Below are 104,535 nucleotides of genomic sequence, written 5' to 3'. Positions count from 1 at the left end.
CTCATTGCCGTGAAAAATCATTGAAGCAGAAATGTTAAATTTCTTCAGTGCCTCCTGTCTCTGAGAAGGATACGAGAGACAACAATGCTGCATAATCTTGTTAGACTAATGCTATTATTTTTAATGAACTGTTTGAGATTGTGCCTTGAAGTAAGAAGGGGGGGAAAGAGGATAAAATTTCCTGCTTCTGATAGGTCTTTCTGTCTCAGGAAAAAGAACTTTGGCACAAGTACCAGACGTCTGCTAGGAATTAGATGCTGACAGTGAGTATCAGAATGTCCCAGTTTTCCTCCTGTGCAAACAGAAAGTGCTGTCTCTGTTGCAGGAATATTAAGAGGATAAATACATTGATACTAGCGCAGTACTTCAAATATTTACGTCCTGGTCTTGCAAGGTGTTGACAGCCCGTGGTCTGCAGCAGATCCCAAACTATCATCAAAGATGAGCAGCGAGTCCCTCTCACGCTGGGTTCACCCTGAGCTTGCTCCTGGGAGCCTTCCCGTGGCTCCTCAGCCTGTGCCCGCCCCAGAGCGAGGGACCCCACTCCCCACCTGGACCCCCGGGCAGGCTCTTGTCTTCTTGCTTCAAAAGGCTGCACGGAGCATTTGATGGAGGAGGGGGAAACGTGTATTCAGTTCAGTCCAGGAAAGAATGAGTAAAGCTCTTGGGATGAGTGCTGGGTCTGAGCTCAGTTTCTGGGCCAAACCTTGCCTTGGTTCACTTGTTCGGGGCTGTTCAGGCTATCTGCGCTGGCAGATGTTGGATCTGAAAGGCCGTTGTTTTGGTTGGCATGGTGAATATTTAATTCTGATTGCTATTGAAAGGATTGCTTTGACAGGGGCTTTGTACAGACCCGTTTCAAGAGTTAGTACTTCATGGTGGGATTTTTTTCCTTCTAAAATTCTCAACATCAGACTAAATTTAGACATGTAGAAATCAATAAATTACTGCCAACTTTAACATAAGGGCAGAGTTAGGTCAATGTTAAATGTTTTTGAACAATCTTACTCATGGTGTTCATGCTCTTCTCCTCTTCATTTGGGAACAACATGATGAGAAACTTTCCACTGCTTTAAATGTTAAGGAATCTCTGAAAATATTTAGAAACAATCAATTCAAAATGTTTTATGGTTTGGGTTTTGATTCTTCTTTTTGAAGTACAGCATGTTCTTCTGCAGATTGTCATCCAATCTACATGCTCGTGCCCCAGAGGCTTGTTTCCATGGTGCATTTGTGTTCCTATCATAAAGTATGTGCAGTGACACATACATATGAGAGGCAGATCTTGGTGGAGTATTTCATTTTAAGAGCAATCTACTAAGGGCAGCTGAAGAAGAGCCATTTGTCTGTCAGAGCACGGAGACAGACAACAGTAAGCAGTGTTGAAGCTGGAGCACCATTTAGGAACAATCACTTTTTATGTTATTAAAAGTTGTGCGTGACCAGCTGGGAACTATGTAAAACTCCACTTAAACATTTTGTCTCAACAGTATATATGAAAATAAGTAGCTTTTGGAGTTTTGCTTCCTGTCAGGCTACTCTACCTCCTGCTAAGCTTTTCTGTACGTTTCTCTCTGCTAACAAAACAGGGCAATAAGCTTACAGAAATGCAGGTTGGTACCTACTGCTATTTTGATTTAAATGAGTATTTCAGGGAGCTGGGAGGAGGGGAGTTGTTCTATGTTTTGGTGTTCTGTGTATAATAACTTGGTAGTTCAGCAAAACAAACCAGTTTAATACTGCTACACCAAAGCCCAAAGTGGCAATAAAACAGCGGGAGGCATTCCTAAGGAGGAGGATAACGGTCCTCGCTCTGCAGGAGTCCTTGGGTTTAAAACTGCTCCCTGGGACCCGTGGGGCTCCAGCTGAGCGGGCGGGAGCACTCTGCCCAGCCGAATCCTCCGGGCTGCAGGACTGCACCCGCGGGGACGATGCTCACAAATAAACATGTTCTTCTGGGTGCCAAGGCTGGGGGCACCCACGGCTCCACCAGACAGAGCTCCAGCTGAAACGTCCTTTGCCCCTCTGTGGGCTGAGACCCCCGGGCGACAACGGCCCCCAGCCCCATCCCTGCAGCCCCACTCGTGTCTCTCCAGATCCCGTGGCACAGAGGCTAGGGGATAATTTGCCTACGCTGCCTAAGAAGGTGGATGCTGTCTAACTTCTGAGCTGTACAGGACGCGGGTGAAAGCACCGTTTTTCTGATATAGTGCTTTTTACCGTGGAAATAGTTCAAGTTACTTTATATTCAGTAGCAGCCTGTGTGGATGGTGCTTGACTATAAACTCATTGCCCTTTGCTATTTGTTAGTCTTCCAAAATAAAAAATAAACATGTTGGTGTAGTAGTGAAACCCTTGTGTCTGTTCCTGAGGAGGATGACTTAATGGCCGAGCAATAAGCTCATTTCATAAAGCATGTGAACCTGGAATGAGATCTGCAGAGTGCATGAGGGAAGAGAAAGAAGAGGAAATTGAAAAAGGACTGTAAGAGATAGATACATTAATTTTTCACAGCTCGCAGAGAAAGCTGAAGAAATGGATTCCTTAAGGTGAAAAGAATGGGCACTTAAACAGCAACGGAATTATTCTGTAAATTCTAGCACTTTTGGCATGTGTTAGACACTAATCGGTTGCATTCAAGTATATAAATTCAGAGATTCATAATGCATAAGGCCAGCAGAGACCATTATGATTGGTTCTTCTGACCTTGTCCATCATGTGCATCATGGAGTACCTTTTATGTGTGTATATATATATATATAAGAACTACTGATTGCCTGTTCAGGGAGCTTTATTTTATCTGATTCAAAAATCAGACTAGCACAAATCAGGAGTAGGAGCGTGGAAATGACACTGCTATGAGAATTCACAGGAAAAATCAGGCATGAGTGCTCATGGTTCTCAGGTAACAGCACATTGGGGTCACCAGCAGCTACAACAGTGAAGTGCTTAAAACAAACCTGGGAAATGAAGGAGACAAAGTGAGGTGTTTTTGTTCTGCAGACTAATATATAAGAGTTAAATATGCATTGTAGGTGTGTAAAAACCTCTGCTACAATGAATTTAATCCACAGGAAAATTCTCAAGCGTGGAGTGTATCAGTGTATTGCAGTGGAGTATCTGCAAGAGGACTGCCTTCGGGGAGCACCCTGTGCCACGGGGGAGCAGCGGCGGCGTAGCCTTGGTGAAGGGCTGGCTTCTGAAATTGGGATTGCACTGAGACAGTGCAACTTGTTTTGTGATTTTATCCTACGTGACTTTGGCTGTGTGCTCAGTTCCCCCAAACTCCCAGGCAATTATGAAACCTTCTGAAGCCCCATCGGCAGCACTCAGCCGTCATCGTTGCTACCTGCCATTGTTTTGTTTTTCATCCATAAGGCCGCGTATTTTTAGCCTGGGTTTTGCGATGTCCCCTCTGCGTAAATCAAAGAGCCAGATCGGGCCGTGCCCTGGACGGAGGTGATGGTGATGATGGCCGTTTCCATGGCAGCCCAGCGCAGCCCTGTGCACGTCTGTGCAGCAGGTCGTTCCCATAGCAAAGGGCTGACGTACACCTGGGCTGAGAAACGTAAACAGGACTGATAGTGAAGTGGTGGAGCAGGTGAATTGCAGAGGGGACGTTAGGCAGAGGACTGTTTTTCCAGATCTCATTGACACAGTGTCTTAGATGTTTTTTAAATGAACATCTCCTGGAAGGTACCGCGGAAGACTCTTACATCTAGCTTACGGGGTCACTCAGTGACACATCTCATTTGTCACCTGAATAAACAACTTGTCACAGTGGCTGAGAATTGTATTGCATCCATAAGCTGTCCATGGGAGTCCAACGAACACAGCGGATGCACAGCAATCAGTGCCATTGCTTTAGCTGCTTTGGGGGTGTCTGTGTTGTAACTCCCACAGGTGCATTAAGAAGGGGAGAGGAAGGTATTGCAAATGCCTGGAGGATGATGCATTTGGTGCTGAAAAATTAATATTCATCCATAGGATTTTAGAATTTCCCAAGCAGGTGTTTAATTAAACGTCATTAGAAAATGAAAAGGGAATGTATCCTAGCTGTGACACGAGAAGTTTATAGTTTGAAAGGCTACGCCAAGGCTCAGTGCCGAGCTCCGGCCGTGCCTGGGGGTGTGGGCAGGTGGGTCGCCCCGGTGCCGCTTTCCCGAGCCGGGGACAGCGGCTCCGTGACCCGCTGGCCACTGCGGGGGGCCAGCGGGTTTGTGTCGGCACCTTCGTCCTCCTCCGTTCTCCTCGGGAGCGAGGAGCCGCGGCCGGCGCGGGCCGAGCGGGCCCCGGGCTCGGCCTCAGCCTGGCGGGGCCCCGGCTGCCCCGTGCGGGAGGAGCCCTGAGCTGGGAACCGGGAGCGCCGAGATAGCCCAAACGGAGCGGGGCGCTCGTGGAACAGCAGCCGGCACCGCGAGCTCCGGTGAGGCGGCCTGGCCCCGCTCCTGGCCGCGGCCCCGGGCGGCCCCGGCCCCGCCGCCCGCACTACAGCTCCCGGCAGCCGCGGCGCGGCCGGAAGCGCGGCCCGGTGGCAGCGCGCAGGGCTCAGCGCGGGGGATTCGGACTCGCTGCCGGCCGGGCCGGGCCGCCATGGCCCTGGCGCTGCCGGTGCCCGAGCCGCCGTGGCCGGCGAGCCTGTCCCCGCTGAAGGTGCGTGAGGCGCGGCGGGGCCTGCTGCCGGCACGGCGGGACGGAGGGCGGGCGAGATGGCGGCCGGGGTGTCAGCGGGGCGGCCGAGGAGCGGCCCGCGGGGCGGCCCGGCCTCAGGCGGAGCCGCGCCGGCACCGCACCCCGCTCTGCCCTGCGAGGTGTCCGGCGGCCGGGCGGGGTGGGCCCTCCGCGGCTCTCCCCGGCGGAGGGCTGAAGGCCCGGCCCGGCCCGGGGCACGGCAGGCCCAGCGGCTGCTCGCTGCCGTGCCGTTCACCGTGCCCCGCCGTGAGCCCCTCGCTGACCTCGCCCTCCCGTTGCAGGCCGTGGATGACTTGCTGCGCTGTGGGATATGCTTCGATTACTTCAGCATCGCGATGATGATTCCACAGTGTTCGCATAACTGTAAGTACGAGGAGCACGATTACCTCTCCGGCTGGAAGTGCTGCGTGTAAATTCCTTGCTCTTGCAGGACTCATCCCATCCATACGTCTGGTGTACTAACGTCAGGAGTACTAACTAACTTCATAGAAGTCAACACGAAACTGTTACTTCATTTTCTTTGTAAATCTGTGCCTCCTGTCCCATGATTAACATGTTTTATGGAGGGTCAATTAATACATCACTATTGACGTGGTGGTTGCAGTTTAAACATACTTGAGTTTTAATAAAAATTGCACAGAAACAGCAGTTTTGGTAAAAACAGATCGAGTAGGAGCTAAGGTAAATGGGACATTTGTCGCAAGTCAATAGAGGGGCAGTGAGGTCATTCTTCCCTCTATCCTGTGACTTTGTGGAATTTAGAATTAACACATGTCATGTCAGCGCACCTTGCCGTACGTTCCAGGGAGTACAGGGGTGGCTGTGATGGGAGTGTGTCTTGGCCCTGTGACTCCATTTAGGCTTGACTTGGCCTTCAGTTGACAGATGAAGGCAGACAGGTAGGGCTGAAGAAGGTGTACTCAAAGAAATGCCGAGTGAATGGTTTGGTCTTTATCCATCTTTCCCAGGAAACACAAGACTAGAGAATGGCCCTGTGGGCCCTACGGGCTGGCAAAATCCTCTTGCACCTTAGCCGAGTGACAGAAAACTGTTGAAAAATGTCCTCAAAAAAGAATTTTCTTCTTTAGAGTTTGAGAGACAAGTCATCATTTGACCACTTATTGTTTACTGGCATGAAGAGCAGAGATTACTGATCCTTTATTTCCTTTATAAAACATGTAGCTCTTCTACTTGCAGCTTAGCCAGCAAGGACGTTTGCCTCTGAGGAGCTCCTTTGGATGAAAGCTGTGGAGCAGCCAACAGCCTTTCCTCGTGGTGTTATGGGTGCAGCCTTCTGACAGCACAAACACATGTTGTCTGGATTAATGCACTTAAACACCACCTATTCCTACAATTCTTCATTGAAGTATCTTTCATAACATCTTGAGGGCGGAACAAAATGCAAAGCCGTATGGCAGAGAGCGTTAAGTGTTACGAGCTAAAATTTCCCGTGCTGCTGTGTCTGCCTGGGGCTGATATCTGCTGGAACGTGGTAGTGAAGCAGTTTACTGAGAGTCAGATTAGGGGAAAGTACATTGCCTTTTCTCACGTTAAAATAAATGCTTACAATTGTTTTGTTCAGAAACTAGAGCACTTCCCCTTCCTTACGTGAAGGACGACATTGTAGTTTGGCAAAGAAATTTAATTTAGCTTGGCAAAACTATCACCATTGAAAACAGCATATTTATGGTGGGGTGCACTGGCAAGTCTAGTGTAGCTGGTGTTACAGCCTGCCTGTGACACAGCTGGGTTCAGAGGCCCTTCACTTCAAAAAGAATGTCTTCCTTCTTTTTTTAACAGACTAGACATTTAATTTTCGCCTGCAAATTGCAGCAAGCCTAAGTTTTCTACAATAAATCAAGACTTCTTGAAATATTTTCTGCTCAGTTGTCTTTGTGTAGTCTCCTCAGTCCACAGAGACTGTACAATCGGAGCACAAAACCCATCTGCCATCAGTGAGTGATTGTTTGCGAATAGATGAGGATGAAACACATTTGCTTACAGAATATTTTTCTGTTTCTCTTTTTCTTGATGATCTTTTACAGGGTTTCTAGCCATCTTTATGATCTGTTTGCACCTATAGCCACTTGGGTGACTGGTAGCATTCAGTAACTCTCTTGACAGCAGTTGTTTAACTTCCACAGTGCTTCGGGTTGTATCTTTAGTGACAGAATAGATGTGCCATTCATGTTTCTTTCACATAATAAAAGTGTCTGAAGATGGACATCTTCTGCCATACAGACATCTCACCAGGGGCAGTGAGTTGTGGCCCTGAGATTTCTTATATTCTCAGTCCAAGAGGACAAACTCGCCCCGTTCAGGCTGAGGTGGTGCAAGAGGTTATCACTGCCAGGTCTGCTGCAGAATCCCTTTTCTGTCCCACGCTGTTTCAGTGTGTGCCCAGCTGTGGGCTGGTGATCGAGGCCATGAGCAGGTAAATTCAGGGCAGCTGCCCCAGGCTGCCCCAGGTGGGTTCAGGGTCACTATAAATGGGAAAGCTGCTGGGGAGGGGGGGCTCTTTGCTCTGCTTTCCTCTCCCCAACGGTTACTATCCCTGGAGGGACTTGCCACCACTCTATGAGCTAAGTATAACTTTGTGTATTTTGTATTAGTATCAATATTGGTTTTCTTATTTTATTAAATCTGTTTAAATTTCAACCCACGAGTCTCCCTCCTTTTCCCAGTTCCCTTTCTCGGTTGGGGAGGGGAGATTGGGTGAGAGAACAACTGGTTATTGTTTAGCCCTGGGTGCAGGATAAACAGGGACAAATAGTAATCTTAATTCTATGGAAAAATGGTGTATTTTCAATATTGGTGTGTTGCGGAATAGTTTGCATATATTGTAGAAAAAGAAAATATACTAGTAAGGATGTTGAACTGCGTGTGAAAGAATGCCTGTTTAAAAATTATGTATTTCCTTTTTCCAGATTGTTCCCTTTGTATACGCAAGTTTTTGTCCTACAAAACTCAATGTCCAACGTGCTGTGTGGTAAGTGTTTTTTTTTCTTTTCCTCAGCTTGTTTTTTGTTTATCTTTTTTTGGTGAATCTCAGGACCTTTTCCCTTTGGATTATGTAAATAACTAATTCTGGTCATATATTACCACCTTTCCTTTTGGTGAGCAGCTCTTTGGAAAAAGTGTGGTGCTCTCACAGTTGTAATTCTCCTGTTTCAGAGCTACTTTTCTGTCAGCATAGGCAGAAGTAGAAGGAGCATCAAATGTGGGTTTTGGCTCAGATCTGTGCATACAATCTGTTGTGAAACATTTAACATTGCCTCCTAATTTGTTAAAACACACCATCATGTAAACAATGAGTGCTGAAATTTAAGCACTTAAATTTTCTGTGATTGAGTGGCCTCACTTCATCTTTCAAGGAGTCTTTAGAAGTGTCCACAGACCACCTAGTCCTAAAACCCACTGACTTTCTGGGGATGAGAGGACTATGTCATGCACCAGGGAGTGGAGGCGTTTGCCGTGAGGATTAGGTTAAATGTGAGAAGCACTAGAGGCAGGTTTGGCATGCTCTGCAGGTGGGTGGTTATTACCAGCTGACTTGAAGGCCTTTTTTGATTAAAGAACACAGAATGCAATTTATTCTGGGCCTTAATCTAACTTTTCACCTTAAGCCAATTGGGCTTTATTGAACTCCTAAAAATGGTAGGCTGCCTAAAAACAACGAATGGTGCATCAGGAATATTGGCGAAATAGAAGTAATTTTCTTCTGTGTCTCTAAAGCATGAACTGGACTAGCTTTTTCAAGACTGGAAAACAGATCTATTTGTAGCTTTGCCAGTTTTTAAGCATTCAAACAAGTGCAGACTACTTGATGTACATTTCTGGGAAGTACGTTTTACTACTGCCTTCCTACAAATATGAGCAAGACTATTAAAACCTTTGTAAAAAAGAAGAGCAGAGAGATAAAAATCAGAAATGTTTTGAAACGAATGTACTCAATGCACAGAGCCATCTCATAATTCATCTATTCATTCCATAATCACTCAAAATTAACACTTCCCTTCATCAGTTTTCATGCCTTGTTGCTTAAGGTTCTTATCACATTCATGGGATCCTTGTTTTGGTTTTTGAAATAATTAGAACTGGGCTACAATGAAGCACTGTTGGGGTCTGTGTGCACTGGATTTTCTTGCTGTAGCTTTATGCTTCATTTTTATGTTACCTAACATTTCCCAGACTTGCAGTTCTCAGGCAGTTATTTTAGTTTGAGATATGTTTCAGGAACACTTTATGCATCTTCATTCACATAGCAATTTGGCAAGGGTAGTTGAGGCATTGATCCAAGAAACAAATCATTGATCACCTGAACATTTTCTGGGTACTTGTTGTTTTCACTGTATTTGACTGTTGTTTTTTTTTTCCCTCTTTGCTTTTTTCTTAATAGGCAGTCTCGGAATCTGACCTGAAAAATAACCGGACATTAGATGAACTAGTGAAGAGCTTTAATTCTGCAAGGTATACTGTCATGTTATTAATACATCTCTGGTTTGGCAGCTGGAAAGGCAGCGTGTCTTACTTTGTGTGACCAGGTCAGGAGTCCTTGCAGAGGAGCAGGGTGAGGACTGAGCAAAAAAATTGTGGTGTCACAGCAATGTTGTCAGAGACAAATGTTTACACTTTTGGAAAAATCCTACAGTTTTCTGGCTGAAGGTTGCTGTCCACTCAGGTGATGTGTTGGGGTTGTGTAAGCTTGTTTTGGTTTTGCTTCTGGTTAGCTGCCGTGTAAGTTACAGTCTCTTCCAACATGTAGGAGGTCAAGCAGATGTGTCAGGATTCTACAGGGAAAATAATGGTAATAAGGATTTTCTTCTAAGATCCTTCCTGCATGTGCAGGGGAAATTCTGAACAGAAAGAGTTTGTCCGGTGATAATAGTCAACTTGCAAGAGAATTCTCTTGGTGAAGTCATTGGATGGGAAAAATGTCGGTATTGAGGGACCACAAATGTGAGTTTTCCTGGATAAGAGAAGTAATGGAGTGTTGTGCTTTTGCCTGGATTTCTTATTTACTTTTCTGTTCGTTTTCAATTCATTTTTGATCTCCTCATCCCTTTGAAAGACAGGAACAACAGAATAAGCATGACTTGGTAGACACTTACCACAGAAGATGTATGAGACTTCTTGTATTATCTGTTTTCTTTTGATTAGAAGCAGCTCAGTGATTTGGTAGGTATTTTGTAGGTATTCCTATGTCTGGGAGACAAATATTCTATCATCTTTTTCTCTGAAATGAACTTGAAGCTTGAGATCAGTGAGGTTCTTGGCTTCATAAGTGGTAGGAATCATAGTTCAGTTTATGGCTTTGTTTCTTGAGACAATTTCTCTGTGATGAAGATCTGATCTTCTGTATGACCACTATGAGATGGAATTGATTTTATTTGAAGAATTGAAATTCTACAGTTCCATTATTTGAGCTTGAACTCTGCCTTTGGTGTTTCCTAGTGATAAATGGATTACTATTTTTTTTTTTTTTTGGTAACAGCTAATTTTGTAGGGAACAAGTAGTGCTGACTTGGATCCATTATGATATTAAATCTTAAACATTAATTTCTTTTGACTGCTTTAATGGATCAGTATAAATCTTACCAGTTAGAGTAGTTTAATAATCTTTCCTTTTGTGACTTGGAGTTCAGTCAATTTCTCCACATAAAGCTAGATCAATAAGACAAAAACTATAGTGTCCTGTTCTGCACCGGGTGAGGTGGGAGAGCCAGCGCAGGCTTCTTGCTGGACCTCAGTAAGAAAAGCCCAACAGCAAATGGCTTACTAAGGTAACTGCTGTATTAAGGCAGAGTAATAAGAGGAATATAGAATAGTATCATGAAAGCATAGGAGCATGGTTGGTTTCTGCCCTGGCGATGCTGGTACAGGACAAATCTTCGTCTCCTCCCCCCCCACTCCTTCCCCAGGTTTCCTTTTGGCCCTCCCCAAAACAAATCCAAAGGCAAGTTTTTGAAACGTGCCAAGCTCTTCAGGTCTATCCTGCCTTGACTTTGAGCCTCAGGTAGTTTGGCATTTATGAAAATTAGGCCTTAAATCTTTTCAGTGTTTCACAAAATGCAAACACATTTCTTCAGTCAGGCCTGTAGGGAAAGAAAATGTTAATGTTGGTAGTACTTAGCAAAGGAAAAGCTGTGCTCCAAGGTCAGTGTGTGCGTGGAATGGAAATAATTCTAAATAGACCTGAGTGCTGATCCCATTTATACTTCTGCTCCACATTGAGCTCATGCACAAGTGTTTGCAGAATCGATCTTTTGTGCTCAGTGAGTGTTGTCTTGGGAGTCCTGCTTCCTCCCCGTAGAGTGGAGGACTCTGCTGTTTCCCAGTAAAAGTGAAGATGTTTTGTGGTTCCTTATGGCCCATTAACGTTATATCCTGTGTGAAAGGGTAGAGGAGCAGTTTGGAATAGGCTTTAATAGGTCTGAATTCACATCGCCCTGCCCTCGTGTCCAGGTGCACACGAAGATCCTGAGCAGTGGAGGAGCTGGGGATCGATCACACCCGTAGGCTGCCGGCAGGGTGAGAGCAGCCTTTGCTCAGCTTTGCTCTGCTTTGCAGGCAGAATGCATCACTGAAGTCAGGAGAGCAAGATGGGCAGTGCTGTTTGTGCCATCTTTCCTTTATGGACAGTACTTTTATCAGTTGCGATGAGGCCAGTGTCTTCAAAAATAAGTGTGAAATTTTGGGGTTGTTTTGAAATTAATTTCATTGTTCTCTAATAAAGAGATTATTTTGATAAAAATTGTCACTTTCTGCATCAGCTAGTTAGAAAATTTAGCAATAGGAATTAGAGTTATACTTGCATAAATAGAAAACTAGTCCTTGCTGAAAGTGATCTGTGCTTTTTTTTGTATGTGGGGAAGAAAAATATGTTTTCACTTTCAAGTTTATATCTTAGTTTCCTGTCAGGGTTACTTGACAGCTAGTGAATCAGAGGAATAAACACCCTGAGTGCTTGAGAGAGCAGGTACTGTCATTTCTAATCCACTGATTAAACTTCCAGGAGGACTGCAGAAGGAATTTCTAGGAGACAAATTGTCCTCTAGTACAGTTAGGACTGCCCTGTGTGAGCTGTTCCCAGGAAGATTCACAACTCCATTTCTTCCCTGGAATTTATTTCTGTGGAAGCACTAGATTCCCACCTACTTTCTCTGCTTTGGCAAGGGAGAAGCAAATGGACCATAAAATGGGAAGCAGGATCTTGATGAAGGAGGACACTGGAATTTTTTTTTGTGGGTCTTGCAGATCTGAAGAAAAAAACTTTGGCAGGATGTTTATGCTGTTATTAAAGCACGCCTGGCAGAGGGAGTGCGCTGCCTACAGCCTGTTAAGGTGACTGTCCATTTTCAGTGAAGCTGAAAGAAGCGTCACTCCCTGCCCTAACCCACGCCAGCGATCAAAGAGGATGGGTCTCAGAGGAGGGTTTGGGTAGTGGTTATAACAGTGCGTTTTAGGACTCACTAACACCTTATTGATCCATCTTTCAGCCTTTAAAGGGTGCCTGTGCGCCTAAACTGAGGTTTGTCAGCAGTGACACGTTTATTACTAAAACCTGCTAAAACCTTTCAGAACTGATAGTGGTCTGTGTTAAATTCTTAAGAGTATAATAGATAATGTTGAAAACGGCTTGCTTAAGCGCAGAGCTTTTTGAAAATTGTGTTGTCCTGAGGTTTACCAGTAGAATTGGTTTCTAGGTGAGCCGGACGGTCTGGAGGTGGTAGAGGGTGGACTTGTCCATCAGCTGCATGCTTTCTCTTGACTCTGAGTGACGGGTGAATCTTCCACTCGAGTCAGGCTTGTCCCAATCACTCCAATAACAACTATCAGAATTCCTGTGAATGATGAGAAATTTGAATAATGAGAAATTTGAGTAATTCACTCTGATGGCGAGGGAGGGGAGCGACAGTTGATAAAGGTGCTGTTGGAGAGCCCAGGGCTGTGCGAGGAGTGCCTGTGGTGCTATGGCTCTTCTGTCCCTGGGGTGCCTGGGTTTGGGGTGCCAGTTGGCAGGGTGCCAGTCCAGCAGGGCCACTAGATGTCATCGCGTGGCCCAAAATACCGTGTTCTGGGAAAAAACGGTCTGGGACATTTCTCTCCTCTTTTGAATTTAGTACTAGCATTTTCTGTAGTTTCCCACCAAAAAAAAAAAGGGCATATGGAGATTTCATGTGTGTTTTGGCAACCAAGTTTTCATATTCTTGTCCTAGTGTTCTTTCCGTTGATTCTGTGCCAGAATTGGATCCCTTCGGAAGGTCTATTCATAAGTCTTTATCCTTCAATACGAGGAAAAATTCTGTATGATTATTTGTAGACCAGTGGTGTAATTAAAGCAACCTTCATTATCAACTTATTGTTAGGATAGGTTTTGGGTTTTATATTGTTTTTCCAGTTTCTCTTTGTTTTATACCAGGCCATATTTTATAGAGACAACTGTTACTACAGAATCTGAAAGTTCTGCCTAGAAGCTTTCTGTCCTGGCTGCCTTCAGGCAGATAGTAACGAGGTGCATTTGAAGCGAGATGGTGTTTGTTTGGGTAGTCTGACAACAGAAAATACACTGAGAAGAAGAGGGAGATCAGTTGCATTCTCTAGATGAAGACAATGAATATATGCAACTGGCTGCTTGTTCAGATATTTTTGCATTTTGGGGCTGTATCGTTCTTTATTTTATGGGAAAACTAAACTGCTACGATGCCAGATGACTGCATTTATGGATGTGCTTTATGTTAGCTGAGCCATGCAGAATTTCGCTGGCTGTAGTGTAGGATGTTGGGCTTAATGGTTGCTTAACAGCCAAAAGAATAATGTGATAAGACTGTGTGTTGACTTTGATTAGCTACTTCAATGGTAGGCTGCCTGTATGAAAACCTGGGGTAGCCTGAAGAAATAGACGTTTTTTTCATAACCAAAAGACAAATTCCTTCTTCAAAAAAGGGACAAACAGTTTTGAAAAAGTACATCTTTGACAGAACACCCAGCTGCATCCTTTTGAGGATTAAACTGTGCCTAAGTGTGTGAGGAATACAAGGCAACTGATTTGTTTGCTTTTGAACCTGATTGTAGAATATAACCATCTGTGATGTGCCAGGTCTTCTGGGGCTGTACTTTGTTACCTTTAGGCTGAAGAATACTGTGTGTTTATGTGCAGTAAAATGAGATACTTCACCAATTATTGCTGCTAATGGGCGTGTTGAGAGCACCCTGTCAGACCTTTCTGATACTTCTGGATGAAATATACCCCTTGTAGCCAGCACAGGTGGAGCAGGGGTGGGCCAGGCCTGTGCCAAGGCACTCTGTGTATGTTCCCAGTAATTAGCTCCTGAGTTCCCTGTGAAGTTGGTCCTATGCCCACAGTAGCTCGACCACTCTGTGTCTGTGTCAGCCGGGGAATTAACCTCCCTCAAACCTTCCAGTCCATATCTAGGCATGAGCGGGCAGGAAAACATAGTTTTGCTGCCACACTTAATTGCACTTGTTTGCACTGCAGAAAGTCAGTGTCTTGGGACAGATGTGAGTTGCCACTGACAGATGTGGTCATTACATCCAGTAATCCAGGAAACTGAAACTCCAGATCGGGCTCCTGAATCTAGCTTGACTGTAACCACTGCAGAGCGTTTGGTGTGCTGAGCTGGTGGTTGTGGTTGTTCACCAGGAGCCTAACTTAGACTAGTGTAGTTGTGGGGTCACCCGGTGACTTGTGTATCTTTTAAAACAAGTTCATATATACAGACAGTTCTTAATTAGTTGTTCTTCTCAGGCATGAAAAATCTTTATCTTAAAAGACTGAAGAGTTTTCCAAGCCGTTACCCAATGCTGAACTGTCTTCAGCGCAGCATGGATTGGAGATTTCCGCAATTGCCTTTTTTTTTTGGGTAGGACTTCTGATGCTGAAGCAGGCTGGGCTTGGCAGGTGGTGGTTGTGAGAGTGGCAGCAAGTCAGGGCAAAGCTAAGGAGCAGCTGTGCAGGCTTTGCGTGCTTGGAGAGCGGGACGAGTGAGTGGTGTGCAGGTTGCCAAGGGGTGATGGAGCAGTGGACTGAAGGGGAATAGGTTAATCACTGCATGTGTACTTCTGCTGGCTGTTTCTGGCTAGATGCTGTGAGCTTCGTTGTGACCCTCAGGATGTGGAGGGCTCTTGTCCAAGCAGTAGTGTGTGAGAGTGGGACGTGTGATTGGTCCATCGTTGATAGCTGGGAAAGCTTTCCCTCCACCTGTGATGGTGCAGGAGTGAAACGAACCCCCAGGTATGTGGGCAGTCTAGACAGCCAGATTGCTATGCTGTCTCCTGCCAAGGATGCAGTCTCTGGCTTGATTTATCTTAGATTGAACTGTATAAAATACATGGTAAAATAAACAAGATTCTGCAAAAACCCCTGGGGCAAGGGTAGGAATAAAACGCGCCTTTAAGATCTTGCGCAATTGCCTGAGTAGGACAACTGTGACTTTATAATTCTTCATATTAGCTCAAAGCTAAAAGTACTAATGAGGCAGAGCCTGCTGCTGCTACCGTGTTCCTACCAATAAAATACACGTTTATTTCTTTGAAAAGTGACTTCTGTTTAACTCCTGTCTTGACGTTTGCTAGCCCTGAGGAGGGTAGGGAGCGCAAGTGGGGGGTAAAGCGTGCATAGACAGGAGGTAAGTGTTCTGGTGGAGGTTGAGGTGGGCTGTTCTTGAGGGTGGTTATGTTTTTCCCTTACTTTATGTGAGAAAAGAATGGAAGGGTTGTGTTCTTTGGCTGATCATTGATGAAATGTGACAGAAATAGTCTGGGTTAGCTCACACTAAATCTTAAGAGCTGACAAGCGTGCAGTTATCTCTTGGGGTTCTGCTCCGTGGGGTGGGCAGTGAGCAGCTGTGCTAAGGAGCCCCACGGTGAGGAGGCACAGAGGGAACGTGGCAGCGCTTTCTGCTGAGCTCTTTGGTTTCAGGAGCCTCTGTCACAGCTATGTGCAGTGCTCGAAGTACTCCGTCTTGAAAGGGGTCGTCTACCATCTTCAGGTAAGGGGGGATACTTCTTGTTCTTTACTGTGCTCCGTGCGATGTTTTGACAGGCATTTTATTAGATTTGCAAAATGTAATTTGTTTGAAAATCAGGAAGGTAGCTCTTAGATTCTGTAGGGCGTGGTGAGGCTCAGCTGGCGTGCTCCTGCTCCTGGGTTGTGTGGGCTGGCCAGTTCCCAAGTGCTGCGTGCGAGCAAGCGGGAGAGGGAGGAAGGAATGGAGGAAAAGCTCCATGTGTTTTTGTTCTGGTTTCGTCTCAAAGACAAAGCTAATACTGTCCAGTGTAGCTAACTGCGTGTTGTCTTCTGGATGCTTCTAGACAACAGCTGTTCCAGTTGGTCTTGGATACTCCACAGATTTCATCTCCATTGGCCTGTAGCAGGCATTCAGCTGGCAAGAGCCACGCTCGGAGTCCTCCTTTTTGCCCAGTTCTCAAAGAAGAGGTGCCAGTGACTGACAGTTTATTAAAAAAGGAAAAAGTTTGCACCCCAACAAAGGCAGACGACTTGGCAGGAACAGATCGGAAGATTTTCAAAACTGAGGAACACCATAACCTTTATAGCAGTTCTGCTGAGGTTGATGGTAAAGACAATGAAGTGGGACCACGAGAGAGTCCTGAGTGCACCAGGAGTCATGAAAAGCCTTCTACATCTGTGGTTAAAGTGGTCAGGAAAGGTGAGATGCTTAATTTTTGTTTTGTCCTGTTCTCTTCCACCTGACTGTGGTTGTGGTTGGCTGTGTGCATTAGAGTACCTTCAGTACGTGGCATTCCTTTCATTTCTCTGCATTGGTGTGTTCAGATGATTCCCGTTTAACTGCACTAAGCTTCATTCAGATCACGGCTTATGTGGGACATCCCACAAGCATATTCTTCATGAGGAAGTTTGGGCTGATGCCAAGTAATTAAATGGAGTTCAGAGCTTACAGATTCCTTTGCTTTGAGTAACAACTCTAAAAAACAATAGTTGCACAACAGACTTACTCAGTAAAAAATGAAGTAATTTTCTCTTCTCCTTCCCCTTAATGACTAGACAGACATCAACATTCATTCTGCTCTCGTATCCTTAAGTAACCAGAAGCAAGGTGTTTTATAATGTGTTTGTTATTTGGGGGGTGCACCCACAAGCAAAATGATCGTGGTTTCAGTTCTGTTAATATTCCTATTCGTGCACCCTCCAGAAGAAAGTAGTCTGCTTTGTTCTCCTGTGACTCTACAGCGTTAAGATTAATTTATTTTGAAGTATGAAAATGCCCATTTATACGAATCAGCTACAATAAAATGACAGAATCCTCTTAGTTTTGACATGATGGCAGGCATCCTATTGACCCCATTAAAACTAAATTAAAATAAAAGACCATGTAAGAGTAAAATATGAACTAATAAGAATGTTTATCTGTTCTTTTGTTTAACAATTTATTGAATGGGAACTCTGAAGTTCATATTTATTCATTAGCTGGGTAAATACTGCTTAAGGGTGTAGTACAGCCAGAAAAGTAGCCATGTGAAAATGGCATCAACTTAGCCAGAAGTTATGTTTCTGATTTTATGCATCAGACTTGCTTGCCTTAGTAATTTAAAACTCATATGAAATTTTACCGCTCATTTATTCTTGAGCAATTGAAATTTTCACTTGCTTACCATTTTATGACCTTATTAAATCCTTGAGCATGCATTACACTGAAATTATTTCCACAAGTGCAAAGCAGTTGGTCAAACAATATAAATGAAAGACTTGAAATGAGGCAACGCTGAGTGGTTTTAGTAAGTATTATTTGTTCCTGTGTTAAGAATTGAAATGTTAACTTCAAATACAATTAATAGACTGTTGAGAACTGTTGTGTTAATGGTACTGTCCCAGCTTTTTTTTTTTTTTTACCCTTTGACTGGAATATGATGTCATGGGAGTCAGGAATTGCAAAGTGGTATTACCAGATAACTCAATTCCCACAACATTTCACAGCTATTTTCATAGGTTGTTTTTTGTTTTGTCTTTTAAATAAAATCTGACTTCCTTCATACTGCTACAGAGGATGTCAGTTAATGAATCTCTTTCTCATACTGTTAATTTAAAGTTAATGAATCTCTCATGCTGTTAATTTAAAGTTAGCCTTTTGTTTTTGATATAACGTGACTGCTAAAGACTAATATTCTAGGTCTGTGTTTTTTGACTCTTTACAGGCAATGTTTATAGGTGCTTCTTGAAAATAGGATGCAAGAAGAATTGTGAGCTGGGTGGGACCACGCTGTAGGGCGTTTGTGAGCCTCTGAGCCCAAGTCAGAGTCTAGTTATCTGTGCTAAGGAATGAGTACGAGGCGTGGTTGGATCGTAGGGTTGCTGTGAGGCTGGGTTAACTCGTGTGTTGGCAGTCCTGATGAGAGCCATAGACTGGGAATGTTATGTTGACATCAACAAAGTTTGTGCTATACTGTTGTATCACAATGAAGCAGCTTCCTTTATTTAGGAGTGAAACACTGAAAAAGTGAAAGACATTAGCACAGAAACATGCTTACGTTTATATCAGCCCCTAGGTTTCTGTGTAGTGTGTATGTTATTCTAGATTTTTATTAGACATTTCATTCTATCTGACTGCAGGGAAGATGAAAGCCCTTCTAATATTACATAGAGAGGGAAATAAGTGTTCTGGAATGAAAATGAGAGCTAAAAATGAAGATTCTGGATAGACATGCCAGATCTTTTTAAAAAAAGAGATCTGGAATTCTGGATTTTCATGTTCTTCAATCAACAATTAGTTTTTCAGATGAAAACATTTGCTCTTTGCTCTAATACACATGGTAGTAAATTCCTTCTCCCTTGCTTTCAGTGGATTGTCCTGTTTGTGAGGTTGCTATTCCAGAGCAATATATAAACAAACATCTGGATAGCTGCTTGACAAGAGAAGAGAAGAAGGACAGCCTCAGAAGGTGAGAAGCGACTTTTATATGCATGGAGCCATTTTTCTGCACTGCTGACATACGGAATATTAATTCATGGGTTATAATACAGTGAATTGTGTTTGTTTCTTGGTTACCTGCTGTACAGATCACTCTAAAATCACTGTATAAATATGATAGTGGTGATTTTGCCCTCTCAAGAAAGTATGTGGATTGCCAGCACAATTACTTTTTGGCTTTTAGTGGTGAGAAAACACTAGACAATGTTTTAAGGAATTCAACACGGGGAGTAAAACTTAGCCTGTACGTTGTTCTTGTCACATTTCTGCTCACTAGCATGAAAATTCTGTTCAGATAACACGTACTCCCATTTCTCGCTTGGTGAATGAATTGCTTCCCCCAGTTCAGGTGGGCCAAAAGACAATTGCTTCACTAGCTGTCAAGTTAAAACCCAAAAATTGCACCTTACTCTGCTCCCTGTGGGTCTTTTCAAGTTGCCCCAGCCAAGGGTGTTTCTCTAAGGTCTCCGTTTCTGCAGGATTAATGCACGCCTTTGGCTTTGTGCCTCCGCCCTAGAATTTGTCACGGTCGCCACGTTCACATCAGCAGTGTATGATTCAGTTTATTTTACTTGCTAGCAGAAATTTAGGCCATTGTTATTTCTAACTGATCAGACTTAGGAACTGTGAGGGGCTCTTACTGCATGCGGTTTTACTGCATGCTTGTGTTTCCAATTCCTCTGAACCCTGAATTAGAAAGTGATTTCATGTCGAAGCTCTTATTTTGCCCAGTCGTGCTTAGAATGCAGCTAAAGGGCTTTGAAGATGAATAAATGGTAAATTAATATTGAAATCTGATGTTACGTTTTAATTTTAATTTGGGATGTTTTTAATGCTTTCTCTGTTCTTAATGAATGGAAATAAAAGCCAGATCTTTCTCTGGTGTCAAGCCCACATCCCTAACAGGATTTGAAATTTTGCTTATTTTATGGGGACTGCTTGGATCTTAAAGTGTCATGCAAGATACTTCTCCTCAGGGACTGGCTGTGGGGAATTAAGTGCTGGCTGTTGGGCAGTGGATTTGTTTTATGGCAGTGTCGTTCGGTTTCAGTAACAGCACATCTCTAGTTCTTCTCTGAGGACCTTTAGCTCTGTTTGTTCTCAGACTAGGAGCACGTGGCATGCTATGTTAACAGTTGAGCAGTATTTCAGCGGAACTGATAATTTAGTCCCCAAAACCTGCACAGGAGTAATTACAACAGGTAAGTGTATGTTCACAAAGAACACCGTGTTTCTCAAGGATGGGGGGGGAAAAAATCCCACCAGCATCAAGATTCAAAACTGTTGTGAACTGTTTTCCCGTAGCTGTCTGCTTGCAAAGCTGTCATCGCTCTTCTAGGTCATGATACAGAGCTTTTTCAGGGCTTTCAAAAGATGTAATTATTCAATTAAATTTTTTATATTTCCCGAAAGAATCTGAAAAAAGTCTTTTCCTGAGAAGTGTATTGTGGTAATGCATCTTTTATTTTTTGCCAGCTATGCTATAGGGGCTATAGGAGAGTAAATGAATTAATGACAATTTTTGCTTAAGCCGTTTGTTTTTTTTTTAGCTTTGAAATTTATTTCCAACGTGATAAGTTGAAAGTGCTGAATACAGTTTTCAAATAAGTCTTTTGCTTTCACAATGGGAAGCTGTTAACTTCTCTGTAATTCAGAGCAGTGCAGCTGAACTTCATTTTGCTGCAGGAAGAAAAGTGTCTCTAAGTAAACGCTTTTCTTCTTAACTAATAAATTATTTAAGTTGAAGAAGATGAGCGAGGCTGCAGATGGATTTTGGAACCTTTGTTGGCTAGTTTCAGTGCATTTCACCAGGAGGTGTAGGGAAGTCTGATCTAATTTGTGCAGAAGGAAGCTGTTCTGCTAATTTTAGATGACAAAAGTTGTAGTAGGACTTGAATTTTCTATGGCAGTTTCGTGTAATTAAGATGTTTTCCCTAGCTATGCCAGGAACGTTGAGTTCTTCTGACATAAGGCAGTGTGAAGGAGTAAATTTTGATTTTTAGATGTTGTTCATCTGAGAGCACTATTAATTCTCTTTGACACTTTCTGTATTACTGAACTACCCTTCTGTTAGATGGGAACTGCAGATTGGCTTTCAGGTATGTGACTGTGTCTCTCTTGAAGTAATTTTCTCAGAAAGCCGAAAAATCTCCTAACTCAAGTCTTGGCTTGCAGTTTTAATGTTTTTAAAACTTCACCAACTGATTTGGGTAAGACCTGGCCAGTACTGGGGTGGAAAGCCTGTGTTTCAGCAGTCTGAACCCAATGAAGACAAATAATGCTGTGTTTGCTGATGTGATTCTGAAGCCTTTGCTGCAGATATTAAAATTGGAGCCGCAGCACTTGTTACATGAGCAGTGGTGTTTGCATCGTTCCCTAAAGAAAATCACACTAGACCTGGTGCTTTCAGCATGTTTGAAGTTTTCTTTATGGTAGATGGAAAAAGTGTTCTGGCTCCCTAGAGCTGTGCCGTTGCCTCTGTGACACACTGTGTAAGTGGTCGTGTGTCTGTCGTGGCTGAAATGATGCTTTAAAGTATTTCTTACCCAGAGTGGGTGAAATGCCCTGGAAAAATTTAAGTTGGTATTTTCATTCTTACTAGATATATTAATTAAAAAAACTTTGTTCCCTTTTCCTTTTGCAGCTCTGCTCACAAAAGGAAGCCCATGTCTAAAGTTGTTTACAACTTGCTCTCTGATCGTGATTTGAAGAAGAAGCTAAAGGAACATGGTCTGTCTACCCACGGGACCCGGCAACAGCTCGTTAAAAGGCACCAAGAATTTGTGCACGTGTATAATGCTCAGTGTGATTCTCTAAATCCCAAATCAGGTAAGTTAGAAATTCCAGGGAAGTTGTTACCATCACAAACTATGTGTATGTGTTTCTCCTCCTCTTAGTTCTCGGGGTAGTAACAAGGCTGGTTTGAATGCTTGGGAAAACTGGAGCTGGAAGAATTTTTCTTATATAAATCAAGATTAATGCAAAAAAGGAAATTTAATGAAAACCAGAAAGGTGTTGCTATGCTCTGGAGGTATCCAGCAAGGATGTAAATGTGTTGAAATTCTTTCATACTTCCTGGTTTACTAACCATGTTCTATGTTTTTATTGAGTTTGCATTTTAATGAGTGCCTCCAAATTAGACTCTGAGGCTTTTAGTCAAAAAATTGGAAATACCTGAATTTCTTAGTAAGTGAACGGGTTATTAATTTATCTTTTGCTCTGAATTTGTTCTCTTCCTCCTATACACTGAGACTTTTATATTTTTATTGGATTTAATTTCAAAATTAGATTTATTTTTGGAGATGATAGGTAAGGGTAGAATGAATTAATAAGGATGTGTTAAATGTTTTGCTGGAGTTCATAGCACTTTAGGTGTTTGGCAGAAATTAAGTAGACTATACATAGCATTAAACAGCTGTATGGGATAAAGGGAGTGTGTTTTAGTCTCTAATGTGAGTGCAATATAAACTTCCTTTAAACTGTCTGTTTGCATGTGCTCAGGCTTAACGCTTGGAAGATGCCACGGCTGGGACAGGGAGGATGAGATCCCAGCAGGGTGTTGGGCTGCCTGCTCTTGTAGGCAGTGTGGCCATTTTTAAAAGGTTGACTAACATGTATGAGCTAGAGGGAGAACTGTCCCAGCTCGTCTGGGTATGATCTATTTTATACAAGATGAAAACATGCATCTTTTTTAAAGATGTGCCATTTGTCATCTCTCAGTTCAGCTCTGCGAGCGATACAAGGAACAGCACAAATACACTGGCATGTGTGGGTGAGAGACAGACATCAGATTTATGGTTATATTATTTTTTTATTTGATTAGAAGCTTATGGCAAACAGTCCCTTTAAAGGAATTTCTAACAGGCTGGTGCTCTGATATTACCCTCCGGGGAGCTGCACAGCCGTTAGTGTCCTGGAAATTCTCATATAGCTGGGATTGCATGGTCTGCACTGGCTTGGGGACGTGGCTCGCTGTCTGCTGGGGCTGTAGCCTAGGTCAGTCCTGCTGCTGGCAAGAGCTGGTCTGGGTTACCTCAAAGGCAGAGAGATGAGAAATATTGTTCCTCACCCTCAGTGTGATCTCTTTAATTTTCATGTTTACAGAGAGACTTGTGCTGAAGCACAAGTTCACCATTTCTTCCAGAAGTTGTTAACAATTCTGAATATTTTTGTGTGTGTTGAAGGGCTCAGAAGCTATTTGGACCAGATAAATTTTTGGTCTAGCTGGCAGTGGGACTGTCGGGAACCGAATGAGTGAGCAGGGCAGGGCAGCGAGCTGGGGGCTGAGGAGCTGCTCGAGCTGGGTTCAGCATCTCTGTGGGGCAGACAGCTGTCACGGTGCACAGCTGGACTGTACATTTGCTGCTTATCTGTAACAGGAATAATTTGGGGTGGGGGTGAGAAGTACCCTTGGAGAAGGATGCCAGAACCAGCGCACACAGTTAAGATTGTGTTTGACCAGCAACAACAGAAGTTTAGGAAGTTTAAGTCTGCGAGGATAGCACTTGTATCAGAATTTCAATCACAATTTGATTTATGTTAATCTTGGAAATAAGTAGTGCCAAGTCCCTGTCTGCATCTTCGTCCAGGGTAGCTAAACGAAGAGCTTCGCAGTGTGTTGCAGTGTACCTCAGCAGGTCTGCCCTAAATAATCCAAAGCTCTCACTGAGTTCTGGCTCAATACCTATTTATAAAGGGTGAATTATTAAACTAGCACTTAAGATGCAGACGTGCATTTTCAGTGGTAGCAGAGGACCTAAGGTCACTGTATAACACTAACAGCTGAGCTTCTGAGGAAGCGTAGGTGCCAAATTCCTGGATTTTGCTTAAACCAGTTTTGAACAGGTTTTGTTCCTTCACAGCTTAGTAAGCTGCTTGTTTCTAGATACTTTACTGTCTAGTGAAAGTGTTTGTTTTAATAAATACCCATGGGTACCTAGTAGCTCTGTGAAAATGATTAAATGTAGAAACAGATTTGTAAAAGTAAATGTCAAAATAAACCATGCGGAGTCCTGCATAGCTGCAGCCTTAGCTAAAATATTAACACACACAGTTATGTCTGTCTGTGTGCTTTTGAGGTGTCCAACTTAATAGAGTAGGTTGTAATTCATCTTTGGACTATGGGTTTTGGACATAAGCCTGCAGACAGCTTTGCGTTTCCTTGGGAGGTAATCCTTGGAGGTAAAAATAAGATACACAGTGGATGTCATTATTTTGTCTTCCATTTAAAGATAAAATGTTTCAGTGACCCCTTTCTTGTATTTTCAAACAGTTGCAGAGATTGTTAAAGAGCTGGAGAAGAATGAGAAGATTCGGGTTCAGCTTGAATTTAACAAAACCGGTGAAAATGTGAGCTAATTATCTTTGTTTCCAAATGGGGGAGTGGCTGGGAGAAATTGCAGAGCGGGCACTGGACGTGTTTGCCTGTCACTTTATTACGGGAATTCCCAGATTCCCAGGTTGTGTGTTGGAATTTGCATGTACCATCTTATAATCAACGTGGTTTTCTCATACCCCTGATTTGGCATGGGCAGTTCTTCGTGTACTGCGGGTGTTTCTATGCCCAAACCATTTAAGTAGGAACATTTTTTTTGATTGCAATAAAAATTCTTGAGAAATGTTCCCCTTGGTCATGTTGGAGGATTTTGACCCTCCATGGCAGTGTGGGGAATATTTTGCTTCCTAGAATTCTCTAGGATTTAGCTAGCAAATTCCTTGCTTCCGTATCAGCAATAGCGCCTGCTCTTTTCCCATGACATATGATACTTCTGTGACTTTTGGAGCATGTTTGTTGCACAGTATTAGGAAATAATTTATGGTCCACACATGCTGGGTGTTATATGGAGTGGCTTGGCTTAGTCCTGTTGACTTTGTGAAAGCAAAGCAAGACGGCATGTATAGGTACTTTAAATATATATATTACTGAATATATATGGATGAGATGGTAGGAGCTGGTGGGGGAACAACAGACAGCTGATCCTTCTTCCAGTTTTAAGTCCCTCGTTTTAAAGTATGCAGCTTTATCATCTCTTTGTTTCTGTAAATAAACACTTGTGTGATTTCTGTAGAGCTTGACCTTCACAAAGGACCAGACAGAGGAAGAAATAGATGAGATCCACACTGATTATCGTGAGTAATATGCAATTTTTGCTTAATCTTACTCTTAAATTCACCTTCTTTCCCTTGTACTAAAATATACACACAAAATGTGCGTGCTTCCCCTGCTCCCCATTTAATAAACCAAAGCTAGAAGTTACCTGTTTGGGCTGAAACTTCCTTTTTGGAACTAAGTCTCTGTTAAGTACTGATGTTTGACAGAACTTGGGGCCAGGGCTGGGTCAGACTGAGATGGAAGCTGGTTGCCTCCTTAGCCCATCTCCATTTATGCACCTCCTACTTGCCTTCTTAATGGTCCTCCTATATTTGTGGGACATAAAGAACAGGAAAGGAGAGTTATTCTGTCTCCCGCACTGGATGTGTGATGCGTAGTTGTACGGTTTTACTGGGAACCCTGAGGTGGAAATAAGGAGCAGAACTTCACTGAAGGGACTCCTGGAGACCCTGGGCTGCTGGCTGTCGTGTGGAGGGGGAGCTCCGTTTCAGTGTCCTGCTCTGCGTGATGCTGGTTTTGAGGAAGAGGAGAGCAGTTGTGACTGCCGTGAAAGCTGATCGTGCTTTGCTTGTGAGATTTCGCCCTTCCTTGCCCCAGATTTTTTGGCACATTCTCTGAGAATAATCTGAATTACTCAGAGGGTCATGTAAATTGGTTAATTAGTTTGCCAGTTCTATATTTTGTTAAAACTTGAGCTTGCAGCATATGAATCTGTATGTATTAAGTCACTCACTGATTGTAAATCACACCCCCCAACCAGAAAACTGATCCCTGCTTAACTTGACCATGGGAAAGCACAGTATTTAAACTGTATTTTTCCTTACTGTGTGATTAAACTTGAGAACTGTGTTTTCCCTCTCTGTAGAACCATCTCACCATCTTTATGGTTAATTTAGAAGCAGATGTTCTTGTGAGAGTTGATTGCAGGATTTGCACCCTGTTGTAGTAATTTAGTACAGAAATGGCTGATGTAAACTGATTTTTACGGATGATTTCCCGACCCTTCTTTGTGTGTTTGTACATCAGGTTTTAAGCAGCATTACTTTGTCCTTAGCTCCCTAGCTGTGTTTTATTAGTCCCAATTTCTTTCCTGTGTTTCCCACTCACTTCGCTTCACCTGCGCTCCGCTTGCACCCTCAGCCAGGGCAGTTACCCCTGGAATGCTAAAACAATGTCCAAGGAACGATCAGCTCCTCTGCTTCCAGCCACAGAGCAGCACAGCAATGAAGGGACGTGTTCTGCTCATCCTTAAGGGTGTATTTAAATCTGCAATATGGTCGTATTTCCCGTGTTTCCTTGGGTTGCTTCAGGCATATAAATTACCCCATAATGCAGCTAGATTTAGCCTTGTTGATTTTAGCTGGGTTTCTGTGAAGGCTAAATAAGGGCCTAAATCTTTAGCAAATTTTTCCCTTGCTTTTTGTTGCTGTCCTGAGAATATATTTTTGTAAGTGTACATGCACAGTTTGTGGTTTTGAATCTTAAGCGTTCTCTTCTAATTCCAAGTAATTGGTTAATAATTACTCTCTTGCCTTGTAGAAATCTCTTGATCTGTTGTACACATTTTAGCACAAGAAGATACTAAGTGCTGTCTTAATTTTTCCAAAACCAGGTATTTTATTGAGTTTATATTGCTAAAAGAATATGGTTTCAAAATTATCAAGTCCACCAAGTGCATAAATTAGCCTCAGGCAGCTTAATTGAACATTTAAAAGTCTAAAAAAAAAAAAAAAGAGAGGAAAAAAAAAAGATAGAAAAATATTTTAATGGGAACATATGGTTTTAAAATTAATGAAAGTGATGACCAAAGAGGTAAATGTTAACTAGTGTCAGCAAATTATTTCTCATTAAAAGCAATAGGGAAGAAATTATAAGCATGAAAAAAGAATTGTGCATTAAAATTAGAGGACAGTTAGAGATGAAAAGGACTTTTATCAAATGCCTTTTTTTCACTGTAGCACAGACAGACTGTAAAAAGCTTTATTATACAACGAAGGGTTTTTTTCTTTTAATTTACAACATTTGCACCCTGGGTCCCTGATTCACAGCTGAATTAACGAATTAATTAACTGGCATAAGTTCTGAATAAAAAACTACAACCATATACTTTTTGTTCTGTATTCCACATGAAACACACAACACAGTGGAGCTGTGTAACAGCGTTGTTGAAAAGCAAGATAAAACGCTGTGATAAAACCCTTTTTCTTCTTTACAATTTCCCGTGCTCTTGGCAAATTGCAAATTATGCCGCTGGTATTTTTTTTAATTTGTGTGTGAAGCGTTTTTGAAATACTAATTAATATTTTGGCTTGATGAACCTGAGGATGGTTTGTGTGCCAGCTGGAAGCTCTGCTTGGGCAGCCAGCAGAGCGTGAGTGGAAGGTGCCATTAAATTCTGTCCCCTGCAGTGGCTTCCCCCTGCTCCTCGGGAGCTCCGTGACACCCTCAGCCCAGTGTCCACCTCCTCCTGCTTTCCTCGTGGTCAGCCCTCTGTTTAAAGAGTTCACAAACGATACAGGAAAAGAAACTCATTTCTTCAAAAAAAATTTTATTCTGTTGCTCTTTCTTTTTATAAATCTTTTAATTTGCAACGTTATTCAGAGGCTTGCTGATTTGTGTTTTAAGTATCTGTAATTGTATCTGTGGTTGTTTTATTATCAAAGTGCCTGTAGTTTTATGAAGTGTGCTAGCTGTGTGTAGTTTTATGAAATACGACATTTCAGCGCAGCGGTGATTTACAGTGTGTCTGAACAGTGCCTTGCTCTGCCAGGACGTTTCTTCTTTACTTGAGAAGCTTTGTAGTTACACCATAAACCAAAACCAACAAAAAATAGTAATACTGGAAAAACTGAGGCGCCAAAGGAATGACGTAATGAGGGTGCAGCGGCGCACACACAAGCATCTGGGACAAGAGCTTGCCTTTTATTAAAGGAGCTGTTGACCTTATGTGGCATTTTCAGCTGCGCAGGGAGGGGGAGTTGGTGTTAAAGGTTTCCTTCTGTGGGGCAGAACTTGCTAGGATTTTAGCTTGGCTTTTCCCCCCTCCCATCACCACAGCAGGACGTGGATCTGGGTTAGGTGAAGCGATTGCTTGTATGTGCCGTACTCCATGTGGTGCTCGGCGAGGGGTGTCTGCTTCTCGAGGGGCTGGACCACCCTGTCTCCAGTGCCTTGGGTGCCCTGGGCTGGTGTTGGGTGCCCTGGGCTGGTGTTGGGTGCCCTGGGCTGGTGTTGGGTGCCCTGGCCATGCCGAGCTGGATGCTGAGGCCACGCGGTGCTGGGAGAAGGTATCGTGGTTGAGCAGGAGACCAGGGCTGTTCGTGGGGGAAGCCAGACCCCACCGCCGAGCCAGGACCAGGAGGGGTTGGGGGAGTGTGGGCAGCAGGAGGGAAGAAGGTGGAGAACGGCTGGTGTGTTCAGAGGAGCGTGGGGTGATGGGGAGGTGTGGGTTGGACACCTGGGGAGTGCCTGCACTGCAGTTGTGGGGAAGGTCGGGGTTGTCCCTGCCTCTCCCTACTCCGCAGAGGAAGGAGAAGGTAGTTCAGAGACTGATTTGAAAAAGAAGTCAAAAGCAAACAAGCAAACCAGAAAAGTTATGAGGGAGCTCTTTGTTTCAGCTGGGCTCAAAGTTGGTTCCTAAGTACCCCCATTCACCAGGACATTGGCTTTGCTGTCATCAGATGACAGCACTTGTGGGGTGGGTGTGAGGCTTGTGTGTGCACCCCCAGTGCGAGGGGTGCCCGGGCGGGCTGGCTGTATGCAGTGGGATGGGCCAGCAGACTGGGACGCAGGTGGCCCAGGTTGCCCATCACTAGCCCTTGGCTCTTGTCTCTCCCGAGGATTCCCGTTCACTGGAAAACATTTTGAATGCTTTTTTCTGTAGGCTAAAAATTAGGCTAAAGGTTTTAGCTGAAATACTTTGCTTGTCTCAAAAGGACAAATCTGTTTCTCAGAGTGACTTTTTGTTGGAAGTCCTTCCAGATAAAGGAAATTCATGTTTGCTGCCTTCACTGGAACACATCAATATAAAGCCACGTGTACGGACCGCTGGGCTCTCATGCTGTGGGTAGCTGCAGTCAGCTACGCTGCTTCAGTAGGAGCTGGTGTGTTCTGCAGGGAAAACAACGTGTTCCCTTGGTGCCCAGCGAGGATTAGGTAATCCACATCGTCTGTCTGAGGAGACTGGGTATTTTCCCAGCCTCTGAGTAAAGAATTTGAAGTATCTAGATTAAAAAACAACATTGTTTTGACTGAATACCAGAGGATTGCTTAAAACATACGAAGTGATTGACAGTGCAACGAGTGTGCCAAAGAGCAATTAACTGTGATTAGAGGATCTGAATCAAAACAGCATAAGAAGCAGGACACAAAGGCTTTCGACATTGCTTTACTGCAGAAACGGGGACAAACTCAGAGCAACTTGAAAGCAGTTTGCAGACTAGACGTGAGATTTTACTCTTTCTCTCTAGCAGAGTGCTCCTCGCAGGACTACCTAGAACTGTGACTAAGAGCATCGTCCAGATGCTCCTTGAGCTCTGACAGGCTTGGTGCCATGACCACAATATTAAATGTTGTCACAGTGGTAATTGCAATGCTTAAATTTAGGAAAAAAGAAGATAATATAAAGAAGAAACACCCACAATTCTTCTGTGCAAAAATTAAGTTTTTGTCTGTGCAAGTGTTCTTGACTACTGGGTAACTCTATAAAAGCATAGACACAGATTTGGATCATTAATAGAATATGGAACATACTGCAGTGATGAGTTGGTTTTCATTTGCTGTAACAAAAATGGTTTTAGTTCAGTATTTTGTGTTTATTTCTGTTCACACCCTTTTCACTTTTTATGGTGTACCTTAAGAGTCCTGTGGCGATGATCAGTACTGCACTGTTATGTTTCAGGAAACAAACACAGAAGTGAATTTCAGTTTTTGGTGGATCAAGTAAATAATCGGTGGAAGAAAAATGGTAAGAGGAAAACAGAAAGTGCTCAGAACAAAGAAATCATCCCTGTCAAACAACTGCCAGCAGCCACAGGTTAGTGATGTTGTTTAGTATAGTCCCTGTCTTCAACCCACACTAATAAGTGGGGGGTTTCCCAAAGAAATGTTCTTTCCTCCCATTGCTCTTCTCCCACAGTCCTTAAGGGGAAAAAAAGTGTAAAAGTCAAACAGACCCTAGAAAGATTGACTGCCATTGATTTTAGTGTGATACATAAGCACAACCATAATAAAGATATGATTTGTTTGATTTTAGTGGGATTGTGTATAGATGTGCTTTATTTAGGTGCATATTTTAATTAGGTGTTTGAAATGGGATCTGAGGTTCCGATCCAAATCTGCTGAAGTTGCTGAGAGTGGGCATGTGCCAGTCTGCCTCTTTGAAGTGATTGTGGGCATTGCTTGCTGGGTTCCAGCTTTTCTGTATCATTAATACGATATGGAGTCGGTAACTGGCAACTGCAAAGATACTTGTGTGGATTGGAACGAGTATTTATTTGTCCTGAGGTTGAAGCAATAAAATATTTTGGCTTCTTTTAGACTGTTTATGCAGTCTTTCTTTTAACTCGTTTCATTTTGTGTTTATATACTTCAACACAGTGAAAAGTGGGAGTGCACAACTGCAGTTACTCAGTTCTTTATGTGTTAGGATCAACATCCAGCATGTATTTGTTATCCTCACTACCCACATCAAAGAAATACCCACCTGTGCTTTTAGCTTGTTCCCAGAGGCTTGTTCAGTCTCATTCATTGTGTGTTACTGGCAGCTGTGGCAGTGTACGTGCATCTTGAGTGTGTGATTTAGGAGACCGTTCCTCAGCCTCATGTAACTTGTGGAGTTATAATCTGTCCAGGATACTGGATTTTGGAGAGAGTTCCGCTGACCAGAATTGGATGTGCTGTTGTCTGTGTCCTGGGGGAAATACGGCCGTTCAGTTTGCACCAGCTCTCACAAATCCCCGCTCTCTTGAGTTGAGCTGAACTAACCTGGCTGTCTCCTGCGCTGCCTCCTCTAGCAGAGCTCTCAAGGATAAAAACGAATGAAAATACCAATATAATAGTGTGAATTTTATCCTTATCATTTCATGCAGACCTTGATGCAATGCATAATCCTTTCCATGTGAAGGGTAAAAATTAAGGAATCTCGAGGATAAAGTTTATCTTGTTTGACATAATTTACAGTGATTTTCCTCCTCTATAGCCGAGACAGGAGCGATGTGTTATTAGATAATGGGATCACAGGCTTTGAAATACTAATTTCTAGCTGTGCTCTGTGGAGAGGTCGGCTGCTGTGAATTACTGGGGCTCTGTCTTCTGTGTAAGCTTTTCCTCTGCACTGAACCGCAGACTTTGAGAAGCTGAAGTAAAGCCATAGAGTTTTTCCAAAAGAGTGCTCGGGTAGAAAAGAACTTATATCGGGTGTATCAGCCTGTATCGTGTTGACTTAAATACACGATACCACCTCGTCTGATTCTGACAAGCCTCCAAAATACTCATTGTGCTTTTTGTGCACCGAGGGTTCAGTAATCTTTGAAATTCCAGTTTCTTGTTTTATGCCAAACATCTGGTTGACTGTTTGTAAACCATTTAAAAAACAAAAATATGATTATGGGTGAAGGGACAAATGCTTAAAGCCTGTTTCCTCGGTGTTCCTTATTGACAGCAATTGCCTTTTTATTAAACTGGAAATTATAATACACGAAAGGAAGAAAACCAGTGGTGGCCTGATGACTTGCCATTTGAAAGCGTAACTGCTGAGAAGAGCAAAGGCTTTGTGTGCATTCCTCACCCACTTAATTCAGATGCTCATGGAAGTAGTGGAGCTGTACAGAATTAAAACATACTTTTTTCTTTATTTTTTTTTTAAACCCTTCGTATCTCCCCTTGCCCTCTACTGTAGTACTGGCTGATGTCACTTAAACCTCTCTGAAAACCTCGCTCTGTTTTTGGTGATGTTTTAATCATCTGTTCCTGATTTACATCATCTTGTTGTGTGTCTTTAAACTTAAAATGTTCGATTTCCAGCCTTTGTTTTATAACTTTTAAACATAGAGTTTTGCTTTGCCTAAGGGGAAGCTCCATAAGAATTTGATAAATATTTGTGATACACCTCTTCTGGGCTGTGTTATTGCACGGGGCCTTTGCTATTTTTAACCTGTTAATTTCAGAGTTCGGTTTCATTAGTTGGACAACTGACTCACTGTCATCTGCCGGTTGTTTTCAACAGCCAAAAATATGCTCCTGATATTTAATTATACATTTTAGCAGAAGGGAAAGGGCAAACCGCAGCTGAATTCAAAGGTTGTACAGCTCTTCCACACTCTAATTACAGTTCAGTTTGGCCTTTTCTGTCAAAATAATTTCTGGAGGGGTACAAACGTCGAAGTGGCTTGAGCAGGAATATGGCTTGGTTCACGAGGGTGGACAGAACACCTCTGTGAACGGCCATGATAAGGGTTATTAATGAGATGAGTCTCAGCAGGGTTCTAATGTCCCACGCAACTTTCTCGTTAAATTTGAAAATATTTGTGTGTATGGCATAATAGTTTATCTCTACATACCATACTTTCTAGTCTATATTTGCTTTCTCTTTGGAGAGGTAAAAGGTATCTCTTCAGAGAACTGTTCATCTTTTTATAGATGAAAACACTTGACACAAAAATGATGGAATGGTTTTACGATTTGTCTGATATGTGTAGTCTAGAAATGATTTTTCCTATTAAAAAATGGAAATGTCAATTATCTAGATTGACATTGTCTTAGATGCACAAGGAAATAAATCATAATGCTTCTCGTATTGAAAACAAGCCTGTTAACTTGATCTGTAAGACTTTAAAGCTATCAAACTGTCTCATGCAGTGGATGAAGTGAAGTGGTAGCAGGAAGCAGAGAACAGCGCTGTCCTATTAAGTGATTACTGATTTCTGAAATAGTTTCATCTTATGAAAAGTGCCAAATATCCTTACCCTTTATTTCTCTCCTTGTTTGACACTCATACCAATGAAATGGTCCTGTTTCAGTCTCTGGTCCTTAGAGGGTGGGGTTTTTTTTACTATGCAGGAAAAGAAATTAAACCTTTGAAACTGTGAGAGTTTTTGGAAGCAAGTAAGTGGGAATGAGGCATTGCTATCTAAATATTTATAGCTTTGTTTTTTCTTAAAATCTCTCTCCAGGCTGGAAAAATTTAAACAATAGTATTTTGCTTTGTCATTCTTGCTCATCTCTGCCTTTCTTCTTGGTAGAACAAAGGGAAGAGCATCACACAGCTATTGTCCTTGGAAAAGCCCAGGTGATCAAAACAGAAACTCCTGATGGCAAAAGTGAATCTCGTTCCTTGGAGGAAGGCCAGAGATCAGTCTCTCCTGCATTCTCACTGTCATCTGAATCAACAAGCAGGTTAGTGAAGAAGAGTCTGGTCTCCCTGGTTTGTACCAGGTTAGACCAAACATGGCAAAACTTTGCCAGTAACCTCGAGCAATATATACCCTACTTCATAGGGTGGGTTCCTAAGCTGTGGTTACTGATTTGTTCTCCACCCTGTTTCTGGCTGTTCAGTTGCTTGAGGGATGGAGCTGAAATACATTTAGAATTCACTTAATAGTTTTGTAATGATTTGATAGAGGGGTGATAGCGTAAATGTTCCTTTTGATACAGAAACAGTGAGTGGAACGTCTGTGGAACCAGGAGAACATTTGGTGTTCCTCTTCTGCTGCGTCATCTTCCCTTCTGTTTGAAGTTTTATTTAGAGAGGTCCAAAAATTGATACAGCTGAAGTCTTTTAATAGTTCTTTAAGTTGAGTATTGCTGTAAGAAGTAGATTTTAAATGACCCATTATTTGCAGTCAGTGGTGGAATGCCACTGAAGCTTGAAGTCCTGACAGCCATTCACTTTTCTTTCTTCATGCATTTAGTTTTGCTTCCTGAAATTGCCTTATTTGGCTTCAGAAAATGAAGGATCAAGGAAGGCTTTATTAATAATGTAAGATTTTTTGCTTTTGATAGTTCAATGATAATTTTATTGGAAGGAGACTCAGCTGTTGCTGCTGATAAGATCTATCTAGTTTTGAAGGTGGTGCTTGTATCTGTTTAAGATATTTACTTAATGGATCATAATTTGCCATCTACTGCTGATCAGTTGTGAAAGATGACAACGATGAATACTTAGATAAATATCCTGTTGCGATGCTGATTGCTGTGGCTCCAGTTTCTGGAGGAAAGGTGAAAAAGTCATTGAAAACAAATACAGAATAACTTTTTTGATATGTGTCTAAAAGCAAGAGAGCTAATCCTGATGATAATCTTGCTATCTTGTTGATACCAGAAATGAGAGGAGAAGGCACCCTTTGCAGGTCTGCATTACTAGGGGGAAAAAGGCTTCCTGTGTTTAGAAGTGGGAGATAATCAGAGGAAGTAGCTGAAGGTCAGGCAGCAGATCAACAGCTGAGCTGGGAGTAACATTTCTTAATTTCCCACCCATTACACCCATAGTACATGTCTCTTCCTCCTTGTTCTGCAAATATTAAGAATAATACAGTGCTTGGCTTCATCATTTATTAAAACAACAATTTAGTTGTTGAAAAATTTAACAGAAACAAATTTTTCTAAATTAATGTTCCTTTACAAAGAGTTTTTGAAAGTCAGCATGGGCATTAAAGATGTTGCCTTTCACAGAGATAAATATTAAAAGGTGAATGAAAGCCTGGGAAGACAGGAAAGAGGAGATCAGCTCTGGGAGATTAGAGAGCATCAAATGTTAAATGTTTTCATTTTTATATGATCAGTTTTTGCTGTTTGTTTCCATTTACTTGAACTAAATGGGAGCATATAGTAAATATTTGTCTGTAAACAGCAATATGCTGGCTGGGCAGATCACTTACACAAAGGCAGAAGGGGTCCTTGTTGCTGTTTCAAAGTATCATTACACTTTTGTTTGGCTTCAAACTTGCATTAAATGCCAATAAGGACGTTCCCCTCCCAGTGGCCTTTCCGCTCTTCGGTGTTACCCAGGTTTCTCAGGATGTCATGCAAATGGTGATAGTTTTTCCTTCCCTGTGATGCAGGTAGCTTATCCTGGTAATTTCTTTACTTTTAAAACAGGGTCCAGTGCCCTGGACCCCGGAAGAGACTTGCACATTGTAATACCTGATATTTGAGTGTCTTATTTTCAGGTCTGTGGTCTTCAGAGCAGAACCCACAGATCTCAGCAGGACACACTGAATCACAGAGGCTGGGCAACACTCTGAGGTCGTCTAGTCCAGCCCTGCGCAGGGCAGGTCAGCTGGAGCAGGCGGCGCAGGGCATCGCCCAGTCGGGTTTTAGTGTCTCCAGGGATGGAGACTCCATACCCTCTCTGGGCATCCTGCTGCAGCCTTTGACCACCCCGCAGCACAAAGGCTTTTCCTTATGTTTCGAGGGAATTTCCTGTGTTTCAGTTTGTGCCCGTTGTCTCTTGTTCTGTCGCTGGATACCACTGGGAATAGACCGTCCTCTCTGCTCCCTCCCATCAGGTATTGCTACACATTGGTACCATCCCCTTGAACCTTCTCCTCTGCAGCCTAAGCAGCCCCAGCTCGCTCAGCCTCTCCTCTCACATCTCAGAAGAATTGAGGGTGTCAGCACTGGCTTTGTGTGGAGCAGCGTGCTGGGCGGTGGGTCGGAAGGGCTCAGCAGTGGACACTGCAGGTCAGAGTGTCTTTGAATTCCACCCTTGGCAGCGTGCAGGTGCTTGGCGTGGCAGCGTTGCCTTGTGATTCACAGCCAGAGCCCTCCTGATTTTAGGTCCTGGAGCCCTTTTAGAAATGGACCCAGGACTAAGCCCTAAACTGGAGGGGGATATGCACCTCCTAAGAGGCTCCTGCAGGCTTGTGCTGTTCTGGGTTGTGACCATCTCTTCTTCTTGAAGCTGCTCCACTCGGGATCTGTGCTGGAAGGTGGAACGGGCCAGGGAGAACAACTCTTCAGTTCTCCCTTAGCAGGGAAGAGAGTGGCCCTGTGCCTTTGTTCCAGAGACTGGTTTTATGTGCGTGAAGCCTCAGCTTTCCAGGTTGCAGCTTGGGCCGTGGCTGCTCTGCGGCTGCCGGGCAGCTCTGGGGAAGCAAGTGGCACAGGACCCTGACGTTTGGCTAGTGTGGTGCCGGCGGGCAGGAGCCCAGCGGCAGCTCTCCCCCAGGGCTAGTGCAAGGCCAGCTCCTGCAGCCTTGTGCGTGAATTCTCAGGTGCACAGATGGTAGATGGGGCTGCTTCACCCTCCCTCTGCCCGCTGCTGTGCTTGCCCTAGAGCTCGCGTTGTTTTCGTTCCACAAAGTAAATGCCTTCAGCTTGGCTCTTCTTCCAGAATTTAAACGAGATGTTCCTGTTCTTCCCTGTTTGACTTAATTTATTTGTTTTTGATTGTAAATTAACCTTTTGGCATTAAGGACCTTGGAAAATTTGGGATTTTAATCTTACAGAGTGAGTTCTTGGGAGGCAGAAGGGGCTTGTATTAGCTTATCCGAGGTATCATTAAATCTCTGTTTCACTGCCAATTTGGTGTGTGAATGGCGGTATGAATGATTCTCCCCGTGGCCTTTGACATCAAAGCTAAACTTTTATTTTACCTCGTTCTGTCTGCAGGCTTGTGTGTATCAACTTAAAGTCTGGATGAAGGTTTGTCTAGGAGACTGCAAGGAAGTTTGCTAAAGGATATTAGCATGTGGCAGCTCCTCATGATGTGAATGTGCTTTCATGAACCAAGCTGGCAGATTTTATTGGAAAGTGTGCACTTGTTTGCATTATGTCTGGCGCAGGAGAGAGTTGTTTATTCTTCTTTTTATGCATTCAGTCTCTCCAAATGAAATATTTCTATAGACTTCTTGAATCAAACACAGAATCTCCCAGTTGTACAGACCAGTGGGTGCACATCACAGATATTTGGACCTTCTTTTAAAAAAAAAATGCTTAATATCCCTGTGGTTTACTCTTAAATTCAGCTCCCGTGGAACAGGAACAGCGTTACTATGGCCTGAACAGAGTTGTTTTTTCAGAATCTCTGTGGGATTTTCTCTTCACTTTCCTACTTTGTGCGTATTCCCTGGTTTGTATGTGTGGTGTGTTATTTATTTATTTTTCTTTAAATATAGGGCAGTTTGCTTAACCTTAAAAGCCAGCTGCTGCACTGGTCAAGAAGTTCAGCAGCGGTGGGTTTTTTTGTGGTGGGGTGGGGTGGTTTATTGTGTGTCCCCTGTTATATTGTGTGTTACCCTCAGCTGATGGGCAGTTGGGCTCTGGCGTGTGCCTTAGGGCATTACACGCGTGAAAGAAAGAGGTTTTGTCACTCCCTGGTTACCATGGGGTTAACGTTTTGTTAATTGTAGTGAAATAAATATAGCGCCAATCAAAAAAGAATGATTTAGATTTTGAGGGTTTGAGTAGCATTGTGCTATTGTACCAAGTAATGATTTTCTGAGGCTTGTATTTTATTTCTGATAATAAGAGGATATCCTTTGACAAGGGTGAATGTTTTTCACATTGAAATGTCAAAACTTGAAATATATTTGGAAGTTCAAATCTGCGTGCGGTGTTTTTTGTGAAGAGAGCACTTCTAAATGGAGGGCTGATGTTGTGGTGGATTAAAAGAAAATGAGGATTTTGAGCAGCATATAGAATACAACAGAACAATCCTGAAGTTGGAGAGTAGAAATGTTTGCTCTGTAAATAGATGCTGCAAGTAAATTAATGATTCTTATGTTTTCTCCTTCATAAGACCTTCTGTCTTCTGTCAGTCTCACATCAATATTTGCTAAGGGAGCAGTTGGACAATATTAGAAATTCATAGTGTACAATAATCACTGATGTACTGATGTTATTCGAAAGTTGATACTTTAATTGAGAAAATGAAATTTTACACCTGCTGGAAGAAAGGTAGAGGCCATGCATGGAGGCTATAGCGTTGACCCCAACATGTTTGGTCTCTTCGTGGTTGATGTTCCCACCAAGAGAGCAAAATGTGCATAACAGATAAACACCAAAACGAAGCCATGACTTTTAAAGGATAATTTTTCAAAGCTATGAAGTCGTACATAAAGCTTTCATAGATCCTCAGTGCTCCATATAAATAGTCCCATTGCATTCTTTTACTTTCTGGGACTGAAGCCAAATTTTATGCAACTACATCAACAATAGGAAAATTAGGAAAGAAACTAGGTGGGACAACGATAAGCCAGTTAATGAACTATGTAGAGAAATATTCTATTGAAAGTATTTTATATAATGGGGATAATATTCAGGTTTTTAAACAATTTATTTCTCTTTAAAACTTTGTGTTAGAAGAAAATTTCAGTTCTTGATGGCTAGAGTGAAAGACTTGCAACAGCAGACAATATGTATTGTTGGCCTCGTCTGAGATTAAGGTGTACACTGAAACACGGTGACTTAATTTTGAAATCCTGGTGGAAAGGTGCAATATATCTGTAGCTTGTGTAAATCTCTGCCGTTGGAATACATGGAGTGACTGCAGCGGCTGCCAGGCGAGATTCATGCCCAAGCAGGGGACCTCATTTGCAATAAGTGGGGCTTTTTGGCATTAAGTTTAGGAGCCATCGATCAGCATCTAATATCTGGATTTAGCTGGTCACTTATTCGTGGATTTATGTGCTTTGCAGAATTTTGGGCATTCGTTCATCAATGGAAGAAGAAGTAGAAATAGGGAGCTGTGCTTCAGTTAGTCTGGAGTTCACATGATTGCAGCAATCCTCTGAGAACCTCCCAGCAGACGTCAGTTTGTCAGAGACCGTTGACAGGACGGAAAGGCTGTGTAAGCTCTGCCCTGGCAGCTGCTCCAGTCCAAGTTTAAGGGAAGCGTTGTCCCAATCCCTAGGCTGGCCATCACTGTCAAGTGAGAGAAGTATATGAAAAAGTGTTGATCGGGGGACTGACTGCCTTTTTCAGTTCTTTAGGACGTTTTTGACCTAATAAATCTCGAACTGCTTTGGCTCAGAGATGATGTATACTAGTGTTAGACAGGAGTGTTTCATCTTGTGATTTTTGGCCACAAATATGGGTTCATTGTGGAAGGATGATGATGATCCTTCTCTGCTATGTTGTTGATTCATGCCTGCCTTCCAAAAGCTGTGAGCCGTAACAAATGGCCAAGAACCGTGAGGCATGGTGAGTCCTGGAGAAGTCATTTCAAACAGCAACAGCTGATGACCTCAGATGTGTTACGGGGGAAAGTGTTTATATGTGGCGTGTATCCAGAAGGATATCAGTCCCTAGTCTGCAGTCGTGGGGTCTGGACATCTTTGAGCCCTGCAAACAGAAGGGTACAGCAGTGCTCTCTGGGGCTTTAGCTGAGATGTCCCAACTGTGGCTGGACTCCTGAGGAAAGCAGTTAAGATGGACCCAGCAGAGCTTTCCCTTTTCTAAAGGCAGAGCCTCAAAGGCGTGCTCTCAAGCTGCAGAGGAGGCCACCGAAAGCCAAGGAAGCCTGGAAAGAGTCAAGAAAAACAGAAACAGTGGAACCTGTGTAGGGTTTAGGATAGAGGAGAGCCCTCCATGGGGAGTCCTGGGGAAGGTCCAAGGCTGACAGACCTGCTGTCCTCAGAGACAGGAGGATGCAGCCTTGCTCAGGGGTGCATGGTTTGAAGAGGAGGTACTGGGAAGCCAGGGAAGACGGGGTAAACAGTTAATCTTGGATGTTACCCAGGGTTTACAGCCGCTCCAGCAGCAACTCATGCTGTGTATCACAGGCAGGTCAAAGTGGAAGCAGGATTGCAAGGTAGAGAAAACCATGTTCCCTCGCTCCTTGCGACTGGGCATTCACCTTCAAATGACATTGGTAAAATGAGGCAGGCTGTAGCTCGTTTCTCATGCCAGCATTGAGGAAAAAAATGCACAATACACGTGCCAGAGCGGAGTACATAACGCACAGCAAGCTGGACTGATTAAAGGACGCTGGCTGTTCACCATCAAGGCAAGAAGGAGCTTAATCTGCCTTAAAATAAACAGATTCAGAGAGACATTGGCTCCTTTCGGTTTTAGACATGTCATTCACACTTACGTCAGCTTTTCTCTCTCTATTTTAAGGTGATATGTTTATCTTAAAAAGAAAAAAAAAGGGAGGGGGTGTGAAAGTCAAATCCAAATGATGGTCAAGAAAGGAAGAGTTTACTCTTGATTGATTGTCTGTAAGTGCCCAGAAGAAACTAATCCTGCAGAGAAGTGGGGCAGAGTTGGGGAATTGCCCAGGTCACTGGAACAACACTTTTCTCAACATGGAAACATGAACAAGTCCAGGAGATGAAGCTTCTTCACACCCTGTCACCTTGTCTGTCAGCCTGTTGCATCTTGAGCCGTTAAGTTCCAGAACTTTAATGGTTTTGCTATAAAAATTTACTCATCTGGAACTGACATGTAAAATCCTAGAATAGAATAATGACCTTTATTAAAGCAAAGGACAGAAAACCTCTTGTGGGAAATTGTCTGGGATTTGGAGTCTGGATAAAGTCTGAAGATGTGTTTTGCTTTGTCTGGCCTCAGTGTAGGTAGACAGCTATGGGGTGTTGAAAAGGCAGAGAATCCTGAAGAAACGGACAAAACTACTCTAAATTCTGTGATCTCTTTGGGCCCCCTAGGCTAAAATTTATAGAAACAATGTACATAATGAGGTCGCTGTTTCTTGTTTATTCAGTTCATTTTCTTCAATTTAAGGGCTACTCATTCAATGATAAGAAGAGCTTAGGAGTTCTCTTTGGGGGAAAAAAGAGAATTACTTTAAAATATTAGTTCAGTTGGTGGTCAAAATGTCTTTTGCTTAGTTGAAAATGTTCTTTGATAATTATTTTTCAACTGGCATATTTAAGGAGTTTTTTTAAATGTTCAAACAATTTTTTTCCACTGCATGTGGAAGAAAGGTATATAATTACTTCAACTCAAAATCAAGCAATTGCTCAGTCTCTGTAAAAGAAATTGATATTTAAGAGAGACTAGATGCAGAGAACTGTTTGATTGAGTGACTGGCTCGGAACAGTGGCTTGTTTGAAGAAATTCTGAAACAAAGGGCTTTTTAGCTACGGCTGGGAAGTTCACAGCCCTGCACCTTGGCTCTGTGCAGGTACATCCATCCGTCCTCGGGCTCTCCACGCAATTACAGCCCAAGAGTTGATTTGGGTCGCGGGGGGACTCTGATTACTCCTGAGCCGATAGCCCATTCGCACCTACACGTATAGGCTGAGGTGTAACTCATCTAGGACGTTTTGTGCTCGGTTTTAAAATGGTTTGGTAGGCATAGACTGTGAATTACACATCTAAATTATGAACTTGCATTATTGTTCTGAGCGTTAGCCAAATTTTTTCAGTTTTATTGTTTTGCTTGTGACAAACGCGGTGGGTGATAAATGATAATAACGCTGCATTTTTCAAGACAAGGAAGTACATCATGTTCAGGCATCAAACCTGTTCTTTTCCTATTTTAGGGGACTAAAAGCACACAAATAGCCCCTTGTGTCGTCCTTCCCCCCCCCCCCGTAACTGGAACATTGGAGCAGGATTTAGAAATGTGATAATAACTCATTCCTTGGGCATCCAGTAACTCATTCCTTGGGCATCCAGTTTGTGTACCCAAAACGAGTTTTTGACGGACTTATAATTTTGAGAGTAGAAAAAACGCTGAGCTTCAAAGCGTTCCCCATCCACCATTGTTTTTACAGTGTGCTTTGCCATGTTGTTCATTTGAACATTTCGTATTAGATTTGGTGCTGAAATAATAAATTTAAACAGTTGCCTGAGCCCAGGCTACGGGAAGAGGCAAGCGCGGTAGCTGAGGAGCGCAGTTAATTCTAACAGATCTGGCAGACAGTTGCATTACCGAGATGTAGCCCGGTTTATCTCATGCTTTGAGGAGCAATTTGGTGATACAGCGACTCTCTTCCTTCCCCTGACCGTGTCCCAGGGCCTCCTCGCCTCCACCCCAGCACTCATGCGTGGGGCTGGGGTTTGGGCTGTGCCTGCTCCTCTTCCAGTTGTTGTAAGCAGTTGTATCGATGGTTGGTGCAGGGATAAAACCTTTGTCCTTATAAATGCAGTCACTGCTTTTAATTTCAGGTGACTTTGTTTCCGTATTAAAACTGCTCTGTCGGGTAATGTTTGTAATTGACAGGTTTATTCAGCAGTTCCTGAAGGTTCCTGGGGAATTATGGAAGAGTTTCTAAAATTGCATGCAAAACTCCATTTTGTTTCAAAATAATTTTCTCCATATGGCACCAGTACTTTGTGTATTTTTTTGGTATCTTTTTTCCTTTTTATGACTAAATGTGCATGTGTTAAAGGTTTCTCTAATTTGGTGTTGTTTTTCTCCCATGAAATCCTGTTGGTGGTTCTATAGTTATCGCCACAGTAACGTCTGACGCATCTCACTTAGAGAACAGGCAACAGGAGGAGACAAATCACAAATTCTGTGATCATTCGTAGTGTGCCCTGAGCCTCGTCAGCTGCCAATTACATTATTTGGGTTTAAATTCCTTCTCCTGTTTGAATTATTATTGTCTCTCTCATGATGCAAGATGTTATGAATATTAAGTGTTGTGATGAACTTCTAACTCCTGCTCTCGAATATCTGTGAGCCAGGTGACGAGCTGAGATGTTGGACTTCTGTCCTGCGCCTGGGACATGGATGTTGTGTTTTTATCTGGCAAAAATGGCCCTGGAACGGTGCTGGCAGGCAGCAGCCCATGGTACCCGCCCTGGGAGTTAGCTTTCAGGGACTGCAAACGCGGCTCCATCGTTGAAAAGTGCCCAGTAAAATCACTACGGGTGTCTTCTGTACAGAGACGACCTCTCTAGTGTGACACACGTTGTTTGGTGAAACGTTTTTTTGGCAGAAATATCCCTGGTACCTTCAGCAGTTGTGCGTGTGGTCAGGACTCTGCTTGGCCGTGCTGGAAGCTGTCCTGTGAGGATGAGTATCCTCAGGCTGTTTTCCTTATTGTGTTTTGCACAAACATATAAATGCTGATATCTGTGTATAAAGTTACGACTTTGGGGACGTATTTGTACAATTTGTCTGCTGTCTTCTAACAAACGGGATTAAATTTGTTGTAAAACCTTTAAAGTAAATCCAAGAGAGCTGGTATCCAACTGCTGTCCCATGGTTTACACTAAAATCTCCCAACTGTTATGTAATTTGTGCAATAACGTACAGACTGTTTGAGCTGCCAGGCGTCTTTTTGAAAGACAGTTTCCAGAAAACAACATTTTCCAGCTTGTTAGTTGATTTCTGTAACGCTGCAATTTGGCATATACTTGAGGACTTTGCAATAGTTTACATCACGGAGCCTGAGCGTGCAATAGGAGTTATTTATCAATAATTGGCCAGAGTATTGTGTTCACTTAATTCAGATTTTATTGAAATTGGATGTAGGGCGGTTGTTGTTCTTTATTTATTTGTTTTGAGTTACCATCATAAATCCTTTACACTGAAGTGTCTCGCCTGTCCAGCACTGGTACTGAGTTTGACCTGATGTGTTCTGTAGTGTAAGTATATAAACACTGACTTAGAAAAGAAATAGTTTATTTTCCATGTCCTGTTAGAATGTAAAATTATGTGTGAAGGCAAAAAACTAAATAATCTTTTCAAGCAGGTTAAGAAGAAAGTTGTGACATGTCTAATTCAGTCCTGATTCACCTCAATTTGCAGTATCCAAGGCACTGAGATGCTTTTTTCCTTTGTCTAAGAAAAGCATCTTTTAAGGTTTAAAATTAATTATTTTAATTAAGAAATAAATAGTTGTTTGAAATACATCTTTCAATGGTCAGTTGTATTCTTTTCAGAATATGTGATGAAACCACAGAGCCAAAACATTTTACTTCAGGGGCAGAGAGCAGCTCTTAGCCCTTGCTAAGGGGAGCCCTACTTGGCTGTAGGTGTTGCTAAAATAATTTACATCTGTTTTATTTTCCCCTCCAGCTCCAGCTCAGACATTCTGAGAGATCTGCAAGGGCCTGAGACGTGTTCAGTGTCCTCTGACAAGTAAGTACAATATATGGGTGGAAAAATCCTTGTGCCTGGTTTAGGTCAGTAGTTTCCAGTTGTGGAATCCTATGTGTTTGCTGCAGGACAGGCAAATGTCTCTAAAAAGTCAGGTTCTTGGTGAATCCCTACAGCTGTGGGAGATACAGTTTGGTGAGTGTTTTTGAATCCTTGGAAAATAATACCTTATTTCTTAAAACCAAAAATCCTCTTCTACTATATAGTATATAAATCTATATTCTCAATTACCTGCCAAGTATTATATCTCAGCTGGCTGTTTCTCAGTGAGTTCGATCACTAGGAGTTGGGCTTCTGGATAAAAGCCAGTCCATAGGGATTTGTAGCTCTGAATTGGGATCAAACCAGGAAAGGTGGAACTGTGGCTACCAGAGCTGGAGGGCTGGCGAGCGAGGGAGCCAGGCAGCAGCCTGCAGCTCCCTGCCTTGTCTTGATTAGATGCTTGAGGCATGAAAACGCACAGCAAGAGATGGAGAAAATGGGTGTTTATCCCTTTGAGTGCATCGTCTGTTTGGAGAGGAGTAGAACTGTAATGAATTACCATGGGGAACTGCCCTTCCTCAGTATTTTCTATAAGAATTCATTGCACCTCTTTTATTGAGGGAAAACTTAGGTTTTGATCATTCTGTGTGTCCTGTAGGAGGATATTTAATGCGCTTCTGATGATATCTTAATTGTCCCTGTAATGCCGGGAGTATATGGCTCCTATTTATTACATCTAGCTTTAATTTTGTAGGTAGCAGCTGCTCTGCCATACGTGTTAAAAACATCCAGTTTAAAGTATTTTTGAGAAATTTTGTAAAAGTGAATGGCAAGGCTATTCTAGCAACTGGTGAAAAAAGAGTGTGTGTGTGAGGGAGGTTTAATTAGCAATAGCTGTTGATGGGTGAGCAGTATCTTTCATGTCAATGCTACATGGAATTTTAAGCTCTGAGGTTGAATGATGGAAATTAGCTGCTTAATTTGAATATATGGCTAGTTTAACATTTTTTTTTCTTTAAAATTAACTCTATGACTAAAAAGAAAACACTTCTTTGAGTTTCCAGTGGAAAATTCTTTGTCCATAAATGAGGAGAGCGTCTGGTAAAGAGCCTGTTTGAAGATGGGAGTCCCACGCGCTGTCCTTCTTGGGTAACGGTGACCAAAACCACTCGTCCTTTTCCCTGGTGGCACAGCCACCGAGGGCGACTGGTTCAGGCTGAGCTTTTCTGATACAACACAGTCACGGTTCCATCAGCGCCAGGGGCTCTTCTCATTTATGGACAAGGAATTTGGAAGGTCGCTGCTCCTTCCCCTTCCAAACCGGTCCCTGGTGCCGGGAGGAGAGGCACCGTGGCTCCCCTGTCCCTGCGGGCTCAGGGTGGACGGGGTGCTTCGTGGGCACTGTCATCTCCAACAAGGAGACAGAGCAGTATTTCTCCTCACCATCCCCAGTGCCACACACGTGTGTGTGCCCGTGTACTGCTTACAGCGCTTTAACGCAGCCTTTGGTCTTCTTCAGAGCATCTTCAGAACCATATTTTCTTTATTTTCTTTTTTTTTTTTTTTTTAAGCAGCAGTTTTCTGGGTCTGAGAATCAACAAAAGAAAGTTGCATCGGCTCCGGGTGCGAGAAAATGATCAACCTCTTCCCAAGAGCAAGCGGAAGAAGAGCGAGCGCTCTGGGGATGGGAAGCTGAAAACCGAGCGAAAGGCTTAACGCTGAGCAACACCACCTGGGTTTTCCCAGTTTTCAGTGCATCTGGGTACTTAAAATGCTGAATTTTCACATAACTGTCATTCAAACTGCCTTAAAATAACCAGGTTGGCGTGCTGACATCTCATGTTTGCAGCGCTGTGGGCCACCTCGCTCCGAGACGGGGCGTGAAGTGCCGGCGTCCTGCCGGAGCCTGGCGCTGGCTCTCGCCGCTGCGGGACGTGGTCCTGCCCGCGTCCCCCAGAACCGTGCTCTGCCCCCTGGGACGCAGCCACGGGACAGCCTGTGCTTGGGGCCGGCACGTGCTGATGGTCCAGTGACCTGGTGCAGCTGGGGGGAGGCGTGGGGGTAGCCAAGGGATGGGGAGGACTTCTGTCCTATGCTTTTTTTTTTTGCAATATGTCCATGTAAGCTTGCTTCTGAGTATGTGTCATTATTTCAGTTTAAAGTCTTTAAGTTTGAAAGAAATTGCAAGGTCTCTGGACATTAAATATTGTAGCTTTAAAATAAATATTAGCATTTAAAAGGGCTTATCTTTCTTAGAAGACGGCAGAGTTCTGTCATGAAATAAAGCAATGCAAGAAAATTAAAGTAAAATGGGCAACAGGGTCGGTTTTTAAAAATACAGCTTGTAAGCAAAATACAGACCATGCAAAATACTCAGTGTTCTTATGAGCCCTGAAGCTTCGGTCGTAGCCTTTCATCAGGCACTTTGCAAAGAGAGCACAAAAACTGCTTAAGAAGGAGAGTTGTGTGTCTTCTGACTTTACACGGTAGCTGTGATTGGGGCTGGACATTTTGCTTTCAAAAATATTCTCCTCAGACCATGGTGGCAGGCAGAATTTGTGCTTATCTGTGGTGAACGTAAACTAATAACTCCATGGAGGTAAGTAGATGCAGAGGGAAAACAGGAAGCTGGTTTGGGTGGTTTGGTTGGTTTGTACTAAAAGCAAAACTTTAGAAAGAGAGTAATTATTGACTTGTGCTTTTAGGTCTGCCTTTAATCACAGCAGTTAATACAGATTTTGTGCAGTTAGCCAGAGAAGAATAAAAGTGTTTGGGTGGCCAATGTTTGGTGTTGATGGCACGTGGGTCAGTTTACAGCAGCTGCTGAGCCTCCCTTAGAGGTTTGTGTTGTGGTGGTTTAATGATATTTGAGTTATTTTCTTTAATAAGGTGATAATACCTACTGTCAGCCAATAGCTTCGAAAAACTGTTGGTGCTGTCAGAACCCAAAACATGAGATCTAGCTCCACGGCAGAGCAAGGTGGGCAACTGCTGGTGGAGCCAGAGGTCCCGACCAGCTGCAGTTTGGTCCCGACTCTCAGGGGGCCTTGGGACCATGTCCCCTGGCGTTGGAAAAGCACAAGAAAAGCGTTGCCCTTGAAGCTACACTCTTTAATGTGTGAGAAGTTGTGAGCTTTGGAAAGGGCTGTTTTCCTTCTGTTCATTCACTCCAATCGTTACCTCTCCGAGCAGAAAGCCCGAGCGTGGCCCTCTTTGGAGTGTGTTTCGGAGGGTTCCCTCCCTGTCAGCGCGGGTGGAAGCGAGGAGGCATCAACCTTCCTAACGGTGCTTTAATCTGCTGCAAGTGTTTTGAATATAAACCCTTCTGTCGCCACTTGCAGTGAACCACAGGGTGACCTGCTACCTCGGATCTGGGCGGGCTTCCCCAAAATGTTTATTTCTAATGCACATCTACTTTGTTCCTTGCCAATAGCAGCCTTGGGTGTTTAATTTTATATCAGTTTTGGCACCTTGGAGTGGGCCAAGGCCGCGGCTGGGCCGGGCAGCCCCCTTGGGAGCTGCTGCTCTGGGGTGGGAACGTGTCGAACGGATGCGCAGGGATCCGGGTACGGGGCGCTGAAGGAAATGATTCTCAAGGCTGTGCTGGGTTTATAAGTTGGTTTTCTTGTATCTGTTTTCATGTAATTAAGCGACTGAGTCGAGTGTAATGCTCCTGCCCCATCCTCCCGCGAGGTGCAGCGACTCTCCGCAGTGCTGTGCATCGGGAAGGACAAGCAGAAAGGAGGAATTCGAGGACTTGCCCTCTCCTTTACTAGAAGAGCAAAATCTTGGGGGCAGAAATGATACTGAGCACGAATGGTGGCCCGCTCACCCCCACAAACGTCTCAGACCCCCACGTGAAGAGCAAGGCGAGTCGCCGCGGGAGCGTGGGCAGGATTTTGGACAGGGTTTGGCGCTGGCTGTGCCGTCCTTTGGGAGTGGCGTGGGACCAGCCCCTGCCTCCTGCAGCAGCGTCTGGTGATGCTGGAAACGTGGTGAGTTTGGGGGGAGCGGGCCAAGGGGCTGGGAGGGTTGGAGCGGGTCCCGACCCCTCCGCTCCCGGGCAGCGAGGTGCCTGGCTGGCGTTTCCACCCTGCCTTCGAGAGCTGCGTGATTAATAAATTGAATGAAGCTCATCCATCCAATCTCCTGCTGCAATAAGCAGAATTTAATTAAGATTTCACTTTCTTTAACCATTTTTTTTGTCAAAACTCATTACTTGGGGAGAACAGTGGAATATGCAATATTCCTTTCCCTAAGAAAACTTCTTAACCTCTCAGTATAGGCACCTTTAGATCAATTAATTTAATGATCAGATTAAATACAATATAATACATAAATTCCAGGATATTAACTTTGATGAATGAAAGCCTCCATTGCGAGATAATTGTCCTGCAAGTCACATTTCATTTTACTTTTATTTCCTCTGTGAATTCTGTTACTTCAGGTGTGTGTTAGGATCATAAAGGAACGGGAACCATTTGTGGGCTTCTTGACCCACCCACCACAACCCCAGCCCATCGGTTTGACTGGAGTTGCTGGTTTCCATCCATGAGGCCAGAACGTGCTGCCAAGGCTTCGTGGGGAAGGGGCTGCCGGGGTTTGGGGAGGGTCTGGCTCAGCGCTGACCCAGCCGCGGGGCCGTTCCATCGTGGTTGTGGTTGTGTGTGCAGGATCACAGCGAGTCAGGAGGTGCCGAGGCGCAGGAATGGGACCGTTGTTGGGTTCAGCGAGCTCCCAAGCGCTCCCTTGTTGGTGTGTTTGCTGTTCTGTTTGCAAAAAGCCGTTGTGCATCTCGGTTTAGTGCATTACAGCCCGTGTTTGCGTTTGGGCTGGGGTAGAACCAGATTTGGCCACATCCTGTTTTCTGGAAGGTGACCTGACCTTTCCATGCATCTATTGGAAAATGCTGGGGTTTTCGCTGGGGTTTTTTGTGCCTGCCTGGGATACAGCTCAGGAAAAGCACCCCTCGAAACCCAGCCTCCTTCCGGACCAGCTCAAAGGTGCGTTTAATGGAAAGAAAAATAAAATTGCCTGAAGTATTTCTCAGAGTTTGACCTTTTCGATAACACCCCGAAGGCTTTGGAGCCTAAATGCCAGCCACGATACCAGACAGAAACACCCTGAAATGCCCCCCGGCGCACGCCCCAGCACCGCTGTCGGCTGTCTGCTGCCTTGGGCTGGCAGAGACTGTCAGCCCCGAGGGACGGGGACAGGGACAGGAGGGCGGCGGCGTTTGGGGCCGTGTCTCGCCCCTGCACTCGCTCTGCGTGGCATCGCGCCGGGCCCTGTTAATTACCACCAGTATTTCAGCAATGGCACCACGTATCTGGTGGGGATTGGGGATTTTTTTTTTTTGTGATTTTTATTTTTTTAGTGCTGCTGGAAGAAACGCTCGGCTGCTGTGTTTGGTACCGTTCGTAGCAGCTGGACGAAGCTTATTTCAGCGAAGCTCTTAATGACTGGAAAGGAAATGGCTTGCACGTAATTATAAATAGCTGCAACGCGAAAGGCATTGCCTGGATCCATTCGCTGCTCAGACAGGAGAGGTTTTCTTGTGGAAATATCATCTTGTTCCTCAGAAAGATTCCTTAGGGCACCTCCTCGGCCAGGCCCGCGCGGTGCCCTGGTGCCTCCTCAGCTGGGTTTGGGGGATCTGAGGGCATCACCCCTGCTCTGTCTGCACGGCGGGTCGTGGCAGCCTTGGTCCCGCTGTGACCCCGGGGGAGCCCGCAGCCGAGCTGTCGCTGGCAGGAGAAGGAGCCGGGTCCGGGTGTCTGCGGGCCACGGCCGCCGCAGAGGAAATAATTTATTAGCGAACGCGCTCGTAAAGAAGCCGCGTGGAGGAACCAGAGCAGGCTTATTTTCAGCTGAGGAGCAGCCGCCTGGCAGTGACTCAGTGGGACTTGGTGGCAGATACGAGCCACCGAGAGCTCGTAAAATCATCGCCGAGCGGTTTGAGGGCATCGGGGCTGCCCGCGGCCCCTCCGCCTCCCCGGCAGCCTCTCCAGGGCTCCGCACGGGCTGTCCTTCCCCAGCACCGATCCCCCTCCGCCACAGCCTCCAGTTGGGTTTTTGTGATCAGAAACAGAGGATCTGCCTGAGAAAAGGGTTTTTTTAGAGATGTGTTTGACAAAATCTAATTTATCGAAGCTTAACCAAGGCTGTTTTGAGCGGCTTTCGCAGGCTTCGATGGAGTTTTAGCATACCAGTGAAATTAGAAAAATATGTCTGAACATATTTATAGATCCAGCGTATCTTTGGGTCTATGAAATAATATTTCTCACTATCAATTACTGTCTTCAAAGGGAGACTGCCACATTATGTTTAGCTTAAGATTTAAATTAACTACGATTCTTAAACACCCCGATGCCCTGCTTTGAATCCAGGTGCTTGCAGAATCAATACTTGAGCAATGGGGTTTCTGGTTGAAAACCTTTGAATGTGGGAATTGTCTTTTCCTCACCCCGTGTCGCAATCTGAGCACTGAAGGGAGAACCTACGTTCGATTATTAAAATTATTTTGCATCCCATGACCTGTCTTAGTGGGGACACTCCCCTGTTTGGGGGCAGCGTTTAGCAGACTGGCTGCTAATTGGCTACAGTTAATCATGCAAATCCAGCATGGAAATAAGTGTCCAGAAAACACACTAATGGCAATTACCAGGCAGGGATGGAGGTGGTTTCCCCGTGCGTGGCAGGACAGGTCCTTTCTCCTCCTCCTGGCCGCCAGACCCGGTGCCCTCTGCTACGGCTGCGCCTAACGGAGGCTCCAGAAAATGGGGGTTTCGCCACGCTCCTCGTCCTGCGTTAGGTCAGAATAACAACCAGCGTTTACTCTGAGCCCGCGGAGCAGAGGCTCGCTGCGCCTGCGGTTTGCTATTCCGGGCAGGGCTTGGTATTTTGGCTCCGAGGAGACAACAGGGAGGATTACCGTGGGAAGCGGCTCATAAAACCGATGAAGCGTTTTCCATCCCTGCGCCGTGAGGACCTGCCGTCGCGGGGCTGCGGGGTCACAGCGCGTGGCCGTGGCTCCTGGTGGCGAGCCCGGGGCTGATGTGGTCCCTCCTGCCCCGTGCCCTCCCGCAGTGGCCAGGGATGCTGCCGGGGTGGCTGCCGGCACACGGCCCAGATGGGGATGCTGCCCCCCGGGATGCCACCGCCCCGGGCAGCAGGCGCAGGAGGGGTGCAGGCACCACCATACCCCATCCCCAAGGTGACAGTGTTTTCAAAATGAAACATGAAGGCACGTTTTTGGGTGTTTTGTGATGTGCTGAGGGGTAGTGGGAGGGCAGACAGCTGGCAGGGGAGAGGCTGGGGTGGGCTCCCTGCCTCTCCAGGTACAATCAAATCAGTTGACTATCGCTCTGTATTCTCTGGGAAAAGCCTTTCTTTTTTAAATCCCTTGCTGGAGCAGCCCTGCAGACAACAGTTTATTTGCAATTCATGTCGGATGCTGGCTCACAAACGCAGGTGATTTCGCTAAAGCACAGCTTCGGGATGCTGCTAGTCCAAACAAACGCAGGAGTCTCACCGCAGCGGGTTTGATCTGAGCGCACGGCTGCCAAAAGCAAACCCATCTGCATTCTAGGAGCGTCCACCAGAAGGGCAGATTGTCTCCCTGTAGCACAGGTATGTTGTGTAGCTGACTCATAGATATTGGCTCTGCTTTGAGCCAAGTTTTGGGTTTATATCCCAACTTATAAATTCCCCAATCTCTAGTCTGGGAGCTGCTGCACCAACGTGGGCCACAACTGCCACGTTCCCATCGGGGCAGGCTGTGGGCTCAGGCAGGAGCCGTGTCACCTTTGTCACTGCTGGGGTGTCCCCGCAGCCCTGCGTGCACGTGGGAGGGCTTGTGGCTCAGGCCAAGACAATTTCCTCCTCGGGGAGTTTTTCCACGCCGCAGGAGCATCTAGCGAGACCTGGACCTGCAGGCTTCGGATGCTGGCGTGATATTAGCGATCCTTTCATGCAAATGAGCTGTTGCTGACTCCTTGCCATGTGTCACTGGGTAAAGTGTTAAACCCTTTGTGTTAGAGGAGCAATAGTATTGCAGAGAGCTTTCTCCGAGCAGCGGCAAACAAGCCGGGTGGCTGCTGGGTGGCACCTCGGGAAGACGTTTGTGTGCAGGGATGAAGCAGGTCATCGTTCCCTAACAGCTTTGATGGGTGAGCTGGTGTGGCTGCAGGTGATTACATTGCCATTGAAAATAAGCTGAAAAGCCGTGCTACTGCAGTAATTGGAGCGTTAAGATAATGAAGCAATTACTTGGTGTAGCAGAAGAGAGGCAGAACAGCTATGACATGCTAAACACAGACATCAATCAAACTGGTTTGCTGGCAGCCTGTTGAGATTAGGTTTTTGTATCAATTTAAAGTCTAAAATGGTTGTTTTTGCTGAAGGTAGAGATTGTGTGTTCACTGAACGTGTCGTTTGTGAGCACCTTCACGGACAGACCCCCAGACCTCCGTGTTTAACAAACTGTGTTGGGATCTTTCTCAGGCGGTCCGTGCGTCACCTCGTCCCGTGGCTGTCACCCCTCCCGTGGGTGTCTGCTGGTCCCCTGGCTGCCATAAATGGCTCCTCCGGGGCCGTTTGCTGCACATCTCTCACCAGCCTTAAATTCACATAAACTGGATAACGTAAGGGAAAAAACAACAACGGCGAAGGAAACGCGGTGTCCTCCCCACGCTGTCCTGTCCCCTCGCTCCCTTGGGCAGCTCCACTCCGTCACCGAGTCAAGGGGCAACTGGGGAGCAGTCAGGGACTTGTCAACAACCGGGCTGGGGACAAAAGTCACAGCGGAGAGGAGCAAAGGCAGCGTGTAAAAGCAGTGATGCTCAGGAAGGCGCTGACAGGCTTCCTCCTGCCCGGGCAGCGCTGGCTGAGCATCGCCGCTGCTGCAGCGGGGCTGGGCTCTGTCACAGCGCTCAGCCTGAGCAAGGGGGCAAAGGCAGAAAAAACACAATGATGTTGTTGAAGTGAGTAACTTGTCAGCCCGGGGGGATGCGGGGTCCTGGGGACCCTCCGCTCCTGCCCTGCTCGCGGGTTGGGGGATCCCGAGCCACAGTCCAGCTGCTGTGTCTCGCTGGGGTGATGGGGGAATTGCCAGCGGGGCAGAAACTCCCCGTGAGCCTGTATCGCTGCTGGGGGCCGGGGATGATGCTGGGCCGGGAGGGCTCCACGACCAGCAAGCTTTGGGAACGGCTGCTTCAGGCAGAAAATCCATTCGGGAGGAAATTAATTTAGTCACGGAGCAGCCCCTCAGGCCGGGGCGGGAGGGCAAAACGGGAAACAAAATAATCAGAGACGCAGTAAAAATGTACCGACCCCCCAGCCCATCCCCGGGAGGCGTGTGAAAAGGCAGTGTCAGAAATAATAGAATAGCAGCTGTGTTCTGTAGATACTTCAGAGTCCAAACAATGAAAAATGGTTTAATTTTCTGAAAATTGGTATAGGATCGGGCGATTTGAAAATTTTCCATCTCAACTTTTATCACAGGGAAAAATCTGTTTTCCCAGTCAATGGCAAAGCTTTCACCCTCCACTCCTGCACCCTCCAACCGTATCTGGGGGCGTGCAGAGCGTTGGCACGTGAGCGGCAGCCTCCCCGTCTCCGCCGGGCAGGGTGGAGGCCAGGAGCACACACAGCCTCTGTGTGTTTTGCTCGAATATGGTTTGTAACAGACTGTTGTAAAACGGGCAGCCAAGAGCAAGCAGCCAGGGAGCTTTTCTGCTTATCCAAAGCAGATGTTACTTTATTCCCCAAAAGCTGAGTACTTTACTCCCCTGCAGTAGCTGAGCGTACCTGAGCCCTGCGGGATGCTGTCCCTCGCACGGAGGGGTAGGGCCAGGTTTTGGCCAGGTTCTGCTCCGAGTTTGGGACGTCCCCATCGCGGGTGGTGGGAGCTGAGGACGCGGTGGGTGGGCTGCGTGCCCCTGTGGTGGCCCCGCGGAGCCTGGGGGTGGGCAAGGGACAGGCGGGGGCCGAGGTGCCCCAAGGCCAGCTCTCCAAGGGTGGCGTGTGCGCTGGCAGGAGGAATTAATAAATGATCCTTTGGCTCAAGGAGAGTCCGTTTGGAATAGTTTGGAATTTGAATGCCTTACCTAGGTGCAGGAATTTAAGCCAAATCATCCCTGCTGCCAGCTGGGCAAGCCTGACGCCAGGCATTTCTGTTCAGGAGAAAGTAAATAATCATGTTTTTTCCCCACCCCAGCAGTGGAGGAGTGGCTGCGAGCGCTCCGAAGGAGAGGACCTGAATCCAGAGGGATTCTGCCCAGTTGGTGAGTAGGCTCAAAATCAGCCACGTGAAAATAAACAAAGAGAAGGACAAATGACTGACTTGGGGAAGGGGAAGGTAAACACATTACTGCAAATGGGGAATAATTAGCGAGGCAGGAAAGTCTGAATGAATGTAGCTGGGCTTCATTTTCGGAGCCAAGTCTTGCTGCCCTGGTTAATCATTTGGCCCCACAGATGCTTTCCTGGAGCCCGGGCTGGTGGTTGGTGTGGGATTTGGCGTGTGAGTCGTGGCAGTGGGGTGTACGCACACCACACGCCTCTATGGGCATTTCTGGACGTGTGCCTGCTTGTGTACTCACACACACGGATGTGTGTACACAGAAATACAGTAAAAACCAAACAAAGTAGTAAAATTATTATATGATTGCCCAAAAGCTTGAAACTGAAGTCTCTTTGTTAAAAAACATATGTATATATATGTCCACCCTCCTGTATTAGGCCAGCTTGTTATTCCCAGGGTCTGTGCAGGCTCCATTGATTTTTATGGGCTTTCAGGCCGTAATGGGATGAAGTGAGAAACATTTTAGCATGAACAATGTCATTCTGGAGCCGTGTAGAAAACCCTCAGCCAGGCGGGTTCAGCTCCTTCAAGGAGGTGCGTGGAGGGAGTGTTTATTGCCCTTTGCAGGGGTTATGTACGTTGGGCATAGCACGTGTAACCCCCCGCCACCCTCCTCTCTCCCCCGGTGCCGGGATGAACGGCCCTGCAGCCCCTCCAGCCCGGCTGGGGAGGGACTCTGGGGTGGTTTTGGTGGGGCTCTGATGCACGGCACCGAGCCGAGTTCTCTGGGTAAGGTCAGTGCTCCTGGAGAAACAGAGAAGGGAAAAGACGACGTGGTCTTGATACCATGAACTCATGCAAATGCCATTTTGCTACTGCAAATGCTTTCTAAAGCTTGAGACTGCAGCATCCAAGCTGTTCCTTCTGCGCTTGTCTGTGTACAAGCCAGCTTTCCTGGCTCTTCTCTCCCTCCCAGTAATGCTTTGATGATATAGTTTCCAAAACAAAACAACAGCTCTGTGCAGAGCCGGTTTGTGTGCTCGCAGAGCAGGAGGGCTGGAAGCCACCGTGGGCTTCAGATGTACCTTTTCCATGAGTTTATTTACTGCAGTCAACCTGAGGACTAGTTTAAGTGTTTGTTTTCTTAACTAATGAAAAGAAATACCATGGCCAAGAGCATGGTTTAGGCAGTCAGATGGTGTAACTGGTGGTATGACATTGCATAACAGTATTTTACCTGCGTCTTAAAAAGATGTGTAGCTGTGTGTTATGTCACCATTAATCAGCAAACTCATTAGCACATTGAATTCTGAATAAGTCTCCAGGACCAAATAATTTTGTGCGTTGCTTGTATTTGTGTGTTTTGTCTCCAAAGGCTTGTTGACTTCAGCATGGTACATTTTACAACATTTACTGTCAGTGTGTGTTCCTCTGAAAACCAGTATACCAGATGGATGGCGGTGTGGGAATTTTATAGCCTGCTTGGGGATTTGCTTGTGCACATTTAAGAAACACGGGGGAACACTCCTCGTTCTCTCTACCCTTAGTATGTTCCCAAGCCTTATCTAAAGCCCGTGACACTCAGCAGCTTTTTATTGAAGCACTAACACCCCTTTTCCAGGGAGGTGTGTGCATGGGACTGCACATCTCTCTATTTTTAATGGATTTACCAAAGTTGGGCCTCTTGCAGACTGAGTGCAGGGGGTGAGGACTAGGAAAAAATTCTAGGATAAAGAGAATTTCCCATGCAAAAGCAGCCAGATAAAATATCCCAGCTTTCTAGCTCGCAGTGCCTGCTACGGGCCGCATCCATACACGAAGAGTTCATGAGCGGCCGCAACTCCATCTGTAAAACAGTGGCCTGGACTTGAAGTTTTGCCAGACCTCTTGTATCATGGGGACCGTAAAGTTGGGATTCAAGAGAGCTATTGGAAAAACAGCTATTTCAGATGCAGCAGTAAACTGAAACGCAATTAAATTTAGCTTGATGTAGCGCTTGTGCTTTTGATTATTCCAAAGCATGTATTTTTAAAGTAAAAATGTTTCCAACTCTATGGCATCATTGGATTTTTGAAGCTGGAAGGGGCTGGTGGTGACTCAGAAAACCCTTTTATTCTCACAAGATTCTTCGCTTTAAAATCACGTGTGTGTGTGTTTGTTTTTCAGTTGTGGGGCAGCTGCAGCTTTGCCTGAATAAGGACCGAGGGGCTGCGAGCAGCGTGGGGAAGGGCACCAGGAGCCCCCAGCCTCCCCTTCAGCGTAGGTGGGGTGTTTTGCTACGGCAATTCCCTTTACTTTCGTCCCTCTACAGCCAAAGGAGTGGCAATTAAAACCTTATGGCTGGCTCCTGCAGTCCCACTGTGGCTAGACCCTGGCCATGACCACGCAAAGCCCGTGGAGAAGGTCCAGTGTGGGGCTGATTCCCCATCGCTGCTGTGCCCCAGGGGTGCCAGCGCAGCAGCCACCTTGTTTTCAGCCAGTGCCTCTCTACTGAGCCCCTCGTGGGATTTGGTACTCGGTAATTTGTGTGAGAAAACTGACGTAGGGCTGGGATGATGAAATGTGGTGTTTGGCTCTCACGCCTCCGTGAAGGGAAACCCCCAGCAGCGGCTGGTGTCTGCCAGTAAAACAGTCCCAGTTGCAAAACCAAGACTGTTCCTCCGCTGTACGGACACGCAGCAGGCAGCAACCCCGCACAATTAACAGTAAAGCATTTTAATTGCACGCAGTGACAGCGTTATTGTCTCCGTGGGTCGGGAGGCCGGTCTCACTAGCCAGCTCCGGGAGCCACAGCCACCCAGGGTGGGCCTGATCCAGGGGGCACATCGCTGTCACCATGGTGGGCTGCGCCCACGGGTACCGCCTGTTGGTGCAGAGCTGCTCCTCGGTGCCGTCGCTTTTTGCTCAAATTAACATTTACGGGCGCAGTGAAGTGAGCTCTTATGGCAGCTGGCAGGCGCAGGGTGAGTTTATTTTGACTGGGCTTAGTGGTTTTCAGAACCAGTTGGAAATCTTCCTTTAGCAGAAACTGGTTTCCTCTAGGAGCCTTGCCCTCACCCTGGCACTCCTCAGTTGGCATCGGGACACGGTCAAAGGCTGGTGGCTGAAAGCAGAGCCACGCAGTGGGATGTGACTATGCCCACACGGGCAGCCCACGGCGGGGGAGCGGGCACCCGCTTGGTGATTTGAGGGGTTTTTCACTTTTTAGTGCAGTGTTAGTGGGGCAGAGGCACCGTGGTGGAGCACAGCCCTGCGCCCCGTGGGGACCAGGGTGACCTCCATCCCCGCAGGTCCCCGTGCAGCTTTGCTGCTGCCCCGGCACCGTGTCGGGAGCAGGCCAGCGGCACGCAGGCACGAAGCAGCCCGGGGCTGGCAGCCTGCTGCGGGGCAGGAGCCTGCTTTACAGTCACTGAATTTGTTTTCAGCCAAAGAGGCTTCCTTTTATTTCTCCCCTTTGGTGAATCTTTTGGGCTTACTAAAACAAACAAGTCAGCTGCCAAACTGGGACAGCCAAAAAACAGGGTCATAGATGAGAAAACACAGGGAAGAGTCGGATGTTGCATAATTGGCGAGGCCGATGCCAAACCCCAGTGAAGGACTTCTGTCTCCAAGCTGCCCAGAAGAGGAGAAGAACTTTGTGTGCATGGGGCTGCTGTTGGTCCTGGTTTCTCTGGGAATGTCCTCGCAGCCAGGCAGCGGGAGCACTTTGGCTGCTGTGGCAAACCTGTTGAAGCTCCAAAGCTCTGGCTGATGTTTGTCCAGCCACAAGTCCAAGGGTGATGGCTGCTGGGGAGGTTTCAGGTAGGGTAGGAGACAGGAGAGGAAACAACGGTCATGGGGAGCTGCCTGTGCACTGGGAGCAGCGTGGGGCCAGGGGCCACCTGCCATGGCCAGTGGGTGCGCGGGCACCCGAGGCACACAGCAGCATCTCCCTGCTGTGATGGGAAAGGGCAACACTGCAGCCCCCTTTTGTGAGGAAGCCGAGACCCTCCCTCGTGCTGCTCCTGCTGCAGGGCTTGGCCGTGTCTCCTGTAAGCAGCCCCTGGCTCCCCGCCGCAGCGATCCCCTCCGGGCTCTGCCGCCAGCAAGGCAGGGGAGGACCTGCCTCTGCAAGGGGGAAGCGAAGAGCCCAGACTGTAGCCAAGACACTCAAGTAAGACTAATGAAAGCCTTCCATGACTTAGCCTTTTAACTCCGAAGTTCAGTCCTCAGGGCGTACGATCCTTCACCTCGCCAGCGAGCGGCTCGCTCAGCCGCTCCTGAATGAGAGCAGGCAGAGCGTTGGAAAACGCAGCCCTGGGAACGGTTTGGCATTGGCAAGGGGACAAACAGGATGACTCCTAGGAGAGCTCTTTCCCAGCTTAGCATTTACGATTCCCTGTTGAAATAAAATGTATTCTGCAATTACACACGCTCTCCGAGGCGCTCAGCTGCCGCGCGCCTAAGCAACACAGTCGGCGTACAGCTCTTTTCCGCAGTAGGAGAGGTTCAGTTCTAGTCTGTGAAGAAATTAGTGTCTGTGTTGACATGAAGGACACCTCCTCTGAGGGCAAAGAGGAGCAGGGGCTGCTCTGTCTCACCTGAGGCCAGTGTCTCACCAGTGCTGCTGGCCCAGCGGGGTCCTGAAGCAGATTTACCATCTCTCGGTGCCCCGCACGATGCTAAAGGAGCAGCGCAGAAGCTGAGGAGCAAACCTCGCCTTGACTCCACTGGAGCCAGGATTTCACCCCCGGTCACCTCCTCCTACAGAACTCTCCCGAAAAGGGCAGAACAATGAAAAAAAACCCATTGCGCAGGGTGAGTTGTTATCCTCAGCGATTCCCACAGCAGTTTTATTGCCTGAAGGAGGAAGAACGTGAACCCTGGAGGGAAGAACTTGCCAAAGTATTTAACATTTCTACATCTTGCATGGAGCTAAAGGTTCCCAAAAATCTTTAAAAATAACTGCAGAGATGTTTATTCAAGGCCTAAGGCTAGGCTAGGCAGGGTTTGAGATGTGGCTTTCAGGGGAAGGCAGCACCAGCCTGCTGGCTTTGGGCTGGAGTTGGGGGGCTGCAGCGGTGGGGCCGGGGGGTTCCTGCTGAAGCCACCTTTTGCGTTAGGTGGTCTGGGAGCGACTTAGTGGCTGCTGCCGGGCTCAGGGACAGGGAGCTGAGGTGGTGAGATGCTCTTCTGAACACTCCTGCCACTCTCTGGTCCCTGCTTCCTCCGCGCGGGGCCTGAGTCCCGGGAAAAGCAGTGAAATCTGCTGCTGAGCTGATGGCATCGATGTCAAACAGAACCACATTTTTTTCTCTTATAGAAATGGTTCAAAAATACTCTAAAATAATCCTCCCGACAGAAAAAAGTGTCTTTGGTGGTGGTGTTTTAACTGCTGAGTAACACGAGCACGAGAGAGGCTGTGCCGGCAGATGCGGTGGGCGCTTCGCCGGGAGCACCCGGCACCGGCAGCTCCGGGAGGTGAAACCTGCCCCTGCCGCGGCCCCGACACCCCCGGTGGGGTGGGCACCGGCACCGCCGTGAGCAGAGCCCCGGGCTCAGCTCGGTGCCGTCGGGCGGTGCCAGACGAGGAGCTGCCGCTGCGGGCGGCCGAGCGCCGGGGGCTCCCCTCCGGGGTCCCGCTGCCGTACCGCACCCGATCGCCCCTCGCCCGCCGCTCCGCACCCCCCGGGTGCTCTCTGCCCCTCCCGGCCCGGGGGGCTGCGGACACCGAGAGCTCTGCCCGGCGGCGTTGGGCTAACGGCGGTTCTGCAGCCCCCGTCGCCGCCGGCCCCCGCCCATCACCGTGGCACCGGCCGGCAGCCCCCGGCCTGCCGCTCCCTCTCGCGGCGGCCGCTCCCAGCGCAGCCGCCCGGTGGGCACGATCGGCACCGGGCCCCCGCCCCGCCGGGCAGGATCCGGCCCCCTCCCCACCCCGGCGGGGGCTGCCCCGGGAGGGGCCGGAGGTAGGAGCGGGGCCGGGGGTGGGAGCGGGGCCCGGCGCGCCCCAGGGGTGGGGAGGGCGCGGGGAGAAGATGCTGCAGCGGGGTTGGGGTGCGGGGTGCGGCAGCTCCGGGCGGCCCCGGAGGAGCGGCAGGGCTGGGACGGGCACAGCGCGTCTCCGCCGGCCCTTTCCCCCTCATCCTCCTCCTGCGCCTCGGTTTTGTGTGGGGGCAGGAGCCTGCGGAGACGTCGGGTGCCCTGGGAGGGGACAGGGTGGAGCCGCCGGAGAGCCCTCCAGCCCCGGGGACGGCGACGGGGACAGGGACGGCCGCGCTGCTCCTCGGAAGGCAGCGGCAGCGCAGGCGGGGAGGGGAGCGCCGGGAGGGGACACGGCTGCCTCGGACGGGGACGCGTTCGTGGAGGATCTGCCACCCCCCTCTCTGCCACCGGGCTCTATGTGGGACGGAGCTGGCCATGGAGAAGTTGTACTTTGCGGGGAGCGGCGTATGGACGATCAACAGCTCGCTGGGGAACGGCAGCCTCCGCCTGGAGAACCAGAGCTCGGGGAGGAACAGCACCACGGACCCGCTGAAGAGGAACGAGGACATGGCCAAGGTGGAGGTGACGGTCCTCTGCCTCATCCTGTTCCTTGCCCTGACCGGCAACCTCTGCGTGCTGCTGGCCATCCACACCACCCGGCAGAAGCACTCCCGCATGTACTTCTTCATGAAGCACTTGAGCATCGCTGACCTGGTCGTGGCCATCTTCCAGGTGCTGCCCCAGCTCATCTGGGACATCACCTTCAGGTTTTATGGGCCAGATTTCCTTTGCCGGCTGATCAAGTACTTGCAGGTGGTGGGGATGTTTGCTTCCACCTACATGCTCTTGCTGATGTCCCTGGACCGGTGCTTGGCCATCTGTCAGCCGCTGAGGTCTCTGCACAGGAGAGCGGACCGGGTCTCTGTCCTCCTCACCTGGCTGCTGTGCCTGCTGGTCAGCATCCCTCAGATCCACATATTTTCTCTGAGGGATGTGGGGAATGGGGTTTATGACTGTTGGGCAGATTTCATCCAGCCCTGGGGACCTAAAGCCTATGTCACCTGGATAACCCTCATGGTCTACATCATCCCCGTGCTGATGCTGAGCATCTGCTATGGCTTAATCAGCTTCAAAATCTGGCAGAACGTGAAGCTTAAGACGGCTCACGGGCCCAACGTGGGTCTGAGCTCCAGCTCCCGCAGCGGGATGGCGTTTGCCAGGGTCAGCAGCACCAGGCTCATCTCCAAAGCCAAGATCCGGACAGTCAAAATGACCTTCATCATCGTGTTAGCTTTCATAGTGTGCTGGACTCCCTTTTTCTTTGTGCAGATGTGGTCTGTGTGGGACACGAATGCTCCGCAGGAAGGTATGTCCTCTCCCCTCCCGTAGCCCTGGGTTTGCATGGACTGCTTAGCTCAGTGACCTGTTCTGAGCCGGGTCTCGGGCTGGGAGGGAGACAGGGAAAGTCCTGAGCACGGACAAACCACCCGCAGGCAGCAGAGGCTGTGCCTGAGCTCCCCCGGTGCAGGAGAGGGCTGGCTGGCTTGGCCCCCGCACATTCAGGGCCACCGCAGCTCAGGGGTTGGGCTGTGTGTGTGGTGGCTCGGGAGGTTTTCGCTCCCTCCTGTGGCTGCTCTGGGGTCCCTGGAGGTTTCACTGCCCACCCTGGGTGCTGGGGTGCCGAGGGCTGTGTGGGAGCTCGGCCCCGCACCGGCTGCCGGAGAAAACTGCGCAGCGTTAGTGCCCGACTTCTTTTCTTTTGCTGTATGGTTTTGTCCTCACCGACTTCCTCGCTTTCACCCTCTTTTCCCTCTCCTTTCCTGCTGTTTCCATCCACCCCGGGACTGTGCTGCTGTTATTTTATCTCTGACTGGAGCACGGTTCCTGCAGAAAGACACTGATTTATGAGCACAGGCTTTTCTGAAAGGACATGGTGTCACTGATTTGCCATTTTTTACACTTGGTGCTGGCTGCTCCTGTCATCACTTAGAGTAAAATATATTACCCTCCTTGGTCTCACACGCTTGTAGCTGTGCAAGTCTGTGCTCTCCCCCGGCAGAGGTGTCTGGTGCTCCCTCTGCACCTGCAAGGAGAACTGTCCGGGAAAGCTGAAAAGAAAAACTCTGCACGACCTTGTAAGGTGGGAGAAAGGGCAAAAAAGTGCATCCAGGGATGTCAACTCCGTGGCCAGACTGACCCAAGCTCAGCAGAAATGCTGAGTCTGGGGATGCCAAAGACCGATGAGGAGCTGCGACCCCCTCCCGGCTCCCCCGGCAGCCCAGCGGAGGGCACGGCTCCCTGACATCCCGCGCTCTTCTCCCTGCTCTAACCCTGTTCCAGCTGTACACTGTGGAAAACCTGCTGTGTCCTGCAGCCCGTGCACGTCTGTTCTCCCCTGAACCAAAGCTGGCAGCCTGGCTCCAGCTCTCACAACTTGCCTTTGTTGCTTCTCTCTGCTCCTTTTACTCCAGGTGCAGAAGTGAAGCACGGCTTTTTAAACCTCCCTGCGTGCTCCCGGCAGCCGTCGCTTGTTTTTTCCACCTGATTTAGGCTGGTCGGTACTTCTAGTCTTTAGATACGCCCTGGGATGAAGCAGCGTCTCTCCTTTTTGCTGTATTTATTTCAAGCCTGCGATCTCGAGGGCTTCCACCTGACTCATGGGCAAACAAACCTCTGCCGCTCCGCTGACTCTGCGGCGAGGCGCGGGGGGCTGGCCGGGCTGGTGGCAGGTCACACCCTGCCTGCTGCTCCAGGAGACTGTCCCATGCCCACCCTTTTCTGCTTTGCCCCTAGGTAGCGAGGGAAGCTCCAGCCGAGTTGTAGCAAACTCCCCTTCCCTTCGCGTCTCCTCAGGAGCTGCGGCTGCGGTGAAGGGTGGGAGTTTTGCCAGAGCATTTGCTGGGGGCTTTCATGGCACGGGGAGGAAAAGCCTCGGGTGGGTTATTGAGGATACTGAATGCCGGGAGACCCCAGCCCTTCCTCCCAGCCCACCCTCCTCCTCGCTGTGCAGCCCGGCAGCCGCGGGGCACCGTCGTGCACCGACGGGCTGCGCCCCGGGAGGTGACGAGCAGATCGCAAAGGCTGGGTGAGGGAGGGCCGCCTGGTTAAGAAAATGTTTAGTTTTCTGCACACAGGATGTCATGAAGCGCGTCCCCTGGCAAGGGGAGGTCTGGTTATCCCTGCCTGAATCCTGACGCACCCCGCAGTTTTCTGCCCGTGCGTCGCACCCCGGAGCGCGGCGAGACGCGGAGCTCGGGTGGTAGCGGGGGGATGCCCAGTGCTTGGGGAAAAGCCCTGCTGCTGCTCCCCCCGGCGTGCCACGGGCCGTGCTTTCACCTTTGCAGGGTGCAAAGTCTGCTGCGGTCTGGCGTGTGTCGGGGGTAGAAGATAAGGCTGTACAGAAAACAAACAAAGCAGCCCTCCTGTCCTGGTTAGTGAGGTGATGGTCAGAGCGGTCTCACCCTGCTGGTCCTGAGCAGCTTCAGGAGCTTTCTACACCGACCTTCCTCACTTCATAAACCAACTTAAACAAAACAAGGCAAGTGAGGTGCAGCAGCTGCACCCTGGCCCTGAGCAGTGCCAGAACGGGGCTGGGGTCCCACGCTGATGCCCGCCCGCTCCCCCAGCCACGCTGTCACCCTCCAATGGGGCATCCCTGGGCAGCCGTGATCCCCCCTTCGCTGGCCACACAAACCTACAGTCTGTCAGCGTGGGCTGGAGCTACAGGTTGTGATTCAGGTGTTGGCTTCAGCCCTGGGATCCTTCGCAGAACATCAGTTTAAGTGAGGTTTCTGCTCCGCACACGGATGGTTTACGTTGCACGTGGCGTTTTGAGCTCTGGGTCAACGTTGGCTTAAAGCGTCTGTGAAGATAATAGCGAGGCGGTGAGGCAGAGTAACTCCTATGTTGGAGCTGATGCCCTGGGACGTGGGCTGTGAGCGATAGCATCTGTCTGGGTGTGGGAACAGGTCTCATTTCGGTTCACTTCTGCAGCAGCGGTTGCAGCAGAGGTCCCACAGCCCATCCCGGGCACAGCCTCCCACCTCTGCCCATCCCTCCTGACCGCACGACCCCCAGCCCGGTGTGGGGGGATGCTCAGGGCTGGGGAGAGGGGACAGCGTGGGGAGCAGAGCCAGCTCTTCGCAGCCCCCCTCGGGGATCTCCATCAGTCCTGCCAAGGGGCGGGAGAGCTCTGTGAAATTCAATTTATCTCCCTCAGAGAGGGAAGAGCTGAGTCAGCCGTGGCTGGGAGTTTTTAAGTGGGTAGAAATGCTGTGATGTACTTCAGGTCTTGCGCCCAGGATGTGTAAGCCATTCCCCATGGATTCCTCTTAGCATATGCTTGAAATTAAAAGCGGTTGGACCAGACATCGCTAGAGCAGGAATTATGCATGAGTTGGTTAAAGGTGCATTTGGGAACTGGTAGTCATTATTCACACTTCTTTTCTCATTTAAAAACCGAGTGGCTTCTGCAGAGGCAGAAGGGGACTAGAAGCAGCCAAACCCGAGCAGGCATCCTCACTGCTGGCGCATCCCCCGGGCACGGGAGGGGATGAGGAGGTGGGCTGCAAACACGGGGAGCAGAACGTGGGCTCTGCCCCTGCTCCTCCTGGCTGCCACGGCGGGGGTGAGCCCCACCGTCCCCTCCCTCACCAGGCAGTCGGGTACTTCGTGCTCTGGGTGTGCAGCCACCGGGGACTCGGCGTCCTGGCACCCTGCCGCCGCTGCCTCCCGTCCCCAGGAGCCATTGCCAGGCTCCTGGGCTTCATCCCTGGGACGGGAACGGCCGTCGCTTCCCCTGGCAGAGCGTCCTACATGGAAGTTAATCCAGGGGGAGAAAAATGCCACCGATCCCCGGGGCTGGGAGAGCACCGGGTGACGCAGAACGGATGGGGCTGGGCTGGTGAGCACTGTCACCCTGCGTGTTGGTGGTGGGGACAGCCCAGGAGCTGGGGACGCCCCACAGCCTGCATGGGTGAGAGCTGCTAGTCAGCCCCAAATTGGGCGCTGGGGGGGGAAAGGAGCCACTTGACTCTTGTTGTTCCCTGTCCTGGCACAGGAGGAGGTGTCGCGATGTGATAGGTTGGAGTTAGATGTGCTACAATTTAGATTGGAGATCAGGAACAATGTCTTCACCAAAAGGGTTGTCAAGCGCTGGCACAGGCTGCCCAGGGCAGTGGTGGGGTCACCATCCCTGGGGGGATTTAAAAGCTGTGTAGATGTGGTGCTGAGGGACATGCGTGGGCTTGGCAGTGCTGGGTTAATGGTTGGTCTTGATGATCTTAAAGGTCCTTCCCAACCAAAATGGTTCTATGATCTATGACTCTATGATGCTGGCAGAGCTTGGGGCTCTCGGCAGAGCCCACCGTGGCTGTGCCCGGCACCCACCTCCCCGCGTCGGTGGTTCTCGCCGTGCCCTGACGCTGCCGTGCTTTCTGCCTTGCAGCCTCCCCCTTCATCATCGCCATGCTCCTGGCCAGCCTCAACAGCTGCTGCAACCCCTGGATCTACATGCTGTACACGGGGCACCTCTTCCACGACCTGATGCGGCGCTTCCTCTGCTGCTCCACGCGCTACCTGAAGGCCCGGCCGGCGTGCGACCTGAGCGTCGGCAAGAAGAGCAACTCCTCCTCCTTCGTGCTCAGCTGCAAGAGCACGAGCCAGAGGAGCTTCGTGCAGCCATCCATGACGTGAGGACATCACCGGCCAGGACCTTGTGCCACCGCCGTGATGCTTCCAGCGCTCCCCTGTGTCCTGGGGTTCGGACGAGCGGGGGGTTCTGTATAAATAGGTGTATATATGTCTGTGCACGTGTAGCATGTACAGCAGGTGGGATGGGGGGAGGACTGCTGCGGTCCTGCCTGGGGCTGGACACCAGGAACCCGCTCCTGAGCCCCCAGACCGCTGACATCGGTGGCTCGGCGTGAGCAGGGGCAGCGGGAGCCGGGAGGACGTGGCTGCAGGGCGAGGGCTCTGTGCAATAACACGATTGCTGAGTGTGCCCAAAGCTGCTCCAAGGGCAGGCGTGGGGGGTCACAGCCTGGGCTCCGTGGGGTTTGATGGAGAAACCTGCCGGGCCCCCCGAGGCTGAGCTTTCGCTTTGGGTTCCCCACAGATCGCATTTAGTCTTTTACACCAATGCAATTTTCTTGCTCTGTAATGCACAAGGTCATGCTCATGGCATGGGGTTTTTTATTGTTAAGAAATACCTGTAAATAAAGTTTTCTGACTGTGTCTTGGTGGAAAGCGGGAGGGGGAGTGCAGAGGGAGCACTAGCCTGGGAAGGGTCGAAGGGAAACGGAGGCGGTGATGGCTGAGCAGGGTGTGCTCCACGTGCGGGAACCCACAGACCACCGCAGGGGGAGATCAGAATTTTGGAGGTTTTTTTGGGTTCAGGCTGTGACCTACTAGAACAAAAAGCCATTAAAAAGAATATAATCCCAGTATTGTTTTAAATTCTTTTTATTCCCACAAAAAGCTTTAAAAAAATGCTCATGATAAAATCATAGAATCATAGAATGTCAGGGGTTGGAAGGGACCTCTGGAGATCATCAAGTCCAACCCCCTGCCAGAGCAGGACCAATGTTTGGAGACTTTTTTACCCCCTACAAATACCTAAATGTCTTTGTTTTTGTAACTCCACCCACCCCAAGGCCTGGTGTTGCTGCAGCACGGGTGCTGTATTGCTATGGAATAACGAAGGACCGCAATCCCCAGCCTCTGGAAGAGCACCAGCAGAAAACCTGGCTCGCTCTTGTCCTTGGCACGGCACTACAAGAAACTTTGGCTCTGAGTCTCTGTTGGAAGCCAAGGGAAAAAGCACATGAATACAATTGAGAGTAACCTCTGCACAGCGAGACCTCCTGGGCCCTGATTCAGCAAAGCACTTCAGGGCAGAGCCAGGGAAGCCTTCAAGTGCCTCGGGGTTAATGGGTGGCTCCGCGGGAGATGGGCTGAGCACAGCGGTGGGAGCACGGGGAAGGAAGCAGCTCTGAACTGGGCATAGTAAATATTCCCAAATATAATTTGAGAAACGAGCCGAAGCTTTGTGCAAAGCCAGGCTTGTCACTTCTCAGGTGATGCTATCACAAGCTGTTTGCTCCTGAGGTGCTGCCCCTCCGCAGCCCCGTGACCGTGCCCGGCGCTCAGCAGTGGCTGTCCCGCTGCCACGCGGGGTTTTGGTTGCCGGTGGCCCAGGCCCAGCACATACTCCCAGGAGGCAGCTGCATTTCATGGACTAATCGATCTGGATTTCAAAGCTTTGCTGAAATGCAAACACACAGGGGAAAAAAAGCTTGTTTTCACTATTCTATCCACAAAAATGTGTGCAGCGTGATTTAATACAGAAGCTTCCACAACAACAATTTGCAGCAAACAATAATTCATATGCAAGTATTTCTCTTAGCGTCATGCTATACTGAAGGGATGGAGAAGCAGGCAGGGTTTGGTCTGTTGTCCAGCAGCATCTCTGCACCCTCGCTTCTCGCTCTGGTGGTGGCCCGGGGCTGTGGTCCAGGGGATGCTGCGGCCCCTCCGCAGGAGCAGGGCACGGTGCCAGGGGCACTGGAGAGCAGAGGGCTCTCCCGGGGCTGCTCGCCCAGCCTCGATGGGCTTCTCCTCTCCTAAAGCTGCTGGCCCTGGGATGGAGGCAGGAGCAGCCCGGCGTGCCTCCGTCTGCGGGAGCATCCCTGCAGCCAGCTCTGCCGCGGGGCCCCGGTCCCTGGGCGCGGGTGTCCGTGTGCCCGCGGGCAGGGCACGCTGCGGGGCCGGGGACCTGCGCAGAGGGGGCTGGTGGGGGGGCTGAGGGAGCTAGGGCTCCTTCCGGAGAGCAACCCTGACGTTGCTGCAGATCTTGGAGAGCGCCTCGAAGAGCGGGTCGCAGAAGGTGTGGATGCAGAGGGAGTAGATGCGGCTGACGCACTGGATCTCTATCAGGTAGCTCTTGATGCAGGGCACCACGGCCCAGATGTGGCAGAAGGAGATGAGGGCGAAGAGGAACCCCCAGATGACTGCCAGGGGGATGCCCAGGAGGGCAGAGAGCAGCCGGTAGCACCAGTACTTGCTGACGGTGAAGGTGGTGTAGCTGCTTTTCCAGACGCCGTCGAAGCTGTATGTTCCCACAGGCTCAGCTATCACATCCTCAAAGTCCACCTGGGAGGAGAGAAGGAGGAGGTGAGGGGGCTTTGGGGGGTCAGCAAGGGCTCTGGTGCAAGGACGAGGATCCACTGCAGCGTCAGAGGGGAGCCCGAAAGGAGGGGGCTGGGAGAGGCAGGGCTCTGCTGGGGGGGGCACGTGGGCTTGGCTGTGCCCTTACAGGGATGGGGCTGTTATGTGCAGGCGTTGGGAGTGTCTCTGAATGACAAATACTCTTAAAGCCTCTGCACTACACACGGAGAGCTCACCACGGTGTAACTCATTCCTAGGGAACATGTGAGCCAAGCTCGTTGTCTTGAGAAACAGCATGGCCCTGCCTTGAGAAGCTAATGCGTCTGTTTGTGCATTTATGTTAAATTGCAATATCCATTCTGGCTTTGGAAGCGCTGTGGTCATACAATCGTTCTGCACCATCTTTAATTTCCTGGCCAGGAGGCACCGGGAGAAACATGACGTGGGTCAGGAGCCAGCAGCCGGGTGATCTGGTCCTGGAGCTCCCGGGAACACCCTGCTGCCCAGGTGGGCTGGGGGGCGGCAGGGCATGGCACAGCTGCCTGAGATGAGCTAATTAGCAGGTTAATTGATGAAGGGTGGAGCAGGCTATAAGAGGGGTCTCTGCCTTGCTGCTCCTTTTGCCAGCAGTGCCCTAGGAGTAGGGCTGGAGGAGCGGTGGAGGCAGCGAGGCTGGACCCTGAGCTGAGCCTGGGTACGTCCAGGGACCAGCGCACGCAGGTACTGCTCTGTCACTGTGTCCCTTTGCCTGGGAGGGGGCTTGGGAAGCCACTGCCATAGCTGTAACAGGGTCTCACGTTCTGTTGGCTGTACCTTAGTGCCCAGGGTGGGTTTATCTGTGGAACCCTCCACGCTGCAGACCGCTCTGCTCCCCGCCGGGTCCCTCGCTGCCGGCCGTGCTTTTGGGTACTGCTTGCTTTAGTGCCCAGGGTGTTTCGAGTGTGTGGCTGGAGAGTGGGGAGGGTTTGGCTCTCCCCTCGGGACATGGGGCAGGAGTGTGGGGAGCGGCAGCGGGGTGCGATGTGCTCTGTCCTCCCCAGCCTTATCGGCCGTGCTATTTTTACGGAGGGAGGAACGCTGGGCAGCTCGAGCAAACGCTTCGAAGCTTCCAAAGCTGGTGAAGCAGCAGCGTGGCCGTGTAAGGGGGTGAGCTTGAGAATCCTCTCGTGGGGTTTTGGGGATCCCTGAGCAGGAAAAGGCAGGGGTGGGGAATGGGGGTGGCCGGGAAGGTGCTGGCATTGCCCCGCAGCAGTAGCTGGTGATATCTGCAAGCTGGGGAGCAGGACAGGGTGCCCCAGAGGGCTGCCCGGCGCTGGGGTGAGCCGGGCTGGAGGCTGGCCTGGTCCTCACCGCCCTGGCATGGTGTGGCACGGGTGTGGGACGCACTGGAGATGCCGAGGGGCCAGGCAGCTGTCACAGGCGCCTCGCTGTGTGGAGGGTGCCCGGCTGTCGCTGTCACAGCTCGGTGTGACCGTGCCCACGGCTTTAGCGTCACGGTGGTTTAATGCACAAACGCCAGCTCGCATTTCACCGGTACGATCGAGGTCCTGGCCCGTTCCAAAGCCTTTGTGAGCAGGCTTTGTCCCTTCTGGCATGTCATCTCTCAGTGCAGTTTTAACAAAACTCTTCCATCTCCTCCTGCTCTCCTTTGGGCCAAAATTATCTTTGGCATAATGCTAACAAAGCTCAGAGCAACCAGCACTGGGGACACGCTTCCCTGTGCAGCTGGGCTGAGAGCTCCTTCTGATCTCCATCAGCCAGCTGCACGTGGGAGAAACCCCCTCCTTCCCCAGGGGACAACAGGCACCTAAAGGCTCTGGTGCTCCTTGTCAGGTCTTGAAGACCAGCAGCCTTTTTCCAAGGTTCCCTTTAAATCAGTGACAGGGCTGACCCCGGTTTATTTTTGGCTCCCCGCTTGCTGGTACCAAGGAGGGCGTCTCCATAAATTTTCAAGCTGCAGCCTGTGAAGTAGGAGAGCGCACTCGAGGAGTGGGAAATGCTGTGTTAGTTGGAGCTGTGCACGGCACACGGCCACCTGGCCAGCGTCAGGGTGTGCAGCAGGTCACCTCCCCGCAGCCCCAGCTGATGCCACCTCCTGAGGCACGCATACAGGGACTTACAGCCCTGGCTGGGTCAGGCCCAACACAGAATGACAGCCCCACTGCTCTGGGCGCACCGAGGAGGCGGCGATGCCCCTGGAACACCCCCCCGAGGCAGCCCTACCTTCACAACGTCCTCATTGATCCGCTTCGGGTCCCTGTTCACCAGGTCGATCTCCTTGGTGTGCTGGTCCTTGATGAAGATCCTCTCCTCCAGCTGGGTCTGCTCCTCTGCCATGGCCGCTCTGCTCCGGTCACGGAGCCGGGGACGGGGCTCTGCTGGGAGGACCCGGGGCGGGCAGGGTGTGGAGGCCCCGGCCCCCCCTCGCCGCAGCTGCCCTGCGCCCCTGGCGCTGCTCCAGGCTAAAATTAATGTCGTGCCTCCCGCGCCTGCCCTACCTTAAAGGTCCCTTAAAGGGGCTTTGCTGGGGACAGCCCCCACGGTGTCACCTCTGGGGGGGCGTGTGGGTGGCTGGGGCAGAGGTGGCACGGGGGTGGGCATGCAGCCCCCCAGCCCAGCTGCGCAGGATTTTCTCCTCGTGTGGGGAGGCAGAATGGGAGAAACGATGCCCAAATTAGCACAGAAGTCCCCAAAAGCCTGAGGGAAGTGTCTGTTTATGAAGAAATTTGTTGTTTACGAATCTGTAAATGAAAGGGCTCAGGGGAGACGGGAATAGTGTCTATAAATATCACCCAGAGAAGCCACATTGTCCTGGGACGGCCAGCGAGCCTCAGGGTCCCTCCGGGAGCCCAGAAGAAGGCTCGTGGTGTCAGCTTGGATCATTTGGTTCCAGATTTTTCATACAGAGAAACTCGAGGAAATCCAACAGACCAACCCACACGTCTGATGGTCGGGACAGCTCCTCCACGAGCACTGGGCACAGTGACATTTAGCATATTAAAGAAGATTTATTGAGCTCGTGCTGTATCTTGATAATATTCATCAATCTCTTCAGTGTTCTCTTGGGTTTTGTGAACTGAAGATTTTTCCAAAACTAATCGTTTTGAGAAAAACCAAAAACCAACAAAAGAAACCAACTCCATACCCAAAGCTTCTGTTGAGTCAGTTTATAGACGCTCCCATCTGAAGTGGCATTGAGATAACCCACCTCTGCTCTCCCAGCAGGTGCCCTTTGGGACAGGACACCTCTGCCAGGAGAGGAGCAGGGGGGGATGCTCCTCCTCTCGGGTGTATTCAATTTTCCCAAGAGCCTGTGATGGTGAGGGCTTGGCCGAGCATCACTGCAGGTCATAGGCTGCAGTGATGCTCCACCAAATCCTGCTGCTGCCCACGGTGCTTTTTAGTATTTTTCCTGTAGTCAGGGCGGTACCTCGGCCTGGAAACAGTTTTTTTTTGCGATTTCTGCTCTAGTGAAAGCAGATGTGGTGATGCCCTGGGGTGCGACACATCCATGGCTAAAAGTGATGACTGCAGCTTGTCACAGACCTCCCTGACTCCTGTAGGGAGAGAAAGGGCAGAACTGGGGTGGGAAAGTAACCCGTGGTGCCAGCCCTGGCCCAAACCCAGCACGGGCTGGTGTTGCAAGTAAAAAATCCTCCATGCTCCAAAGCGTTGGGCACCAGCTTTAAGGCCAGCCCTGCTCTGTCACGGCCGAATTCCCCCCTGACAAAGTTTTGTAGCACTGCTGCTGCGCTGGCTGGGTGCTTCTAGACCATGAAGGGTGCTTCTGCAAAGTGAGCCGGGATTTCTAACAGCGTGAGTCACTCGCTGTCTTTAGGCTGGGGCTGGTCCCTGCTCTCCGCACCCCGGCACGCGGCTTTGGTGTCCCGGGCGTGGGAGTAGGAAAATGTGGACCCACGTCGTGGTTAACGTGCAGCCAGTGAGTGTCTCAAGTAGCAATGAGAGAGGGGAGGAGGATTCTGTTGCACTGTAGGTGCTATAAATAAATCTGTTTCCGAGTACTTTAAGACTGTGAATGGGACCCCATGTAGAAGCTCTGGTGTGCAGTGGCTGCAGCGGGCTGACAGTGATGTTGGTTTGTTAGTGACTAATGACAGCCAGAAGTTTAATTGCCAAGTACAGCTGATAAAATGGTAGCAGTTTTAGCAAATATTAATGCTCCCCTGGGGATGGATATAGACGATATGCATTGAGAGGACACAGCCTTAAGCTTGGCCAGGGGAGGGTCAGGTTGGACATCAGGAAGCATTTCTTCTCAGCAAGGGTCATTAGCCATTGGAAGGGGCTGCCCAGGGAGGTGGTGGAATCACCATCTCTGGAGGGGTTTAAGAAAAGCCTGGACATGGCACTTAGTGCCCTGGTCTAGTTGCCATGGTGGTGTGAGGGCAATGGTTGGACTCGATGATCCCAGAGGTCTCTTCCAACCTGATTGATTCTGTGAGAGACTCTGCTGGCCATGGCTTGTCTTGTGGGGACCATCTCCCAGCCTGGCCACGCAGGAGCCTCAGAGCCTTTCCCATCTTTGCTAGGGCCAACTTGCGCTTCAGCTGCACAGCAATAAAGTTGTTGTGTCTTCCATATAAAGTCCAGCTTTCACATAGCACATGCATTCCTCCTGCCACATCAGGGGCTTCTTCTTGTGGAGCCCAGGCTCTGGGCAGGTCCTGAGCTCCAGCTGGTCCTCTCGTGCCCCGAGCGCAGCCGTCCTCAGCCAGTCCTTCCCCGTGCGTCTGTCCATCTCTGAGCATGGAGGAAGGGGATTCAGGCTCCTGCAAAAGACTGGGCAGATCGCGTGCTCCTGCAGGCATGGAGCACACTCGGGTGTTTTAAACCCAGCTCCCCACCCCAGTGCAGGGATCTGGGGTGAGCTCGTTGCCAGAGGATGGCTCCTACCCTGCGAATACAACATTGCTGGTGGCCACTGCACCAAGAAGCCCCTTTTGCCGCCACGCTTGCTTTCCCCTTCTATGAGCAGCTCCTCTCGGAGCTTTGTGCTGCAGCACTGGCAGAGGAGGAGGTGTCGGGCTGGAGCTTACAGAGATGCAGGGCTTGGGCACGTGGGGTGGTCCTCCTCACCCTGAAGCCTTCCCGAGCTGTCAGGTGTTGCTTAGGACACGGAGGAGACTCCACTGCTTCTGTTTAGTGCAGAGTGTTTTTCCTTTGCTCCCCATAAGTTAAGTCTTTGAAGGCTTTTTTTCTGCTTGAAAATAATCTGCTGCTTGGTCCCAGCAAGTAAAATATATTTCTCTCGAGCAGGGAAGAATAAAGCAGAAATAAAGCTTGCAGAAACCAAAGCTCCTATGAAAATAAATAGACCAGAACTGCAGTGAAGGAATAGCAAAGAGGGAGAAGAAATTGAGAGCTTTTGCTATCGGGTCCTCTGAGAGGATGTGGTATGCTGGGGGAGAGGAGAGCTGGTAAATGAAGTCTTAGGTTAAAGCAGGAGGAATGACTTGGTGCATAAACCCTGGCTTTTAATCCTGCAGCCCAGTTTAGCGTGTCTAACAAGGAAAGCAAGCGAATATTTCAAGGAGTGGAAGGTGCTGCCGGATGGGAGCGAGGGTGAGGGATCAGCTCTGCCTGCAGTGCTTGGAGCAGAGAGTTCCTGTCATCTTTTTTTTAAAAAAAGCAAAACAAAACCACCTTCGTGCCTCCTTCCCATGAGCATCTTTTAGCTCTCGTGACTGTCTGTTGCAGGTTAAAGCTCGGTTTTAACCACCCATTCCCTATGTTACTTCTCCCTGACAATGGGAGCCTGCGAGTGGCAGCGTTGTGCGATGCTGTCCTCGGTCTCTGGCGCCTGGCCACCGCGATGCTGCAGGCGGAGGCTGGAGGCCGGGTCTCCTCTGGTGGCAGGAGCAGGCGGGTGCAGGCTTGGCAGCGCTGGCCATGAGTTCCTCTTGTTTTGGGTACAAATCCACAAATGTGGCCAACGGGTCTGCAAACACCTGATCCTCTCCTTTGCTGGCTTGAAAGAGCACCAGGATGAGCCGTGTGCCATGTGAGGTGTGTGCAGCACCTCGAGTTTCACCTACAGAAATCATTATTGAAGTAAACAAGTTGGATTGAAATGCAGAGGAGAAGCAAATAAGGAAACTTAGTGCTGCTTGAGGGAACTGTGTGTGCTTCCAAGGGAATGGGACAGGTCTTCCCCACCCGCCCCGGGTGTCCTCTCGCTGCTCCTGGCCCCTCTCTCCCAAGGACCACAAGCCAGAACTCTCCTTAATCACAAACGGCACCTTTTCCTGCCTGGATCTCCTCTCTGTCAGTGTGTCAGAGGAACCCAGTCTTGCTGGAGCTATTCGTGTCTGAGCCCTTGGATGAAAAGCCTGGTCCTAGGAGCCCAGTGCCCTCCCTGTGAGTGGCACAGGCTGGTCCTCACCTTTCAGCCCTCTGGAGTTAACGAGTACAGCAGGTACAGAGGGTGGGCAATTAATGGCATTATTGTTTCAGAGGCAGCTGAAATAGGTGGCTGGCAAATAAATGTTTGAGTAGAAGCTCTGTCATGTTTAATATCAATTAAAATTAAATGCCACTGAGGAAGCACAGAAACACATCCATTTATCATTCAGGTCGTCTTAGTTTGTTTCAATTCAAAGTGTTTTGCCCTTTAAAAGAGGGAAAGTCTATGAATATCAGATTCATGCCCCTGTGGATACACAACCACCTGATCTTTTTGCATTCTTGTCTCCATTGTAAACGCTGGGGTAGGAGCTGGAGCCCTTCCCAGCAGGGTGCAGGGGGCTGTGGATGCTGTGCCGGGCTGGAGGGCAAGTGTTTGGGGCAGGCACGGGCTGCTGCTTCTACAGGTGTGAGCAGGGGAGCAGGTTTAGGGTCACCCAGCGCAGAAGCTGGGCTGTCCTGGTGGAAACCCTTTCCTTTACTGGTAGTGAAGCCCCTGCACGTAGAGTAGGGAGGGAGAGCTCGGCTGTGACCCAGCACGTGTAAAGCTGCATTTCATCCCATGGTCTACAATCAGCAGCTCTTCCTTCTGTCTTTAATTTGAGTGATGAGCTGCTTTTTTCTTTGGACATGTGTGTCCAGACGCCGAGGACGCACCGTTGGGTCCGGGCTGGTGGTGTGACACAGCCATCCCCAACGGCCAAGGGAGACGGGGCTGGGGGTGGTGGGAGACCTGGGGAGATGGTATCGCACTGAGGCACCCCACGTCCTGAAGAGTTTCTGCTTTTAACGCTGGGCTGAACAATACCAGTGCACTGGGTACCACACCGAGCATCTACAGCTGCATTTCTTGTCATGCAGCTCGTCAGGCACTAATTGAGCCTGTAACTAACTGCTAGCTATTGCCTAATTCCCTCTTAATCACATTCCTATGACTGTGGGCAAAGCTACATTTAAAACGTTGAACAAATGACTGTGTCCTGTATCGGATTAGAGGGGAAAAAAGTGCGTTAGGTGCTGGAGTAGCCGGGGCGTTTCAGCAGAGTGGTGACCCCTCTGCAAGGGCTTCGCATGCTGTGGGGTTGGCCAGGGTCTGTCCGTGCTGCTGCGGGGCTGCCAGCTTCGAGGGACGCGTGGGTGTTGTTCCTGCTCTGCTGAAGGCACAGGAGGACAGTTTGGGAGCGGCCCCCTTTCAGCTTGTGTTTATATCTCTTCTTAATCTCAGCTCTTTTCTCTCACACCAGCACTCTGAATTCCTTTGGATTTTCATTTTTAAATAGCCTTGCTTGGCTTTTCCTTATCAAGCGAGAGCCTTTTCTTGATTTATCGCTTGTGACATGACCAATTGGGTAGTCTGACAATCAGATTTAACTAGTTGGTGTGCTGATGAGTTGCTGCTGCTGCTGATTAGCAGTAGGGTCCAAACTTGCCTTTGGCTATTATTTATCCTGGTGTTATTAGCTCTTTCGTTAATCAAAAAGCATGCAGCAGTAGAGTAATGCCTTCCCTTTCAGCAAACACTGCTGCCAGCCCCAGATCAGGTGGGGGGTAAGGAGGGGAGGCACTGCCAGGGTGCAGGAGGGCAGGCAGGGCTCAGGCAGTGTGCATGAAGCTACAGTGGGTGCAATGGGAAACCAGGCAGTTAAACTGTCTTGCTGGCAAGAAAATGACCCCAAATAGGGGCTTTGCAACACGGGTTTAAGGTGAGAAGGATGTGAATGTGTTTGTGTGTGCCCTAAGAGGGGTGGGGGATGACTGTGCGGGGGCAGGTGCCCATGGCAGCAGAGGTGGGGCTGGGAGCAGGCGATGGCGTGTGATGCCCTGCTACTTTATCGCTGTATTTTTAGAAATGTCTGATTTTGCTCTCTGGATCCCCTGTACTGTTTAGCTTTGCGCAGCACCTATTGCCAAAATTATGCAGAGCTCAACCAGTTGTAAAAATAAACAAACCCTCTGGTGACAGCGTGGGGCAGCCGCTTGGGCAGGAGCTGGCTGGCTGCCGGTGCAGGGCAGTGCCCAGGGAGGGCAAGGCCAAGCTGAACACAGGCTTCCAGCTCCAGCATTTGAAGTCTACAACTACCTGAAGGGAGGTTGTAGGGGGGTGGGAGTCGGCCCCTTCTCCCAGGCAACCAGCGACAGGACAAGAGGACACAGCCTCAAGCTTGGCCAGGGGAGGGTCAGGTTGGACATTAGGAAGCATTTCTTCTCAGCAAGGGTCATTAGGCATTGGAAGGGGCTGCCCAGGGAGGTGGTGGAGTCACCATCTCTGGAGGGGTTTAAGAAAAGCCTGGACGTGGCACTTAGTGCCCTGGTCTAGTTGCCATGGTGGTGTCAGGGCAATGGTTGGACTTGAGCCCAGAGGGCTCTTCCAACCTCATTGATTCGGTGATTCTGAAGTGGGAAGAGTGTCCGGCTGGTGTGTACGTGGGAGAGCTGGGCTCGATGCTGCTCGGCTTGCCTGCCCCTGGGTGCAGCAGAGCTGTTGCTGTTAAAAGGAAGGGATTGCTGGGTGTCTGACCTGGTCCTCTAGGGGGTTGCTCCAGCACTGGGAAAGCCCTTTGCTTCCCCACCAGGAACAGCTGATGGCTTTTCCCCTTTCCCACCCAGGAGGTGTTGCAGTCTCTCGTTACACACTCCAGCGCAGCAGAGAGGTAACACGGTTTAAAGACCAGGGCTCAGAAGCCCGGTTCCTCTGTGAAAGGAGCCAGGCTAAGCTGGGCTTTGTCTCAATAAAAGTGTTTGTGTGAGGCAGCCGGAGCTGAAGCGCAGGCAGCCCTGCCTGTGGCTGCTCATAAATAAGGAAAGATGCTGCTCTTTGGGTGATGTCACGGCAGAGACGTGCGAGGGGTTTGTGCGGGGCTGGTCGATACCGCTCGGCTGCGGCACGCCTGGGAGGCTCCTAATGCCTGCAGAGAGGAGCTTTCAAGCCCTGGAAGGGGGGCTGGTCTCTTAATAACCCAGTGCAGAACACAGATGCCTATTTCTAGCACTGGGAGCTTTGCACGTGGAAGGTTTCAGCTGCTCTGCCCTGTTCTGCCCTGTTGTGGTACTCCTCTGTCTGGCAGGGGCTGTCTCAAAGCTGAGTGCTGGGCAGGCTCAGGCTCCAGTGTAACTGCTGACAATTTCCCCCCCAAATAGCGATTTTGGAATTAAGGCTGATGGTGAAGTGGTGTCCTGTGGCACTGGTGGGCTGGCTGGCAGGGCTCAGGGGGGTGGTCCTTGCAGGCAGGGTAAGCCCTGAAGTGGCAGTGGGGTTATTTTAAGCCAAAAGAAAAGATGACAAGTTTAGGAACACCTAATATCCCAGCTTAGTATGCTGACAGCTGCTAAAAAGCAGCATTAAAGAAACTGGCAAATACAGTGACATGAAAAGAGGTTCCCGTTTCCCTTTCCTCTGGGTGACTATTTCATCTATAGCATCACACGTGGCAATGGGCAATGGGAAAAATACCGTCTGCTCAGATCAAGTGTATACAAAACTGTGGCCCAGTTCTGTAGCCTCAAGCTTGGCCAGGGGAGGTTCAGGTTGGACATTAGGAAGCATTTCTTCTCAGAAAGGGTCATTAGCCATTGGAAGGGGCTGCCCAGGGAGGTGGTGGAGTCACCATCTCTGGAGGGGTTTAAGAAAAGCCTGGACATGGCACTTAGTGCCCTGGTCTAGTTGCCATGGTGGTGTGAGGGCAATGGTTGGACTCGATGGTCCCAGAGGGCTCTTCCAATCTCATTGATTCTGTGATTCTGTAATGCCAGAGTGAGCTCTCAACCCTCAAAGTCTTTGTTAAACATGAAAAAAACCTTTCTGTTCCATGAAAGATCAGACTGTTGGGAACAGATTGTTGTTTGATTGTGCTCTGGTCCAGCTCGCTTGGCTGTTCCCTCCTGGGCTTTAGCAGGTGAATCCATGGGTTGGATTTTCTTCGGTGTAGATACCTCATGTGGACACCTCGAGCCGGTGCCTCCTCCTCTGCAGCCCCCATGAAGGCCCGTTCCCACCAGCAGATACCCACTAACACCGAAGGGAAGCAGTACCTCATTTTTTTTTTTTCCTGCTAGACCTTATTTATTGAAAGCAAAACAAACCACGTGTCTTGGACAAATATTGTGACATTTCATTATTCACACTAAGTGTGATAAGTGGACTGTTTCAGGGACTGTGGTACATGATTTATTTAACTTGGAAGTGGATATAAATCCACTCTTTGGAGGAAGCATTGTAACTCCGTAGGAATGCGGATGCTCTCACGTCCACTGGAGCATAGCCAGTACCTAGTACCTAATTTGGGTAGTTTTAATGTAAACAGGGCACCCAAGACCATTTGTAACACTCTAGGAACCGGGTGATTTCACCAGTGTCTAAGAACTGAAAAGTGGAAGGTGCATATCAGATATTTAAATGGAGAAAGGAAATTCCATTTAAGATAAACATTTCAGTGCATAAAATCAATTACTATGCTCAGGATAAAAGGGAGAAATAGAAGAAGTGCTCTTTATTTTTTTCCATTGCTTTTATCTCTACACAGCAAGCTGTGCTCTGTTGAAAGAAACATTTTAGCTGCAGGACAAGATGGTGAAGGATGGAAAAACTAATGGGTTTTTCTTTGCCTTTAAGTATGCAAGAGCCAGATCCTGTGAGGTGCTGGTGTATCTGCCATGGTTAAAGCAGCTTGCAGTCGGTAACCCCAGCTGGGTTTGGCCCATGCTGATGACCTATGAGCCTATTCCAGTTTATGCTGGAGTTTTCCAAGGGTTAACACTGGAGTATTTGTATTTTTATGAGTGTTGGCTCTCTAGGGCTATTTATGGCAGCAGAACTATATTAATATTAATAGACTTCACCTGACTACACCCTATATATCATTAATTGTTGTGACAGCATGCCCTTGTTCAAACCACAGCGTGGCTGTTGCTTAGACTGAGCTGGACAGTCTTTGTGCAGGAATTTGAGCTTTCAAGAAAGAGCTCTGCCCTTCTGGGACAAGTGGGAGCTTTTGGTTGTCTTCAGCAAGCCTGTGCCGGTCGCAGGGTGGTGCAGCCCTTGGTGCACACCTTGGTCATTAAGGTGACCATTCATCCCTCGAGCTATGGTGGCAGCTGGGCTGTGGGGATGTATCAACGGGCAAGAGATTCTGAGCATCCAGACCTGGACCTGACATCTTTCCAGGCATCACCAAGTGGCTTTGCAGGTTGATTTCTCATCTGAAGGACATTATGGGAAGTGGCATGAACATGTGTAATAGAAAACTCTACAAGTGTACGCTGGCACTGCAGCCAGCCCACGGTGGCACGGCGAGGTGGGTAGGAATTGCCACCAAGAGCCTGCCTGAGCTATGGCAGGGCTGGCCACCTCTGAGGTGACAGAGGATTCAAGGACAAGGCTGGCAGCAGTGAAAGCAAAGGATATATAATTGCCTTTAGTGTCGTGCTTGGGGTGGTGTGAGTGGGACAGGAGGGCACACTTGGCAGGTCCAAGCCCACAGTGGCAGAGCCATTGCTTCATGGGGATGTCCAAGGGGGGCTGTGACACCTGACTCTGGGTGGCAGGGATGTGGAGGTGTGTCCACCTTGTCCTCAGGCTGCAGATCCGGGGTGGAGGCAGTGCCCTGATGGACTTGTCTACCCTGGGTGAGGGGGGAGTGACTGGGGGTGCTGGTGGGGCTGGAGGAGAAGCTGTGGTTGAGCCACACTGAGATTGAGGCAAAAGGTGGCCAAAACTAGAGTACAAGAAAATGAATGGACAATGGTATAGATGGAAGAAAAAGTAGAAGAGGGTCTAACAAGATCCCAGCGATGTCAGAATCAGAAGGGATTATATTTGTGTGTGTACGTCCCCCGTTGGAGCTGGTATCCATATGTGGAAGAAAGAGACGCTGCTTTTCTCCTTCCACACACTATTTCTGGTGCTCTCTAAAGTCATGCCCAAGACTCGCTGGTATTTCATGAAGAAAATGCTGTCTTTTGGGAAAGCAGTGCCAGAACCCAGAAAAATAGATACTTCAATAGCCATGTGATGGAATAAATGTTATTCTTTCACTTGTTTTTATAATAAGAAAAAGAATTTGGTGAGAAAGCTTTATCTCTTTGAAGACTGACATCTTCCATCATTTAAGCACTACTGCTTAGATAGGGAAAGGGGAAAGTTGCATGTCCCTGAAGGAAACAAGCAAAGCGTGGCAGAGCCCCTGCAGTGCTGTGGTGCAGAGCTGGCAAAGGCAGCTCCGACTCCTGAGCCAGGGCGATGCTGCCGTGTCTCCTCCAGAGAAGGGTGAGGTGGCTCCTGGTGCTGGCGAGGGTCAGCCCAGCGAGCTGGGGTTCAGCTGCGGGATGTGGGCACTGGAGGTGCAGAGCTGAGAAGCCCAGGGCTGTGCACAGTCACGTCCACGGCTGACCTGTCCTTCCTGAAGAGTCAGCAGGAGTAAATGGCAAGATCAACCCTGTCCCTTGGTGATAAGTAGCCTGAAGCTGTGCTGTTATTGAGGGTTTGGAGCCCTTTCTTGGAAAAAGCCAAAATTATTCATCCTCAGGACACAGTGGTTGCAAGCAGAAGGGCAACATTTTCCAACAGTTTTTTTCCCAGACAAATATAAATACACACGTGAATATCTTGTGTCCTCATGTCAGTTTTGCCATGTTCTTGGTGGCAGATGTCCTTTCCCCACCTAGGCAGAGCAATCAAAAAGCCCATTTTGACATTTTCAGCTCCTTTTTTCCAGTGATATTGTGGGAACGCTTTGAGGACTGATGCAGGGAGAAAGGGATCACTCCGTCTGGGGAGAATGTGATGGGTTTAAATGTGCTGGGGAAGAGCCAGGTGTTAGGAGGACCTTGTCTGGTGGTGACAGTCCTCCCTGTTTCGGGTTTAGCTCATGTGCTGAACGGTGATGGAGGTGTGGGGCACGCTCCGTACAGCTGAATCAGGAGCCCTCTCGTGATGCTGAGGGAGGTGAAACGCAGGTACACAACATGCATCCGAAATTGCAGTTCTGGGGCTTTCTTATCCTACACTGAAGTTATTTTTCTTTGACAACAGACGCAGCTCCTGTTTTGGACAAGGGAGCAACGTCTGCTCCACCTGCGAAGGATGAGGGCGGCTGCTGAGCTGCATCGACCTGCGAGTGCAAAGGCAAGGCTGGCAAGGCGTTATAGCTCGGGTGGGTCTTACATGGGCAGCAAATCCTTCCTTCTCCTGGTAAATACGCTGTCAGACACCCCCGCACGCAGAGGAGGAGCAGGAGATGTCGGTGTCCCTCGCGGGGCTGGCTGAGGTTTGTAGCAGTGCCGTCTCAGAGCTGGGCTGCTCGGGCACAGGGCGACAGATCCGTGTTTCCACGGTTTGCTGTACCCTGCGGGCAGAGGGGGAGAGCTCTGTGCCAGGGCTGTGAGGCTGCTCAGGGTCAATCTCTTTCCCAAAACTCCCCAGGGTTTATTTTAGAAATAAGGCTTTGTTACCCTGCCGTGAGAGGTGATCTCAAACCACCCCTGCGGCCCTGGGCAGCTTCAGGGTCCTGTTGTGGGAATCCACCTCACACAATTTTGCAGTTTGGCTCCAATTCCCAGCTCATAAAGTAGCTGGAGCTGAAGCAAAGCTCCTAGATTGCTCTGTACTGCTCTTGATTAAACTCTCAGCCATTTTTCTTTCACTGTTATTGCTTTTGAGGCTGTATTTTTTTTTTTTTGCCATTTGGTAGGCTTTGTAAAATGACTGTAAAATAAAAACAACAGTAACCCTCTGAGGCTTTGAGCCTAACACCTGCTGGCAACAGAGCTGGAGCCTGCTGCCCTGGGTCCTGGCTTGCTCTCCAGCACTGCCTGCCTCCAGGTTGTCCCTAGGAAGCAGAAACTTATGATGGCAAAGTGTCTGCCCTGGAAAATCCAGGAGAGGAGGAGAAAGGCGCTGACCTGGGCTGCTGGGGTCGGTGGTGTGCTTGCAGCATGAAAACGATGGAGGAAATCCTCAGTCAGACCCCACTGGGTTTCCTTTCCAAACCCAGGTGGCCACAAGTATGGTTTTTGTCCCTTTAGGAAGAACAATACTTCTGCATATGTGGAAGACCAAAGAGCTGGGCTTACAGACAAGCTCTTCAAGGTGGTTGTTGGATGGAGATGCTTTGAGACCAGCAAGTGCCTGGCAGTGAGACTGTGCTTATCAGCACTTAAAATAGCATAGCTCCAGGTCTGGAGACAGAACAACTGTAGCCTGAGGTGAAGCTTAAAAAGAATTTGAACTGTCAAAAGCAGAAAGGGCATTTGAAAGCATAACACTCTGCTTTCCCAGTTACTTGTGTAACTAAATCAGCTAACCCATGTGTCATCTACAGTCCAATTCTCCTTTTATAGTAAAAACAAATATTGGAAGGACTTGGGGCCAAATGCTGCCTTTTTTTTTTTGTCAATCTACATTGTTGGCATGGTTTCCAGAGCTGCTGAGCTATCAAATCTTGAGCAGAGGCAGGAGAAGTGATGATGGTTTGCACCTTTCGGAGCTGGGCTGCATCACCGCTGCCTGCCCAGGAAGCCCTTGGGCATCCTCAGCACCATTAATCCCAGCCCTCCTTCCCTGACTGGTGTGCTCAAACCTTCTCCTGGCAGCTGATACCCTTGAGCATCCAAAACATCTTTGTTTTGTGCTGATTTATCCAGTGATGAATTTCCCAAACCCTGGGATGAGTTGAGCTGTGCCGCGTGCCTGTGTCGCCTTCCTTGCCCTTCCCTCTGGGGTGCCTCAAACAGCCTCTCGGGCAGTGTCCAGGGTTTGGAGATATTTCACCTTCCTTGTGACTGCTACATGGGCACGGCCACAGCTCTTCTCTCTTTAAAAGTGTCATTAATGAGCTATGAAATATTACAAACGAACTGATGCCGACCGCAGTGTTATATCCCTCCTAAAGCTCATGATTGTGCATTTTCTATTTAGTTTAGAAAATGGGAGGAAAAATCAGATGTAGGCACTCTGGCTTTATTTTGGATGGTTTAAATGCAGTGGTGGTTGGTGCAGGAGCTCTGGAAAAGGACTGAGAGTTTAAACCTTCTCCTGTGTAGAAGTCTTATGAAATAGTCTGTTTTTAAAAAGCTTTTGTATAGACTCTTCAAAGTAGGTGAAAGGAATATTCCATAAAGGTGACTGAAGAACAGATGTGCTCCTAGAATACTGAATAAAAAGTAAGTGTTGGTAATAGATATGCCAGCCTGAAATATGTCATCAAACTGGAATTATTTAACTAGGATTTTGGTTTGGATCGATAAAGTACAGGAGACTGTAGGAGTTGGGCATGGGGGATTTTGATGCTATCAAACTATTTCAAACTTTGATTTGGAAATGATTTTCCACTTCAAAGTACAGAATTTTGTACTTTACATGACAAGGAACACGAAGTGAAAAGCCTAAATGTTTGACTGACATTTTTTTCTGGAATCTAGAAGTTGTTTTGGTTCAGAAAGAAGGCAAACTGTCAAATCTTTCACCGTGTTTCTCGAAATAGACGTGAGGAGTCGAGGTCACAACTGACCCCCGAGGTCAGGAGGGCTTGGCATCCTCTCTGTCACTCCGCTGTCCCTGCATCCCTGGGCCTTACCTAAATCTCTGCAGAGAACAGCTCCAGGGGAGGCAGCCCAAGTGCGTTTAAGGGCAAACACGGCAAAACTTGTAAATCGGGGAGCATTTCGATACCGTTCTTTGATTTATCTCTTAGTTACTTTTTCCATGATTATTTCGTGGCATCGGGATTGCGCTGTAGGGAAACAAACAGCTCCGGAGAGCTGTGAGGGGGGGAAAAAGAGGAATATATTTAGTTTCTCGTAACAAACACATCGGCGAAGGGAAAGGAGGATGAGCCCGTCTGGTGGGAGCGAGCGGCGGCGGTTCCCGGCCCGGCAGCACCATCTAGTGAGGGGCTGCGAGGGAGCTCCTGGATCCGGGGGCACCCCCGGCCCCAAGAGCATCCCCAGCCCCGAGGGCATCTTCCTCTCCCCGGCTCCAAGATCATCCCGGCCCCGGGGGCATCCTCCTCTCCCCGGCCCCGGGGGCATCCTCCTCTCCCCGGCCCCGGGGGCATCCTCCTCTCCCCGGCCCCGGGGGCATCCTCCTCTCCCCGGCCCCAAGAGCATCCCAGCCCCGAGGAGATCCCCAGACCCGCGGGCATCCTCCTCTGCCCGGCCCCAGCTCCGATTTCCCTTGGGGAAAGCTGGATCTGGTGGATTTGCCTCCCGAAGGAAGGAGCCAGCCTTTGCCAGGGCTCCCTCACGCCTGGCATGGAGAGGTTTCCCTGCGAACGGGCAGCGGAGCGCCCCAGCTCCTGCCTGCCGGGGCAGTGGGAAGCAGCTGGATGGGTGCTTTGGGCTCCCTAGGAGAGGATGGAGAGAGGAAGAGAGGCCGACAGTGGTCCAGCGACTGCTGTGTCCTTGGACAGCGATGGAGAAGGAGGAGCTGGTCAGGTGAGGCTTTAAGATGTACGAGTTTATCTTTTGGGAAAAGCCAGGGAGAGAGCGATGCGGCATCAACCCGGAGCGCAGCTGTGCTAAAGGGCAACCAGGAGGTTTGTTTCAACAAAGAACTCGGGGAGCATTTGTTAATATTTCATATTGGGGCTAAAAATGGAGAAAATACTGTTCCCTTCCTTTTTGAAATCCATGTGGAGTGGATGTTGCATGGGAACATACTAATGTTGCTCTTCATGTGGCATTTAAAGATGTTTTCAATCCATGTTATCTGCTTATGAGTCACTTAGAAGGTGTTTTCACCAAAACCTCCTATTTTCATGGATTTTTTTTGCTTCGGAAAATAAAATCCATTTTGGATTAAATATAGATTTATTTTCTTTGAGGTGTGAGAAAAAAGTAGCTCTGTAAAGTGAGAGCTGTAACTTCAGATGTGGTTGTTGAAGGTGTTGCCTGTAAAACACCCATTTTTCAGGGGAAGGTTATATTTTCACTCAAATGGAGGTATTGCCCCAATTTTCCATTGTGAACCCACAAAACAATTAGTTTTTGAAGATGGGACTGTGATTGTCTGTTCTATAGCACCCAACGTTGTTGAAAAGAATTGTAAAACAGTTCATACAAAAGCTGCACCTAATGACAGCGTTCCTACAGCGCTGCCCACCCCTCTTAGGGGGTAGTGTTGCATTTCTCCTTGAGGGATGCCTGAACACGATCCGAACACATGTCTGCATGCTGGATAAAATCATTCACCTTGCCCTTTAAACACTTCAAATGCTGCTGCTTAATAACATAGTTTTGAATTTCCTCTGTGGGCAGAATTGGCACAGGTCGAGCTGATTTATTGTTTATTTAATGCCTCATTGTATTAATTCTAGAAGCGTTTCAGGCTTTCTGCGCCGCAGCGGCTCAGGGAGGGTGAGGGCTGTGTTGGTGACCAGGCAGGAGGGGACAGAGGGTGCAACACCAGGAACTGGGAAAACTCCCACAACGTGATCCTCAGGAGAGGGAAACACCGAGTTTGCTGGGTGGGTGCTGTAGACATTGTGTAACCTGCAAGTTTCTTCTGAAAGCAAGAGATTTTCGAGCTGGCGTTTCCCAGCCAGTTTGAAATCGGTGACGAGATTGCTCACCACCAAAATAACTTAGCTTGGCAGCTGGCTTTGATAAAAGAGCCCTGAGCTGGACAAATCTGCCTGAACAAATCCCCCTGGAAGATCATTCTCAGATCCATTTCTTTTTCTCATCTCTGCGGTATCTCAAAGCAGCGGACGAGATGAAAGGCTGGGCAGGCAGCAGCCTGGGGCTTGCCTTTGTTCCCCGCTGCGGCCGTGTGCTGCTTTCCAGCCACCCACCTTCCCCTCCGTTTGATCCTGCCCGCTGGGCTGCCACACCACAGCCCCTCTGTGCAGGAGCTCAGCACCCAGAGAGGTACCACCCCGCTGCTCGCCGCGTTCCTGGGGACCAAGGTGGCCAACAGCACCATTGCCTTCCTGCTTCCTTGCAGGACATGAACGCTTTCCCACCCTGTCCCCTCCAAAAACCACAGTTTCAACCAGAAGAGAGGTGAACTGTCTTTTTCTCTGTTGTTCTAACACCTTCAAAGATAAGACAAGGCATTTTCTGCCTCCTGTGGGAAGCGAAGCGATGGCCACAGAGCCGTGGTGGTCCCAGTGCCAGCACCGCAGCAGCCCCTGCGCCCGTTTTCTTGTTAAACCCAACGCTGAGATGGTCCCGCCTGTGCCAGGGGCTGTACTGGGTGATGACAGTAAATGGGTGCTCAAGTGCACTGAGTTTTGGTTGCTTAGTGACAGCCCTTTACCCAGCTCTTTGAGGCTGGGGGCTCTGCTCTTGGGGACAACCACAACGACTGAGCCTGTTAAAACACATCTCTGTGTGGACAGCCTCAAATGAAGCGTGGACATTGCTAATGAATCTTGACTGGTCTTTTAATATTATTTTTTCCCTTGTGATTAAAAACTTTCAGGAGATCACATCAACCTGAGCACCCGTGCCGGGAGCCCACGGGGCCGGGGACGCAGTGGGCTGGGGGTGCTTCCTTCTGCCAGCTCTGGTGTCCCATCCCCTGCATGTGTCCAGTCCCTGCAACTGGTGGTACCTGGGGGACGGAGCTCAGCTTTTTAGGACAGAGCTACAGCCAAAACACAGGCGAGGGGGGCACCGGGCAGCTGGCACGCTTTGGGCTCTCCTTTTGTGGGTGATGGAGGTCGCAGTGGCCATCCCCATTGCCAGCAGAGGTGGCCCTGGGTGCCGAGGGGCATCCAGGCAGGTTGCCCATGTCCCTACCACCCTGAGTCTCTTCTTGCCTTGCTCCCTCACCCTAGGTGGGTCTGTGGACCCTCTGGAGATGGATGTGGACACCCCTCCTCTGTCTGCTGACAGCGAGGTGCATCTGCCAGTGCCTCCCACCTCCAGGGTGCAGGTGAGTGTGGAAGACCCTCAGCGAGCTCCCCAGGGATACTCTTCTGCAGCGCCTGTCATGGCACAGGGTGCCCTGCCGTGGCGGTGACACCGGCGTGGTGTCCCTGGTCTGCCTGGAAAGCCACCCTGCCTGGGGCTTGGGCTAGTGCCAGTCCAGCAGCGAGGAGCCCCAAGCCTGCGTGGCCTGACCCTGCAGCCCATGGCCACGCTGACCCACCACGGGACCAGTGGCCAGCAGCACCCTGGTATTCCAGCTGCAAATGCCAGGGCACACGTTCATTTTAAACCCTCTGGGCTGTTACAGTCAGTTCTGTATTTTTGGATAAGTATCTGCTACCCGTACCTATTTTGACAGAGTTATTTTTACTCATTAGAATAACCATTTTTTGGTGCACTGTTATATTTATTGCTTCTTCCCTTCATGACTTAACGATAAGAAAAGATAACTTTGGTTCTGGCAGGAAGCATTGTTTTTCTGCTTGAACTAATGATAGTATTTTAATAGCTTCAGATAAAGGATTAGCACTTGGTTTTGGCAAAGAAACTGCTTTTACTGCTTGAAGTAGTCTGGAGTGTGCATTTTGGATGGGCAAGTTGCCATTAACAATTATTTGTACCCACCTAAAAGAACAAAGCCCAACTATTTTTACTCCTGGGATAAAGCAAACAAAATGGGGCAGCAAAGCCTGTCCTAACTGGGGTTTGGGCGAGCACAGCTGGTCTGGAGAGAGCGACTGGGCTGCTCCTTCTGTTCTCATTCAGCACAGGTTTACCAGAGCATCCTCAGGCAGGTATTTCTGCAGTCACCTGCATGCAGAAGAGATGCTTCCCGCTGGGTACAGCCCGGGCCAGATGTGTGGGTACAGCACGGCTTTGTTGTGTGAAGACAACAGGGCAGGGGCTCTCCTCCACGTCTCTTGGACGTTGCCTCTAAATCCTATAAATCTCTGGAAAATGTTGTCAGCTGGAGTTAAATCGGGCCCCAGCTTCTCTGAGAGAAACAAGATCCAATTTATACTGAATTGGGTTAAAACTGCTAACACCTTTAACTGAAAACCTGGCCATGTAGTAAAACCGTTCCACATGGCTACTCAAGGAAACAAAGAGCGTTAGGAAACACCAACTACAGGCACCTCAATGAAGTTAGAAACGCAGGCAGGCTTTCCCGGGGGTTTTGGGCAGAGATTGCCGTGCCGGTGTCCCTTCCCACGGGTTTCACTGAGATGGAAAGATAAAAAGCAACGCCAATAGTGAGGTTTTTAGTGCTGATGGCTGGAGAAGAGGGTGTCAGGACGTGCCTGAAGGTCCGTCACGTGCGCGTGATGCTGAGGTGTTGATAAGGACTGATATGAACCAGTTTCCCACTGAAAGCGCTTCTCTCGTATCTGTAAATATTATTTTAGTTAACTGTCCATCTGTAGTCAGCTCCAGGTTTAGCTTCTAGTGCAAACAAGCAGCCAGAAAGGTCCTCTGGGGTTTGGAGTGCTGGGTTTGGATGAGAAGCTGCTGTTCAGCTGTTTGGAGGGGGGGGTGTCGGTGGGAGCGAGGAGGGGACGTGTGGTGGTGGGGGATGGCTCGGCTGGGGAGATGGTCACCTCGTCCTGCCTGGGGGCACGGTCCATTTCTATGCAGATCTTCAACTTTATTGTTGAGCAGTGTAGCAGATCAGTCATTATTCATTCTCTTTCGATTAACCACATATTCTTTTGCCCATTTTCCTGTAGTACAGACAGTAACTGTCACCTACCAGTGCAGCAGAAAGGCTCTGCTTTTATCAGTGCAACAGCGTATTGAGGAGCGTTTCTTTAGGCCATTCTTCACTGCTTGTATTAATTCAGTGGAGAAGGAAGAAATGGCTTAGTGACAAAATTCATTGCATGCCATGCTGACGAGTTTCTCTATTTTTATGCAGTTGTACTTCTTGATTAAGATATTAATAAACTGTGTTTTCCAGTGCAATAGGGCTTTAATCCTTACAGGTGTGAACGTACCCCCTGAACCTGCTCCTGCGATGCTTCCCAGTTTGGCATTTAAGGTGGGATTCTTGGAGTCCACTATGAGCTGCCTGATGTGGGTTAGAGACTAAACTGGGGTTTGTTATCTTTTAACCAAAAGCTGCTTAATCAAAATATCTGTCACGATGGAGCTTTGATCTTATGCCCTTGACTATATCTTCTTCATTAGATGTTAACATGGTGCCTGAAGAAACTAATTATGCGGGGCCCCAGTGAAATATCACTGTCACTGATGCTATTGGAAAGTAATTGAGTTCTGAGGTTCTTTAATTTACGAAGGAGAAAAGCTTTGATTAGCTTAAGAAATAATGATGCTACAGGAAGTTTATGTTTAATCAGATGGAACAAAAAAAAAAAGTTTGTGGTCCTGGAGGTGCCGTGTGGAGTGTGGACGTCCACAGAGGTTTGGTTATACGTTAACCATCCAGGATTGCCCTGTTTGCTTACCAATGGCCAGACCTCTGCCAATCTGACTCAACCAAAGGTGAGATCCCGTTTTGGTGGTGGCTGGGATGGAGGTGGTGGGAAGCTGGGCTGGGCTGCGGGGCCGTGCGGGCGGTGAGCTCAGGACCACGCAGCGTGCCGGGTTTCAGGGGGTGCTGTGACGTGGGGAGTGCATGGGGCTGACAAACAGAGCTTTGAGCCCGAGGCTGGAGCTCGCTCCTCCGCTGCTGCGGGCCGTGGGGATTTTGCCGGCTGTTTTGGTGTGTCTAGAGCTGGGGCCGGATGATATAGAACAAAACCTAAAATATTGGATGAGTAACAGCCTAAGCCCTGAATTTCCTGGCTTTGATCAAAGTCTATCTCAGACTTCTTGTTGTTTTAAAATGGAGCTATGTGTTCATGTTTAAAGACTATTGTGACTTCCAAAAACATCACTGTAGCAACAACCATGCAGTTCATTTATTTACTCCCAATCTGGGATATTTTTAACCTGGTCATTTAAACCATTTCCATTGGACTGGAATTTGGTACTTACATTCTTATCTCCATCTTTTGTTGTCAACAGGTTTTTGTTTAACATTTGCACATTAAAAATAGGCGTTCAGGTTCTCTTGGTAACATGTACAGAAATCTGTTATATTTTGGAATGACAATAAAGGATTTGTCATGATAGAATAGGTCAAATAAGAATGTGGGAGTTCATGCTTCTGGAATATTTCTCTGCAGCACACTAAGGGAAGGCCCTCGTCCTCCCTTTGCCCTCCTCCCACGCGAGCAGGGCTGCGCCAGCCTTGGCCAACTGAAGAACACGGAGCCCTCGCTAAGGGTGTGCAAAGTCCTTTCAGTTGTTAAAGGTTTGTAAAAGCTGCATTTTCTTCATGAGGAGATTCACAACATTTTCAGTCGTAGTTGTGTGTCCTTTTCCTTACGAGTAGACAATTGCACACAGATGTATCAAACCCCAAACCCAACAGCCAGCACCAAAGCCGAGGGCAGGAGCGGCACCTCTCCGGTGTGGCACGGCAGAGGAAGCTGGAGCTTTGTCAGGTTGGACATTAGGAAGCATTTCTTCTCAGCAAGGGTCATTAGCCATTGGAAGGGGCTGCCCAGGGAGGTGGTGGAGTCACCATCTCTGGAGGGGTTTAAGAAAAGCCTGGCCATGGCACTTAGTGCCATGGTCTAGTTGCCATGGTGGTGTCAGGGCAATGGTTGGACTCGATGAGCCCAGAGGGCTCTTCCAACCTGGGTGATTCGGTGATTCTGTGAAACCCCAATAGACCCACATGGTCCATGAATGTGGCCAGTGAATCCAAAGTTGTTTGGGATGCTTTACTCACCACTTGAGGGAGATGTTTCTATGTTTTATCTAGACATGACTGAGGTAATCACACTGAAGGCATCTTACAGATTCATTTTTCACAAGGAAGTTCTCTGCAGCGCTTGTTGCTCACCATTACTGTGCTCCTTCAGCTCAAGGACAGCCTTGTCCTCCCCTGCATGAGCGATGTGACGTTTCAAATGAAGCATGTAGTTTCTTATTTTCATAGGAAGAGATTAATTTAGCTTCCTGGAAGAAAGCAGCATGGTCTCGGAAGAAAAGTCTGGTAAATCAAGTTGATGGATGACCACCCTCCGCCTCCCTCTGTGCCGGGCAGACTGTGTGTTGCCAGACTGGCATTTCCTGGCTCCTCTGCATGCTCCTTTCTTGCGCAGATGGGATTTTCAGAGTCAGCTGCTGCAATACGAAAGGTCACTGGATAAAAGGCTTAATAAAAAGAATTGTTTCTGTGTTAGGCATCGCGAGGACCAGTTGCTACCAGTGGTTATTTTTAGAGCGGTACCTAAGGACACAAACAACTGATGTCCCACAGTAGAACTAAAATAAGTTGGAAACTTTTAGAAAAAGGCAGTCTGGAAGAGCAGAGTCATTGCTGGTCAAGCTCAGGACTGACAGCTCAAGGGCAGCTGAGAGGTGCTGACCTTCACCTCTATGTTCATGTCCCGTTGAAGATGTAAATGTGTGCAATTTCGAACTCTTTGGCTACACCTTCTCACCTGCTGAGCAGAGACTCTCTGGGTCTCTGGGAAGTTCTTGGTGCTGTTCTCCTGCCCGTGTGCTGAGCCCAGCCGGGTCCAGGTGCCTGTCCCAGCCATGTCCCCCTGCGTTCCCAGTTCCCATTCCCAGCCCAGCTCCTGGCCTCCACGGCTCGTAACGCCCAGTCCCCCACTCCTGGGCACACAGGGAGCTGAGGACGTGCAGGGCTTTGTCACCTACACAGGATGTCAGTGTTGCTCCACGCCAGCCCAAGCTCCAGGGAAGCAGGACACGGGAAATAACAGCACATCCTCTGTGCCATCTGTTTGGTCCCTACCTGCACTGTCCAGCCTGGAGGTTTCCTCACTCGCTGATGTTTCCATGGGCTGTAGGTGACCTGGACGTGGACCTGGACCCAGGACATCCCCTGGCGCCTTCTGCACCCCAGGGCTACTGGAGGAGTGTGAGCGATCACCCAGGGCAGGGGTACGTGCTGGCACTGACCCCTTGGCTTTCTGATGGTTTGCTGGGCACAGGCGGGGGAACAGAGTTTGCTTCTTCCTGGTGTTTTCTTCCTCCAGAAGTTTGAGGACAAATTTTGCTGCAGCCTTTTTGAGAAACAGCACTGGATAATCTTTCCTCTTTTGTTAATTTTTTTTTTTCAACATTAGCAGAACATTTGTTTGCATGACAGTTCCCATTTAGCTTTTGACAAGCTCTATAGATGGTCAATTTATTTTACTTTTTAAGTGAAATGATGAATAAAGAAAAAAAAATTACTTTCTTTTGCCAGCATTACATAGACATTTGCCTTTGTTAAATAATTATTATTTATGACTCCTTTAATGTTTGTACAGCACAACTTTATGGTGCTGGATTCTATGCTGGTGGGACCAGAATTTTATCACTGAATTTTGATGCAGGAATTGTAGAATCATAGGATGTCAGGGGTTGGAAGGGACCGCTGGAGATCATCAAGTCAAACCCCCCTGACATCAGGACCAATCTAGGGCAGGTCACACAGGAACGCATCCAGACAGGGCTTGAAAGTCTCCAGAGAAGGAGACTCCACAACCTCTCTGGGGAGCCTGTTCCAGCGCTCTGTAACCCTTACAGTAAAGAAGTTCTTCCTCATGTTGAGGTTGAACTTGCTGTGCTGTAGCTTGCATCCATTGCCCCTTGTCCTATCACAGGGCACAAGTGACAAGAGGTTGCCCCTTTCCTCTTGACACCCAGCCCTCACCTATTTATACACATTAATCAGATCCCCTCTCAGTCTTCTCTTCTCCAGACTACAAAGCCCCAGGTCTCTCAACCTTTCCTCCTAAGGCAGGTGCTCCAGTCCCTTCATCATCCTCGTAGCCCTCCACTGGACTCTCTCCAGTAGATCTCTGTCCCTCTTGAACTGGGGAGCCCAGAACTGAACGCAATACCCCAGGTGAGGTCTCCCCAGGGTAGGGTAGAGGGGGAGGAGGACCTCCCTTGATCTGCTGGACACACTCTTCTTAATGCACCCCAGGATGCCATTGGCTGGCCACGAGGGCACATTGCTGTCCCAAATGTCTTGGTGGGCTCAGCCTGGCTCAAAGCACGGCTGGGGGTGGTGGGACAGGGCTGGAAGGAGCTGGTGCGGGATGGCAGCAGCAAACCTCAGAGCTGCTCTCAGGGCTGGTTCCTGCAGCGCACGGCTGGCTCTTGGCAGGTCCCACGGCCAGCGCAGCCTGCAGAGTTATTCCCACCCTCTGTTTTTTCCAAACATGAAACTTAACAGGCTTAAAAATGATCTTTAAGTGACAGGAAGAGAAGGCACTGCTCTAAAACTGTGTTGTTTATGTGGCTCCATTAAGCTTGAAATAACAGAGATGGTATCGTGCATAATCATGGCAGTCATTTTAAAGCATGAATCCACTGGGGCTAATGACGGCTTGAAGAGCCTTAATGAATCAGTTGTTAACTGCTGCTAATCTGTGCTGCCCTGATGCAATCAGGGTGCTCCATGCACAGGCAGATGCCTCCTGCATCTGGGGGAAGCGCAGGCAGCCGCGTGTTCAAAGTGACGCTCGCCTTCCCACCGTTGCGTGGGGAAATTGTGATTATCCTTAATTAGATGTACAAATACATTCTTTGACTAATTCCGCATTTACAAATAGGTTTGAGGCTGGCGTTAGTCATTTGTTTTTCCCAGCAAATACACTGTACCCCTTGAGTCACAGACCGGGGGGAGACGTGTGTGGTGCTGTTGGTGACTGCTGTGCTGCTGACCCGGCTGAGCTACGGAAACAGCCTGAAACAAATCCTCTGCAGGCCTCTGAAAGCGGGTAGAGTTTAAAATTCTGTTTAAGATCCTTTTTTGTTGCATCCAAAGGTGCAATATCTCTTCTGGCCGGGGCAGCAAGACCTGTGCGACCTGTCAGGGAGAGAAAAAGCTCCAACGCTTCAAGTAGCTGGTGACGACCTGGTGAGCAGCACGGGTAGAAGTTCAGAGCTGTGACTTTTATCCCTTTGCTGCAGGGCTTGGGAGCTCAGCTGAGCTCCCTAAGATGACTCTGGGAGAGTGTTGCCTTTGGTCAGGCAGAAACAGGGCCTTAGAGGGGCAGATTTAGTCCTTCATGATGGCAGTCTGGTCCGTGAGGCACAGCGGGAGCTGACGTGGTTTCACAGAGGTGAAGGGTCCAACGGAGGGGTTTAGCACTGGCAGCACCACCAGTGCTGCACGCAGGGGATGTGCTGGCCTGCAGCCTGGCTCTCCTGGCATCACTGAGGTGCCAGCTGCATTATTAGGGTACCCCAGCAAAACCCACACGGGAGAAACGCAGCCCAGGGCAGCCCTGCTCTTGCTCGGGTTGTGACGGCTCTGGGGAACACAGACACTAACGGCTGCTTTATTAAAACATGTATTTTAAAGGGGTATTTTGGTGGCTAATTCTGGACTGGCTCTTTACCCTATGCATGCCCCAGAACAACACCCAAACTGTTCCTAACAAAAGTTTGTTCAATCTTTAAAAATCCACATGGATGTCTTTTTTTTTTTTTTTTTTCTCTTTTTTTGGCAAACCTTTCGCTTCAGAGCTTGAGACTCCAGAGCACAAACGAGGTAAGGGCAGGTTTCCCTAGACAGCACTGCAGGATGTGCATGCAAAGTTGTTCCTCCCCATATATGCATATATATATATATATATATATATATACACATGTAGGTGAGAGCGTGTGTGCTGACATATAGCTCTATATGCATTTTCTACAGCCAGGCGCAGCGGAGCAGACCAGCAGGGCACATAAATCAAGCAGCCTGCCTGCCTGGCAGTGACAGATTGGTTTCGGCAGATGCATCTAATGCAGTTTTAGTCTGGCTTTACTCGGGTTAAACAAGTCCCTGACCTGTGTAAGGCTGAAAAACGACCCGAGGTCCCCTGGAAAGAGCTGCAGGACGCGAGGAACCATCGCTGTGGCCACGCAGAGCTCACGCCGCTCACGTGCAGGAGCTTCGCTGCAGCTGCAGCCAGGTCTTGTTTGAAGGGTTAAACCTGGGTGAGAGCTGAGCTGCAGCCCCCTCCTCCCATGACCCCCAGAGCAGGAGCCCTCAGCTGCTGGACATCAGCATGGGAATGGGTATGACTTGGTGCTCACACGGAAGGTAAATTGTTGAGAAGAGCAGCAGCAGCAAGCACATAAAGAGCTGAAACTGGCTGCCGTGTGCCAGGCAGTTGGGGTTGGCAGCAGAGATAAGGGGGTGCAGGAGTGCTCAGCCCCGGGGATGCTGCAGGGCACAGGGGCTGGCAGTAGCCCCCGGGGCTGCCGTCCTGCCCTACAGTGACCGGGCTAGTGGTGAAATGCAGCCAGCAGCCACCCACAGGCAGGGTCTGGCCATTTGAGAAGCCCACACAACCCCATCACGGCAAGGAGGGGAGGAAGGAGGGTGTTTTTCTTCTGAGCCACCAACCGAGCGGGACCAGACAGTTTGGATAAGCTCTAGAGCAATCCAAGCAGCCTAAATAATCACCGGGGCAGATTCCCTCCGGACTGAGCAGTTGCTTAGTGGTTGTTCAGAAACAAACACAAACCCCCTTTACCCTCGTCAAGTCATTCTTGAAGCACGAGATAAACTTCATCCTCTCTGTGGCTGCTGCCAGGGGGGCAAGGGCCAGCCAGCGGCCTCGTAACGAACAGTGCCCTGGTCCTGCCACGGCAGCCAACGGGCAGAGGGATGGACGGACACACACCCTCTGTCTGCCATAGGCTTTTTCTCTCATCCTAGCAGGGCCAGGGGCACCCTGGGGCTGTGGGGGGGCAGCGGGGCCATCAGCCCTTCCTACACCCATGTACCGAGCTTCTGTCCTGTGCTAAACCCTTGCCCAGCCACGCGGGACGAGGGCACACGCGGGAACGAGGGACTGACACCCAACGCCGGGTGCCGCCTCCCCCCTACAGCCCTGGGGTGGGAGCCCTGCCATTCCTGGCATTTTTTTAATAGAACTTCAACTATATTTAGATCAGAAATAAATACATTCTTGGCCTGAGCACGCTTTTCAATGCCTGATGAATGAGCAGGACCTCTTCCACAGGAAACTATAAAATCCCTGGGGCGATGCGCTCCCGCTCTGCCTGCCAGCCCGTGCCCAGTGTCTGCACGAGCAGAGGGGACTGCTCAGTGCTGGTGTCAGTAACTGCCCTGCTGTGCTTATTACAGATGCTGCATGGGAACACAGAAAGAAACCTGATGATGCTGAAATCCTTACCCTGTGCTTTAAAGCAAGCAGAGCTTTGAGAGGCACTGCTGGGTGAGAGCAGAGGTGCACCGAACCCTACCAGCTTCCCACAGGCTCCCCTGTCCTGCCCAGGTCCCCTGCGGTCCCAGGGCCCTGGGAGCTGCAGGCAGCAGCGTGGGGTCTGGGGGAAGGATTTGTGTGCTCCCCTTCCCCACTTCTTCAACTCACTTCAGCTTCCTCCATGTGTTTTTCTTCTAGCACCTTTAAAATATTTCTTCTGTCTGCTAAAGCAGGTTCATTGCTTTAAGTGGAAAAGCCCAAAAGCATACTGAAGAAACTTTTCAAAAACCAATATCTTCCCAGGAAAAAAAATTCTCACTGCACTGATTTGTCCATCTATGTTAGCACCGAGATGCTTCACATACTGACCTCCTGACACAGCCTGCTTTGGGGAGAAAACTGCTCTGAATTAGGCTTTTTCTCTCATCTTTCCGGGTCCTGGAGGGTTTTTTCCAGCGTCTGAGGCTGCCTGAGGCTCCGCACTCTCAACATGGTAATATCATATCTGTGTTTGGCGCTTGCTAATCACCAGTCGAGCTCCCATTTTAGGACATATTTTCAGTAAAATGCTGCCTTATTTGGCCTTTTCCTCCCCGCGGTTCCGGTGACATCACCCCCGAGCAGCCGGTCACACAGCTCTCGCCCCGGAGCCGCCGTGCTGGGGGCGTGGGGCTGGGGTCCCCTCCCGGCAGGGACCTGGGGACCGTGGGGGTCCCAGCCTGAGCCGCACCGTGGGCAGCAGTGGGGTCTGCCTTTGCAGGGGGCTCAGGGACTGGGATGCGCTGGGGCTCTGCTGCTGGCACTGGTGAGCGTGCCGAATCCTGCATGGGCACCCGGGCGTGTTTAAATCAAAACCGACCCCCAGCCGCCCCCTGAGCCCCCCCCACACGTATGGGCATCAGCCACGGCGCGTTACGGGGAGCATGGAAGTGCTGCTCCCCACGGCAGAGCCCGCAGCAGTGCCCGGCGATGGAGGGTCGGCTCTGGCCCCGGCAGGAGTATTTACTGGTGATGACACCAGGTAAATTGGTGACAGCTCTGCAGTAAATTAGAGGTGCTATTTCCTCCGGTACAAGCCAGGCGTCTTTTTCCCTCAGAATAACAATAAACCACACAGCTTACAGGAAGGTTTCAGCTCTAAATCCTGCTCCTCCCAAACTCCGCTGTGCACTGAATAATCCACAGGTACAACGTCAGACCGTTTCCAGCCTCCATCACCCACTGGGGTTTTCTTGCACCGTCCCACTCCCAAAGCATCGTGCCTGGGGGCTGCTCAGCAGCTGGGTGTTCTCTGGCTGGGAGGGGAACATCAGTCCTGACAGTCGTGGGTTGAAATTTAAACGGATTTAATAAAATAAGAGAACCAACATCAATGGTAAGGCTACTACAAAGGACATAAAGTTATACTTAACCCATAGAGGGGTGGTCAGTTTATCCAGGGATCGCAGGGGGAGGAGAAGACAGAGCAAACCTCCCCATTTCTAGTGAACATGACATTAATGTCCCAGCACACACCTGGGCCAGCCTGGGGCAGCTGCCCTGGGTTTAACTGCTCATGGCCTCGATCACCAGCCCACAGCTGGGCACACACTGAAACAGGGTGGGACAGAAAAGGGATGCTATAAATTTTATCCCCATGAAACCCCGACAGCCAACTGGCTTTATTTCCCTGGGGTGCCTTGGGACAACCAGCTTTATTTCCCTACTCCAGAACTTTCTTCTTGCCACGTCAGAAATTCACAGCCCAACTCTATTTGGCTGAAACCCCACTATAAAAAAAAAAAATCCTGTGCCAAGAGCTAATTAGAAATAAAAAGAAGATTAATTCTGAAAAATCAGATGAAGTGGGATATTTCTGGGTTAGGGCTATTTCCCAGTTGCATAAACCAAACAAAACAAAACTCGCATATTAATGACTCCTACGAGGTAAACCAATTCATTTTTCTACGCTTAAGAATTAATCATCTGAGTGATTTTTATTACAAGAACTGGTTTTGCCAGCTCGTGCTGCTGGTATTTCCAGCAGCAAAATGGCTGAGGACTGTTTAGTTTGGGATGCCCATCGCCAGCGGCTGGGCTCAGGCAGCACAGGGTCGCAGTGCCCATCCCTCACGGATGCTGTTTTTCAGTGCCATGTACCTGTGGGTGATGAACCAGCTCAGGGAGGCATCCCGGGGGGAAAGGGAGCAGGACAAGCTTGGGGCCAGCTTTTGGGTGGGGATGCAGGAGCTGCTGCAGGTGCCGGCGGGGGGGATGCTCCTCTGGGCACCCCTCGCTGTCCCGACCACCCGAGCACAAACAGGACCCTGCCAGGGAGACAACAAGGAAGGTAAAGCACATTTCCCAGTGCAAGCTGCTCTGACTGTTTATAATGAGTGCCTAGATAGTGGAAAAACATTTAAAAAAATCCATATTTGAGGCAATATTCATGAAGCAGCAGCAAGAATTGCAGCAATCCCTTCGGTAACTCCACGGGTGTTGGAGTCCCCTTGACTTCTTGCATCTATTTTTGACACGGAGCAGCTCAGATGGTGAAGCCATCAGCTAGTGATGCTCTATGAAAAAGAAGGAAATACCTCTCCCACGCACGGGAAGGGAAGGAAAAAGGCCCTTAGAAGTGACTGCGAGGGTCAGCGCAGGAAAGCCTGTGCTGTGTGGCTGGGAGGGCAGGGGATCCTCTGCAGAGCCCCCGACACCGCAAGGCTTTCTCTGCTAGAGCAGAGGGAAGCACAGAGAGACCAAATCCTTCATATAGCGCAAGGAAAACACTGATTACACACATTCTGTAACTGACTGAAATGCAGCATTATCAGGCCTTTTATTTTCTTTTTTTCCCACTCTGGCCGTGTCACCCCGCTCCCCCACACAGATGATGTGGTTATTTGCCTGAGCTGTAGCCGGGAGCTTGAACATCCTTATCAGTGTCAAAGCAGAACCCAGCAGAGAAGCAATTTTATCTTTTGCCCTCTGCTATTCCTGCTCCTCCAGGGCTGCCCTTGCAATAGAAGAGTAATTAGTAACTGGGCAGCAGCTCAAAAGAGGTTGGGCGATTGCAGAGCTCCTTTCCCACACAAGCAAATGTTTCTAACTCTTTATTTTGTGTTGGTCTTGGGTTCAAAATCACTACGAATTAGTTACGGGGCTTGCTATCACAAAGGAGTATGTTTTTAAGGATGAGAAAAATACATTAATTGGTTCAGGCACTAAGAACATATGAAATAAATTGAATTTCATTTTGGGATTAAGGAGGAAAATCTAGGGAGGCTCCAAGACAAATTTGAGAAAACATGATAGCTGCAGTTAATTGAAGTGTTTCAACCGCATTTTTTTTTCTTAACTGTTTGAAAATTGTTTTCCCAGAATCAGGATCTCTCACAGAGCGCTGTGATTTGGGCTCACACACGTCGCTTTATATTTGATACTCCAAAACTAACCGGAATTTGCATTCAGCTGCAGTTAAACGCAGTGCCAGGATACGTAGATTACTGTCAGCATTTTATTTTTACGGGGGTTTTCTCCTCGTTCTCTTATTTTCCAGTGCTCTGCTGGCTTTGACCCGGCTGAACAACCTGGCAGCGGTGCTGGCACAGGGACACAGACCCTGCGCTGGTGACTGACCGTGGCTCCTGGGGGCGGGGAATGCTGCAGGGGCTGGGGGGGACTGGGAGCACCCAGGACATCCCAGGGGATGCACAAGTGTTGGAACTGCTTGGACCACCATCCTTTTGATCCAGCAACCACAGCTCCGGCTTCTTTGCTTCCATTTGTTTTGAATTCATAGGAAAACAGTAGCCCCAGATGTGCCGAGCGGGGCCAGCGGCACCCAGCAGCACCCACCCCGCAGCCTCGTGCGGCACTGGGAGGCTGGACCCACGTGCCATGGTGGTGGCAGCCGCTGCACCAGGTCGTTTCATCATCCCTCTGCTCCCACCTCAGCTCCCACCAGAGAGCAGGAGAATCTGAATGACGTTTCAGCATCACTTTCAGATGTGGCCTGTGCACTTGCTGACGTTACCAGGGAAGGAGTTATGAGCTGTATGAAATAATAATAAAAATTTCTATTTTATTCTAAGCCACTTGAAGGAAAAATAACTCTGTTCTGCATCACAACAAAAAGAACACTGGGACCGTGTTCATCCTCGGAGGCACACGGTGTAACAGCACTCCTACAAAGTTAGTGCAAAATGAGCACCCTGACTCTGGAGCCGGCCTTGGCAGGTTGCAAATTGTTTTATGCAGTAAATCATAAAAAAAATAAAAAAAAAAAAAATAAAATCCTTTCATCACTCTTACTGACATTTGCTCAGCAGACATCATTAAAAATTGCAGTTAAAAATTGCTGGAAGTTACCTGGAGCCCTGGAACTGCCATCAATGGCTGTGCGGTCGCAGGGCTGCCTCTCACGCAGAGTGTCAGAGCAGGAACACGCTGGAGCCAGCCTCGGAGGGTGAGGTGCCTGTGTTGGATACCGAGGGGCTTGTTGTCCGAGGCCATGGTCAGACCTTTGAAAATATACTTTATCAGAGGCCTGAAGCAATGCAATGGCTTCCTGCTACAACCAAGTGCATCTGGTTTGGGTTTTCGGCCGCATCCCTCGATCCCTGCTGTAAGGGGCTGGTGCTTTGCCAGCCCATTGTTTCTCAGTTGGAAACAGATGGTGTGGGCTAAAAATCTGATTGCATTCCAACCCGATCCAAAGTATTTAACACCAACCTGCTGGCCCGATGCTTTTTTGAGAGACGTGCTCCTCCGCCACCTGAGTGCCTGTCCCCTGGTGGTGGCCGCACCGTGGGCCTGGGGACAAGGCACCTGACACAGGCTCACGCCAGCAGGACCATCCCCAGCCCTGGTCTGCCCTTGTGTTCCCAGAGAAGAATTCCCATGAGAGGCTGATGCAAGGGCAGACCCTGAGCACTGCTGCAGCCCCAGGGACAAGCTCAGCCACCCCTAGAGCCGGAGGACACTGGTGTTGTTAGACGAGTTGCCATGGAAGCCCTCAGAAAAGACCTGGTCTCGTAACGGCATCCATGTCCCAAGGACTTTTCTTCCTCCTTGCTCCCAGTCTTTTCCTTCGGATAGTTTATGGCCAAGCCCTGCATTTAAAGAGGTGTCCTGGAGATCTAACATCTGGCCACGGAAGATGACGGTCTGGATGGTGATATCTCACGGCAACACCTCCACATCCTCTGGGCAGGGTTAATATTTGGACAGCGTTAAAATATAACCAGCATTTCTGTAGTTTAGATTAACGCCCTGGCTGTGCCCCAGCCCTTGCCAACCTGCGAGACACTGCCTGGAGTTCCTCCCGCTCCGTGAGCAGCCCGGGGCTCAGGGCTTGACATTGGCACGCGGTGTTTAAACAAAACACACATTAATATCCGTGGAAGTAATGCCTGAGTAATAGTTGCAGGAGCAGACATGATTAAGGGCTGTGGAGAAAAACAATTAAGCTGATCAGCCAAAATATTAGGAAAGCAACTCTGCAAATGCCTTTTTTTTTTTTTCTCTCTCAAAAATAAAGAAGGAGCCTGAGGTTGCTGGGAGCTGTGCTCTGAATATTCATGGGCAGTGCTGGCTGGGGCTCTTAGTCCTGGTAATGGCTGCGTGAAATCAGGCTGAACTCCCTCGTGTGCCCCAAGAGAGGAAGCCTGGGCCCAGTCTGGGGGAGAAGAGGGGGATTTTTGCACAGCCTGAGAGCACGGGGAAGCACGGTTGGACACGGACAGACAGACTGTGTTCCCATGGGACAAGCACTGGGCCCTTTCCTCCTGAGAGAGACAGAGGCTGGCCAGCCTTGAGGGCATCATGGCCTGCCTGTGTCACATTTCTTCTGACTTCATCATTCAGTCGAGGCTAAACTCAGTCAGTCACTTAAAAATTAGATGCAAAGAGCAGCTGACCGACCCCGCAGGCACTCAGAGGTGCACGCTTCTGCCTTTACACTGTCACAGGCCGGCAAATAAACTTTGGTACAAAACTTGGAGCCATTTTGGTTCAGGTAGACGACTTGGGAAGGGTTGTTTTTCTACGAGGGCGCTTGCCTTCCAGCCCAGCTCTGGCACAGACACAAGGCAGCCACTGTACTTACGCTGTTTATAAACGGGCTGGTGGCGTTTGCAGAGGGATCCCCCTGAACCACCACTGCTCCTCGCTGCCTGTCCTCCCGCAGCCCGGTGACAGCACCCTCCTCTCCCCCGGTGTTACCGGGGCTGCCTGCCACAGCCCTGCACTCTTCCAGCCACGGAAGGGCCAGTCCTAACCCCAGGGAATCTATGAAAACCCCTCAACATTCAGCACAGTTTATACCAAGTAGTTAATTAAAGGCGACTTCTTGTTATTAATTTGGAGGTTCCCAGAGCCTGGGATTGTTCAGTCCCTGTAACAGCACCAGAAAAGAAAAATTGCTGCAACAAGTTTTCCTTGGATTTGAAAAATGACCTTTCTTTTCTGAGTAAATTCAGAGCTGCAAAACCAGGAGGCTGGTGCCTTCCATTAGAACAGCTTTCGAGTCCTGCTCGCTAAAAGGGTTGCTGTTCAAGCCTTGTCAATCTAAGGAAATTTATTTAGGCAGCCTCAAGGGAAGGTCCTGGCAAAGCATTAATAGGTTTCTTTTATAAAAGAGACCTTTATTCACTGCTCTTTAAGTTGGCCTGTGTCTCGTTTGGCTTTTTGAGTTCATGTGCAGAGAAAACGTCTGTCTGTGACGGTCTCCATGCTTCAGTGCTGTTGTGGGGCTCCGGAGGAATTGGCTAAGCCCGTAATGAAACATCTGGCTGAACAATAACACAGCTGTGCACAGTCAGTTCTTAAAAGAATGGGATTTCAGATACCTGTAACTAATAAAACTCAAAATTCACCCCCAGGGCGGTGAGGTGTGCAGCCCTCGGCGTTACGGGCGTCGCAGGGACAGAACGCGCCCAGCACCACGTGAACAAGGGAGCAACGCATAAAACCCTCCTTGTGCAGAGATTTACCGTTTTGGTGATTAGGCTGAAGAAGTTGAGTTTAAAAGTAAATAAAAAGCTCAAATTAGATTTATATAGGCATAATTAACCTCACTTTTTACAGAATAACACATGCCCATGTGAGGTTTATTTAGCTCAGCCCTGAAGCAGCAGCTGTTGCAAGCCTCTGGAAGGGCGTTTCTGCTGAAACACACCAGCGCTTCATGAATACTTGTTTCTGCACCTCTGAATTTTTCTCTCTGGGGCTTTTAAGCCAGTATTATTGTAGTGTTTATATAGCCACCTCAGTCTGCCTTTGGGTTATGTTTTTCTCACCTGCAGCCACTGAATTTTGAGTTTTATTAGTTACAGGTATCTGAAATCACATTCTTTTAAGAATTGACTGCACTAATAAAACTCCTTAAAAGTTTCTGTTTAGGGCAATTGTCTTCTGCCCAGATATCAGATCCTTACTGAGTTACACGGGTCGATGGACACCTCTCACTGAAGCCCACTAACAGTAAGACACTGCCCTCCCATCACAGGGATAGCCAGTTTTCTCCTACCCATCCAAACTGAGAAATTTTATTTCAAGTTTTATTGTTTGCCTTAGAATAAGTGTTTTAAATATAAGCAAAGAATCAGCGTTCACTTAAGCAAAGGGCTCCCTTCCTTCCAGCCCCCCTCCCTTGCTGGCGGGTGTAAGGGCATCGCTCCAGCCACGGCTCATTTCTTGGCTGTGTTTCTCCCCACCTCAGCAGGGCAGCACACAGGACCCCCACACCCGGGGCCAACCCCTCCCTCAGCCCCAGGGGACTTGTGGCCCTGGGG

At 48.7% G+C, this 104,535-nt stretch overlaps 3 protein-coding genes across 5 annotated transcripts; 2 read left to right on the top strand and 1 right to left on the bottom strand.

The window, feature by feature from the left end:
- Window positions 1–4,536: 4,536 nt before the first annotated feature.
- On the top strand, window positions 4,537–46,084 carry RAD18 (RAD18 E3 ubiquitin protein ligase). 3 transcript variants are annotated; one of them, XM_068409185.1, is made up of 13 exons: window positions 4,537–4,653; window positions 4,974–5,055; window positions 7,620–7,681; window positions 9,092–9,162; window positions 16,027–16,382; window positions 18,531–18,630; window positions 21,304–21,488; window positions 23,932–24,008; window positions 24,728–24,788; window positions 29,672–29,806; window positions 33,012–33,165; window positions 43,709–43,771; window positions 45,346–46,084. In XM_068409185.1, exons 1-13 carry the CDS (start codon window positions 4,594–4,596, stop codon window positions 45,485–45,487), a joined length of 1,548 nt encoding a protein of 515 aa, XP_068265286.1. In that variant the 5' UTR covers window positions 4,537–4,593; the 3' UTR covers window positions 45,488–46,084. The 3 variants fall into 3 exon arrangements, with proteins under 3 accessions (XP_068265286.1, XP_068265285.1, XP_068265287.1); XM_068409184.1 differs by having other exon boundaries at window positions 45,343–46,084; XM_068409186.1 differs by lacking the exon at window positions 29,672–29,806 and having other exon boundaries at window positions 45,343–46,084.
- A 14,389-nt stretch (window positions 46,085–60,473) lies between these two features.
- Window positions 60,474–65,732, top strand: OXTR (oxytocin receptor). Its single transcript, XM_068408727.1, has 2 exons — window positions 60,474–61,404; window positions 65,485–65,732. The coding sequence occupies exons 1-2, from the start codon at window positions 60,474–60,476 to the stop codon at window positions 65,730–65,732; spliced, it is 1,179 nt and encodes a 392-aa protein (XP_068264828.1).
- Window positions 65,733–66,484: 752 nt separating this feature from the next.
- Window positions 66,485–70,642, bottom strand: CAV3 (caveolin 3). Its single transcript, XM_068408728.1, has 2 exons — window positions 70,428–70,642; window positions 66,485–68,189 (listed from the first exon to the last, which is right to left on the bottom strand). The coding sequence occupies exons 1-2, from the start codon at window positions 70,539–70,541 to the stop codon at window positions 67,848–67,850; spliced, it is 456 nt and encodes a 151-aa protein (XP_068264829.1). The 5' UTR covers window positions 70,542–70,642; the 3' UTR covers window positions 66,485–67,847.
- Between the last annotated feature and the right edge of the window lie 33,893 nt (window positions 70,643–104,535).

Source organism: Nyctibius grandis, chromosome 10 (assembly GCF_013368605.1).
Source record: "Nyctibius grandis isolate bNycGra1 chromosome 10, bNycGra1.pri, whole genome shotgun sequence".
NCBI classification, from domain to species: domain Eukaryota; kingdom Metazoa; phylum Chordata; class Aves; order Nyctibiiformes; family Nyctibiidae; genus Nyctibius; species Nyctibius grandis.
This window is presented reverse-complemented; position numbering and strand designations above follow the sequence as displayed.

What these genes read in the sequence shown, in the direction of transcription:
- CAV3 (XM_068408728.1), bottom strand. Translation starts at nt 70,541, where the DNA reads ATGGCAGAGGAGCAGACCCAGCTGGAGGAGAGGATCTTCATCAAGGAC. An exon ending in TCAATGAGGACGTTGTGAAG is followed by an intron (nt 68,190 to 70,427) that starts GTAGGGCTGCCT and finishes CTCTCCTCCCAG; the next exon opens with GTGGACTTTGAGGATGTGAT.
- OXTR (XM_068408727.1), top strand. Translation starts at nt 60,474, where the DNA reads ATGGAGAAGTTGTACTTTGCGGGGAGCGGCGTATGGACGATCAACAGC. An exon ending in CACGAATGCTCCGCAGGAAG is followed by an intron (nt 61,405 to 65,484) that starts GTATGTCCTCTC and finishes TCTGCCTTGCAG; the next exon opens with CCTCCCCCTTCATCATCGCC.
- RAD18 (XM_068409184.1), top strand. Translation starts at nt 4,594, where the DNA reads ATGGCCCTGGCGCTGCCGGTGCCCGAGCCGCCGTGGCCGGCGAGCCTG. An exon ending in TTAACAAAACCGGTGAAAAT is followed by an intron (nt 24,009 to 24,727) that starts GTGAGCTAATTA and finishes TGATTTCTGTAG; the next exon opens with AGCTTGACCTTCACAAAGGA. An exon ending in TGTTCAGTGTCCTCTGACAA is followed by an intron (nt 43,772 to 45,342) that starts GTAAGTACAATA and finishes TTTTTTTTTAAG; the next exon opens with CAGCAGTTTTCTGGGTCTGA.